Below are 144,179 nucleotides of genomic sequence, written 5' to 3' on the forward strand. Positions count from 1 at the left end.
AAAATAGAACTACCCTATGATCCAGCAATTCCACTCCTGGATATTTACCCAAAGAAAACAAAAACAGTAATTAGAAAGAATATATGCATCCCTATGTTCATTGCGACATTATTTTCAATAGTCAACATATGGAAGCAACCCAAGTGCCCATCAGTAGATGAATGAATAAAGAAGGTGTGGAATATGTATACAATGAAATATTACTCAGCCATAAAAAGAATGAAATCTGCCATTTGTCACAACATGGATGGACCTAGAGGGTATTATGCTAAGTGAAATTAGTCATACAGAGAAAGACAAATACTGTATAATTTCACTTATATATGGAATCTAAAACACAAAACAAACAAATGTAACAAAACAGAAACAGAGTTAAAGATACAGAGAATAAACAGATGATTGCCAGAGGGGAGGAAGGTGGTTAAAGGAAAGAAACAGGTACAAACTTCCAGTTGCAAAAGAAATTAATCACAGGTATGAAATATACAATGTGGGGAGTATAGTCAATAATTATGTATATCTTTGTATGGTGCTATATTGTAATTAAACTTATTGTGGTAATCATTTAAAAATGTATAGAAATACCAAATCACTATGTTGTGTAACAGGAACTAACATAGTGTTGTAGGTCAATTATACTTCAAAAACAAAAAAAGAAACAAACTCATAGAAAAAGAGATCAGATTTGTGGTTACCAGAGGTGGGAAATCGAGGGAGCAGAAATGTGTTGAAAGCTGTCAAATGGTACAAACTTCTAGTTGTAAGATAAATAAGTATCAGGGGTGTAATGTGCAACATGATAAATGTAATTAACACTGATGCATATTACATATAAAAGTAAGTTGTTAAGAGAGTAAATCCTAAGAGTTCTCATCACACACACACACACACACACACACACACAAATTTTCTCTATTACTTTAATTTTTTCTCCGTATGAGATGATGGATGTTCACTAAACTTACTGTGACAATCGCTTCATGATGTATGTAAGTCAAATCATTATGCTGTGCACCTTCAACTTATACAGTGTTGTATGTCAATTATATCTCAATAAAACTGAAAGGAAAAAAGGCATAGTGCCAATAGGCCAATTTATTTATCAAAAACCAATCAGGCACTCATGTTATGTTCTAGGGTGAATCAAACAGAGTCTCTGACCTCAAGGATCTTATATTTCACTGGGGGAAACATCATACAGATGTTTTACGTGTATATAATATGTAGCATGAAATGAAATAAAGCAAGTAGAAAGAGAGATTGATAGTTAATTTATTTATGTTTTTAATAAGATAATCATTGAAGGCACCTATGAAGAGGTGACATTTGACCAGATAACTGACAGAAGCAAGGGAAGGAGCAATTTGGATATCTGGGGAAAGAGAGAACAGTAAGCACAAAGGCCCTGCTAGAGAGCATGTTGAGTATATTGAAGGAATGAGAAAGAAGAGGCAGTGTAGATAGAGTCTCGTGACAGCTGGATTTGCTGTGTCTTTTGTTACAATGCCTGGGCTCTCATAAATTAGTAAATAGCAAAGGCAAATACAAGTACATTCTCTTACTCGTAGCATTAAACCATGTCCCAGTATGACATTGAAATGGCCTTATATTCAAATTTTGGATACTTTTTAATAACAATTACATACCACAAGGAACCACACTGTATAAAACATGGCATGTTTATTTTTTAATGCCATAAAATACTTAATGTCTCTACTTTTAACATTTATTTTGCAAAATTATTTGAACATCAAACTTTGTTTTTGCTACTGTCAATTCTGGTGGTATATAATAAAACTCTTTTGACTTTTTTTTTTTTTTTTTTTTTTTGCGGTATGTGGGCCTCTCACTGTTGTGGCCTCTCCCGTTGCGGAGCACAGGCTCCGGACGCACAGGCTCAGCGGCCATGGCTCCCTGGCCCAGCCGCTCCGCGGCTTGTGGGATCTTCCCGGACCGGGGCACGAACCCGTGTCCCCTGCATCGGCAGGCGGACTGTCAACCACTGCACCACCAGGGAAGCCCTCTTTTGATTTTTTAATTGAATTTTGAAAAGTTTGAAAATATGAACATCTACAGAAGGAACTGTTAAACATGATGATGAAAACTGAATAGACTTAGACTTCAGATAGATTTATGGACTTTGAGGACAGGTAACTTGCAGGTGTTTTAAGAAGATAGAAAAACTTTAATCTGAAATATTTAAACCTGAATTATGATAGGAGAGTTAGCTTAAGAGGAATCTAATACAGACTCAAGCCATGTATCAGTAGTCTACAGACAACAAAATGTAGAAATTTGGGCCAAGAAAAGACAAACCAAACAAGCATTAATGCTATGAAAAAACAAAAAGAGAAATATCTTGAACATAATGACAAAGAACAACACATCATGCAATTCATGTTAAATAATATTTGATAGAGGATATAAAAAAGCATTTTTCATTCCCTTGGAAAGAACCACCCCCTCACATACACACACAAACCTGCACACACACATGCATGCACAAATGAATAGCAGTAAACTTAAATCTATGGAAACATTTGCTTTGTTTGCCATTTTTTCTCCTCTAAAAAATGTCCACTTTTATTTCACCTAGTCACCTATATGAAAAACTCAGGAAAAACACCATAAAGAAATCAAATTTACTTCATTAAATCTATGGGAACAAATTTTAAAATTTATGATAGATTAACAATATAGGGAAAAAAACCCAACTAGGCAATATTCTTAAGAATCTTCATGTATTATATGTATGTCCCTCTGATTTTCAGTAGATAATATAAAATTTATCATTTGAATTGTAAATCTCATAAAAATCTTTAACTGGATAAAATATATACATATATATTTTTATTTAATAGTAAGACAAAAGCACCCCAAAGCATACAGTCTGGTAAACAGAAAGAAACCATGCTCTTATTGACTTGTGGAAAGTTCCTACACGTAAATTTCTATGTGTGAAGAGCTGAGAAACTAACACTTTGTTCTAAGAGAGAAGCTAGGAGAATTCTCTTGAAGGTGCATTTGAATATCATGAACATTTTTACTTAGATTAGTTGAATTGGCTTGAGAGTGGATGGATGATAGGGATGTGATCATCACTATCATATCCCTGCCACCCGCCAGAGCCACTCTTTGGCAGTGCCACTTTGCTAGACACACAAATCAAATGGCATTATGTGGCATGCATTTATAATAAGGAGATGAAAAAAATGGTTTCTATTTTCTAGAAGTTTAGTAACTGAGTGAAATAGAGAATTTAAAAATAATATGAAAATTTCTCAATTGTAAAAATGCAAAATGTACAATAGCTTCAAACCAAATGGTCCTGGAATATAAAGGAAGCCTTTATTTTTAATATTCCTCTTCGGCTTTTTGTCTGTTGCTCATTCTTCTATTTCGCTTCACTTAATTTCCTGCAGATATTTGAACATTTTTTAGGATTTCATCCTGATTTGTTTATAGTGTTTCCTAGTATCTCACTTTGTATAAATCTCTTAGTAGTTACTCTAGGTATTAAAAATCATATATGAAATTTATCACTATCTGCTGGTATTGAAGTTTTGGCAGTTCAAATGAAATGTAGAAACCTTACTTCTATTACGCCCCTTTACCCTTCCCCTTTTCAAATTTTAATTGTCTTAAATATTTGTCTATATTCATTGAGCACCACATCAGATGGTATTATAATTGTTGCTTCCACTTTCAAATGTGACTTTATAAAACTCATGAAAATTAGAATTGTCTATTATATGTACCTTTACTTTTACACATATTTTATTTTTCCTTTCTGAAATTTCAATCTTTCTTCTGTTATTATTTCCTTTCTTTTAAGAGAACTTCTCCTAGCCATTCTTTAGGTTAGTTTTGCTAAAATAAATTCTCTTAGTTTTACTTCATCTGACAATGGTTCTATTTTCCCTTCATTCCTGAAGAATATTTTCACCGGATATGGGATTTCTGGTTGACAATTCTTTTCTTTTACTTGAAAGCTATTGAGCAATTTCCTCCTGGACTTTATGGTTTCTGATGAGAAATCTGTTGTCATTTAAATTGGTGTTTCTCTGTAAGTAATGCATCGTTTCTCTCTGGATGCTTCCAGACTTTTCTTTCTCAGATTTCATAAGTTTAATTATGAGGTGTCTTGGTATGGATTTCTTTTGTAGGTTTATGGCTTTTTACCAATTTGGGAAGTTTTCAGCAATTCTTTCTTCGAATACTTTTTTGACCCTATTCTCTTTCTTTTCCTCCTGTAACTCCAGTGATATGAACGTAAGCTCTTTTGTTACTGTCACACAGGCCCCTGGAATGCTATTGTTTCCCAGTTCTGTAATTTCCACTTGGTTCTTCTTAAAAATTCTATTTCTTTACTGAGATTTTCCATTTTTTGGTTTTGTTTTAAAAGAATTCCCAATGGATTGTTAAAGCATTTTCATGATGACTGCTGAAAAATACTTGTCGGATTATTCCAACAGCTGATTTATCTCAGTGTTGGTGTCTGCTGATTGTCCTTTCCCATTCATGTTGGGATTTTCCTGGTTCTTTGTATGACAGATGATATACTGGACATTTTGGATTTTATATTATGAGTCTCTGGATCCTAACAGGTAGTCCCCCTGTTGAGGTGGACCTCTAGAGCCCGGTAGGTTGTATGTCCAGCCTGCCTTTATGCTCCACCAATGCTATCTTGGCAAAAATGGAGCACTTATGCACACCTCTTCATTTCAGATGGGTAGGATAGAAGTACAGCTCCCCCAGGCCTTGCTGACACTTCCTTGGTAAAAACAGATCATTGATGATCACTGCTTTATTGCCTCTGATTAGGGATATAAGCTCAGTTCCCTGCTATGCGCCTCTGACACCAGGAGAAGAAAGTAGAATGTCACCCACTTCACTTTCCACCACCTTGTCTACCTCCCTGACACCTGGTGGGAGTAGAGACTCTGCTCTTCATTGGGTCTTGCTGACTCCAAGCAACAGGGAGTATTGGAGTGTTGACTGGCTCTGATTTGCACTGTATCATTCATTCTTGTTGCTGTCAGATGGATATAGAGGCTCAGCTCCCCAATAGGCCTCGTTGATATCAAGAATTGTGGGGGGAAATAGAGAGCTAGCAAGCTCTAATTTAATTGTATTGCTCAATATTACTGAGATTGAGCTGAGTGGGATAGATGCTCAGTCTGCCACTGGATCCTTTGAAACTACCCTTGCTGAGGGTATCAGAGTACTTCCTGCTTCTGCCAGGTGGAGAAGAAGAGCAGCTCAATTCCTGGCCCACCATTACTATATTGGAAGGAATATTGTATCACTGTCACCTACTTCCAAAGGGCATGGGAAGGAAGGTTGCTCTTTGCTCAGCCGGGCTGACATTCCCAGATAGGGGAATCGGAGCACTATTGCCTACTTACATACGTCTTGAAAGGTAGGGTGGAAGATAACTCTCTTTTCTGACCCACAAAAACTGTGTAAGTGTGTGTAAAGGTGAGGAGTTTTTTTTCTGTTTTTGTTTGGCTGAATAATGGGTGGTGATATAGGCTGAATATTTGTGTTCCCCTCAAAGTTTGTAGAAACCCTAACCTGCAATGTGCTGTTATTTGGAGGTGGGGCATTTGGGACATAATTATTCATGAGGGTGGAGCTCTCATGATTGGATTAGTGCCCTTATAAGAAGAGACACCAGAGAGCTTCTTCTCTGTCTGCTCTCTGTCATGTGAGGACATAGCAAGAATATGGCCACCTGCAGACTCAGAAGTGGGTCCTCACCAGAACTGAAACATGCTGGCACTCTGATCTTGAATTTCACAACTTCCAGAACTGTCAAGAAATATATTTCTGTTGTTTAAGCTACCCAGCCTATGATAATTTGTTATAGTAGCCTGGAGTAAGACAGGTGAGTATTGACAAAAGGATTTATTTTCATTTGGTCAGATCATTCCCTATCATTTGGCTGAGGAAATAAACTCTACTTAAGCTTTTGTTTATCTCTGCCTGTTGGTGGTTTTGGATTAGATGTTTCTGCATCATCCTGTTCAGAAGATATGTGATAAAATAAGGAAATTCAGAGTCTCACCACTGTCTTGTTCCTCAGGTTCCATGGTCCATAGGCAATCTGAATTCTTCCCATCTTTGAAGTTTTTCTTTTCTGGTTTGTTGTGTTATATCCAGAGGGTGTTAGTTATGAGATGGAGGACCTGAGAGATACAAGAGCATTCTGTCTTGGCAGAGCTTCACTTTTCTAAAGCAACTATCTATTAAGCAGTGGGATCAAAGGCAGAGTAAGAGTTTTCAAAGTCAATATCATAGATGACATCCAAACAGGGACATAGAATCTTTAAAGACATCAAGAGAATAAATATTATTGTGTGCCAGGAGACCTTTTATAATCATGGCAGCTGGGCAGCACTGTTACCCAGGAGACCATGGCAGTAAGCAGGAGCCACATCAGTATGAGCCTTATATGCCCAGGTGAGGATTTTGAATTTCTTGCTTTGTGGACAGGAATCTCTGAAGTGAAGCTTTAGTTTTGTAGCTGCAATTAGGTTTACACTTTAGAACAATAGGTTTCATTGTGATGTGGACAATGCAGAATCAAAGAAGTCAAGAGGCAAAAATATCTGATGGTAAGGTATCAGGGGATGGTGGTAGGAACAGGTAAAACCTTTTGAGTTTAAGATATATTTGGGAAGAAAAATTTAAAAATTAAGTTGTGGAGGACTAGAAGAGTGGATTTGGGAAAATGAGGGAGGAGGAAGCATTAAGGATGCCTTCAGTGTTTCCGGCTTACTATGTTTGGCTGGATGAATTAACTGGCATCACAAATACAGAATAGATATCAAATGAAGGGGCTAGTAATGAAGAGATTAAGATGCAAATTACTCTTCAACTTCTATATGTTACCCATATATTGGCAAGTCATATCTTTCTCTCTGTGCTTCATCTCACCCACTCATGTTTAAATTCTGAAAAATGAAGTCCTAGCTTTATTCATCTTCCACACTTGTTACTTCTAGTTCTTCTACCTTAATATCAACCCTCATTACCTTTTCATGGTCTGTTATAATCACTTCTTATCTTCTCTCTCTATATAGGGTCCCATCATCATATTCTTGTCCTCAGAGCAAGCTTTCTAAAGAAGATATTAGACCACCTTCCTTTCCTACAAAATATTTTCTATAGATCCCCAATGTACACAGATTATACTGCACATTTCTCATTCTTTTTAATTTTTAGAAACATTTATTATTGGCAAAATATTGAAGTATGCACATCAAGCTGTTAACATAATTTTCTTCACATGGAATTAAATGAAAGAGGTGAAAGTAGGCCAAGATAATTACTGTTGTTTTGAATTGTTTCATTTGTTACAAAGGGAATGCATGACTTTGATAATGAAATTATAAAAGAATTAAAAGAAACTTTAGGGGCTTGTTTTCTATTCTATTAGTTATCTATTGTCACAATAATGCTGCAAACAATCACCAATCTTCAGTAAAATATACAGTAAGTCCCCTACATATGAACCTTCAAGTTGCAAACTGTCAAAGATGTGCACATGCATCTGGTTCCAGCAAGGAACCAGAACCGGTGCCATCAATGTCAGGCATGAGTAAAACTGCAGCTTGCCCTCCATCTCCTGTTGCTGAGATCCTTCAGCTCTACCATCTCCAACCTCCTCTCCCTCCTCAAGTCAGTAACCCTTCTTGCCTGTTCACTCGATGCCAGCCCCTGTATGCCAGCTGTTGTACCGTACTACTGTACTTTTTAAGGTACTGTACTGTAAGATTAAAAATGTTTTCTCTTTTTTTGTGTTTGTTGGGTTTTATGTATTATATTTGTATGGAAAGTACTATAAACCTATTACAGTACAGTACTATATAGCCGATTGTGTTAGTTGGGTAGCTAGGCTAACTTTGTTGGATTTATGAACAAATTGGACTTATAAACACACTCTCAGAATGGAACTCATTCATATGTAGGGGACTTACTGTAACAATAAATTTTTATTGAACTCATGAGTCTGCAGTCCAGCAAACAAGCTAGTGCAGCCAATTCTTGTCATGGCTGGGCTCATGCACACATTTGGCATTAGCCACAGATCTACTCATCTAGAGTGATTTCAGCTGAGATGACAGAGGGCTCATCTCTGCTCCACATCATACATCCCACAGGTTAGTCCAAATGAGTCTGTTCTCATAATAAAGTCTGAGGAATAAGACTGCAAGCAGAAATAGGCAAGTGCCTCCTCTTGCCTCTGCATTTGCTAACATCCTGCTGGTCACTAAAGTCACAAAGCTGAGCCCAGAGTCTAGGAATGCAGCAGAACATGCCAAACAGTGTTGCCAAGTTACATGGCAAAGGAAATGGATACATGGAGAGGAGACGAATTGAAGGCATGCAGGCAATCAACTTGGAAGAACCATGGAACTAAGTAACCATGCACTCCTCTATTTTATTTCTCCATCTGACAAGTATGCATTCATCCTTAGTTTTAGATGCTATGAGTTCAGCAATGGTTAAAATAAAATCCCAGGGACTTCCCTGGTGGCACAGTGGTTAATAATCTGCCTACCAATGCATGGGACATGGGTTCGGGCCCTGGTCCGGGAAGATCCCACATGCTGCAGAGCAACTAAGCCCGTGCACCACGACTACTGAGCCTGTGCTCTAGAGCCCATGAGCCACAACTACAGAAGCCTGCACACTTAGAGCCTGTGCTCTGCAATGAACAGAAGGCCCCACTCGCCACAACTAGAGAAAGCCTGCACATAGCAACAAAGACCCAATGCAGCCAAAAATACATAAATAAATTTATTTAAAATAATAATAATAAAATAAAATCTCGGTCCTTACTTCCTAGTGAAAGACAGAGACAGTAAATGAGTAAAATACATATAAATTCAAATTTTAAGGTGTGATATGGGTGATAAACCTGGGTAAGCAGACACATATGGGTGGATCAAGTAGGTGTTCAGGACAAGATTTCTGGGGGAGTGAAATGTAAAGAAAGACTGAAGTAAAGAATCAGAGTAAGGCAATGCAAAGCTTTGGGGAAAGTGTCTTCTAGACAGATGGAAGAACATGTGGGAGGCATCTGGGGCTAGAACAAGAATGGGAGTATTTTCCAACCTTAGCAAGTCAGTCTGCCTGTAGTGCAGCGAGTGGGGAAGGCAGTGGGAGGAGGGGAGACAAGAGGGCTAGTGAGGTCACATAACTGGGACTCTAGAGCCCTGGAGGAGTACAGATTTATTTAGAGTGTGCAAAGAAGTTGAAGGGGAACAAATATGTCACCTCAAATTATGCTACTATGGCATACTGAATTTTTTTTTTTTTTTTTTTTTTTTTTGCTGCCCTGCTCAGCTTCCAGGATCTTACTTCCCTGACCTGGGATTAAACCTGTGTCTCCTGCAGTGGAAGCGTGGAATCTTAACCTCTGGACTGCCAGGGAAGTCCCAGCATACTAATTATTTTGAATTAAAGTTACTTGAGAAACAGCCAGTACAAAGACCCTCTGTCTTTGTACTGTCTCCCTAAAAGCAGTAAATAAATCTCCCATGTGAAAGGTCCCTCCTTGTACCAGGAGGAAGAGATATCCTTATCACCAGAGATAGGGAATTTAGGGCCAAAAAGGCTATATAAACACACCTTCTTACTTCCACATTAATTTACTACCTCAAGCCCAAATTTCTTTGTCTTGTCAATTCTTCACAAATAATTGTTTCTTTGTCTAAAAGGTATAAAAGCTGCTTGCTTTGGTTACTTCTTTGAGTCTTATATTTTTAATGGGACTCTCATACATATGAAATGAAATTTGTTTTTCTCCCATTAAACTGTCTTATGTCAGTTTAATTATTAGACCATCCAAAAAACCTAGAATGAAAGAAGGGAAAAGTTTTCCTCCCCTACAAAGTCATTTGAACTTTGAAAGTAAGGCAAATTTAAATTTTTATGAGAACTCTAGGGATGCATATCCTTCTCCAGACATAAAAAGATATATGTTTATCTTCACTTTACATTTGAGTAAAATGAAGCTCAAATATGTTAACATAATTTTTTATTAGAGAGTTCTCACAGTCTGTTCTGAATTAATAGTCAGTGTGATGGTGTTGAAAATACCAAAGAATAAGTTTTAAAATAAATAATTAAAAATGTTTAATCATCTTTAAAGAATGCTATTACTAGAGCAGATGGAGGAGAGGTGAAATTTTTACAATAATATATAGGATGATGTATCTCAGAATAGAAATGCTGCAACTCGAGTTGAGCATTTGTTTAATCAAAATGCACTGAACATAAAAAGTTCACTGTGTACTACAATGCTGTTGACAAGATATAAAAGATTCTCTCATGATTTCTATAGGTGGACAGGTTTATTTGGCAGAAATATAAATGAGGTGTCCTCCAAAAATGGTGACAAAGATCAAGTCATTTGACAGTAGAGTAAAAGGAAACATAAATTCTTTTGAAAGACGTAACAAATCTAAGAATATTTTCAATAATCCAACTTCATGTGATAATAAAGAAGAGGTTGAGATATATGTAGCAAATAATAAATTAATTAGGAAGGGAAGGTGACCATGGAACATTCTACCTCTTATGAAAGATTTTGATATTTAGGGCTAGATTGAATTTTGATAAATAATACTATCACCTGTTCCTGCTTCGTGAGGGAATCTGAAACAATCCAGATTAATTAACATGATACAGTTCCTCTGTCAGCACTAGTGAATTCTGACTGTATGCCAATTTTTGCATTAGGAAAAAAGAATCACAGATGTTTTAGTAAATTTATAACTTAGCATAGACCTTGGACAGTAAATTCTTTTACTGGCATCCTAGATTATGATGCCTTAACTCTGACACTATAAAACTAAGGCCTTAATACCTTTATAGCTCCATTCCCACACTTTGAAAGGTATTGTATGTTTTAATTCTAAAAGGTCAATTTGGTAAGAACTCTTCACTCCTTATCACTGAAACCAAGTCTCCCTAAAACTGAGTTCTTCTGCTGAGTTTATGATTAACCTCTGTATCCAAAACTTTACTCCCTTTCTTTTCCTGAACATGTTCCCCTCAAGACTGAGGAGTATCAAAGAAATGGAGGGATTGAAACCACATACAAACTCCTGTGTCCTTGTCCTTTGAAGAAAAAGGCTCTTGTTTTAGTCTCCCAGTCCTCCCTTCAGTCTCAAAAGTTTGACTCAAGAGTTAATGATAAGGAAATGTGAAGATGTAGAAACAAAGAATAGCTGTTGGGCTGGGAAATTGGTAACAATTTAGGCTATAAATCTGCCACATAGCAGAATCACTGAACTCACAATTCCTTTAAAGATACAGATAAAGGCCTAACACACATTCCTAAGTTGTTTCTACAGGAAGCAGAATATCCCCAGATGAAAACTGCTGATCACAAGAACATAGACCCTAGACTGGTTGAAACCAGAAGGTTGATGATGCTTGAAACTTCACCTTGATACCAACCAGTCTGAGAACTGTGCATGAGCTGATCACACACTCTGCAATCCCCTCACACTGACTTTAAAACTCCTTCCCTGAAAGCCATTGGGGAGTTCAGGTCTTTTGAGCATAAGCTGCCATTCTCCTTGCTTGGCACCTTGTGATAAACACTGTCCTTTCCTTCATCACAACCCGGTGTCAGTAGATTGGCTTTACCATGCACAGGTGAGTAGACCCAAGTTTGGTTCAGTAAAATCATGTCCAATCTGCAGGCTTGCAACATGGTCTACACGGTACTGAGAATAAGGAACTATTGTCAAAAGTTTATTTTTTCCAAAGATCATCATATTTTTGGCTATACTTCCCTGATGTGTTAAACCTAGTGGTTTAAAAGAAAAAGCATCTTGTGTCTCAGAGTTCTGTGGGTTGACTGGATTCAGCTCTGCAACCCTTCTGCTGGTTTCACTTGGTGTCTCAGGCAATAGAAGTCAGCTGTGAAAATGAGGGTTAAAAAGTTAAGAATTTAATAACAGCAGCAGCAGGGCAGTTAACCAAGTGTAGCACCCATCTAAATGCAGGCCCTTCTGAGCACCAGGCCTGGTGGGACTGCACAGGTCAAATGCACATGTTACCAGCTCTGGATGGTGGCAAAGTCCTGAGCCATCTTTGGGCTTAAAGGTGATGGGATGCTAGGATAGTTGCACCTCATTCACTCCCTCCTCATGTAGTCTAGGACTTCTCTTCTCCACGTGGCCTATACACATTGTCTTTCCATGTGGTCTCTCCAGCAAGATCAAAGAACTTCTCACATGGCAGCTCAGCGCTTCCAGTGACAAACATTCAAAGGGAGAGGAAGAGAAAGCTACAAGGTTTCTGAAAAGCTAGTGCCAGGATTATCATTGTTACTGTGTTCAGTTGGTTAATGGAGTCATAGGCCAGCCTAGAGTCAATTCAAGGGCATGCACACTAGATGTTCATCTAGTTCATGGCCATATATAGGAGAATAGCTATCATACTCCTCACTTATTAAATCACAAGGATTATTCCATATATTCTTTCAGGTATATATGCAAATGTCACCTGTCCTGTGAGATAGTCTTTGGACATTGTAACTAAATTGGTCTCCCCTCCCCAGCATGTTATATCAATAATCAGGTAGATATTTGTCCCACTAAAATATTTTCTTCATGAAAGTAAGAACTTTATCTTATCTACAGCTGAACACCCAGTGCCTGGAAAAGTGCCTTACATAAAATAAGTAAATTAATTATTTGTTAAATGAATTAATCAGTAAATCTTACATAACACAAAATGCAAGTATATGTCTCTATCTAGCACCTATCTATCTTGAAAATATAGGTAAAATAATTTGGGTTTCATTATGGTAGTGATGATGGTCTGTAGGGTAGGAGTATATTCAAGAAAAATTTTCAGTTTTGATGGATAACTCTGATTTTGCCTATCTTATATGTCTGTGCAGTGGCTTACACTCTGGGTAGCTATATCAATCATGATCATTAAGATGGCTTTCTGATTTGGTTTATTATCATCCATATAAACAGGCTCTTCCTTGCTTTTACATAACAAATTCCTCCATTATATGCTGAAAGGGTCTGGTTTCTCTGTGTATTTCTTTTTTTTTTTTTTGCGGTATGTGGGCCTCTCACTGTTGTGGCCTCTCCCATTGTGGAGCACAGGCTCCGGATGTGCAGGGTCAGCAGCCATGGCTCACAGGCCCAGCCACTCCCCGGCATGTGGGATCTTCCCAGACCGGGGCACGAACCTGTGTCCCCTGCTTTGGCAGGCAGACTCTCAACCACTGCGCCACCAGGGAAGCCCTGTATTTCTTTATAGTGGTCACAATGTTGCCTCTGACTAAAGGAAAGACACCAGTATATAGAGTTAAAAGGAAGAAGTACCCTTGATGGCAACGTATATATACTTGTCATCTTCCTACTTTGCTGGCCAATGGTGTAAAGAGGCTATTAATAAACAAGTTTATTTATAAGGACATTAGAAAAATAGCATAGGGAAGAAGAGAGCCTTGCTTTCCCTATCTCCCAGGGAGAACAAATAAGTAGAAAAATTATAGCGAAAAAGCCAAGAACTCACATGAGCACGTTTATGCAGTTCACATGTGTGCATCTATCTTAAAGATATCTATAGACATGACTGTGTCCCTGGACTCAGCATTACTCACAGATATTAATTTCCTAAGAGTCAGAGCTTAATTGATATGCTAGATTTGGCTCTTTGCATTCATTTATTTGCTTAGCCTAATTCTTAGACTAATTATTTGACTAAACAAGCAAGCTGTTTTCAATCAGCTTGTACCAAGTATGTAATATTGTCTTTTAGTGAATGTTGTTTCGAATATCATGAGGCAGATTAGTATTAAAAAAAATAGGTTAGTATTAAAAATAAGTTAGTATTAAATAGGTTAGTATTAAAAAATAAGTATACGTATCTTTCTGAAGGAAAATGACAAAAAATAATATACTGTTCATTATATTATATGCAAATAAAGTGGATATCCAATCGTATACTGTCCACCTGCTGACAGTCTTCAATCCAAAGCAGAACCACTACTTTGAAACCTCCTCCAAATCACAAGCCCGAATATTTTAACAAGATTATACACACACCAGCACACACACCCACATATACGCACACACATATATACTATACCTATGTACACATTTGTATATATCAGGGCTAATCTATAGTAATCCATCATTTCACAATAAAAATGTTGTCCTTAATAATATTCCCTGATTTGAGATTAAGATTTCATTATAATATTAACATCCATTATATTTCTATGTAGATTTAAAACATATTTTAAATGTTTACATATATTATGTAATATCTAATTTTAATACTACTTTACACAAATATATATTCATTGTCTTTTCCATATTTTGAAAGCCACATGTTCTACAGTGAAAGACAATGAGAGAGGAAGAACAGGGATGAACCTTATTAGCCTTGTTGACCAAAGTTTAAGGAAGATGTGTTTCAACTTTATTTCAACATCTTTATAAACTATTAAATGCCAATAAATTTTTGAGATATGTAGAGTTATTTTTTAAGGCAAGAAAAAGAGAAGAAATAAAAGGAAAGTTTGATCCAATATATTCATACTTAAAATAACCAATAACACAATCACAAGTCTAACTTCTTGGGAAACCAGTCCAATACTCATATCATTTCCCCTTCCACCTCATTTTACAGCTTTGATCTTTCAGTTAATGTTTCTGTATCATTTACAGTCATTCTTTTTACATTTGAGTTTGATTTAGCTAACACATAAAAAATACACATATAAAGATTTATTCACTCAGGACACACTCTTCATTAACGAAGCCAATCAGCACTCATTTATTGAATACCTGCAATTGTCAGAAACTGAACTTGATCATTGCTTCTTAGTTCTCAGGAGCAATGCAATCTACACTGAGTGAAAAATAAAACCATGAGAAAAAAATACATATTCTATACAATAATATATATTGTATATATATGTATATAATAGCACACATGTGCTATATGATAATATACTACATAAAATACTGTTACTACACAACGCAAACTGATCATACTAAGTATGTTGAAATTCTTAAACAACTAGTCAAAAGCTATTATTATTTAGGAATTTATCAAAAAGTATCTAAACACAAAATCCTTCTTCAAAATAAGAGCTATTTAGTTAATCAAAGTTAGACTTTGAAAATATACAATGTGTTCGATAATTTCAACCTACAATAAGAGTGCAGGCATGAGTCAACTCATTGCAAATCCTGAGACTAAATGATTGAGGGGAGTGGAGCCTTTCCTTCCTGTTTTTTTCCACTATCCATTTAAGAAACTCCTGATCATGAGAAATCCTCGTGGAAATTCAGCTACCAATTCACAAGCTTCAATAAATGATCTTGTTTTTTCTGAAATGAAAATTTGTTCTCGTGGGATAAATGGGTTTGAGATATTGTTGCTTTTATGGAAATTGCAGACATTTTATCATGACACTTCAATGCAGCATTTCTTACCTATTCATATTTATCTTTGGTTCTAAAGATCTTTCCAAGTTTGTAAGTGACAGATAAGAATCGTTCCAAATTTAATCAGTGAAATTCTCAATACTATATTAGAATGTATCTTACTGCATAGATTTGATGTATTGCCTAAGAAAAGAAAAATATATACCCTGGTTTGGTTTAATATGCCTTTTCAGAAGAGCATTTGAATTAGCTAGAAACCATTTTGACATGTACTTCAAGACTATAAATGCTGCAAATGACAGCTTTTAATCAATGTGATAAATAGCAAAGGTCTGTAAATAATTTCTAAAAATGAAAACTAATTTTCCACTCCCACTGCTAGCAAATTTGTCAACTACAGTTTGGTAGAACCAAAACATCTGCTCTTTGAAGCTGTGTAAACTCTCACAGCAAAATGATGCATTATTTTGTTTTCAGACATACATTCATCTCATTGCTAATTTAGTATGTTTATGAAGTACTAAGTCCCTGATTGAAAATTTTGTGCAGTTACAGACAGAAGTTTTGTTGATTAAAGTTTGACAGACAGAAGTTTTGTTGATTAAAGTTTGAGCTTTAGTATTTCTCTCTCTCTCTTTTTTTTTTTTTGCGGTACGCGGGCCTCTCACTATTGTGGCCTCTCCCGTTGCGGAGCACAGGCTCCGGACGCGCAGGCTCAGCGGCCATGGCTCACGGACCCAGCCGCTCCGCAGCATGTGGGATCTTCCCGGACTGGGGCACGAACCCGTGTCCCCTGAATCGGCAGACGGACTCTCAACCACTGCGCCACCAGGGAAGCCCTCTTCTTTTCTTGTTTCTTTCTTACTGTGCCATAGAACAAGTGTCTTCTTTCTTTTCAATTTTTTCTTTTATTTTGAAATTTTTATTTTGAAAAAGCAAATGCATATAAAGAATATAAAACACTGAATTAGAATATAGCAAGCATTCAGTAGTTCTTAGATATTATTATTATAAAGAATTATATTGAACATTAATGTGTTTTAATTTTATAATTAAAAATATATAGTTTTTGATAGCATGATGTTAGGATACTGTTTTGGTCAGTGCTAAATTAAGCATCTACCTTGTGCCAGGTGCCTTGTATACCAAAGATACTGGAGTACACCATGGGTATACCATGGATGTAAACATAAATAAAACATAATTGTATCTTAAGGAATTTATTTAGTAAGGGAAATGTCTCGATGTATTTTGTATATCATTATCTTGATTGAATTCTAAGAAGGATTCCTGTAGTAAATAGTTTGGGGACTGGAGGAAGACTATTTCAGATAGGAAGAAGAACCTGAAAAAGGATACAAAGACAAGAACATGGACAAAAATATAAATCCAATATTTCTGGATATACACTGCACAGTGTGATATGATGGGACATTGATAAAAAATTATGTTGGGCCAGTCTACCAAGGCCATGCTTAGGGCCTTTGTATTATTTTTTTAACTGCAATGTTCTTCATCCATCTATCTTTCATCTTTCAGTTCCTGTATATCTCTGCACATTTATCACCATTTTAGAAAGGCTTTCCCCAGTCATCCTATGTGACATAGAAAGTCTACTCTCTTCCACCCCTACTCCTGCCTTTTATTCTCATCCTGCTGCATTACCGTAAATGTCCTTAAAACTATCAAGCACATTATGTACTTACACATTTATATGTTTTATTGTCTATGTTCCTCAGTTAATGATCATTCCATTAAGGGAGCAACTTTGGTTTATTCATTGCAGTATTCCCTACTAGTACCTAGAGCAGTGCCTGGCAAATAATAGGCACTCAATAAAAATTTTTCTTGAATTATTGGTTTAACTTCTTTACGCATTAATCAAAATTTAAGCATACATGCATGATTACCTACTTTAGTGGACACCTCTTCCCCTTTCCATTTCCCTGGAAAATTTGGATTCCCTTTTCTAGGTTATAGGTTCCTCTAGCACAATCTTTTCTTGTTCACTGCTAAATCCTGAGCATATAAATGGAACATAATATGCACTTAAAATATATACGATGAAAGGATGAATCTACAACCATCATTCCAACGTCTTTGTTGTAAATTCTTCATCTGAGTCTGTATTTTATATACTTATACATTCTACTCAGTCATTCGAGGTCTTCTTTAAAGACTATTCTTCTGAGAAGAGTACTTAATATGCAGAAAAAAAGTCAAATTCATAGAAGCAGTAGAATTGTGTTTGCCAGGAGCTGGGGGGTGAGAGAAATGGAGAGTGTCAGTCAAAGGGTATAAACTTCCAGTTTTAAGATAAGTTGTGGGGATCTAGTGCACAGCATGGCGACCATAGTTAACAATATTGTATTATATACTTGAAAGTTGCTATAGAGTAAATCTTAAGCGAAAAAGAAATAGTAATTATGTCAGGTAATGGATTTGTTAACTAACCCTACAGTGGTCATCATTTTGTGATAGATAAGTGTATCAAATAAATTATCATGTTGTATACTTTAAACTTATACAATGTCATATCAATTATATCTCAATAAAGCTGGAAAAAAGTTATAAATGTATATTAGTTGACATATCTTTGTTTTAAACTTAGTGAAATCTACACTTCAAAGAAATAGTGATTATATCATTGATTATAACATATATTTTTACTACAAATTAAATATAATCAATGATATATATCATATATCGTAATATATATGTATCATTTGATATTTTTATGCCAATTATACCTATTCAAAAATTTGTTGTAACTAGAGGGAGGGACAATTTTAATGAAAACATGAAGCACCTTCACATTCATATTAAAGCATGCTAGGTATTCTATGCTCTCTTTAAGGAAAGGAGTAAGAAACACTTTTTTCTCTCCTTGTTCCTGACCCTCTCCATCAACTTTGTTTCTCTCTTTCAAAGAAGGCTTCATATATTGAGAAATAATTTATTCAGTTATTATGTTAATTGCTTACTTCTTTTTCCTGCATACCAATTTTCCATATATCCAGTTTCAAAACAAAATTTTTTTGTTGTAATGATAGCAACTATTATATAAAGCTTACTATGCCTGTGTTCCAGATGCAGTTCTAAGGACCTTATAGATATTAACTGCTTTAGTTCTCATAACAATCTTATGAGGTTGTTAATAGAGAAACTGAGGCAAGAAAGATTATATAACTTTCTTAACTTCACATAAGCCATTAAGTAGAATCGGGTACAACACCAAGGCAACTGCTCTTGACCTCCACAGTAAACTGCCTTTCCACATGACATGTGCTATCCATATAATTTTGGCTTTTACTACAAAACCCCTCAGTGTTTTTTACTGCATAATTTACCTGATTCCTGAAATACAGACCAAAATTAACCTATCTGTGAGGTTGCAAACTGAACATAGAGAGAGACGTGTCTGCTCCCTAGTATAAATGAGAAATGCTATTCTCAGGAGGTTAATTATTGCAAATTAGGAGCTTTCAGTGGTCTGGAAGCATCAGGAAAAAATGGTAGATTAGTACTGATAAAGTCTTATGAGCTCTGAGGAGAAGCACTTTATACTGGCATTATTGAAAAACTCAGAAGCAACCATGCTTCAGCTGCTTAGAAATTTCAGGTTTCAACATATTAAGAATTCAGTCAAATAAGACTCAAAAGAGCTTTAGGATTACAATAATTGAGTGAAAGGATGACTTTTGAATAACGGCCCCAACTTTAGGAAAATCATTCTATTTTTTTAATGCATTTTTCTGAGTAGTGTATTTATACCTAATTAGAGCATAAATAATTTTACTGTTTTAATATTAAACTTTTTTTTTTTAAACAGGATTTTGAACTTTTTTTTTAGATGCTGGGGGTAGGAGTTTATTAATTAATTAATTTTTTTGCTTTGTTGTGTCTTCATTTCTGTGCGAGGGCTTTCTCTAGTTGTGGCAAGTGGGGACCACTCTTCATCACGGTGCACGGACCTCTCACAATCGCGGCCTCTCTTGTTGCGGAGCACAGGCTCCAAACGCGCAGGCTCAGTAGTTGTGGCTCACAGGCCTAGTAGCTCCGCGGCATGTGGGATCCTCCCAGACCAGGGCTCGAACCCGTGTCTCCTGCATTAGCAGGCAGATTCTCAACCACTGCAGCACCAGGGAAGCCCCTTAAAATTAAAGTTTGATTAGAAAAGAATAATGCTTCATTTATTTATTATTTATTTATTTTACATCTTTATTGGAGTACAATTGCTTTTATTGGAGTACAATGGTGTGTTAGTTTCTGCTTTATAACAAAGTGAATCAGTTATACATACACATATGTTCCCATATCTCTTCCCTCTTGCGTCTCCCTCCCTCCCACCCTCCCTATCCCACCCCTCCAGGCGGTCACAAAGGACCGAGCTGATCTCCCTGTGCTATGAGGCTGCTTCCCACTAGCTATCTACCTTACGTTTGGTAGTGTATATATGTCCATGCCTCTCTCTCGCTTTGTCACAGCTTACCCTTCCCCCTCCCCATATCCTCAAGTCCATTCTCTAGTAGGTCTGTGTCTTTATTCCTGTCTTACCCTTAGGTTCTTCATGACATTTTTTTTTCTTAAATTCCATATATATATGTTAGCATACAGTATTTGTCTTTCGCTTTCTGACTTACTTCACTGTATGACAGACTCTAGGATTATCCACCTCATTACAAATAGCTCAGTTTCGTTTCTTTTTATGGCTGAGTAATATTCTATTGTATAAACGTGCCACATCTTCTTTATCCATTCATCTGTTGTTGGACACTTAGGCTGTTTCCATCTCTGGGCTATTGTAAATAGAGCTGCAATGAATATTTTGGTACATGACTCTTTTTGAATTATGGTTTTCTCAGGGTATATGCCCAGTAGTGGGATTGCTGGGTCATATGGTAGCTCTATTTGTAGATTTTAAGGAACCTCCATACTGTTCTCCATAGTGGCTGTACCAATTCACATTCCCACCAGCAGTGCATACCCTTTTCTCCACACCCTCTCCAGCATTTATTGCTTCTAGATTTTTTGATGATGGCCATTCTGACTTGTGTGAGATGATATCTCATTGTAGTTTTGATTTGCATTTCTCTAATGATTAATGATGTTGAGCATTCTTTCATGTGTTTGTTGGCAGACTGTATATCTTCTTTGGAGAAATGTCTATTTAGGTCTTCTGCCCATTTTTGGATTCGGTTGTTTGTTTTTTTGTTATTGAGCTGCATGAGCTGCTTATAAATTTTGGAGATTAATCCTTTGTCAGTTGCTTCATTTGCAAATATTTTCTCCCATTCTGTGGGTTGTCTTTTGGTCTTGTTTATGGTTTATTTTGTTGTGCAAAAGCTTTGAAGTTTCATTAGGTCCCATTTGTTTATTTCTGTTTTTATTTCCATTTCTCTAGGAGATGGGTCAAAAAGGATCTTGCTGTGATTTATGTCCTAGAGTGTTCTGCCTATGTTTTCCTCTAAGAGTTTGATAGTTTCTGGCCTTACATTTAGGTCTTTAATCCATTTTGAGCTTATTTTTGTGTATGGTGTTAGGGAGTGATCTAATCTCTTACTTTTACATGTACCTGTCCAGTTTACACAGCACCACTTATTGAAGAGGCTGTCCTTTCTGCACTGTACATTCCTGCCTCCTTTATCAAACATAAGGTGACCATATGTGCATGGGTTTATCTCTGGGCTTTCTAACCTGTTCCATTGATCTATCTTTCTGTTTTTGTGCCACTACGATACTGTCTTGATTACTGTAGCTTTGTAGTATAGTCTGAAGTCAGAGAGCCTGATTCCTCCAGCTCCGTTTTTCGTTCTCAAGATTGCTTTGGCTATTCGGGGTCTTTTGTGTTTCTGTACAAATTGTGAAATTTTTTGTTCTAGTTCTGTGAAAAATGCCAGTGGTAGTTTGATAGGGATTGCATTGAATCTGTAGATTGCTTTGGGTAGTAGAGTCATTTTCACAATGTTGATTCTTCCAATCCAAGAACATGGTATATCTCTCCATCTATTTGTATCATCTTTAATTTCTTTCATCAGTTTCTTATAATTTTCTGCATACAGGTCTTTTGTCTCCCTAGGTAGGTTTATTCCTAGATATTTTATTCTTTTTGTTGCAGTGGTAAATGGGAGTGTTTTCTTGATTTCACTTTCAGATTTTTCATCATTAGTGTATAGGAATGCCAGAGATTTCTGTGCATTGATTTTGTATCCTGCTACTTTACCAAATTAATTGATTAGCTCTAGTAGTTTTCTGGTAGCATCTTTAGGATTCTCTATGTATAGTATCATGTCATCTGCAAACAGTGACAGCTTTACTTCTTCTTTTCTGATTTGGATTCCTTTTATTTCCTTTTCTTTTCTGATGGCTGTGGCTAAAACTTCCAAAACTATGTTGAATAAGAGTGGTGAGTGTGGGCAACCTTGTCTTGTTCCTGATCTTAGTGGAAATGTATTCAGTTTTTCAGCATTGAGGATGATGTTGGCTGTGGGTTTGTCATATATGGCCTTTATTATGTTGAGGAAAGTTCCCTCTATGCCTACTTTCTGCAGGGTTTTTATCATAAATGGGTGTTGAATTTTGTCGAAAGATTTCTCTGCATCTATTGAGATGATCATATGGTTTTTCTCCTTCAATTTGTTAATATGGTTTATCACATTGATTAATTTGCATATATTGAAGAATCCTTGCATTCCTGGGGTAAACCCCACTTGATCATGGTGTATGATCCTTTTAATGTGCTGTTAGATTCTGTTTGCTAGTATTTTGTTGAGGATTTTTGCATCTATGTTCATCAGTGATATTGGCCTGTAGTTTTCTTTCTTTGTGACATCATTGTCTGGTTTTGGTATCAAGGTGATGGTGGCCTTGTAGAATGAGTTTGGGAGTGTTCCTCCCTCTGCTATATTTTGGAAGAGCTTGAGAAGGATAGGTGTTAGCTCTTCTCTAAATGTTTGATAAAATTCGCCTGTGAAGCCATCTGGTCATGGGCTTCTGTTTGTTGGAAGATTTTTAATGACAGTTTCAATTTCAGTGCTTGTGATTGGTCTGTTTATATTTTCTATTTCTTCCTTGTTCAGTCTTGGATGGTTGTGCTTTTCTAAGAATTTGTCCATTGCTTCTAGGTTGTCCATTTTATTGGCATAGAGTTGCTGGTAGTAATCTCTCATGATATTTTGTATTTCTGCAGTGTCAGTTGTTACTTCTTTTTCATTTCTAATTCTATTGATGTGAGTCTTCTCCCTTTTTTTCTTGATGAGTCTGGCTAAGGGTTTATCAATTTTCTTTATCTTCTCAAAGAACCAGCTTTTATTTTTATTGATCTTTGCTATCATTTCCTTCATTTCTTTTTCATTTATTTCTGATCTTTATGATTTCCTTCCATCTGCTAACTTTGGGGTTTTTTTGTTCTTTTTTCTCTAATTGCTTTAGGTGCAAGGTTAGGTTGTTTATTCGAGATGTTTCCTGTTTCTTAAAGTAGGACTGTATTGCTATAAACTTCCCTCTTAGAACTGCTTTTGCTGCATCCCATAGGTTTTGGGTCATCATGTCTCTATTGTCATATTTTTCTAGGTATTTTTTGATTTCCTCTTTGATTTCTTCAGTGATCACTTCGCTATTAAGATGTGTATTGTTTAGCCTCCATGTGTTTGTATTTTTTACAGATCTTTTCCTGTAATTGATATCTAGTCTCATAGTGTTGTCGGAAAAGATACTTGCTAAGTTTCAATTTTCTTAAATTTACCAAGGCTTGATTTGTGACTCAAGACATGATCTATCCTGGAGAATGTTCCATGAGCACTTGAGAAAAATCTGTATTCTGTTGTTTTTGGATGGAATGTCCTATAAATATCAATTAAGTCCATCTTGTTTAATGTATCATTTAAAGCTTGTGTTTCCTTATTTATTTTCATTTTGGATGATCTATCCTTTAGTGAAAGTGGGGTGTTAAAGTCCCCTACTATGAATGTGTTACTGTCGATTTCCCCTTTTATGGCTGTTAGTATTTGCCTTATGTATTGGGGTGCTTGTATGTTGGGTGCATAAATATTTACAATTATTATATCTTCTTCTTGGATCGATCCCTTGATCATTATGTAGTGTCCTTCTTTGTCTCTTCTAATAGTCATTATTTTAAAGTTATTTTGTATGATATAAGAATTGCTACTCCAGCTTTCTTTTGTTTTCCATTTGCATGGAATATCTTTTTCCATCCCCTTACTTTCAGTCTGTATGTGTCTCTAGGTCTGAAGTGGGTCTCTTGTCGACAGCATATATATGGGTCCTGTTTTTGTATCCATTCAGCCTATCTGTGTCTTTTGGTGGGAGCATTTAGTCCATTTACATTTAAGGTAATTATCGATATGTATGTTCCTATTCCCATTTTCTTAATTGTTTTGGGTTTGTTATTGTAGGTCTTTTCCTTCTCTTGTGTTTCTTGTGTAGAAAAGTTCCTTTAGCATTTTTTGTAAAGTTGGTTTGGTGGTGCTGAACTCTCTCAGGTTTTGCTTGTCTGTAAATGTTTTAATTTCTCCATCAAATCTGAATGAGATCCTTGCTGGGTAGAGTAATCTTTGTTGCAGGTTTTTCTCCTTCATCACTTTAAATATGTCCTGCCAGTCCCTTCTGGCTTGCAGAGTTTCTGCTGAAAGATCAGCTGTTAACCTTATGGGGATTCCCTTGTGTGTTATTTGTTGTTTTTCCCTTGCTGCTTTTAATATGTTTTCTTTGTATTTAATTTTTGACAGTTTGATTAATATATGTCTTGGCATATTTCTCCTTGGATTTATCCTGTATGGGACTCTCTGTGCTTCTGGGACTTGATTAACTATTTCCTTTCCCATATTAGGGACGTTTTCAACGATAATCTCTTCAAATATTTTCTCAGTCCCTTTCTTTTTCTCTTCTTCTTCTGGAACCCCTATAATTCGAATGTTGGTGCATTAAAATTGCCCCAGAGGTCTCTGAGACTGTCCTCAGTTCTCTTCATTCTTTTTTCTTTATTCTGTTCTGCAGTAGTTATTACCACTATTTTATCTTCCAGGACACTTATCTGTTCTTCTGCCTCAGTTATTCTGCTATTGATCCCATCTAGAACATTTTTAATTTAATTTATTGTGTTGTTCATCATTGCTTGTTTCATCTTTAGTTCTTCTAGATCCTTGTTAAATGTTTCTTGCATTTTGTCTATTCTATTTCCAACATTTTGGATCATCTTTACTATCATTATTCTGAATACTTTTTCAGGTAGACTGCCTATTTCCTCTTAATTTGTTAGGTCTGGTGGGTTTTTATCTTGCTCCTTCATCTGTTGTGTGTTTTTCTGTCTTCTCATTTTCCTTATCTTACTGTGTTTGGGGTTTCCTTTTTGCAGCCTGCAGGTTCGTAGTTCCCATTGTTTTTGGTGTCTGTCCCCAGTGGCTAAGGTTGGTTCAGTGGGTTGTGTAGGCTTCCTGGTGGAGGGGACTAGTGCCAGTGCTCTGGTGGATGAGGCTGGATTCTGTCTTTCTGGTGGGCAGGTCCACGTCTGTGGACTTATTATGATTTTAGGCAGCCTCTCTGCTAATGGGTGGGGTTGTATTCCTGTTTTGCTAGTTGTTTAGCATAGGGTGTCCAGCACTGTAGCTTGCTGGTCGTTGAGTCAAGCTGGGTGCTGGTGTTGAGATGGAAATCTCTGGGAGATTTTTGCCATTTGATAATATGTGGAGCTGGGAGGTCTCTTGTGGATCAGTGTCCTGAAGTTGGCTCTCCCACCTCAGAGGCACAGCACTGACTCCTGGCTGCAGCACCAAGAGCCTTTCATTCACATGGCTCAGAATAAAGGGAGAAAAAGTAGAAAGAAAGCATTAGTAGAAGTAGAAAAAAGAAAGGAAGAAAGAAAGAAAGAAAGGAGGGAGGGAGTGAGGAAGGAAGGAAGGAGGGAGGGAAGGAAGGAAAAAAGAAAAAGAAAGAAATTAAAGTAAAATAAAATAAAGTTATTAAAATAAAAAATAATTATTAAGAAAAAAATTAAAAACAAACAAAAAAACACCGGACGGATAGAACCCTAGGAAAAATGGTAGAAGCAAAGCTATACAGACAAAATCTCACACAGAAGCATACACATACACACTCACAAAAAGAGGAAAAGGGGAAAAATCATAGATCTTGCTCCTAAAGTCCACTTCCTTAATTTGGGATGATTGGTTGTCTATTCAGGTATTCCACAGATGCAGGGTATATCAAGTTGATTGTGGAGCTTTAATCCGCTGCTTCTGAGGCTGCTGGGAGAGATTTCCCTTTCTCTTCTTTGTTCTCACAGCTCCTAGGGTCTCAGCTTTGGACTTGGCCCCGCCTCTGCATGTAGGTCGCCGGAGGGCGTCTGTTCTTCGCTCAGACAGGACAGGGTTAAAGGAGCCACTGATTCGGGGGCTCTGGCTCACTCAGGCCGTGGGGAGGGAGGGGCATGGAGTGTGGGCGGGCCTGCGGCAGAGCCCGGTGACGTTGCACCAGCCTGAGACGTGCCGTGAGTTCTTCCGGGTAAGTTGTCCCTGGATCCTGGGACCCTGGCAGTGGCGGGCTGCACAGGCTCCCGAGAAGAGGGGTGTGGATAGTGACCTGTGCTCACACACAGGGTTCTTGGTGGCGGCAGCAGCAGCCTTAGCATCTCATGCCTGTGTCTGGGGTCCGCGCTTTTAGCCGCGGCTCGCGCCCGTCTCTGGGGCTCCTTTAAGCAGCATTCTTAATCCCCTCTCCTCGCGCACCAGGAACAAAAAGGTAAGAAAAAGTCTCTTGCCTCTTCGGCAGGTCCACACTTTTCCCCGGACTCCCTCCCGGCCAGCCATGGTGCACTAACCCCCTGCAGGCTGTGTTCACGCCGCCAACCCCAGTCCTCTCCCTGCACTCCGACCGAAGCCCGAGTCTCAACTCCCAGCCCCACCCCGCCCGGCGGGTGAGCAGACAAGCCTCTCGGGCTGTTGAGTGCCGGTCGGCCCTGATCCTCTATGTGGGAATCTCTCCACTTTGCTCTCCGCACCCCTGTTGCTGTGCTCTCCTCCGCGGCTCCGAAGCTTTCCCCCTCTGCCTCCCACAGTCTCTGCCCATGAAGGGGCTTCCTATGGAAACCTTTCCTCCTTCACAGCTCCCTCCCACTGGTGCAGGTCCCTCCCTTTTGTCTCTGTTTATTCTTTTTTCTTTTGCCCTACCCAGGTACGTGGGGAGTTTCTTGCCTTTTGGGAGGTCTGAGGTCTTCTGCCGGTGTTCTGTAGGAGTTGTTCCACGTGTAGATGTATTTCTGGTGTATCTGTGGGGAGGAAGGTGATCTCCGCGTCTTACTCTTCCGCCATCTTCCCCTCGTCCAAGTGTATAACTTCTTAATGGTTCTTGGTTTATTGATTAATGCTTTAGAAAAATAGTGTCCATATAACACTCCAAGTAAAAACATGCAAGAGGGACCATATAGAGAGATACGCAGGCAGCTAATTGCCCTCCCAAAGTCCTCTATTGCTTTCTTCAATAGTAACTAAAGATTTAAGTGACACATGGCTGACTAACTAAACTGTTCATTCCCCAACCTCTCTTGAAATAAGTGTGGCCATATGACAAGGTTCTGGCCAATGGGTTATAAGCACAAATGATGTTTGAAACTTGGGGGCCCAGTTTTAAAAAGAAAGAAGCATACAATTCTTCTTTCCCCAATCTGCAGGTTGGAATGTTAAAGTAATGATGAGCCGTCTTTAATCACTGGACAAAGGCAGACCCTAGAGATGATAGAACAAACAGATGAAAAGTTCTTGAGTTCCTGAAAGCTTCAATTTGGCATACAACCCTAAACCAAACTGCTACCAGGTGTGTGTGTGTGCGTATCTTGTTGATCACTCTATTTTTCATTCTCTTGCTCTGGTGATCTAGTCTATATTGTTGCACACACACACTATATGTTTGTAGGTTTGTTTACAATTGTTTTTTCTAATCTGTCATTATGGCAACCTGGATTTTTATCTGATTACAAATGATTAAATGCTTTTCGTTACTTGATATTTTCACTTTTGAATTACTTGTTTTTGAATCTAGCTTGTTTAACATTTGTCTCTCAGATTTACAGCAAACAAATATTCTATGTTCTGTTTTTGCTGGTAATTGTTTTTTTATATTATAATACTACATAGAAACAAAACAAACATAAATTGAAAATGTACACTAATCCTACTGAATAATAACAAATGACTTAAGCTATTTCTCAATTTTAGCCATTCATATATATTTATATTGTGTGGGCGTTTCCAAAACTACATATATTTTTTCTGATGAGTAGCGATATAATGACGGGAGCAAGGACTTCTCATTTTCTTTTCTTTTTTTTTAGTGATCCTATTTGTTTGTTTGTTTGTTTTAATTTAAATATAGTTGATTTACAGTGTTGTGTTAGTTTCTGGTGTACAGTAAAGTGATTCAGTCATATATATACATTTTTTTCAGATTCTTTTAAATTATAGGTTATTATAAGATATTGAGTATAGTTCCCTGTGCTATACAGTAGGTCCCTGTTGTTTATCTATTTTATATATATTAGTGTGTATCTGTTAATCCCAAACTCCTAATTTATCCCTCCTCCTCTCTTACCCCTTTGGTAACTATAAGTTTGCTTTCTATGTCTGTGAGTCTGTTTCTATTTTGTAAATAAATTCACTTGTATCATTTTTTATATTCCAAATATAAGTGATATCATATGATATTTAATTATTCATTAATTCATTTAATATGATAATCTCTAGGTCCATCCATTGTTGCTGCAAATGGCAATATTTCATTATTTTTTTTTCAGGGGAAGAAATAGTAAGCCATATTTGAATTATTTAGAATTTATGTGTCAATTATATCAATGTGGACTTTTTAAAGACACAGTAATATAACTGGGAAAGGCAGTCTTGTGCATGCAGTCTATCTACCACAACTGGCTGCTCGAAAATGGGCCTTGGGCTTGGAACACTTACTTTACAAGAGATAAAGAGCCCACATGCCCTGAGCCAGGCTTATCACTTTGGATGGGGTTATCTTTCCTGTTTCAGGCTCAATTAATGCCGTTTGAAGCTAGAAGCTTGTATGTCATATGGCATCTGGTCAACCCCACTGTTATATCTGTCTTTTGCAGAGAGGAGACAGGGTCCTTTCTACTGAGGCACAAGAAGGGTGTGTGTAGGCAAATTGTCCTGCGTCAGCCACTGGGAGAGACTGGTTGTCCCTGGGGGACCAAAGCGCACTATTGGAGCTGACCCTGATCTGTCTCTTCTTTATGTAAGTAAAGCATTATTCCATCTATTGCTTGACTATGTTGTGTTTTTCTTGGTGACTGATACCACGATGCAGTGGGCAGAAGCGCTTGGACTTCGTTTCCTGGTGGCTGGTACTGTGATGATTTTGCTATTCTCCCATGTAATTCAAATCCTTACCTGGGATTGGTAACTGGCTGCATAGTGCCCTACTCCTTTGGAATTGATTTAACACGTGCAAGGAACTCTCTCTGCTCACAATTATTACCAAATTATCAGTACAAATCTGATAGAATGCAGGATGATTGCTAATATCAAATACAACATGTTGGTAGAAATCACAAAAAAATAGCAATAAATATGCTTCGAGTCTCATTGTTTGAAATGCTCAAGATGTTTTCTATGTCATGCTTGTGAATGATGCCTTTGTGTGTTGCTGTCTTTGATGTTTGGATCTATGTCCATATAGCTTCTTCACATCATGTTGTACCTCTCATGTAACAAATAGAATATGTAGTCTTATACAGACTAGCAGTTGACTACTTTTTCATTTGGGTAGTCTAATGAGCTACCTTTACTTCTGTAATAGCCACATTCCCACAGGCATATGTTTGAAATAAATATTCAGTCCAACTTTACTTTTTATGTGGAAGTTAATGAAGAAAAGGCAATTAAATATTGTGCAACTAAAAGAGTATGGCCTAGGATATCAATAGGAGGATCAATATTCTTACATATAGACAGAAAATGAAATATTCTGGGTCTTGGTACAGAAGATGAAAGGACCCCCAATTCTTTAACATAACCCAGAGTTGCATGAGTTAACATACACCTTAAGTAACAAACTTTACCTTATGCTATTTTAATCTTTCTTCAGATCCAGATCCCCAACTCTATGAAACCAGATTGATGTTCTGATGTATCCTAAAATATTTTATTGTAGTCTATTATGTGATTGACATGGTCCAAGCCCTCAGCAATTATGTAATCAAAAAAAATCCGACAAATAAAAAATAAATTTAATTTAATTTTTTAGACATGTGTTGCCAAATATTCTAAAGAGAATGCAGCAAAATTTAAAAATAAACTTTACTTTCTTTAAAATCTACTTTTGTCATATCTCACAGATGCTTCTGTATAATGCTCTTTCATAATCCATCAAAAGTTTACCCCATAGCACTGGCCTGAATGTTTTTCTCATCTTCTATTTTATTTCACCTCTCCATTTTTGTCTCCCTCTACCCATTCTCCCAAATATCCATCACAAAACACAAAGAACCTGTCTAACGTAGGAGAAAATAACAAAAAACCTATGCTGAAGAAAAGACAGAATGCTTTTTAATGGAAGGGAAAAAATTGTCTAGTACAACTCATATGTTAGTAACTTTCCTGACATAATGATTACATATATTAATAACTATGTGCAGTGGAGTTTTAATGTAAAGAGAGATCTTTATTCTTATTTTATCAATTCTATATGCAAAAAGTTTACAAATTTGAAAACTCTACTTTTGTCCCCTTTATTTCAACCTATAACTTCTGTATATCAATAATATATTTAAGTGATTTGCATATAAAATGAAATCACATTTTAAAATGTGTATTGACTAATATTCAATTAATTGATAAATTCCCTTAAATATTTGACCCCATTTACATACTAATTCCTTAAATTAGTTTAGCCTTTCAATCTATAATTGCAATTTAATATAGCTAACTTTTTTCAAACATCTTTTTTTTTAATTGGGGTATTTTTGCTTTACAATGTTGTATTAATTTGTGCTGTACACTAAAGTGAATCAGCTATATGTATACATAGATACCCTCCCTCTTAGACCTCCTTCCCGGCCCCCATTCCACCCATCTAGGTCACCACAGAGCACCAAGTTGAGTTCCCTGCTCTATACATCAGGTTCCCACTAGCTATCAGTTTTAAACATGTCAGTTCACATACATCAAGCTCAACCTCCCAATTCATCCCACTCCCCCGCCATGTCCACACATCCATTCTCTACATCTGCGTCTGTATTCCTGACCTGCAAATAGGTTCATCTGTACCATTTTTCTAGATTCCACATATATGCGTTAACATATGGTACTTGTTTTTCTCTTTCTGACTTACTTCATTCTGTATGACAGACTCTAGGTCCATCCACATCTCTGCAAAAGATCCAATTTCGTTCCTTTTTATGGCTGAGTAATATTCCATTGTATATATGTACCACATCTTCTTTATCCATTCATCTGTCGATGAACATTTAGGTTATTTCCATGTCCTGGGTATTGTAAATAGTGTGGCAATGAACATTGTGGTACGTGACTCTTTTTCAATTATGGTTTTCTCAGGGTATATGCCCAGTAGTGAGATTGCTGGGTCATATGGTAGTTTTGTTTTTAGGTTTTTAAGGAACCTCCATGCTGTTCTCCATGGTGTCTGTATCAATTTACATTCCCACCAAGAGTGCAAGAGGGTTCCCTTTTCTCCACACCCTCTCCAGCATTTATTGTTTGTAAGATTTTTTGATGATGGCCATTCTGACTGGTGTTAGCTGATACCTCATTGTAGTTTTGATCTGCATTTCTCTAAAAATTAGTGATGTTGAGCATCCTTTCATGTGCCTCTTTGCCATCTGTATGTCTTCTTTGGAGAAATGTCTATTTAGGTCTTCTGCCCATTTTTTGATTGGATTGTTTGTTTTTTGATATTGAGCTGCATGAGTTTGTATACTTTGTAGATTAATCCCTTGTCAGTTGTTTTGTTTACAAATATTTTCTCCCATTCTGAGGGTTGCCTTTTCATCTCATTTATGGTTTTATGATTTTCTTTGCTGTGCAAAAGCTTTTAAGTTTAATTAGGTCTCATTTGTTTATTTTTGTTTTTATTTTCATTACTTTAGGAGGTGGGTCAAAAAAGATCTTGCTGTGATTTAGGTCAAAAAGTGTTCTGCCTATGTTTTCCTCTAAGAGTTTTATAGTGTCCAGTCTTACATTTAGGTCTTTAATCCATTTTGAGTTTATTTTTGTGTATGGTGTTAGGGAGCATTTTAATTTCATTCTTTTACATGTAGCTGTCCAGTTTTCCCAGCACTGCTTATTGAAGAGACTATCTTGTCTCTGTTGTATATTTTTGCCTCCTTTGTCATAGATTAGGTGATCATAGGTGCATGGGTTTATCTCTGGACTTTCTATCCTGTTCCATCAATCTATATTTCTGTTTTTGTGCCATTACCATACTGTCTTGATTACTGTAGCATTACAGTAGAGTCTGAAGTCAGCTGATTCCTCCAGCTCCATTTTTCTTTCTCAAGATTGCTTTGGCTATTCAGGGTCTTTTGTGTTTCCATACAAATTGTAAAATTTTTTGTTCTAGTTCTGTGAAAAATGCCATTGGTAATTTGTTAGGGATTGCATTGAATCTGTAGATTGCTTTGGGTAGTATGGTCATTTTCACAATATTGATTCTTCTAATCCAAGAACATGGTATATCTCTCCATCTGTTTGTGTTATCTTTGATTTCTTTCATCAGTGTCTTATAGTTTTCTGAGTACAGGAGTTTCACCTCCTTAGGTAGCTTTATTCCTAGGTATTTTATTCTTTTTGTTGCAGTGGTAAATGGGAGTGTTTCATTAATTTCTCTTTCTGATCTTTTGTTTTTAGTGTGTAGCAATGCAAGAGATTTCTGTGCATTAATTTTGTATTCTGCCACTTTACCAAGTTCATCGACTAGCTCTAGTAGTTTTCTGGTCGCATCTTTAGGATGTTCTATGTATAGTACCATATCATCTGCCAACAGTGACAGTTTTACTTCTTTTCCAATTTGTATTCCTTTTATTTCTTTTTCTTTTCTGATTGCCATGGCTAGGACTTCCAAAACTATTTTGAATAATAGTGGTGAGAGTGGACACCCTTGTCTTGTTCCTGATCTTAGAGGAAATGCTTTCAGTTTTTCACCATTGAGAATGATGTTTGCTGTGGGTTTTTCATATATGGTCTTTACTTTGTTGAGGTAGGTTCCCTCTATGCCCACTTTCTGGAGCGTGTTTGGCATAAATCTTAAGCACCTAAGAAGCAAAGTTACTCATTTAAAAGCCAGAATCTTACTAAGCCTATAAGAACACATATGTTAACTCAGAGATGAATTTAGTAACTCAAATATTTAAACAACATAAAAAAATGCACATCAGATCACACAGTGATTAAATTTGTTTGTTAATTCTCCTGAATATCACAACTTAAAAGTGTTTTCTTTTTAACAATTCTGTAGTTATAAATCTATTCATACACTGAAGGCAGTAGTTCCCGAGCAGCCAAGATCAGATGATCATAACTCAAAAATAGAAAATGGGTGTGAATTAAAACAATTGGTAAAATAATTGCCACAGCACATAGGCTCTGGACAAAAGTGACTCAACAATAAAAGCAACATAGGACTTGAATGAGACCCAAGACTATACCAGCGAATGGTAATATGAGGAATTTTTACAGTTTTTTTCCTGCCGTGCAAATTAGGTTTTCCAATAACCATGCCCTTCAGCTGGGACTTAGTTAATCATGCTGTTTCCCGTTTCTCAAAACTTACCCTTCCATTGAAATAATCCAAAACTAATATAAAGAATACCAGCAGAGGCTTCCTTGGTTTTCAGATGTTAATCCCCTTTTGTATAAACACTGAGTAATTAGGAACAATGAACATAGCAAAGTTTCAGCTTCCATCTTTCTTAACCAATTTGTCAATTTAATGAATATGATATTCTGTGTCTTCTAACTAATAGGCCACAATTGCAATCACTAGTTCTGAGTTATGAATATAATATGAAAGATTATCTTTCTCACTTTAATTGCTTTTGCAATAATTCTTTAAATAATCTCTTTGAGAAAAATATGAAGTTGCAGGAATTTTCTGATGCCTTGAAGTTAGAGATTTGGTAAAGATAACTTTCTTAACTCATTTGTATGTCTTGAATTATTAATTACATCATGAAAATTTGTAATTTTCTGGTTATGTATTTTAAGGGTTATATTTGATACAATTCAACTCACTTTTATTGTTTCCAAATTTTAGAATGTAAATAGAACACTTAAATATGATACATGTAAATGTCATACTTCTCTCATACTTGGTCCCAACTATCCATAGAATTTAAAGGGGAACCTGGCAGACTTGTGCTAAATGAAGTGAGCTAGTCAGAGAAGGACAAATTCTGTGTGATTCCAATAATATGAGGTATCTAAAATAGTCAAACTGATAGAAACAGTAAGTAGAATTGTGATTGTCAGAGGCTGCAGGGTGAAAGAAATGGGGAAATGATGGTTGAAAAGGTACAAAATTTCAGTATGCTAGATGAAAAATTTCTAAAGGGCTGATGTACATAATGCTTATAGTTAATGTTAACCAAGAATTCCAAGAACAGAGACCTGGTTGAAATAAAAAGGCGTTTATTTGAGGTTTGTTAGGACTGCAGCTTACGAGACACAGATTCAAGAAGCTCTTGAATTGTGTTCCACTGGACTACGTAATAGGGGAAGCTTGTAAAGGCAAAAGAACACAAGGTTACATAAATTGTCAAGAATTACGATTGGAGCTGGCAAGAAGTAAGGGCACTTGTTAAGCAAGAATTGGTAGGGATTTGAAATGATTATGTAGTTGTGAAGAGGGGGAAAACTTTGAAACTACAAGGTTGCAGCTAGCATCTGCCAGCAGATATTGTTTTGAAACAGCTGGTGGTGTCCTTGAGTTTGATATAGTTAAGAGAAAATTCATGTTCTCAGCGTTGCAGGGATGTGTCTGAGACCAGAACCTCAATGGCTACCTGACTTCATTTCTGTATGCCTGAACTATGATTACTCCATTATAATTTCAATTTTTTCTTATTAGTAATACTATATTACACATTTCACAATTTGTTAAGAGGGTAGATTTCATACTAAGTGTTCTTCTCACTGAAATGCAATTGTATTCAAACAAACAAAATTTGAAAACATTTTCAACAATGTAAATTAAATTAATATGAAAATGAAAGTATTTTTATGTATAACTATTTTCCTCTAAAACACTAAGATTATCTAAGTTAAAACAAAATATACATTATAACAAATTATTAAAATTAAATATGATAATTGAGTTGAAAATTTAATTTAATTTTTTAAAACATAAATTATGTCATTACATATTATAAGAATAAAACCATTCACAATTCTAATGGTCAATGTGCCAAAGTTAAAAAAAAAAGTAATCATTTATGCACACAAGCCCTATAGATATATAAATATAGTGGTTATATAAATTATTTAATATTAAAAATATTTAATAGTGACCAGGTGCAACTAATCCAAAACCTACAGTACATCATGGGTATCTTTTTCTTTCTTTCTTCCTTTTTTGTCTATTTATCCTTTGGGATATTTTTCTCTTTTTTTTCCCCTTGGATATAATTGAAATGTAACATTGCATAAATTGAAAGTGTACAATGTGTTGATTTGGTAGAATATATATATTGCCACATGATTACCACTGCAGAATTAGCTGACTCCTCCATAAGATCATCACATAATTATCATTTCTCCCTTGTAAGAACATTTACGACCTAGTCACTTAGCAACTTTCAACTATATAATACAGTATGGTTAACTATAATTACAAAGCTGTAAATCAGATCTCAAATTTGTATTTTCCTTTTAAGTAGAACTCTTTGAAAAGCAGTGTCCTTTTCTGACACTGCTTAGACACACATTAGAAGGAGTGTAATCCACAACCTTCATAACCTTCAGATGCAATTGTCCCTGTTTTGGGAACATAGGGTGAAACTTGTGAGGAAGGGCTTCTCTGGAGCATAAAGTATTTTAGTCACTAGAGAGGTCCTTTTTCAGCACTGAGCACCAAATCCTGAAAGAAAAGGTACTGAGAAGATGTGGCACATATATACAATGGAATATTACTCAGCCATAAAAAGAAACGAAATTGAGTTATTTGTAGTGAGGTGGATGTACTTAGAGACTGTCATACAGAGTGAGGTAAGTCAGAACTGTCATACAGAATGAAGTAAGTCAGAAAGAGAAAAACGCATACCGTATGCTCACACATATATATGGAATTAAAAAAAATATTGTTCTGAAGAACGTAGGGGCAGCACAGGAAAAAAGACGCAGACGTAGAGAATGGACTTGAGGACACGGGGAGTGAGAAGGGTAAGCTGGGATGAAGTGAGAGAGTGGCATGGACATATATACACTACCAAATGTGAAATAGCTAGCTAGTGGGAAGGAGCACAGGGAGATCAGGTCGGTGCGTTGTGACCACCTGGAGGGGTGGGATAGGGAGGGTGGGAGGGAGACACAAGAGGGAGGAGATATGGGGATATATGTATATGTACAGCTGATTCACTTTGTTATACAGCAGAAACTAACACACCATTGTAAAACAATTATACTCCAATAAAGATGTTAAAAAAATAAAAAGATGCTGATGTACTCAAATAATTTGAGGGCTGTAACTTGTGGAAACTTCTAAAGAGCAAGCCCAGAGAGGGACTCATCTATCTCAGAATTTAGGGCAATAAGAAGGAAGAAGTTTCAATTATTGAAAAATATTTTCTAATTTGTGTGTTGTTTTTCCCTTCAAAATTTTTTTAGTAAGAGAAAATGTTCTATCAAATCCTTGAAGTTAAAGTAAGAAATGAGAGTTGCTCAAATAAAATACTTGGAAAAGTTAATTTTTTGGCATGAATGAGTTTTTATTTTTGATTTTTTAATTTAACTTTATTTACTTTTTTATAAGTAGGTTCTTATTAGGCATCAATTTTATGCACATCAGTGTATACATGTCAATCCCAATCACCCAATTCATCACACCACCATCTTCACCACCCCGTGTCGTTCTCCCCTTGGCGTCCATACGTTTGTTCTCTACATCGGTGTCTCAATTTCTGCCCTGAAAACCGGTTTATCTGTATAATTTTTCTGGGCTCCACATACATGCATTAATATATGATATTTGCTTTTCTCTTTCTGGCTTACTTCACTGTGTATAGCAGTCTCTAGATCCATCCACGTCTCAACAAATGACCCAATTTTGTTCCTTTTTATGTCTGAGTGATATTACATTGTATATATGTACCACATCTTCTTTATCCATTCAACTGTCGATGGGCATTTAGGTTGCTTCCATGACCTGGCTATTGTAAGTAGTACTGCAATGAACATTGGGGTGCATGTGTCTTTTTGAATTACGGTTTTCTCTGGGTATATGCCCAGTAGTGGATTGCTGACTCATATGGTAATTCTATTTATAGTTTTTTAAGGAACCTCCGTACTGTTCTCCATAGTGGCTGTATCAATTTACATTCCCACCAACAGTGCAAGAGGGTTCCCTTTTCTCCTCACCCTCTCCAGCATTTGTTGTTTGTAGATTTTCTGATGATGCTCTATCTAACTGGTGTGAGGTGATACCTCATTGTAGTTTGGATTTGCATTTCTCTAATAATTAGTGATGTCGAGCAGGTTTCATGTGTTTCTTGGCCATCTGTATGTCTTCTTTGGAGAAATGTCTATTTAGGTCTTCTGCCCATTTTTGGATTGGGTTGTTTGTTTCTTTATATTGAGCTACATGAGCTGTTTGCATATTTTGGAGATTAATCCTTTATCCAATGATGCTTTTGCAAATATTTTCTCCCATCCTGAGGGTTGTCTTTTCATCTTGTTTATGGTTTCCTTTGCTGTGCAAAAGCTTTGAAGTTTCATTAGGTCCCATTTGTTTATTTTTGTTTTTATTTCCATTACTGTAGGAGGTGGATCAAAAAAGATCTTGCTGTGATTTATGTCAAAGAGTATTCTTCCTATGTTTTGCTGTAAGAGTTTTATAGTATCCAGTCTTACATTTAGGTCTCTAATCCATTTTGAGATCATTTTTGTGTATGGTGTTAAGGAGTGTTCTAATTTCATTCTTTTACATGTAGCTGTCCAGTTTTCCCAGCACCACTTATTGAAGAGACTGTCTTTTCTCCATTGTATATCCTTGCCTCCTTTGTCATAGGTTAGTTGATGGTAGGTGCGTGGGTTTATCTGTGGGATTTCTATCTTGTTCATTGATCTATATTTCTGTTTTTATGTCAGAACCATATTGTCCTGATTACTGTAGCTTTGTAGTATAGTATGAAGTCAGGGAGTCTGATTCCTCGCACTCTGTTTTTTTCCCTCAAGACTGTTTGGGCTATTCGGGGTATTTTGTGTCTCCATACAAATTTTAAGATGTTTTGTTCTAGTTCTGTAAAAAATGCCATTGGTAATTTGATAGGGGTTGCATTGAATCTGTAGATTGCTTTGGGTAGTATAGTCATTTTCACAATATTGATTCTTCCAATCCAAGAACATGGTATATCTCTCCATCTGTTGGTATCATCTTTAATTTCTTTCATCAGTGTCTTATAGTTTTCTGCATACAGGTCTTTTGTCTCCCTAGGTAGGTTTATTCCTAGGTATTTTATTCTTTTTGTTGCAGTAATAAATGGGAGTGTTTCCTTAATTTCTCTTTCGGTTTTTTCAGCATTAGTGTGTAGGAATGCCAGAGATTTCTGTGCATTAATTTTGTATCCTGCCACTTTACCAATTTCATTGATTAGTTCTAGTAATTTTCTGGTGGCATTTTTAGGATTCTCTATGTATAATGTCATGTCATCTGCAAACAGTGACATTTTTACTTCTTCTTTTCCAGTTAGTATTCCTTTTATTTCTTTTCCTTCTCTGATTGTCGTGGTTAGGACTTCCAAAACTATGTTGAATAATAGTGGTGAGAGTGGACATTCTTGCCTTGTTCCTGATCTTAGAGGAAATGCTTTCAGTTTTTCACCATTGAGAACGATGTTTGCTGTGGTTTTGTCATATATGGCCTCTATTATTTTGAGGTAGGTTCCCTCTATGCCCACTTTCTGAAGAGTTTTATCATAAATGGGTGTTGAATTTTGTCAAAAGCTTTTTATTCATCTATTGAGATGATCATATGGTTTTTCTTCTTCAGTTTGTTAGTATGGTGTATCACATTGATTGATTTGTGTATATTGAAGAATCCTTGCATCCCTGGGATAAATCCCACTTGATCATGGTGTATGATCCTTTTAATGTGTTGTTGGATTCTGTTTGCTAGTATTTTGTTGAGGATTTTTGCATGTATATTCATCAGTGATATGGGTCTGTTATTTTCTTTTTTTGTGACATCTTTGTCTGGTTTTGGTATCAGGGTGATGGTGGCCTCATAGAATGAGTTTGGGCGTGTTCCTTCCTCTGCAATTTTTTTGGAAGAGTTTGAGAAGGATGGGTGTTAGCTCTTCTCTAAATGTTTGATAGAATTCATCCATGAAGCCATCTGGTCCTGGACTTTTGTTTGTTGGAAGATTTTAAATCACAGTTTCAATTTCATTACTTGTGATTGGTCTGTTCATATCTTCTACTGCTTCCTGGTTCAGTCTTGGAAGGTTATACCTTTCTAAGAATTTGTCCATTTCTTCCAGGTTGTCCATTTTATTGGCATAGAGTTGCTTGCAGTAGTCTCATAGGATACTCTGTATTTCTGTGGTATCTGTTGTAACTTCTCCTTTTTCATTTCTAATTTTATTGATTTGAGTCCTCTCCCTCTCTTTCTGGATGAGTCTGGCTAATGGTTTATCAATTTTTTTATCTTATCAAAGAACCAGCTTTTAGTTTTATTGATCTTTGCTCTTGTTTTCTTTGTTTCTGTTTCATTGATTTCTGATCTGATCTTTATGATTTCTTTCCTTCTGCTAACTTTGGGTTTTGTTTGTTCTTCTTTCTCTAGTTCCTTTAGGTGTAAGGTTAGATTGTTTATTTGAGATTTTTCTTGTTTCTTGAGGTAGGCTTGTATAGCTATAAACTTCCCTCTTAGAACTGCTTTTGCTGCATCTCATAGGTTTTGGATCATCGTGTTTTCATTGTCATTTGTCTCTAGGTATTTTTTGATTTCTTCTTTGATTTCTTCAGTGATATCTTGGTTATTTAGTAATGTATTGTTTAGCCTCCATATGTTTGTGTTTTTTACATTTTTTTCCCCAGTAATTCTTTCTAATCTCATAGGGTTGGGGTCAGAAAAGATGGTTTGATTTGATTTCAATTTTCTTAAATTTACTGAGGCTTGATTTGTGACCCAGTATGTGATCTATCCTGGAGAATGTTCCATGCGTACTTGAGAAGAAAGTGTAATCTGTTGTTTTTGGATGGAATGTCCTATAAATATCAATTAAATCTACCTGGTCTATTGTGTCGTGTAAACTTCTCTTTCCTTATTTATTTTTATTTTGGATGATCTGTCCATTGGTGTAAGTGAGGTGTTAAAGTCCCCACTATTATTGTGCTACTGTCGATTTCCTCTTTTATATCTGTTAGCAGTTGCCTTATATATTGAGGTGCTCCTATGTTGGGTGCATATATATTTATAATTGTTATATCTTCTTCTTGGAGTGATCCCTTGATCATTATGTAGTGTCCTTCCTTGTCTCTTGTAACATTCTTTATTTTAAAGTCTATTTTATCTGATATGAGTATTGCTACTCCAGTTTTCTTTTGATTTCCATTTGCATGGAATATCTTTTTCCATCCCCTCACTTTCAGTCTATATGTGTCCCTAGGTCTGAAGTTGGTCTCTTGTAGACAGCATATATATGGGTCTTGTTTTTGTATCCACTCAGCAAGCCTGTGTGTTTTGGTTGGAGTAGTTAATCCATTCACGTTTAAGATAATTATCACTATGTATGTTCCTATGACCATTTTCTTAATTGTTTTGGATTTGTTTTCGTAGGTTCTTTTCTTCTGTTGTGTTTCCCACTTAGAGATGGTCCTTTAGCATTCGTTGTAGAGCTGGTTTGGTGATGCTGAATTCTCTTAGCTTTTACTTGTCTGTAAAGCTTTTGATTTCTCCATCAAATCTGAATGAGATCCTTGCCAGGTAGAGTAGTCTTGGTTGTAGGTTCTTCCCTTTCATCACTTTAAGTATGTCAAGGCATGAGTGAGTTTTAATACCACATGAAAATCTATACACAGAAAAAATCTGTGAACAAAATATGTATATCCCAATGATGTCTGTGTCTTAGACCTAGAAAAATTATCAGCTCTACCCTATCAAGAACTGGTCTGTGATATTGGGTAAATAATTTAAAGAGTGTTCCTGTTTCTTCATCTTTATGAGAGTAATAGTGTATTTATTATCATTCCCATAGATGCAAAGCCACAAAAGATTCCAGGCATGAGGGAAAGCCACAAAATGTACCTTCTGCTCAGAAATTATAAGATGATGATGATGAAGATGATAATGATGAATCAGTGCCTACTATATTGTCTAGTAAAGTAGTAGTAAAGAACTATTCATTGTATAAGTAAATATTTACTAGTATTACTAGGTGCATATGATCTAAAACCCAGAAATATCTTTTTCAGAGACCCCAGAACCATCTCTCTGAAAGGTAGTCATAAGGAAGATAGCACCGCTATCCAAACTCCCTGTGGACAGCATAACCTGGGTGGTGTGCCTCACTCTAAGTTGTAAAACTACCTCTTGCCATAAGGACATGAGAATTTTATTTTTCCTTTGGATAAAGCCAGTTAACTAACACAGATTGTCACCCTAATTACGAAATGAATTTAGAATTAATTCTGTGATAAATAGTGCTGTCACGTCATCTTTTTGAGGACTAGTTATTGTTTATCTTGAGAAGATGTACGTGATGGGTTATACTGGTTGACTATATAAAAGGGTGAGGTATCTTTCCACTTGCAATCCTTATAGTAGATTGCCTGTGATAGCATCACATTCTGGGCTAATGCTTACCCAATCATACATTTTTAAAATTTTCTCTTTCACTTTGTGGAGAAATTTTCAGCCTTGGGGGGATATTTTGTTTTAAATTAATTTCTCCAACAATTCTGGCAATGGGGAAGTGATGTTGTTTAAGCCACACAGTCTGTGGTATTTCATTATGGCATCCCTAGAAAATTAATACAGCCCTCATCTCAAACAAATGAATTACTGGTATTTTAGAATATCATTCCAAGAAAATAAAAGTAAAAATAATTTGGATAGCTAGAAGAAAATATTGAGAGGAATGGAAGAGGAAATGCAAGAATTAAAGACACCTTCCTTTTCACAGAAGGCTTCTCCTCCTTTCTCTGCTCTATCAGCTCCCTCTTCTTTGTTTGTCTTTATCCCTCATGGCCTCAGAATGATTCTAGAGAAGGGGGAAGTGATGACCTTTTAGATAGATGGTTCCCTTCATTAAGGCATTTCCTAAAAAGAGTGATGAGGACACAACTTTGTTAGCTGATAATTTGTTCTGTTTGAGGACACAGATGTGATTACCCACTGGCTTAGCCCAGATTCCACCTCCTTATCATACCTACACCAGATAGCTAGGAGAGCAAATGTGATAAGGAGACCTGATCAGGAAGAAATTGTGAACTTGGATAAACAACTGTCCCCTATAAAGGCAACAGGATGAAGAATAGCAGCACTAGTCACTTGAAAAAAAGGCAAACAAACCAGATGTTAATCAGATGAATGTCAACACAGGAGTGAAAGCCAAAGTGCCATATAATTTACATTTTTCTTGTCTGAAAAAGCCCTTCCTATTTGGACCACCAACAAAGATGATGCTGTTGAAAAGCTACCCAAGGACTCCTGAGTCATTCCCATGCCTTCCTTATCAGCTGATGTTACTCACTTAAAGCCTTCTTTCCCTTGTGCCCCAGAAGTTTGAATTACTCCAAAGCCTTTTTTCAGTTTACTGCCCCACATGTGGAGATGTATACTGGCTACCTTATGGAAGTCTGCAATCAGCCAATTTTGCTCTTTTTATAGAGCAAGAACTTTGGGGTTCCAAAGATCACCACATCAAGGAGTTATTGTGACCAGGGGAAGACGATTATCTGTCACCCACACAAGTATGGAAGATCTGAAGGTGTTAGAGACCCAGTGAAAGGGGTGGCTAAAAGCAGTACTTGAAGTCTTATTGTTATGAACTGGAAGAAGTTGTAGCATTATACCCAGAAAAATGGGTCTATTCTCAGCTGATTTCCATTAGTAGTTTGTTGAGGCTTTCACAAAATTTATTGGCGTGGATCCAAGATCAGATCAAAATAGCCCACTAACCCTAGCCACCTTTATCTTGGCTTTCATGCAGACTCTCCAAAACCAAGTTAAGGAAAATGTGGTAGGATGGCAAAGGCACACTGGTACTCAGATTTTAGCAGCAACTACTCAGTTTTGCGATAATCTAGAGAAAGACAAGGAACACATCAAAGATTGCTGGGTTGGCTGCTCAGAACTCTTTCCTAAAGCAAATAGAATAATCCCTGCTCTGGCCAACCTACGAAGGGAATAAAGGAAGAATGGAGAATGAATGCCATTTTTACAAGAAACCAGAATATTGGAAGACGGATTGTAGAAAGAGACGCTGAAGGATGCAGGAGCAAGGGAATCAGGGAAGCCCAGAAGGCTAGGGAATAATTGGCAAACTACTAAAAGGAAACAGATTTAAGGTATCATAGGTGGGAACTGGTGATACTGGTTCTGCTTAATATGAAGTTTTCTCAGGAATTTCTCACTTTCCATTTGGTGAAGAAAGGACCAATGCAGCTGTCACGTTGTTAGTCATGTTCCTTTTCATTCTTGTTCCTTTTCCTCCTTGGTTCCCATACAGATTGGTACCCAGACTGAGGAACATGCATCATTACTTTCCTCTGATTCTCCTGTAAATCTACTGGGTCCTCCTTGGTTCCCATACAGATTGATACCCGGACTGAGGAACATGCATCTGATTCTCCTGTAAATCTACTGGGGAGAGACCTGCTGTTAGAAGGGCTACCATTTTCTGTATTTTGAAGGCCCAACAGTGGAGCATCTTAAGAAAAGGCATTTTACTTAGTTACCATATATGCCTGCTGAAAGAAAAAGGATCTGGAGAGAGTGGTAGTCATCCGTGCTGGAAGAGCACCCTGAGCTGAAACCAATTGATGTGTATCACTTGGGCCCTAAGGAATAATGATACTGATTTCATTTGAGATATAGAATCAGTAAAAACCATTTACCAAAGGATAAGTCATGGCCATATGTAAAACAATATCCTTTGTTAGGGGTTCAATTAAAAATAATAAAATCAGTAATAAAAAATTTAGAAGAACAAAGGATACTTTTTAAAAGGGCACTCATTCTGTAATACTCCCATACTTCCAATAAAGAAGAAAGAGAAATTTGATAAAGATGACCCTTATATAGATTTGTACAAGATTTTAGAGAAGTAAATAATTTGTAGTTCCATTAATTCATATAGTTTCTAATTCTGCAATTCTTTTCTTCTGACTTCAGTACTATTGTCTACAAAGTTTTTCTCTGTAATTGATCTATGTTCTGCATTTTTTTCTTCCTCCCTCCCTCCTTCCCTTCCTTCTTTCCTTCCTTCTTTTTTTCTCTTCCTCTAGGATATGAATCTTGTTTCCTTTTTCTTGTGAAGAGTCCAATATTTATGATACAGGATCTCTCAAAGATTTAGGGACTCTTATTTTCTCTAGTCGTTTACAAACAAACACACAAACAAAAACCTAGAGAGATGTTTTCCTCAGGGGAATCTATAATTATTCAAATTTAGAAACTTTTTGGTAGCCTCAGAAATTAGAGAAAAATGCAAAATTGACACTTTAGCTTTGTGACATTTCTTTGCTTCACAGTAGCAAAGAGGCCCATTAGGCAAATTGCAATATTGCTTAACTGAGGGCATCTGTTGTCAGCTACAGGCCACAGAATGTTACAATCTAGACGGTAACTCACTTTGCAGATATAATCGACTACTAACAGTGAAAAAATTTAGACAATTTGGGGACAAGTACAATATTATACAGTGGATTCTAGTTTTTGCGGAGTAGGAAAAACCGCTGATTTACATGATAATTCTCCAAATTTCTGCTTTGGCCCCTAGAATATGAAGAGGCTTTTGAAACCTGAAATTGGCTATCACCTTTCTCCCAGGTTTGGGGATTCCAAATTTGGGGAATTTTAACATTTGGATATTCCAAATTTTGACCTGATTTATCTGATGCTCTGACTCACTTTGCATATTTAACAATGCTTACTCAAGAGTCTTGTACTCAGGATAAAAGTGGCTCCCTTATAACTTCCTATGCTCTGGTAACTTACAAAATTCTGGAAGCTGAAGTGTTGTCTGGAATTAAATCTGCACAAGCAGACAAGTTAATAGCAGGTAGTAGAGCTATAATTCTTGGTTCTAGATTTAAAGTGAATATATTCATTTATATATTTATGTATATTCACTTTCCATGAATAGTTATGAATTTTCATGAATTTGTTATATATATAACTATATATATGCATATAACTAATAACTATATGTTTGGTATCTGTCATGCTATAAAGCAAATTTTTTAAAAAGATTTTTACTTCAATGGGAACTGAATAATCTCATAGAAATTTGTGGGGGGCTTTACAATTGCATGCTAAAATATCAATAATTCATTTTGCATAGAGAGCTGTGGAAGCTGTTATTAAAACATGACAGACTCCAAATTTAGAAGTTTTACTTTTAATACAATAAGAAAGATTTTTTCCATTTCCAAAAACATGCTTCATAGAAAAAATAGGCAAATGGATTATAAAAGGGGCTAGAAGAAATTTGACTGGATCATGGGAATTAACTAAAAAAACAATTCCTATATCACAGCTTGATTAGATGTTGTGTCATAAACAAAATCATCTGATTAAAAAAGGTTTATTGTAAGGAGAACGGGTGGCTTATGCTCAAAAGACTCGAACTCTCCAATGGGTTTCAGGGAAGAAGTTTTAATAGGCCAAATTTGGGGGCAGGGCTGCAGGGTGTGAAACCCTCATCTGATTGGTTGGTGGTGAGATAATAGTATGGTGTTCCTGGAATGTCAATCATCAACCTTCTTGTTCCAACCAGTCTGGAGTCAGGTGCTTGTGTTCAGCCTGAAGTTATCATCCTCCATCTGGGGTGGGGTTGGGGGGCTGCTTAGTTCCCATAGAAGAACCCAGAGATATGTATCAAATTGTTATGTACCTCCCCTGAGGATGAACCAGGACCAGGTTCCCCATCACTGCACTATTGTTTCTTTCTGCATTCCCTCACTCTCTTAATTAGTAGCTGTTTGAATCTGCCTTTTGGAAGGTCTAGGAGGCTGAAAGCCTTTTTCATACAAATAAGAAACAGGGGGAACAGGGGACACTGAAAGGCTTTTGTGCCCGGGAGGGCCCGACAGGGTTCTGCATAGTTTCAATACCAGAGCATTTGAATACAATAATGAAAGTTGTGTTATCTCTACTGTTGTCCAGGAATTATGCAAATGTTTGCAGATTCCTATACATTATCATACACCCTTCCTCAAATTTGGAATTTCAGAGGAGGGCTGAAGGGTATGTAACCCTCCTCTGATCAGTTGGTGTTGAGGTAACAGTATGGTCGTCTGTTAGACTACAATCAAGTAGAATGATTGAATCAAACTCTTAAAAAACTCATTGGCTAAGATTCATCTATCTAACTGGTTGAAATGGCCCAGAGTTTTACCGTTAGCCTTGCTAGAATGACCCCTGCACACAAACACAGAATCTCTCCCTTTGAATGTATGTTTGGCAGGCCTTGAATGTATGAATTAGAGTCTGAGATCATGCCCTCTATTGGACTTCAGTGAATCTTCTCATAATCACAATCATTTTCAATACTTAAAAGGCCTTCTTTCTTCCATAAAAACCCTGAGACTTAAAGCCATAAGGATCTGGAAGGACCTGTCCCTATGGACAGGGATATTTCATCTACACGTAGGTGTTCTGTAAGAAAGATAGACTGTTACCCTGCTGAGAAGAGCCTTTCAAGTGTTACTGATCATCCGTTCAGCTCTCAGAGTTAACAAAAACTCACAAGAATTCCTGCTTCCCCATGTAATGCCAGCACAACAGGACTGGACTGTGGTTCCCACAAAGGATTTGAAACTTAAGTTTTCAAGACTAACTGATACTAGTACTGAACTCAAATGAAAACAAGTGTTCTAGAAAACATATTACTTTTCTCATAGACTGTCTTGCTGTCATAATCACAGTGAGGTTATTTTGATTACTTTAAGAATCACAGTTTACTAGAAAACAGAAATTACTTGTTATTTTTTGTTTTCTTTCTGTCCTCCCAGTAATGGCTCCCACAGTCTCATTTCCCATCAGCTCTAAACTGTCCTGCCAGTATAAGCAGGGTCTGGACTTATAAGTCCAACAATCTGATTAATGACAGAGTAAAAGAGAGATCATCTTCATTAGTAATTTTTGATAATAACAAAGTAAAAGTGACTAACATGCCTCCAGCTACTCAATCCTGAAATGTGAAACACGAATATTTTAACTGGTTTGATTGGAAAGATGATGTAAAAATTCTAATTAATAGAAAAACAGAAATTTGGAATTGTAATATAGACATTGCAAAAGACAGGGCTAATGTTACTTGGTTAATTTCAGGGTGCAATTTCTCTCTAGTCCCAATATAGGTCGATAAATAAATATTAATGCCTGTTATTCAGGGAGATTTTGTTAACTGTTATAATAGTATAACTATTGATTTAGACCCAAAGTAAGCAAAACAAAACAAAAACACCCACAGGATGGGTTTGTCCTAAAGACTTAAAACAGTTAGAGCCATATACATTACACACTAGAATTTCAATCTGTACCTTTCAATGGGTGCCTCATAATAAGACTTTTATACTAGATGATGGCCATGGATATCATTGTGTTTCATATCTGGGGAAATTATTTGTAAAGATAGAACAATTAGTAAAGGACCTAGAATCATATAAATGTAATGGTACTTATGTAATTCTCTAAAACGCAGGAGAAATTTATTAGGCCTTGCAAGAAAAACTTAATTAAAAATTTAGACTATTAGGATACAGAGTTAAGCTACTCCTTATGCTAAGGTGGGGAAAGACTTCATAAGGATCCACCACACAATATTTAGATAGTTATTCATTGAAAGCCCAGGCAACAAAGATATCACAACAATTTGTAAAATTCATGTGTGACTAGGAAAAATTGTTATTCATTGCTAACTAAGAATTTCATTTAACCTTTTACCATTGATATGATATAGTCAAAGGTTATTTCCCAAAGGCAAATAATGTACTGAGTTTTTAAAGAATCAGTAATTCTGCTATTCCATCACAATTTTGATAATTGCTTTGCTTTATATTTCACTGTGTATTTACTGGATATTTAGATGGCTGCAGTTTTCCCAGAGAATGGTAGAAGTAGCAATGGACATAATTATAAAATTGTTACTATTTAATAGTAACACAGGCAGGAGTTGGAAAAGGCAAATAAATAAGAATTAAAAATAAGATACTTAATTCTTCATGTTGAACATAGCTAAGAGACTCCTCTGACCACGACTTCTCTCTTCTTAGAGCATTTGCTTGAGAAAACTTGTAATTATAAGCTTCTTGTTTGTCACTTTGAAATGTATGTAAGTTGTTTTAAAGCTAATTAAGCTTCTTGCCTGCTTTAAGACCCAGGAGTGTCTTTCTCAAGACCTGGGGAACATCTTTGACATGTAATCATCAAGGAAGACATCAGCTGTATCTCTGAGTTTTGTGGGAGGGTAGGAACCTAACATCAGTGGGTGCCTCACTCCAAGTTGGGAAGCTAGCTCTTGTCATAAGGATACAAGATGTTTATGTTTCCACTGGATAATGCCAGTTAGCTAACACACATGGTCACCCCATTGCCAAGTGAGTTTAGGATGAACTTGGTAGAACAGATGCTGTTGTCAAGTCTCTTACCTGAAGACTAGTTATTGTTTATCTTGAGAACATTTATGTAATGGGGAGTATCTGATTAGCTGTATAAAAAGATATTGTTTCTTTCTTTCTGCAGTCTCTTTGGTGGATTACCTGTGATATATATCACATTCTGGTTTATAGTTTTCTTTCTCTTCTATCTTTGTGGAGAGGCTTTTAAGGTTGGAAGATTCTGTTTTTAATTATATTTCCTCAACTCAACCTAAATATCAAAGGATATCAAAGTAACAATTCTGATGTTCACCCCATCACTGAAATTGGGGATTTAGATTTAATCATGATCTTCCACTCAAAAATAGTTACAAATCTAAAAATGTACCGCAGAATGACTACCTTACGATCTGTGAATATAAAAATCATTTTATTCATGAAAATAACTTTTCTCAAAGCTAAGATGTAATTTTTCCTCTATTAAAGAATTTTGAATCACTGAAATGTATTACCTGTATGCTCCTTATTTCCAGTAAATTAAGTTATGGAGGGAAATGGTTGATTGTAAACTTGGAAAAAAGATTTCATTTGAATTAAAAATATATATATATATATATATATATATATATATCCCTATATAATGTTGTTATACTTAAAATCTTATTACCAAACATAATCTCCTATAGCAAATTCAATAGTAAAAACTGAACAAAGGTAAGACACAACTATTAAGAAATAATATTGGATGATGGACAACATTGCTTACAAATGCAATTGAAATGTAAAAGAAACATTCTGTATATGATCTATTAAAATGTAATTTATGTATATAACAAGTAAGTTAGTCTTGTGATATGTTTTTAAATTAGATTTTCATTTCTTATTTATTTATCCAAAAAATTGCTAAGTCGCTCCTTATAAATCCCATTTATCTCATGTATTTTCATAGGATGTTCTGAAGAAATACTAAAATGAAAATATATGCCAGAAACTATTTGGTAGATTATGTATTTGACTTAGATATGTGTATGAATAATATTTTCAATGAATTTCAATGTATCATAAGTTCAGAGAAAAGTGTTTCAATTTAAAAAATAAATAGGTACTGGTCTCAGCATAATTTAATAAAAGCTTGTGCTTCTTTTCCATTTTATTTTAATTATTTCCTTTATGTTTCCAGATGACCTTTCGCAAGTAACTCAATTTTCCACTTTTTTATGATAAGTATTTATACTTTATAACAAACAAATATCATGCTGTTTTCTTCATTCATTCATTCACAAATTCATTTTTAAGCTACTACATACTAAATGCATATTAAATGCCACATGTTGTCCTGCATACTTTCTCACCTCTTTGGATATCTAATTGGCATTTCAAAATTTATACCAAAATTGATCCTTCTCTAACATTAATTTTTAAAGTGAAATGTTGTCCCCATTTTATAGAAAGATACTTCCAAACACCTAGTTTTTCAAACTATAAACCTGAAGTCCCAATTCCCCCACCTTTCTTTCATCACAGCCTACAAGTTATGAATTATCTAGTTCTGCCTATTTTAACCCTTAAATAATTCAAATCTCTTTGCTTTTCTGTATCTCCACCAATACCAGCCTAGACCTTTCTACCTAGTCTCTACCTAAGGAAATGTATTCTTTCTTAGTTGTTTCCCTGAGTGCATTCTTCCCTCCTTTAATTTGCTTTTCATACTGCAGCCAAAGCATGTACACAATGGAAATACTAACTCCCCCCACCAGGACCCTGTTTCAAAATTTTAACAGTTTCCATTGGTGTGGGATAAAAACTGCCATCTTAACATGAATTAGGAGAATATACATGATTTGACCCTTGCTCATTTTATTCTTTACAGAGTCTCCAACACAGCTCCTTTTCCACCCTATATTCTTCGTGACATATTTCATTGTTCCTCAAATGATTCATTCTCCCTTCTACCTAAAAACATTCTGCCATGACTTTTCCTCTTCCTGGAATGAATTTTTCTCTCTTTCTCACCTACCTTATTGCCACAGATCTTCAAAGTTCAATTCATTCATGATCTCATTGAGAAAACTTTATTCAAACCTCTAGACTTAAGTCCTTATATTATGACTGAAGTTCTTATGTTATTAAAATAAATATAATATTTATTGGCATTTTAATAAAATAATTGTGTAATTGGTTCTTCAATTTCTGTCTCTTATTCTAAACTTCAAGCTCAAAAAAGTGCTTTCTTGTCTTGTTATAACTGTAAATGCATCTATGCAAATGCAGCTATGTAAACAGTGGTAAGGTTAGCACCTTGCACATAGTAGGTGGTCAATAAATATATGAAAAATAAATAAATATATAGTATAATATTTAATTTATTCTCATTTCACATTTTCTGCCATAAACCTGTATAGTGTAATTTATTATTCCTCAAATAAATGCATTGAGGTATGTAGACAAGAGAAACAAACAAATAGAAGAGTAATGTTTTCTCACTTTTAGGTTTTTTGTTTCTTATAATTTTTAAATTTGCTAGCATCTCACTTTTTTTTTCCTTCCTCTCAATGCCTATATTTATGGTGCACAGCCTCAGGAATACAAAAAAGATGTGATCGCAAGAGTGAAAAGGAGAGTCTTTACTTCTGTTTGAGCAGTTAAGTGAATGGTCTAATGCCTTCTAATGATGTGGATGAAACTACGTACAGTAATTGGTTTATTTTATTTTCTGAAGTGAATATTTATTTTACTAAGTAAACCATTTGATAGTTTTAACAAATCAATGAAATCAAAATATTTAAGTGGTGTTTTAATGCAGGCAGAATCTAATACAAATAAAGGCTTTTACCTCACACCTGGGAAAAGTTGGGCCAAATATTGAAATAGGTTGTTCACTCAACACAGCCACTTCAAGATTTTTTAAAATCCAACTAATTATAAGCATGTGTCATGTGACCACCTGGTAATTTTAACATGCCAAAATTACTGTGTTGGGCAAAATGTTTCAGCCCAACTTCTGCCAAGGGAATTTTGTTTTTCTGTAAGAAAAGATGGCCTCTGTCCTGAACTAGACAGCACTTTAAAGATGTCCTGGAATTGATTGATGAAAGAGTGCCATTTCACTTCCCTGATCATCCTTGGTACATCAAGACATGGATTGAAAGAGTTGATAGTTAAGAGAGGGTTTGTAGTCAACTGGGATTTTGTGTCCACTGATATTTCTTCTTCCTTATATTCTGTAACCCCCTAATTTTCACATTTTGAAAGAACTTGGTTGCTTTTCCTTTGGTTCTATTGCTTTAAAGATTTTCCTAGGAATGAGAATGAACAGAGAGCTTAAAAATATTAGGAAGATAAATAACAAATGCATGTTTGGGATAAATGGAATTGCTACTCATCCTAATAGGAAGCAAGGGCATGTTGGGGATGGTGGCCAAGTTCACAAAGGTGGAGAGTGACTAAAGACCTGTGCTTTATTAAGAGCTCTTCTTCTCCTTCCACCTTCCTGATAGTTCTGTCTTGGTTTTGTGTTTATATGGTTTTTTATTGGCTGGCCTATCTTCATTCACATTTAAATATAAAAGTTTTTACTTCCTCCTTTCCTTTTAAAGATTTTCTCAAGAAGATTTAGCCTTCTCTGTATTTTGATCTATATCCTTTTTACTTCATTCATATCTAATTAGTATCTCCAGATATTATTTCTCTATTGACCCCAAAATTAGGTGTTTCAACTCATAAATCTAATAAATATATTTTCTTGAATAATACATAGACAACTCAAACTCAGTAAGTGGTATGACATGACTAGATGATTTCTTTGCACTCCTTGGGCAATCCTTGAAGCAGGGATAAGGTTAGGGAGATTTTCACATAATCTAGATTAGGGTTTCTCTACCTTGGCACTGCTGACGTTTTGGGTCAGATAATTCTTTGTTGTGGGATTGTAGGATATTTACTATTGTCCTTGGCCTCTATCCACCAGATCTCATTAGTACCCTGCTTCTAGTTGTATCACAAATATATCTAGACACTGCCAAATATCCCCTTGGGGGCAAAACCACCCTTAGTTGAGAACCACTGATCAAGATGATAAAGATCTATATTAGGACCACAGCAGTGAAAATGGAGAAGTAATAAAAGCATCTTGGAGGAAGATGCAATGAGATTAATGACTGAGTATATGAACTTAGGGAGAAGGAAGAATCTCAGGTTGTTTTCTAGTCTGGTTATTAAGGACTTCCTAAATTTCAGTCTCATACCTTTGTAATGCTTTTATCTTCTATGCCTTTATTTTCATACTATTCTCTTTACCCAGATTTCTCTTTGATCTCCTTATATATGCCTAACAAAATTCTATTAATCTTTGTGGCCTAACTCAAATATCACTCACCACCATTGTGACTACTTTTCCACCCTTACACTCTGAGAATATTTTCATTCTTCTTTGATTCATGAGTTATCAGTAATGACCATATTCCTCATGTCTTTACTGGTAGAAACTTGCATCATTTTTATATCCCTTCACAACTTACTATACTGCATGAAATATAATAAGTGCTTTAAAAATGTTGAATGGTTTACTTAGTGAATAAGATACAAAAAAGAAATTTTTTTTTCAAAGTGAACAATTTCTGTTGTTTAGATATTCAACATGCCTTAACATTATTATTTATTTTGAAATAATAGGATAACTCTGCAGTATCTGTATATTTATTTTCAAAAAATTGTTTGGATAGAGCAGGTAAAATATGAATATGAAGTATAATTTCAGGAACATAAAGTATGGAAATATAGAACAATTAAATTTATATCTGTAGAAACCAGAAGTTTATCAAGTAACCCAATAGCCATTTCATATTATAGCAAAATAGATGGTCAAAAAAATGAACAAAATGAAGTTAAGTGCTTCTCTAAGAAACAGAAATCTCACTTAACATTAGTTAATACCATTTCCTTAATATTTTCATAGGTTTGAACAGAGAATATAGGCCTGGACTAAAAAAAATGCAAAGAGGGGCTAGGGATAGAGTCTATTTTCCATAGCTTCAAAAAATGAGTCTAAAAATTTAATCTATAAGTATATTTCTACATTTTCTAGAGAATATGTGAAGGGTCGTACATACACTTAGAAAAATATTTATAAAATAAAATTGTAAAATATAATCAATTCATTATACACAGAATAAAGGATTAAAATAAACTTTAAGAGCCAGATATTTCAAAGTAACTTTTACAAAGCTCTGCATCCACGTGTTTGAACCAAGGGAACTGTCTTTCTTCACACACCCTCTTATTCAGCATCCCCACTGAGCTATTGTAAATTATTTCACTAATAAACTTCATCTTGAATTTCTTTAATCCTAAAAAATTATGCTCTTCTTGTTATGAGGAATATGATGGTATTTTGTAGTTATGTAATGTCAGAGAGTACAATTTTTGAGTTTAAAAATAGTCCTTCTATTTTTAAAATTTAAAATATAGAGAAAATGTTCTAGTTTTATTGTGTTGTCTAGCAGAATTCTGGATTATCTTATCAATATTTACTAATTAACTGTTATATAATAATATTTTACATTGTTTAAGTATCAAAATACAAAAATAATTACACAAACAGTGAAAATCTGAAGAATTAAATGTCTGTTTTGTCTATAAGACCTCAACAAATGAGCTCATTTGGGATGTTTTGCTGAATTTGGAAAAAACAAATATTACAATGATCTTTTATAGAAAAAAGCCCTCTGTTTACTACACAGGCATGTTATTTAAAATGATCAGAAGAGAGAAAATGAAACACTACATATTTGCATTAATGGTTAAAAAATAATTTCCTCTAGCCACTTAGGCAGAACCATATTCCCATTATGCTAATGTGGTTGTTGTTTTCCATACTCTATTTATCTGCCTCCATATAAAATTCATTAGATCCACTTCAATGTACAGATTTAAAAATCAGTCATATTGTTATTATCTCTACCATGACATATGTAAAACTCCAGCCTTCCTTTTACAAACCCTCTTCTACTTCTCACAATTCACTTTAACACATAACACACACACACACACACACACACACACACACACACATCTTGGCTCTGGAATACGGGGAGTCATAAGTTGGTAGTTTTTTTGTAATTAAGACCACAGGATTTATTGTTTGACTTAAGTTTGAATTCCTCCTTAAGCATTTGTTATTCATGTGGCCTTGGCAACTTGCATCACTTATTGAAGCATCAATTTTCTCCTTTTTGAAAATAAGACTTATAATTCAGTGCTGTGAGGATAAATGAAAGAGATACTACAGTTAAAGTGCTTAGCTTAATAGTTGGCTCATAGTAAGCCTTAAATAAATATTAGTAAAAATTATAATTAGATCACTGGTATAGTAAACTCTGGGGTTATAAAATCTTCCAGTGCCTGCAATTTGGAAATTCTAGTTAAATGTTGAAGTCCTACAACGTTAATGAAAAGATTTAGGCTCAAGAATCTGAAAATATGTTCATCAGATAAATATGTAAGGGACTAGGACCAGGAAAAGGAAATAGAAAACATCTTTTGAGAAGGGTCTAAAAACCAATTTTACTATATAGAGAAAAGAGTTCTTAACTCTTCAGAAGTAGAGGTTATTAGAACAATTTTCAAAGGTCCCAGGGTATAAAGGGCTGGTGAGAAGAAGAATTAACCCGTGCGAGGGAAAGCAAAGCAAAACAAACGAATCACCTCAACTGATCACCTTCCCAACTGCCATTTTTACAGTTTAGTGTGTTTCAGCTAGAAGAGACTAACGCTGCTATTTCCTGACTGCTCTCTTTTACATTTTTTCTCTTCTCCATTTCATTTTAGTCATTATTGCCTGACTGATCTTCCTAATCCATAATTCTGTTTTAAAAAAAAAAACACATCAGTTGTACTCCATCACTTACACAGACAATGAAAATTTTCTATCCCTGGTATGCCAGGACCTTTATTATGTGGCCTCAACTTGCCTCTGCAACATTTCTCAACTTTCTACCTTCTGTACACACTACATATTGCTTGCTTTCAGTAAGCTTTCTTTTCTATTGGATGATAAAAATCATATCATTTATAATTGCAATAGAGTGTATACTGTGTACCTATTAAACATGGGTTGTGTTAAAGTCAAAGAAGATTATAATGTAAATCAGATTGGGAGAATCAAGAATGGCTTCATAGGGCTAAAGCTGAGCTGAGGGCTCCTAAGGGACAGTTAGAATCTAGCTAAATTAAAAAAGGTAAGGTGGAATATGATTTCAGGTAAAGAGAATGCTTTGTATAATGGACAGCATGGCCATAGTAGGGGCTGAGGCTATATATGCACACACATAGGAGGCTTCATATATATTATATATATGACCAAGTTCTTAAAGAACATTTTGTGTTAATGTAGGAAGTTTGAGGAGTCTTTAGGATTTTCTATATATAAGATCATGTCATCTGCAAACAGAGGTAATTTTACTTCTTCCTTTCCAATTTGGATGCTTTTTATTTCTTTTTCTTACCAGGTTTCTCTGGCTAGGACTTCCAGTACTATGTTGAATAAAAGTGGTATGAGTGTGCATCTTTACCTTGTTCCCTATCTTAGAAGAAAACTTTCCAGTTTTTCACAATTTGAGTATGGTGTTAGCTGTGGGCTTGTCAATATATGATATTTAGTATGTTGAGGTAAATTCTATACCTAGTTTCTTGAGGGTTTTTAAAAGGAAAGTGTGTTGAATTTTGTCAAATGCTATTTTATTTCTGCCTCTGTTGAGATAATTATGTGATTTTTATCATTCATTCTGCTAATGTGGTATATCACATAGATGAAGAGTCATTCAAAACATGTAAAGTTTCAGTTATACAAGATTAATAAGTTCTAGAATCTATTGTACAGCATTGTGCCCTTAGTTAGCAATACTGTGTTGTGCATTTGTTAAGATGGAATCTCATGTTAAGTGTGTGTTTTCTTACCACAAAAGACACAAAAAATGAAAACAAACAAACAAAAGCACAAAAGGGAAAAAGGAAACCTTTGGAGGTGATGGATATGCTTATTACCTTTATTGTAGTGATGGTTTCATGGGTGTATGCATATGTCAAAACTCAACAAACTGTGTAGTTTAAATATGTGCAGTTTCTCATCAATTATACCTCAATAAAGCTGTCTACAGAAAAGTTTGAAATTTATTCTAAAGACAGTCTTTGAAGGACTTAAAGTGGGGAGTTTTGTGATAAGATTTCCATTTTTAAAAGTATCCTAGAGAAGAATGCAGAGAATAGTTTGGAAAGGGTACAGACTGATATAAGAAAGAGAAATAGAAATATTTAGTATTTTAGAAGGAAATATCTAGAAGCCCAAATTAAGGCAGCATGTTAGGAGTGGAGAAGCTGGTTCGAGTCAAAACAATCTAACAAAAAATGTTGAACAGATGCAACGAGATTTGGTGACTTCATAGATGTGACAGGGTGATGCATGCCGTTCAGAGGAAGAAGTCCAATATAATTCACAGGTAAAATTTGTTCAGGCCATGAGGTACTGACTCAAAGGATCTGGGACTCTTCTGGTATAATCTGTTTTTTTGTGTGCAAGTTTCAGGATATCCTTCTTTGTGGCGATAGCTATGTACTGGGTTGGCCAAAAAGTTTGTTCGTATTTTCCTGCAACATCTTATGGAAAAACCTGAACGAACTTTTTGGCCAACCCAATACTTGAAATAAGTGGATGATGTTAATTTCATTCCTAGAGAAAGTTCTCATGTTAAAGAAATGGCAAAAATTTATGGTATTTGGAATTTAACTTTTGTCAATTAAACTTAAATGGATGAGATTTGCAACATTTCTACAATATTGATTTTTTTTCAGTGATTCAAAATGTTCACTGAATGTTGATTTTACAGCATTCATAGCTAAAACTTTATTAAACCCTCTTGCGCTATTGTTGGGAATGTAAACTGATACAGCCACTATGGAGAGCAGTACGTATGTTCCTTAAAAAGCTAAAAGTAGAACTACCATATGATCCAGCAATCCCACTACTGGGCATATACCCTGAGAAAACCATAATTCAAAAAGAGTCATGCATATATACACTATCAAATATAAAATAGATAGCTACTGAGAAGCAGCCGCATAGCACAGAGAAATCAGCTCAGTGCTTTGTGTCTACCTAGAGGGGTGGGATAGGGAGGGTGGGAGGGAGACGCAAGAGGCAGGGGATATGGGGATATATGTATATGTATAGCTGATTCACTTTGTTATAAAGCAGAAACTAACACACCATTGTAAAGCAATTATACTCCAATAAAGATGTAAAAAAAAAAATCATATACCTCAGTAACAACTTATTTATTGATATTTGACTAACTACAATCATACTAAAACTAGAAGAATATTATTATTAATATTTATTATATAATAAATTCCATTTAAAATTACCTTTATTTGGCAGCACTCACCACTCAATGTTAATATTAAGGATGCTAGTAAATTCATCTAAAATTCTCAATATTGGGACATCATTCAATGTCCAAAATGCTGTATTAGGCACTTTAAGTAATATATTATGCATTTAATTCATTTGTGAGTTATTTTTAGTGAGTTTTTAAAAATCTCATTTGGTAAAACTGAGTGTACTGAGAGTATGAAATATCAAAAATACTTTCAGACAGAGTTAGCTTCAAGGAGGTACAATCTGTGAAGTTGCACAAAGCCTGGCACTCAGAAAGGCCACATGTCTGAACTTTAAAAGTCACCCCCACATTCACATTTTACAATTTAAGATTCTTTGTTTCTTTCTATGAGTTTGATTTTTAAGATGCATTTTGCTTTCTAGGTCTTGAAGTAGCATTAAGAATAAGGACAGAGTTTTGAAAAATTGTGGACAGTGCTTTCAGTGAACAGATTTTCCTTGGTATTTTAAAAATTTTACCCTAATAAGTTATAAAATAATTTCTTTCTGGGCTTCCCTGGTGGCACAGTGGTTGAGAGTCCGCCTGCCGATGCAGGGCACATGGGTTCATGCCCCAGTCCGGGAAGTTCCCACATGCCGCGGAGTGGCTAGGCCCATGAGCCATGGCCGCTGAGCCTGCGCGTCCAGAGCCTGTGCTCTGCAACGGGAGGGGCCACAACAGAGAGAGGCCCGCGTACCGCAAAATAAATAAATAAATAAATAAATAATTTCTTTCTGCTATAGCAGGGGTGGGCAAAACCATGGCCTACACCCATGTATTTACCTATTGTTTATGGCTGTTTTTTTTTATTTTGAAAGTAAAACCATTTAATTCATTAATGCCTGTAAAATTTCATAATATAACATGAAAATAATTCAGTGGTAATTAGACAATTAAATCCATGGCAGACAATTAAATCCATGGCAGACAATTAAATCCATGAGCTTCATGGTGACAGCTTCACCTGGGTAGAGTCATCTAGCCAATAGGTTGACGTTTTCCTCTCCCCAGTCACTCTTCTTCCCAGAAAGTGTTGCTATTGCCTCTTTTCTTACTTTCCTGACCTTTCTCTTCAGTGTTCCATGTTTGTGCTTTTGTGCTAACCTTTGGAATTATCGAACAACTTGCAACCAGAATCTGGGAAGTCATGGCTAATGTGTTTCTAGCTAATAAAGCAAAATCAAAGGAAAGCAATCCTCAGGTTATCATTTCAGCACCACATGGGCTTCCTCTGTATTCCACACGTTCAGTGTTGATGATGATTCTTTTTCTTTTTTTTCTTTTTGTTAGTGTTAGTGATTCTTTATTAGATACTGACCTCTTTTATTCAAGTAAGATGATTTATTTGATATTCTGGGGGGAAAAATTAAACCTCTTACATTTGGTTCATTTTTTTTTTTTTTTTACATCTTTATTGGAGTATAATTGCTTTACAATAGTGTGTTAGTTTCTGCTTTACAACAAAATGAATCAGTTATATATATATACATATGTTTCCATATCTCTTCCCTCTTGCGTCTCCCTCCCTCCCACCCTCCCTATCCCACCCCTCCAGGCGGTCACAAAGCACCGAGCTGATCTCCCTGTACTATGCGGCTGCTTCCCACTAGCTATCTACCTTAAGTTTGGTAGTGTATATATGTCCATGCCTCTCTCTCGCTTTGTCACAGCTTACTCTTCCCCCTCCCCATATCCTCAAGTCCATCCTCTAGTAGGTCTGTGTCTTTATTCCTGTTTTACCCCTAGGTTCTTCATGACATTTTTTTTTCTTAAATTCCATATATATGTGTTAGCATACAGTATTTGTCTCTCTCTTTTGAGCTACAACAGCAGATGTTAGTAGTTGTAACAGAGACAATCTGGCCTGCAAAACCTAAAATATTTGAAAAAGTTTGCCAGTCCCTGTACTGGAGAATGAGAAATATTATATATTTTATGTTGATGAATATTCCAGTGAGATTTTTGTTTACTGTAGGATGGGGGTCCGCAACCCCCAGTACCAGTCCCCAGCCTGTTAGGAACTCAGCCGCACAGCAGGAGGTGAGCAGCAGGGGAGCAAGTGAAGCTTCATCTGCCACTCTCCATTGCTCCCCATCACTCGCATTACTGCCTGAAACATTCCCCCCCAACCCCATTCATGGAAAAATTGTCTTCCACAAAACCAGTCCCTGGTGCCAAAAAGTTTGGGGACCACTGTTGTAGGACACACACACAGCTGGGGTAGTCAGTCTTAGTACTTACAAGAACACAGATATTTCATGTTTGTACTGGGTTGAATAGTGTCTCTAAAAAATCATGTCCATTTACAACCTGTGAATATGACTATTGCGAATGTTGTTGACCCCCACAAAACTGGTTTGTTGAGATCCTAACTCCCAATGTGATGTTATTAGGAGGTGTGGCCTCTGGGAGGAGATTATATTGTATGGGTGGAGCACTCATGATGGGATTATTGCCCTTAAAAAAAGACCCCAGAGAGCTCTTTCACCCCTTCTACCATGTGAGGACACAGTGAAAAGACAGCTGTCTATTAACCAGGAAGTGGACTCTCTCCAGACTCTGAGACAACTAGTGCCTTGATCTTTGACTTCCCAGCCTCCCAGGCCTGTGAGAAAAAAATGTCTGATGTTTAAACCAGCCAGTGTATTTTATTTTTATTATAGCAGCCCAAACCAACTAAGACAGTGACTTTATTTGTACATACGGTCTTTGCAGATGTAATAAGATTAAAATGGAGTCATACTGGATTAAGGTGGTCACAAAATCCAATATGATCAATTTCCTAAGAAGAGGGAATTTGGGGCACAGGCACATACACAGAAGAAAGATGATGTGAAGATATAGAAACACAGATACACAGGGAAGAAGGCTGTGTGACAAAGGAGTCAGAGATTGGAGCAATGAGTCCGCAAGCCAAGAAATACCAAGGATTGATGGCAAACACCAAAACCTGCAAGTGGTAAAGAAGGATTCCTCCCTAAAGCCCTTGATCTGGCAGAAACCTTGATTTCAGACTTCCAACCCCCCAGAACTGTGAGAGAATAAGTTTCTGTTGTTTAAGGTGACCCAGTTTGTGCTATTTTGTTACAACAGCACTAGGAAACTAATACAATATTTTAAACAATTTTGATAAAATACTCAAGTACACTTGAACTATTGAATATTTTTTCTAAAATTTTACTGGTTTAAAGTAGAAGACTAATGGTTATTAGTATTATAGCAGAAGAGTTACACTTTGAATAGGCTTGTGCCATATGGCAATTTTACAAAATACTTTATTCCTTTTTAATATAAAAATTGTATTGCATTTTAATTATCAACTATGACTTAGTGGGTCAACATAGTCCTCCAAAGATAAAATAGGATGTATAAATGTTTATCTTAATATTCATTTAGTAAAAGACCAATCATTTTTATGATTCTTAAGAGCACACAAATTAAAGTTATGATGGAAAGTGTAGCTTAATTTCTTCCTTTTATTACTTATCTCTGTTAATTTCATAACTATTAAATTCTTTAAAGCAATTATTGCCAATCACTGCAGCTCAAGAGCAATAGCTACTTTATTTGTTAATTAAATACTTATCTAAGGCACTTCATTTTGAGTGTTAACAAATATTTACTTATTTCTTACTAAGAATAAAAAATTTATTTGTAATTCAGGAGGACAGCCTGGATATCTAAGCTACTGGATATTAAAAAATAATTTTGGAAAAATTACATAATCAAAGAAGGAACATGAGAGCATGTGTAGTAACTATGAGTGTCTTAGCACCCAATATTATCAGTAACTTATCATCTCTATTTCTCCAAGAAATACCCTGCTACATTCCAGAACGTTCTACATATTTTTGTGTTTTAAGGTACAATTGAGTGTATGTTACTACATTTGTCACCATGTAATTTGTGGATCCAGGTATTATTTCAGAACCCCAAACAGCATTTATTAAATTTGCTAAGTAATTATATTTACTCCTGATAATTTCAATTCTACAGTGCAAATCAGCACAAGTGTGTCTAGCAAGTTATATTTCTTCATCTACAGAGCCCCTGCTGTACATAAAGCATCCACTAGTAACTTTCTTTAATTCTCTTAATTGCTTGGAGCAGCCTGAGCCACTCTTTTCACCTAATCTGATACTTTCTGTTGTGTTTCATAAGAAAACATAATAGTCTGGAGAGAGGCCACTTATAATTACAAGAATTGAAATACAAGCACACTCATGTCTAATATAGATTTGGAGTCAACTTTGCAGCATTTACACGTATATCTGTGTAATACAAACATTTCGAGAAACTCTAATGGCCCAGACTCAGAGAGAGGGAAACAATAAGAGGAAAGAACTGCAAAATAAAACAGATGACTAATGTTTTGAAAAGATTATTATGCATTCTTTTAATATTGTATAATGATACTAAAATTCATTTTATAACAAATCTTTTTTGTTTTATTAGGATTTTATAATTATATCCACTTGTATTGCATTTATTTTCCAAAGAATCAGTTATGAATGTACATTCCAATGTTGTTCAACTGGGTGTTCATTGAACATGTTGTTTTTTTTCTACTACTCTTAACTTTGACATTCTGTTTCATCTAAATAAAGTGCATGAGACCAGATTTACCTGATGCTCTTAGACATGCTCAGCCTTTGATGCCTATGTTTAAAATAAATGAATGATTGGATGGATGAATATTGCTCTTAAACCTTTAAAATGCTGAAAAGGTGACCAGTAATATTTCTTGCAGTGTAATATCTTAGCTTTATGCACCACAATTAAATAGGAATTATTTAGTGAGTTCAGCTTATTTTACCTGTACAGTATATAATAAAAAGATGTAAGCTAATGTTTTAAAGTGTTTAAAGAAACAGAACTCTTAATATATTCTGCAGAAATTTTACTCAAAGAAACCTAATAGAAGAAGCAGTTTCCTTCCGAAAAGCTCAATTACCATACAAAGTAAAATGCTGTTACTAAAGAAACAGGTTCCCCTAGAACAAAGCAAATGACTACATAATTTGAAATCTAGCTTGTACCTGCATGAGTGAGAGAGAACTTTTGATTCCATTAGTCTCTGTCACTCTCAGCAACATTGTGGGTATTGTGTAAAATTAAGTGAGGAAGGCAACATTGGCTGATGGAATGGCAAACACCTATTTAATAAAATCATTTTTCTTGTTTCCATTTACATTTTTAACTGATGATATTTAGACTGTGGGCCTGCATGTACCAGGAAGCTGTGCAAGCACAGAGGGCTAGCTAAAAATACTACCTATATCGTTATTGAAATAGCTGAAAAATCGCCTTGGTCCAATATAAGAGACATTCTTCTATTAATTCAAACGTGTTTGTTCTTAAGATTTTGGGGGTTGTCAAATCTTTTGAGAACCTGATTAAATCTAAACACTCTGACCAGAAAAGTACATACAGATACAAATAATTTCCATATTATTTTAGAGGGGCATGTAGTTCCTAAGCAAAGTGTTTATTACTGTACCTGTAGTTCACTGATATTTTATATCCGAGATTCACTCTTCTGGAGACTTCAAAGTCATTTTCTGCTTAGATAATTTCTTTCACATGGTTAGGATATGGCCATAATAAATCTCTTTTTACTCCCAATTGGCACTAAAAATACAAAAGGGTAATGAATGCATATTATTAAATATCATTTGCCAATGTTATTTTATATCTTTATAATAATTTTTCTTTTGGATATACCATAATTTACTTAACCATTATTCAGCATTTAGATATATTTTCATAAATAATTGTACAAATCTCTGTCTTTTCCCTTAGTGTAAATTCTTAGGACTTGGAATTACTTGGTTAAAAGTGTGAATGTGTTAAAATTATTGATGTATATTACTAAATGGGTCAACACAAAATAGAAACAATTTATACTTCCACCAGTGTTTGTTTTAAGATAAAGACTATTTCTATATATCCTCAGTAACTGGACAATATTCAGTTTTGCCGTTGAAAAAACAATAAGTAAAAAATAAAATTTACTGTTACTACCTTATAAAAGGCATTATCTGGGACACAGAATAATAAAACAGATAATAGATTTTATAACAATTACAAGGCAAATGAAAATCCAGTTTCATTTGACTACTTTTTCTGATGATCTTTGCCAAAACAAAAATTGTACCTGACAAATTTATATAGGCAAGACTTTACTCAAGGTTATAGGTGATAGAGACCATAACTCAGTTTGAGCTCAACTCCAATAAAACAAAAGGCAATGCGGGCTTCCCTGGTGGGGTGCAGTGGTTGAGAGTCTGCCTGCCGATGCAGGGGACACGGGTTTGTGCCCCGAACCCCGGTCCGGGAAGATCCCACATGCCACGGAGCGCCTAGGCCCATGAGCCATGGCCGCTGGGCCTGCGCGTCCAGAGCCTGTGCTCCGCAATGGGAGAGGCCACAACAGTGAGAGGCCCGCGTACAACAAAACAAACAAACAAACAAAAAACAAAAGGCAATGGTTTTTTTCCTGTTTTTTTTTTTAATTGAAGTATAGTTGATTTACAATGTTGTGTTAGTTTCAGGTATACAGCAAAGTGATTCAGAGAGAGATATATATATATATATATATATTCTTTTTTATATTCTTTTCCATGATAGGTTGTTACAAGATATTAAATATAATTCCCTATTCTAAAGCAGGACCTTGTTATCTATTTTATTTTTTAATTTAAAAAATTTTTATTTTATATTGAACAATAATTGATTTACAATGTTGTGTTAGTTTCAGATATATAGCAAAATGATTCAGTTATACATATACATATATGTATTCTTTTTCAAATTCTTTTCCCATTTAGATTATGACAGAATATTGAGCAGAGTTCCCTGTGCTATACAGTAGGTCCTTGTTGGCTATCTATTTTAAATATAGTAGTGTGTATATGTCAATCCCAAATCCCAATTCATCCCTCCCCCCCACCTTTCCCCTTTGGTAACCATAAGTTTATTTTCTATGCCTGTAAGTCTGTTTCTGTTTTGTAAATAAGTTCATTTGTATAATTTTTTTTACATTCCACATATAAGCAATATCATGTGATATTTGTCCTTCTCTGTCTGACTTACTTCATTTAGTATGATAATGCCATTTGAAGCAACATTGGATGGACCTGGAGATTATCATACTGAGTGAAAAGGCAATGGGTTTTTAAGCAGAGGTGAAAGTGTGAAAAAAATATGGGGAGATTTTAGGAGGGGTTGATTAATGGGAGGTGTGGAGCAGATTGAGTTATTCTTGAATATGCAAATATTTTTCTTGTTTGTTCCTATTTGCATGATCATTAGACTTTGGGACTCAGATGTCTGAACACAGTGGAACTGCAGAGAAGAAGTACAGAATCTTTCCTCAGTTGGATTCTTAAGTTCAGAGAACTTCTAAGTGACATCTGAGGCTTAGTTCAGAAAACATTCCCAGACACTTTATACTTGTGGGATCTGGATGTCCAGACAGACTCTAGCTAGATGATAAAATTTCTCTTGTCCAACATTTATGTTTCTGAGATCCTAACTCCACACTAAGCATTTGAACAGGAGATGTCAGTAATATTAAATGAACATATCACAGATTATTTTCTCATGTAGTATACAATCAGGCAGAGGTGATAAGATATGCATATAACCAGGTGCACTCAAGAAGCATATGATCTACAGATGCCACAGATAGTCATGTATTTGTTTATAATTTTAACATTTTAACTTGTGTTTCTTATTGCCATCTTGTCTTTGCCTTTTCTATTTAACTCATTAGCTTTCATTTTTTTCTGCATACATCACTACTTTTCATAGTAATTGCTTTTTTGTGAATCTTCTATTGCTTCTCTCCTCAAGGGAAAACATGCTGTTGTCTATTCATATATTTTTGTCCTTTCCTTCAGTTAATTTACTCAGTTCTAGCTGCTATTCATTCTCAAGGTGAACTTTCTGCATTCAGGATATCTACTCTTTATTATAAAGTGACATCACACAAATATTCAACTTTTCTGGGTTATAAAAGACACAGATATTGTGCTATTATGAGGCAAGTGCATTATGCCCCTCCGCAAAAGTGCATACTTTCTTCCTGTCCAAAGAAGGTTGCTACCAATTAAAGAAAAATGTCTTAAACATAGTAACTGCATTCAGTTGATATTGAAATACGCAAAGGGACAGAGTTTTGGCATCATGCTTTGTTTCCTATTTTTATTTCCCTTAATAACTTCTGATAACATTTTGAAGTAATTCTATTAATATACACTTAAGGAAAAATAATTGGCACCGTGGATATGCTTCAGTCTTTCTAGCATTTGAGTGAAATTCATTATAATGCATGTATAATGTAACTTTTTATTATTAATATAAAACCTACCTAAAATTATGTACAACTTGCAGCTTATGCATCATGTATTCTTCAAGCAAAGAGGAGACTTAAGCAGTGACCAGGCCTGATGAGGATAAAAGTAGATTTGGAGAGAGAGTGAAGCCAAGACAAGATGCAGGGGGCTCCTTTGCTGGGCAGGCAAAATTGGCTGTCACTTTGCTGAGCATAAGCCTGGCTAAAGTGGAACCATGGAAATATGCGATGGAGGGGACTTTTCTGTTTCCTGCCAAGTAAAAAAAAGTCTTACTATCTCCCTCCAAACATGAAGGGAAGAGTCAAATCAAAAAGGCACCAGATAAAATGTTGTTAATGTTTACAGGTCAAGAACTCCTTTGAAAAATTCTCCTAAATGTGGGGGGAATAAATAAAAGAACATGCACTGATAAGCACTGATAATTGTTCTATCATTTCTGTAGCTAAACAAGACACCCTCTCCCCAGCAGCAGGTCGTAGACTCTAAGTTAAAACTTTCCTCATATCAGAAAATTACATGTTAAAAATGAAAATCTTGTTATTTTTTCCCCAGACCTAGATCTTTAGTGAGAGCATAAGAAAAGACTGAAAGATTAAAAGGACTTTTTGAGAAGAGATTTTTCTCACTGAGTCACTCAATTGAGAATTTCGATGACAATATGAGCCCAGAAATTCTTTTTAAAGACTCCTTAAGTCCATTTGTTAACAAAATAATTCAGCAAAAGTACAATTTAAATCAGAATGTTATTTTCAGATACCTTAGTTGTAGAAGAATTTGTTTGCTAGAATTTAGGTATTCAGTGCGCAAACCCATTTCTACTCACTTCAGCTAGGATTTAGGCTGCTCTTTGCTTACCTAGCCAAACTGCCTTTCTGCTTGAGAGGAATTAGGTTACAAATCTCATCTGCTTGCCTTATGCATGCATTTGGCAGAGAAGTCACCTGCTTATTCCACAAAATGTACCCGGAGAAACAGTTTTTTTCTTTAAGCTTGTTTACAACCCATTATTTATGTGATAGTACCAGGGGAAGAATTTGTATAATTACTAGTTTCTTCTCTGCTTCTTTAGGCAGAATACCATAGGTGCTAAAAACTTATCCAAAATTTAACATGCAATTAAAAATATCCTCTCTATAAGATCTATAGTTAGGTCAAATGTGCATAAATTTAAAAAATTATATGCAACTCATTTGAGTGATCACGTTAAGGAAAAACGTGGTAAACTAAATGAAAGCATCCTAGGAGAAAGGAAGCTCTCAAAACTGGAGTGATTTTTGATGATCATGTCATTAATGATTTTCCAATAAGTAACACTAATTATTTTGGCACTAAGTTCCTGGTTTCCTCAAAATTAAAAGCTTATGTTCCCTCAGGGACATGAACTAAGCAGAGAGAAGTTCATCCTCACAACAGCTGAGTGGGCAAAATATGTCAAAATGTCAGACTGTGAAACTGGAGTAAAAATGTAAGAGAGGGAAATTGCCAGTCCTTGTGCTTTTGTGGCCATTAAATCACGTTTGGTATGAGAGTTGACATTCAAGAGTTCACAAATCACATAAACAGAAATATCTTTATAAAATAATAGAAGAATCCACCCAATACTAGACCAGTGTTTCTTAATTATTTTTGTTGTCCCTCTCCCAGGAGACTTCTTAAATAGTTTTTCCCCAAATCATTGCCCTTTTGAAATTTTGTACTACAGATATATGCCTATTTACTGTATGTACACTTCTGCTTTATACATAAAAAGATTGAGGATTTTTTTTTCCACACACCCTCCACATGGGCAATTTTTGGCCTCATGGGGACAATAAACCCCGGTACAAAAGCATTCATTGACATGAAAAAATTAATGTCTGGAGGAATAAATTTTTTTCTTCAGATTCTAGATAATTGCCCTCTCAATCAATTTATCTTAGCTAAGGATGACTTTCATTAAAAATCTATTTCTCGGGCTTCCCTGGTGGCGCAGTGGTTGAGAGTCCGCCTGCCGATTCAGAGTACACGGGTTCGTGCCCTGGTCCGGGAAGATCCCACATGCAGCGGAGAGGCTGGGCACGTGAGCCATGGCCGCTGAGCCTGCGCGTCCGGAGCCTGTGCTCCGCAACGGGAGAGGCCACAACAGTGAGAGGCCCACGTACCAAAAAAAAAAAAAAAAAATCTATTTCTCCAAAAATTCATTTCTGATTAAACACAAAATAGGTACTTCTGTGAATTATTGATTAGCTTGTTTCCTGCAGTGTCGTTAATCCTAATATTAGTATGCAATCTGTACCATGTACCCCCTCTACTAGTAGTAGTTCTACTACTACCTACACATTAACAATTGTTAATTTTATACTTGTAGCCCAGAATCTTTCTAGGGCTGTATATTTTACTGAATGCTATACATTTTCATCTGAAGAACCCACAGGTACCCAAGATAAAAATGTACACAGTACTTCTCCTTTTATAAAAAGTTTTTAATCAAAACTTTTTTCTTCCCTTATCTGCCACTTCTATTTGTTCACTAATATCTATTGAACTCTGGGATTATAATCCCTCACATTTATTATAATCTCTCACATTTATTATAATCTCTCATGTTTATTCTTTAGCCTAATCACACACTATTTCTGTATTAGATCAACTCTCATCCTCCCACATCTACACTATTCAATCACTCTAACATTGTCTCTCTGCCTCTAGTTTTGCCTACACCAACTCAGTCATTTTCACTGTTACTTGGATAGTTTCACTAAAACAGAAATCTAGCAATATAATTCATTTTCTTTAAAATGACTCCCCATTCCTCAAGAAATAATGTTAAATCTCTTTGTCTGAACATACAAACCTGACACTAGTCTAACATATCTAGCCTTATTTTTAGCCACTTCTGTCCAATGTTAAAGCCCTATTAAGTTCATTAATTATACCAATTTCTGCAATTACTCCATGTGGTTATGATTTTCTGAGACTTTGTACATGACTGCTAACCCCTGCTGGCCTCTTTAAGTCAGCCTCCTGAACCTTCAAAATCCACTTCATGTCTCTGCTTTTGTAAAGTCTTCCTCTACTCTCTAACTGGAGTTTATTAATCAAGCTCATTTTATGCTACTTTAATATTTAGTACTGACTTCCAGTATAATAGTAATCATATTTTTCAAATATTTTTATATGTCTGCCTCCTTGATTATGCTTAACAACAAGAATAATTTAATTCATTTTTGAATCTATGTCAACTGATTCAACTCAATATATACTTAGATATGAATGAATGGATAGAACATCAACAAATGAATGAAAGAAGTTGATGAGAGGCAATATGGCTGGAATAAATGAACTCATGAAAATAAACCAAATTTCACTTGTCAGTGAGAGCTTCCAATACAGTTATTCATATGCCAATAAAATTCATTTTGGGGAAATGGTATTATTTTCCATCAATAAATTAATATAGTTTCTGGATTTTTCAAAAGAAAAAAAAAAGCCAAAGTATACTAATCAGTGAGAAACTAATCATGTTTTCCTAATGAGGAACATAGTAACCTTGTAAATGTTTCAGTTCATAAGCCAGTGAGCCATTTCACAAATTTTAACAGTGTGTTTGCTGGTTTTCTGTATCCTTTTATCATATGCTTAACACACATGAAAACGAATTCCTTAAAAATGACATCCCTTAAAGATGTACTTGAAATATTCAAGTAAAATCAAAGTATTTTCTATTTTCTAGAGTTGATTTTAGCATCTCATGTCACCCCAGAGATAAATGAGCTAATTTTCTGTAAAATCTATTATTAATCCTACCAATTATCCATAAAACAGCAAAATATCTGATATCATGCATTATCCATTTAAATTAGGATAAGTATCTCAGTCAAATAAAAGGGCTTGCTTTTTTACTTGAAGTTTGTCACTGGAGTACTTGGACCTGATGATGTTTTTTTCTCTTAGCCAAAGTCTGTCTAAAACATCTTCTCCCTAAGCCTCATTTTGATAGTTATGAGATATTTTGATTCTTCTTTTGGAAGTAAAAAAGTATCTAATGCTTGTCAAATCTCTAAAACTGTAGTCTGGTATGAGTTTCAGAAAAGAGCAGAATCTCTAGGTGTACAGATGATTAATGAGAGAAGTCTGAGCACTGAAACACAGAGGGGAAAAAGGTTAACGGTGTGTATATGCTTAACTGGAATATTATGGAGAAACTGGAAAATGTCAAATATTGAACAGATATAGGATTAATTCAGGTTTCCTTGACAGTTATTTATATGGCATCTCTTAGGTAATAAAAACATAGATGGCATAAATTGAAAGTAAAGAGATAAAATATATAAATAAGATTGGTGATAAAGGGAAAAAGAGAAATTGTGTATTAGTAGAATACATCAAGTTTTCCTACCTAGAAAATGTAAGTGGCTTAATTATTATTTATAACACATAAACTTCCAACAGCTTTGAATTCAGAATAAGAAGAAATCTGAAGTAAAAAGCATTTGTGTGGATATAACTATCCAATCTATGTGGTCTAATTAGTTTAACTTCTTTTTATTCAATCTGAATGTCAGAATCTTTCACTCCACTAAATCTCTAGTTCACACATGTCACAAATCACTCTCCTTCCCTTTCCATTATGCCCAGAAAAACTCTGCTCTGAGAGTTTGAGTCATGAAGAGATAAAAAGTAAAGTGAAATGAACATTAGGTTTTGACCCAATTAGTGATTAATTATTTTGTTGATATTTAATATTGCAATGCTCAATTACTCCTCCCATTTTGTGCTTCTCCATTTTTGCAAGAATTTATGTTCTCTCAATTTTCAACTTATTTTTGTTGTTCTTGTCTTTCCTGTTCTGTTTTTAGAAGTGAATCATACAGCAGTGAACATAGCCAAATGTCAGGACAATTTAAAAGTAAACAAAAACAAAAAAACCTAACTGAGATGTATAAGCAATTGATTAAGATAAATGTAGATGTATTATAGATATGTATATATATATATATATACACACATATATATATATATACTCTGTCTTCCAATTATCTTTCTTTTATGACTATGTAAAACTTTCAAGCTACAGTTTATTTTTTAAATGTTGAATCAAATGTATTTCCTCTGCAACACCATGGCTTACTTTATCCACTTTCAGTATAAAACTAGTTTGACTTAATATACAGAAAGCTATGGTAGGAAGTATAGTAGAGCTGTATGTAGGAAGGGTTAACAAAAATGCCCACTGTTTGTAAGATTAAAAATGCATCCGAGGAAAAACAGGAAGATTGCAAGTAATTAGGCAGTCCAGGGTTGATTTCCTTCCTGTACCAAACAATCTACATGATTTCTAAAATCTCCACAGCAAATGTGAACAAAATTATGAGGCAGAGAAAAAGATAAGAAATAATTACACAAACACATCTGCTAGTGTATTGCAACACAAAGTACCTTAAAGAAATTCAAAGGAACTGAAACCAATATGCAATATTGTGACTAAAAGAAAATGGAAGATGACTGATAGAAGATAGTGGATTGCACATTAATAATTAAATACAGGCATTGCATATATACTTAACTCTTAAAAATTTTAAATATGACAAATTTATGTGAAAAATATGAAATAAAATGCATCATTACATTAACCAATGAGATTAAATTATATTGAGATTCATTTTCTCTATTGACAACCTAATTGGTTAAAATGCTTCCAGTTTGGTACTGAAATTCCTGAATCATATCTGGAGCTGTTATACAGTATCGGCTTTGAGGAAGGTAGGATGATCTTAAAAATAGAGAAACAATCTCACCCATTGGATTTTAAGTCAAGTATACAAACGTATGGTCAAAAAGTCATTTTAGGGAAAGTGAATTCCAGACCAAGAAAAATGAAACTATGTCATCAATCAGAAATGGTGGGTGGGGGAAGTGAATATTGGAAAATTGAGTCACTGACATAATTGTTGGACTTCTAGTGAAGAGGTCAATTATTAAATTTTCTTTAGTTTTGTAGATAACTTGACACTGACAAAATACTAAATTCATACAGCTAAACTTCCTTTGATTTTCTTAAAAACTACTTTATTGAGGTATGATTGACATGTAAAAAGCTGTACGTATTTAGTTTATAGAATCATATATAGACTCACCACCATTAAGGCCGTAAACATATCTATTACCTCGCAACATTTACTCCCATCACCTTTCTTATTATATTTTTTCTGTGGTAAGAGCACTTGACATTATATTTACCTCCTTAATAAATTTTAAACAATAAAATATTGTTAGCTATTGGCACTATTCTATATAGTTGGTCTCCAGAACCTACTTTATCTTGAAAAATGGAAACTTTGTACCTTTTGACCATCACTTCCCATTTCCCCATCCCTATAGCCTCTAGCAACCATGTTTCTATTCTCTGTATCTGAGTCTGACTAATTTAGATTCTACATACGGTGAGATCATATAATATTTGTACTTCTGTGTTTGGCTTATTTCACTTAGCATAATGTTCTCCAGGTCCATTCATGTTCTTGTAAATAACAGGCTTTCCTTCTTTTTTAAGGCTGAATAATATACTATTTTATGTATATATCACATTTTCTTTATTCATTCATCCATTGTTAAGCATTTAGCTTATTTCTATATCTTAGCTATTGTGAATAGTGCTTCAATGAATATCAGAGTACAGGTACCTCTTCTAGATATTTCCTTTGGGTAGATACCCAGAAGTGGGATCGCTGGATTACATGGTATTTCAACGTTTAAATTTTTTAAAGAAACTCCATGTTATTTTCCATAATGGCTATAATAAATTATATTCCCACAAACACTGTACTAGGGTTCACTTTTCTCCACAAGCTAGCCAACACTTGCTATCTTTTGTTTTTTAGACAATAGCTATCCTTACAGATGTGAGGTGATATTTTCTTGTAGTTTTGATTTGGATTTCCCTAATGGTTGCATCCCTGATGATTTGTATTTCCACGATGATGTTGAGCACCTTTTCATATACCGTTGGTTATTTGTGTGTCTTATTTAGATAAATGTCTTTTCAGGTATATGCCCATTTTAACATCAAGTTATTTGTTTTATGAGTTTTTTGTTTGTTTTTTGTTATTGAGTTATATCAGTTGCTTATATATTTTGAATATTAATCCTTTGTCAGATACGATTTACAAATATTTTCTCTCATTCTCTTGGTTGCCTTTTCATTTTGTTGATTTTTTTTTATTGGAGTAAAATTGCTTTACAATGTTGTGTTACTTTCTGCTGTACAATGAAGTGAATCAGCTACATGTATATATATGTCCCCTCCCTCTTGAACCTCCCTCCCCCTCTCTCCTCCCATCTAGGTAGGTCACCACAGAGCACCAAGCTGAGCTCCCTGTGCTCTATGGCAGGTTCCCACTAGCCATCTATTTTACACATGGTAGTGTATTTATGGCAAACCTAATCTCCCAGTTTGTCTCACCCTCCCCTTCCCCCCCGTGTTCACATGTCTGTTCTCTACGTCTGTGTCTCTATTCCTGTCCTACAAATAGGTTCATCTGTACCATTTTTCTAGATTCTACATATCTGCATTAATATACGATATTTGTTTTTCTCTTTCTGGCTTACTTCACTTTGTATGACAGAGTCTAGGTCCATCCACATCTTTACAAATGACCTAACTTCATTCCTTTTTATGGCCGAGTAATATTCCATTGTATATATGTACCACATCTTCTTTATCTATTCATCTATCATTGGGCATTTATGTTGTTTCCATGTCCTGGCTATGGTAAATAGTGCTGCAATGAATATTGTGGTACACATGTCCTTTTGAATTATGGTTTTCTCAGGGTATAGCCCAGTAGTGGGATTGCTGGGTCATATGGTAGTTCTATTTTTAGTTTTTGAAGGAACCTTGATACTGTTCTCCATAGTGGCTGTATCAAATTACATTCCCACCAACAGTGCAAGAGGGTTCCCTTTTCTCCACACCCTCTCCAGCATTTATTGTTTCTAGATTTTTTGATGATGGCCATTCTGACTGGTGTGAGCTGATACCTCACTGTAGCTTTGATTTACATTTCTCTAATAATTAGTGATGTTGAGCATCTTTTCATGTGCATCTTGACCACCTGTATGTCTTCTTTGGTGAAATGTCTATTTAAGTCTTCTGCCCATTTTTTAATTGGGTTTTTTGTTTTTTTGATATTGAGCTCCATGAACTGTTTGTATATTTTGGAGATTAATTCTTTGTCCATTGTTTCATTTGCAAATATTTTCTCCCATTCTGATGGTTGTCTTTTTGTCTTGTTTATAGTTTCCTTTTTTGTGCAAAAGCTTTTAAGTTTAATTAGGTCCCATTTGTTTATTTTTGTTTTTATTTTCATTACTCTAGGAGGTGGTTCAAAGAAGATCTTGCTGTGATTTATGTCCAAGAGAGTTCTTCCTATGTTTTCCTCTAAGAGTTTTAGAGTGTTTGGTCTTACATTTAGGTCTTTAATCTATTTTGAGTTTATTTTTGTGTATGGTATTAGGGAGTGTTCTAATTTCATTCTTTTACATGTAGGTGTCCAGTTTTCCCAGCACCATTTATTGAAGAGGCTGTCTTTTTTCCATTGTATGTTCTTGCCTCCTCTGTCATAAATTACGTGACCATATGTGCTTTGGTTTATCTCTGGGCTTTCTATCCTGTGTAATCTCATGTGTTTATTTTTGCTTTTGTTGCCTGTGCTGTTAGTGTCATATCTGAAAACATTGTCAAGGTCTGTGTTAAGGAGACGATGGATTCATTCTGAGTTGATTTTTGTGTATTGTGTAAGAAAAGAGTCCAATTTTATTCCTTGGTAAGTGGTGTTCAGTTTTCACAACACGATTTTTGTAAGAAACTACTTTTTCAATTTTGTATTCTTGGCACCCTGGTGAAGATTAATTAAACATATATGCATGATTTTATTTCTGAGCTCTTGGTTTTTTTCCATTGGTATATATGTTTGTTTGTATGTCAGTATCATGCTGTTGTAATTGCTACAGCTCTATAATGTAATCTGAGATCAGTGTGAGGGTTCCAGTTTTGTTCTTCTCTCTCAAATGGCTCTTTGGAGTCTTTTATGGCTCCATATGAATTTTAAGTTGTTTTTCCTATTTCTGTGAAAAATGCATTTAGAATTTTGATAGGGATTACATTGAATCTGTAGATCACTTTGATATATGGAAATTTTAATAATACCAATAATGAACACAGGATACATTTCCAATTATTTGTTTCCTCTTCAATTCCTTTCATCAGTGTTTAATACTTTTCAGTGTGCAGTTCTTTCACCTCCTTGGTTAAATTTATTTGCATTTCATTGTTTGTGATGTTATTGTGAATGAGATTCTTTTCTTAATTTCTTTTTTGGATAGCTTATTGTTTGTGTATACAAACACCATTGATTTTTGTTTATTGATTTTGTGTACTGCAACATTAGTGAATTCATTGATTAGGTCTACTAGTTTTGATGGAGACGTCAGCATTTTCTATATACAAAATCCTGTCATGTGCATAGACAGTTTTACTTATTCCTTTCAAGTTTGGATGCCTTTTATTTCTTTTTCTTGCCTGATTGTTCTGGTTAGCACTTCCAGTACTATGTTTAATAGAAATAATGAGGGTGTACATCCTTGTTTTGCTCTTGATCTCGGAGGAAAAGCTTTTATATTTCTGGATATCAGTTGTAATGTCTCGTCTTTCATTGATAATTCTATTTATTTGAGTCTTCTCTTTTTTTTTCTTAGTCTAGCTAAGGTTTGTCAATTTTATATACCTTTACGAAAATTAATGTTAGATTTGTTGGTCTTTTCTATTTTTTTTCTAGACTCAGTTTCTTTTATTTCTACTCTGATATTTGTTATTTCCTTTCTTTGCTAATTTTGGGCTTAGTTTGTTCTCCTTTTTCTAGTTCCTTGAAGTGTTACATTAGGTTGTTTGTTTGCAATCTTTCTTTTTACTTAAATTAGGCATTTATCTCTATAAATTCCCTTTTTAGAACTGTGTTTGCTTCATACCACAAGTCATGATATATTGTGTTTACATTTTCATTTTTCTCCAGGTATTTTTTGATTTTCCTTTTTGTTTCATCTTTTACCCATTGAGTGATCAGGAGCATGTTGTTTATATCCACATACTTGTGAATTTTCCCCTTGTCATTTATTTTGAGTCTCAAAGCAATGTGATCAGAGAGGATACTTCATATGATTTCCATCTTTTTAAATTTGTTAAGAGTTGTCTTGTGGCCCAGCATATGATCTATCCTGGAAAATGTTCTGTGTGCATTTGAAAAGAATGTGTATTATGGTGCTGTTGGACAAAATATTCTATGTGTGTCCCTTAGATCCCTTTGGTCATTAGTGTTGTTTAACTCTGCTATTTTCCTTATGGATTTTATATCTGGATAATCTGGATAGATGATTGCTGAATTGAGCCTTTTATCATCATAAAATGACCTTTTTGTCTCTTCTGACAGCTTTTGACTTACAGTTTATTTTGTTTGTTCTGAGTATAACCATTCATTCTCTTTTGGTTATCATTTGAATGAAATATTTTTCCTTTCTTTCACTTTCAGCCTATGCGTGTCCTTAAGGTTGAAGTGAGTCTCTTGTAGGAAGCATGTAGTTGAGTCTTGGTTTTTCTTTTTTAATCTATGCAGCCATTTTATATCTTTTGATAATAGAATTTAATCTATTAATACTTAATGTAATTATTAATAGGTAAGGACTTGCTATTGCCAGTTTGTTAGTTTTTTGTTTTAAAATTCTTTTGTACCTTTCTTCCTCTCTTGATGTATTTCTTTTGATTTGATGACTTTTTGTATTAGAATGACTTGATTCCTTTCTCTCTCTGTTTTGTGTCTACTACAGATTTTTACTTTGTGATTACCATGAGGCTTACATAAAACATCTTTGGGTTATAAAATCTACCTTAAGCCAGTAATAACTAACTTCTATCACATATAAATACTCTGCACTTTTATTCCCCCCTCCACATTTTATGTTATTGATGTCACAATTTACCCCTTGTTTACTGTGTATCCATTAACAAAATTTCTAGCTACAGTTTTTAATAATTTTGTGTTTAAATTTTTATACTAGAGTTGTAATAGTTAATTGTCAATTTTGTACTAGAGCTATAAAATCAGCAGTGATAGCAACTTAACTTTGGGATTTCCAATTTCTGATACTGAATGTGAAGAGCTTAGAACTTGCTACTTGAACCTAACAAGTAAAATTCTGAGAAGAATGAAAAGTAAACCACTCTTCTTGGATTCTCAAAAGCCAGGAGGACACTCCTGGCAAACTACTGTCCCCAAGATTGAAGAAATAGGTCAATACCAGGAGTTGAGCCTTACTGGAGCAGACTCTGGTGCAGAAACTGCCAGAGTAGCAAGTACTGGGGTAGGAAAACCTAATTATAATTGATGAATTGCTGGAAACTCAGTGTGGGCAAGTGAGAGAGTTAAAATCTCCAGGGGGACTTAGTCATCGGAGATGACTTTTTGTGTGATTTATAGTCATTGGAGGTGAGTTTTTGTGTGATTTACCTCCAGAGCTTGTTCAGTTTCTCACAGTAAATATCAGGGAAAAAATACTCATGTTTCTGGCAGGGGGAGGGGAAAATAAAACATTTTAAAATAAGTCAGAGCACTTGGTTCTTATTAACAAGGACTTCCCTTAGGAGAGACTAGTTAACAAGAGCCTAACCTGCTGGGGTATCATCAGAAACTAACTTGGGGAAAGGAAATACCCAACTCCAGGCAACTCTAGCCATCCTCTCCTACCAAAAGGGAAAAACAAAACCAAAAAAAACAACAGAGAAGCACTTGGTAAGTTCATAATCCAGAGGCATAGACTCAGTAAAAGACTGAGATGTCATTATAGGACCATCGAATGCTTTCCTTTCCACCACAACTCACCACCACTTTACAAAAGGCCTATTTGCAGCAGTTCCTTTTACCCAATATGTCATGTCTAGCTATCATGGAAAAATAACAAAGCATATCAAAAGGCAAAAAACATAATTTAAAGACAGTGCAAGCATAAGAACTAGACATGGCAGGAATATTGGAATTATCAGATGAAAAATTTGAAACAACTATGATTAATATGCTAAGAACTCTAATGGATAAAATATATAGCATAGAAGAATAGGTGAACAATGTAATCAGAGACAAAAATCTTAAGAGAGAACTTAAAAGAAATGCTAGAGATAAAAACCACTGTAAAGGTAATTAAAAATACATTTGATGCACCTATTAGTAGACTGAACAGGGTTTGAAAAGAATCTCTGAGCTAGAGAAGATATCAATAGAATCCTAAAAAAAAAAATACAAAAGCAAAGTGAATAAAGACTGAAAATAAGATAGAACAAATTATCCAAGGACTGTGTGGCAACTGCAAAAGGTGTAACATATACATAATGAAACACAAAAGGAGAAGAAATACGGAAAGGTACGGAAGAAATATTTAAAACAATAATGGCTGAGAATTTCCGAAATTAATGTCAGACACCAAATCACAGATCCAAGGAGCTCAGAGAACACTAAGCAGAATAAATGCCAGAAAACTATGGTGAGGTATATCATTTTCAAATTACAAAAGTCAAAGATAAAGAACAATTCCTGAAAGAAGTCAGAGGGAAAAAACAGCTTACCTATAGTGGGACAAAGACAAGAATTGCATGTAACTTCTCTTTAGAAACCATGTAAGCAAGAGGGTGGAGGAAAATATTTACAGTGTTGAGAGGAAAAACAAACAGAAAAACGCCAGCCTAGAATTCTGTTCTCTGTGAAATTATCCTTCAAACATGAAGGAGAAATAAAGACTTTCTCAGAAAAACAAAAATTGAGGGTATTTGTTGTCAGTAGATCTGCCTTACAAGAAATGTTCAAAGACATTATTCAGAGAGAAGGAATATAATCTAGATCAGAAACCAGAAACTCAGATATACATAAAGAAAGAAAGATCATGTGGCATGGACATATGTACACTACCAAATGTGAAATAGATAGCTAGTGGGAAGCAGCCGCATAGCACAGGGAGATCAACTTGGTGCTTTGTGACCACCTAGAGGGGTGGGAGAGAGACGGTGGGAGGGAGATGCAAGAGGGAGGAGATATGAGGATATATGTATATGTATAGCTGATTCACTTTGTTATAAAACAGAAACTAACACACCATTGTAAAGCAATTATACTCCAATAAAGATGTTAAAAAAAAAAAGAAAGAGCATTTAAGAGATTTGGTGTGATTATGATGTGTCAATGTAGTTTCATCCTCGGTAAAAATATATCATAGTGATGAGTGATGTTGATAATAGGGGAGGCTATGCATGTGTGGGGGCAGAAGTTATATGGGAAACTTCTGTATTTTGTTGTGAGCCTAAAATTGTTCTCAAAAATAGTCTAAATAATATCTTAACTTTGACAGTTCTTGATAAAAGCGCTATACTTTTACTTCTCTCCCAAATATCTTATGTTATTAATGTCACAATTTACATCATTTTATATTGCATATTTATTAACAAATGATTATAAATGTAGATATGTTTAATACTATTGTCTCATATTAGAGTTAAAAGTGATTTACACACCACCATTACAGTATTAGCGTATTCTGAATTTGACTATATACTTACCTTTAGCAATGAGTTTTATACTTTCACATTTTCATGTTTCTGACTAGCATCCTTTCATTTCGACTTGAAGATATCCCATTAGAATGTTATATAAGGCAGGTCTAGTGGTAAAAAACTCTCGGCTTTTTTGTTTGTTTGTTTGGTCTGGGTAAGTCTTTATCTCTCCTTCATTTCTAATGGATATCTTTGCCGATTTTATTATTCCTGGTTGGCTGTATTTTTTTTTCTTTCAGCAGTTTGAATGTATCTTTCTACTCTCTCCGTGCCTGCAAGGTATCTGCTGAAAAATCCACAGATAGCCTTATAGGGGTTCCCTTGTCTTTGAGCTTCTAAAATTCTTTATTGTTATTAATTTTGATAATTTGATTTTAATATGCCTTAGTGAAGACCTCTTTGTATTCAATCTATTTGGATTTCTTTGGACTTAATGGATCTAGATGTTCATTTCCCTCCCTAGATTTTGGAGTATTTCTTTCACTTTGTCTTTAAATAAGCTTTCTGCTCCCTTGTCTTTCTCTGCTCCTTCTGAGACTTCCATAATGTATATAATGACTTATTAAATGGTATCCCATAAGTACTGTAGGCTTTCTTTCCTTTCTTTTTTAATGTAGGCTTTTCATTGGTTTTCTTTTTTTTTCTTGACAGGATAATTTCAAATGATCTGTCTGAGTCTGCTGATTCTTCTGCTTGATCAAGACTGCTGTTGAAGTTCTCTATTAAATTTTTCAGTTCAATCTTTGTACTTTTCAGCTCTAGAATTTGATTGGTTCTTTTTCATGGTTTCTATCACTTTGTTAAATTTTTCATTTTTTTATGTATTGGTTTCCTGATTTCATTTAGTTTTCTGTGTTCTCTTGTAGCCCACTGACTTTGTTTAAGATGATTATTTAAAATTTTGTCAGGCAATTTGTACCTCCATTTTGAGGATCAGCTACTGGAGCTATAATTTTTTCTTTTGGTGGTATCATATTTCCTTGATTCTTAGTGTTGCTTGAAGCCTTGTTTTGCTGTCTTCACATTTGAAGAAGCAATCACATCCTCTGGTCTTTATTGACAGGCTTCAGAAGAAAAAGACTTTCACCATTCAGCCTGGCCAGAGATTCAGGGAGTATCTTAGACTTTTTCTATGGATGTGCCTGCTCCAGTCCTCTTGCTCCTTCTTGGGAGAGAAGGTTTAGCAGTGTGTCTGTTTTCAATCCTGCAAAGCTGAGCTGGTTGTTGAGAGACTCGTATTTATTTTCCCTATGGCAGTACTCAGAAGTGTCCAAGGTTCTGTGCTCCTCCCAATCCAACAGAATTGGGACTGATGCTGATATCCCTGTGCTTTCTGTGGGGGATCCCATGCACTGTCTGTGGAGGCTTGTGCCACCACCTGCAGGGGAGCACGGGGCACTGACTAAGAGGGGAAGTACAGAGTACTGGGGGTACACAACAGCTAGTTGAAGGGGTGTACAGATGAGGTAGCCTTTGGAGTTCATGGGATGCTGAGATCCATGCACCAGTTACTGTGAGCCTCTGTCCTTTTTCTTTGCTCCTAGCTGTCCCCAGACTATTCAGTCATGCCAATGCCCTCAGTATTCTAGATCGGGTGAGAAAGATTTGGCTCTCTTGATCAGAAACCCATTGGTCTGGGGAAGCTGCAGGTCACTTCACTCACCCTTTGTCCATGGGGGAAACTGTGAGCTGAGGGTCTCTTTTGGCACCAAACTGTGCCACCTGTTGAGAGGCATAATGTAGGTAAACTAAAACTGTTTTTCTTACCCTCTTCAATGTGTCTATTCTTGAATTTTTGGCTCTATTTGAGGTGCTGGAACCTCTCAACTGGACACCTAGACTTCTATAAAGATTGGTCGTTGCTAAAATTGTTGTTTTTGTCAGGATATAAGTGTTTGAACTTCATATAACACTATCTTGCTGACATCACTTCTCCTAAACTCTCTTTTATTAATTCAATATACATTAAATGATTTTCTGGTGGAAATCTGTGTCCTCATGTAGCTTTGTCTGTATAGAGAGAACACTTTTGTCAATTTCAAGTGACTATTTCAGTTCCTATGGCAATTATCTTTGTTTAACAGGTTTGAATATTAATCTCTCTGTTAGTTAGTGCTAGTTTGCCCCTAAGAAAACTAAATGATGCTTAGGTGTCTGTGCAGGAAATGCTGTCACTCAGGATCTACTAATAGTAAAATAACTAAGGAAATGACTTCTTGTGTTTCTTGACAGTCAGGACTTCACAGCTCCTGTTTTGCGAAGCATAATCTTAGCTTCCAAGATTTTGGAGCTATAGATCATCAGTAAAAGGCTATATTTATGTGCACAAACATTAAATATAAAATGTCAACATTTTAAGTCTTATTTTCTGTCATGATCACATTTCTAATTAAATGGTATTCTCAAATATTGGTATATACAGTAAAAGCAAATAATTTTTAAAAAACAACCTACATTTTCATTCATAGCTTGCCTTCTTTTCATCAAATTGGTCTCATATAATATAAATTTTTTTTTTAGGTATGCAGTGTTTCTTTGTTTTCATAACATCATCACTCAAGTTGCTAATTACCATGGTGGACATATATGTCAATAGAATGGCTTATAGTTTAACAGACTGTTATAAAATTGGATCTTGTTCTTAAGCTCCAATGTCTGTATGGCCCTGATAATTTAGAAAATGCAGTTACCATTGTACCTAACCTGAGGAAATGAATAAATGACTGTCTGCAGTCTTGGCTTTATTTGTGCTTTTATATTGCTGAAGGCATGGCTTTGGTATAGTTTGCAGAATATGTCAAAGACTAATTGTGAAATATTTGGCTGAAAGGTGATTTGGATGTCCCTACTTATACAACATTTGCATATGAGATGATCAACTATTTTCAATCATAATTTTGTATATAAGTCCTCATTATTTAGGATTGACTTTTGACTGGAACTATGCCTATGTGCTGACATAATATTTTGAACTCTTCTCTTACATTTATTCTGCATATGAGAAAAGGATATTAATTAATTGAAAGTTATTTTCTTGTCTTGCATGTTTTAGATTTTAAAGAGTAAACTCTAAAAGATTTTAAAGAGTAAACTCTAAAAGTTTACTTACAAATATGCTAGATAACCATTTCACAGTTTTTAAAGTGAGACATTATTTTGTTTTATTTATGTCCACAGAATCGTAAAGATCATTCTGGTATTGCTATTTTCTAAAAAGTAACATTCCTTAAATGAAATACTTTTGCTAAAATTTTAGTGAAAAGCCATACATATATTACTGTATGATTCTGTATGTGCATGATTTTTTTCTTTTCGAGTATAGAAGAGTAGAGATGTAGTTGACATAAAGGAATATCTCCCTAAGTCACAGAAGTAAGCCCATGAAAATAGAATGTCTTTGATATCCCCTCAATGAGGAGCTACTGCTTCCTCACTGCAACCTTGAGATTCTAATGTCAGAGAAGATTATAGTATTTGATTCTGTGTGCAGTGATTTTTGATCCAAGTAAAATATCCATGATATGAGGATAGTCAATCAAATTGCATCTCTTAAATTTTTCAAAAGTGCTGGAGGATGTTTTATTTCTGATGGTAAAGATGGGAAGAATGAGTTTATATCTGCACATGCCATGTGAAATAAACTAGAGTAAGAATAAAGCTGATGCTTAGAGAGGGAGAGATGAGAGTTATAGATACTGTAAGCTGCCTTAGAGTCCTCTTTAAAATCTTTCCTGAGGTCAAATCTACAAATGTCTTTTCTGCTATGTGATTTTCTATCCTGGTAAAATTTCTTCCTTTGTTGCTTAGTTCAAATTAGGCTTATAAACTCTCAACTTAAATAAAAGGTACAAAAGAAAAGTACTAGTTATCAATCAAATGGTATAATTAAATATAATTAAATAATCACCTTATCCATTTGAATGTATTGCTCTGAAGCTAGATTGATATTTGGAACACCAGAGGTCAACCTAAAATGGTATCATTTTACCCACAGCTCATTTTATGTTATATCTCTCTGGCTTTGACAAATGGTAAAAACATTCACACTGAAGATGTTACCTTTTCAAGATTGCCTTTAGTCTTGATAGATACCTGGGGTGGGGGATGAGAAGGGAGGACACATTGGGAAAACTAAATAATATGGCTCAGAAGAAGTACTTTAATATTTTGAAGCCCTAGCCTCAGTGTAACAACTGAATACTATAATAAAAAAATTAAATTGTATTATTTTAGATTATGACAATGACTTAAGAATCATTGTACTAATTACAAAGACTTAAAAAGTTGAAAGGATTTACAAGGCTCCATAGAGTTAACTCTTGTTCATGTTCGATAAAGGTTAAGTACATAGTGCAACAGGAAAACATACAGGAAATCATTGAGAATCCAGCTATTTCAGGCACAGTACTGTCTCCCACCCCGCTCCCCACCAGGATCCCTTCTCAGTCTCACAAAACTTCATAGGGTTTCATGAAATCCCAAGATTTGAGCCAGATATCATTGTGATTTCAGGGAAACCCAAGCAGATACTTATAGTAGGGTATTTCATACACAGTCATACACAGATGGTCACATAACTCAAGCCCAGTTGTGCAAGCTATCAAATTGAACATCCCCCAACAAGTAGAACAAGCTGTCACCAAGATTTATACAGCACATTATGATTCACAAGTCATTCTTAACTTGCTCAAGGGTCAGTCATCACTTCCACGCATCTTCAGAGATAAGCATCAGCTGTTCCAGTCTGGCTACCTGATAATCCCATCTTACACAAGCATCAATTATAATATATGACAATATAAGATGTGTGAAGGAGGAAATTTGAAAGGAATGGGAAAGCTACATTGATTTAAGAAAGAATGAAGAGAAAGCCAGGCTATACTTGATGCCATCAAAGATGATTCTCTTGGATTGTCATTATTTTCTCTTCACTTTACTTTCTGTTATTTTTTATTGCTTCTCCCCCATCCAATAATTTTTTTTTTTTTTTTGGTACACGGGCCTCCCACTGCTGTGGCCTCTCCCATTGCAGAGCACAGGCTCCGGACGCGCAGGCCCAGCGGCCATGGCTCATGGGCCCAGCCGCTCCGCGGCATGTGGGATCTTCCCGGACCGGGACACGAACCCGTGTCCCCTGCATCGGCAGGCGTACTCTCAACCACTGCGCCACCAGGGAAGCCCCCCCATCCAATAATTCTAATCAATTTTATTGAAGAATAATTTGCATATAACAAGTGCACACATTTCAAATTTCAAGTTTGATGGCATTTTTTCCTGATTTAAGTTTTTTTTAATATGTTGAAATATATTTGGCATGTAACATGGTGTAAATTTAAGGTGTACAACAAATTAATTTTATACATTTATGTATTGCAATATGATTGCTAAGTAGACTTAGCTAAAACCTCTATCGTGTTACATGATTATCATCTCTTTTTCTGTGGTTCTGATTTGCATTTCCATGATGATTAGTGATGTTGAGCATCTTTCCATGTTCCTGTTGGCCATTTGGATGTCTTCTTTGGAAATATGTCTATTTAGTTACTCTGCCCATTTTTAATTGGATTGTTTGGATTATTTTGTTGTTGTTATTGAGTTTTCCGAGTTCCTTATATATTTTAGCTTAGCCCCTTATCAGATATAAAGTATGCAAACATTTTTCTCTTATGCTGTAGGTTGCCTTTTCATTTTGTTGATTTCTTCTGCTGTAAAGAAATTTTTTTTGATGTAGTCCCACTTAATTGATTTTTGCTTTTGTTTCTTTGTGCTTTTTATGTCATTCAAAATCATTGCCAAGACCAATGTTGAGGAACTTCTTCCTTGTGTTCCTCTAGAAATTTTATGGTATCAGGTCTTATGTTTAAGTCTTTGATACATTTCAAGTTAATTTATATGAGTGATATAAGATATGAGTCCCATTTCATTTTTCTGCATGTGGTTATCCAGTTTTCCCAATAACATTTGTTAAAGAGATTATTCTTTTCCTACTGGGTGTCCTTGTCAAGTATTTGTTGACCTTATGTATGGGAGTTTCATTCTAGACTCTTTTTGCTTATTGGTCTATGGGTCTATTTTATGCCAGTATCATACTATATTAATAACTATAACTTTGTAATACAGTTTGTAATCAGAAAGTGTGATGCCTCTGACTTTTTTCTTCTTTCTTATCATTGCTTTGGCTATTTAGGTTCTCTTGTGGTTCTGTAAAAATTTTAGGATTGTTCTATTTCTGTGAAAAATGCCATAGTAATTTTGATAGAAATTGAGTTGAAATAGAGATGACTTTGAGTAGTATGGACATTTTAACAATATTAATTCTTCTTATCCATGAACACAAAATGTCTTTTCATTTGTTTGTGTCTTCAATTTTTTTCAACAAGTCTTATAGCTTTTGTTGTATAGATATTTCACTTTCTTAAATTTATCTCTAGGTGTTTTATTGTTTTTGATGCTATTGTGAATGTGATAGTTTTCTTTATTTTTTTTTCAGATGTTTCATTGTTAATGTTTAGAAATGCAACTGATTTCTGTATATTGTTTTTATATCCAGATTAGTTCCACCGGTTTTTTGGTTGAGTCTTTGGGATTTTCTATATATAAGATCATATCACCTGTGAATGACAATTTTAGTTCTTCCTTACCAATTTGGATGCCTTTTATTTCTTTGTCTTGCCTAATTGCTCTACCTAGGACTTCCAGTACTATATTGAATGGGAGTGGTGAGAGTGAGCATCCTTATCTTATTCCTGGTCTCAGAGGAAAAGCTTTCAATTTTTCACCATTAAGTATAATGTTTGCTGTGGGTTTGTCATATATGTCCTTTATTATGTTAAGGTATGTTATTTCTATACCCAATCTGTTGAGGGTGCTTATCATGAAAGGATGCTGTATTTTGTCAAATGCTTTTCCTGCATCTTTCTGATGGTCTTATAATTTCATCCTTTATTTTGTAATGTAGTATATCACATTTATTGATTTGCACATTGAACCATCCCTCCATCCCAGTGATAAATCCCACTTTGTCATAGTATATGATCCTTTTAATATGATCTTGAATTCAATATGTATTTTGTCAAAGATTTTCCATCAACGTTTGTATAGGATATCGGTCTGTAGTTTCTTTTCTTATAGAGTCTCTTTTTGGCTTTGGTATCAGGATATGCTGACCTCATATAATGAGTTTTGAGTTTGTGCTTTAATTTTTTGGAAAAATTTGAAAAGTATTGATGTTAATTCTTATTTAAATATTGGACAGAATTCACCACTGAAGACATCAGGTCCAGGGCTTTTCATTGTCAAAAGACTTTTGATTGCTGATTAAATCTCCTTACTTGTTACAGATTTATTCAGATTTTTATGTTTCTTCATAATTCAGTCCTAGCAGGTTTTGTTTTTAAGAATTTGTCTACTTCACCTAGGTTATTTTGTTTGTTGGTGTACAGTTTTTTCATAGTGCTCTCTTACTTTATTTCTGTGAAATCAGTAGTAATGTTGCCACTTTTATTTCTGATTTTAGTAATTTGAGCCTCCTCTCATTTTTCATAGTCCATCTAGCTTAAGATTTGTTAATGTTCTTGTTATTTTTGAAGATGCAATGTTTTTTTAAATTTATTCTATCTTTATTCTCTATTTTGTTTATTTCTGCTTTAATCTTTATTTTCTTTTATCTGCTAGATTTGGGTTTAATTTATTCTTCTTTTGTTAGCTCCTTAATTTGTAAAGTTAGGTTGTTGATTTGAGTTCTTTCTTATTTTTTAATGTAAGCATTTATAGCTATAATTACCCTCTTAGCACAGCACAAACACACACACACACACATACACACCAACACTAGTCATATTAATAACAAAGTTTAGTTTAGTAACAAAGATGATATTTTATGACAAAAATGTGTGATTATTTTTTATACAGTAATTTATGTCTCTCTTTGCATTATTTCAGGGTATTTTAAAACATATTTTTAAAAGTCTCCCCAATCTTCTTTTATATATGTATATGTAATTTTACATTTAAAGTTTTAAATCAATATGGGATTTATTTTGAGATACGGGATCCAATTTTATTTTGTTGAAGATAGATAGCCAATTCTATCTTCTTTGTTTATTTAATTATTGCATAACAAATAATTCCATAATCTAAGATGTTAAATAAAAGGTATTTTTAAAAAATATTTGAAAGAAAAAGGAAAGTGGGAATATTTTTTAAAAATATTTGAAAGAAAAAGAAAAGGAAAGTGGGAATTCACCAATACAAAATGTCTGAATCGCCTGTTGATATATTACAATATAAACTGGCAGGCAGCCATGACCTATAAGTTGACTTGGGGCAGTTGCAAAATATAAGATTAGAATAAGGAAGGTGTGTAACATTACTCAATTTTTCTTAAACAAGCAATAACAATTTCTAATTCTATTTCACATATGCATGCATTTTTTTATGATTATGAGTGTGATGAATGCCATTACATACAATGGAAGAATAGAATATATCTGGTATACTGGTTAAGATTGTTAAGATTGGTGAATGCATGAATAGAGAAGAAGAAAAGAATACAATGTATAATCTGACTTTACTGGAGTAAAGTTCTGTGTGTGTGTGTGTGTGTATATAATGAGATACATGAAATATAGTCATGGAAAAGTTACTGTTTATATCATAAAGTGGGGTTTTAGGTGACTTCTACTTTCATCAGTACATTTTTACATAATTTAAAAAACTCTCCAATAAATCTATTTACTTATGCAACTAAGAAACCACTCTCATTGGAGAAAAGGAAAGTAAATATATCACTTAGTTAACAGCTGTATATGTACATCTAAAACTGGTAGTCTATTGCAATAGACAATTCTAAAAAGAGACTTAAGTTTCTTATTATTTCTGTCTGCCTTTATGCACATCAATAATGACTACTTTACTGGTTTTAGACATCAAGAAATTAGAGCAAAGACTTTCTAATGCCTAATTGCTTTTAATTTTAAAACCAAAATTCAAGATGTAGTATTAACAAATATACAAACAAGTTTGAAGTTGTACCTCAATTACTAATGGGAAAATGATTGGTTAGAATGATTGAAAACAGCAACAAAAATCTGCTTAAATGTGGTCATATATTTTTCTATGCTGTCCCATGATCAATAGAATTTTTAAAAAAAGAAAGAAAGAGAGGCCTTGGGTACTGGATTATTAAATCAGTAGCTTAGCTGCATTTTCATAAATTGTCTCATGTGTTTTTATTGCTAGCAAACTAATGAAGCTGTGACAGATGTATTTCCTCAGAACCATCAAAAAGGCAGTATAGAGAGTAGGCACACGTATCACGAAATTTTCTGCATTAAATATATTTTTTTCTCATGACATGCTCAATTTGATATGGCACAGTGATTCAGAAATTAAGTTTCTGAATGGCTTTGTGTAATTTTTTCTTGCCCTTTTAGACCTTTAACAAACAAGGAAACAGCCTGTGAAAATGATTGATAGGACACTTTCAGGTACTCTATGGAACTTTTGGCATACACAGAGAGTGCAGCAAAAACTGATTATCAACAAATGTAATTGGAGATCCATGCCTTATTTGCACACACAATGAAAATTTACATTACTAGTGTCCCATGCAACTTGAAAAAAAATCAGTAACCAGAAATGTTAATATAGCCCACATTTAGGCTAAAATTTAAGTAGAGTGGCCTAGATGAACCAGTCAAGTGTAAAATAATATTTCAAATTTTGTAATTTTTTTCAGTAAATGAACTCTCAATGACACCTATATTAACAATAGCCTTTAATTTGTGAGTATCTCAATAAACATATCTCCTTAAACAAAATAAATCATTTTTATAAATTTATTTGTAAGCATCTATAAAAGTTGCTTTTATAGATGCTGAGAGTTCCCCCCCTGCTCTGATATAATTGCTTTTTATATTATACATGAATGTGCATACTAATATTATTTTTGAATGACATTTAACATGATTTATGCCAACATTTTAGGAAAGAGAAAATTACCTATCAAAAAATAATCACGATACAAATAAACTGTATTATTAATGATATATAATATATAATAAATTTATGGCTATTTTATTAAGTCAAGAATATAAACAATTATTAGCAGTTATTAAGCACATTTATGTATCAGCAATTGTAATTGATGACCTCAGCACTATTAGGAGGTAGGGCTATTCACTCTCCCAATTTGTAGGTGAAGAGATAGTTTATCCAAAGTCACACTGTTAAAATTCAAACCCCAGTTCAATATGACAAGAAAGTCTGTGCTTTTACCTCATGATGCACGAACTCTCAAAGCCACATCTTTTATAGCTTCCTTTTTTCATATGCAGTCTAATTAATATATCTCAGATGGAATCTAAATAGTGAAAAGTTTAATTACGTGTTTAAAGATTATTACTGGAAGAGGTATTTCTTCAGAAGCTTGACTTTCCATAAATGATTGCAAGTATAATTATGGACATTATTTAGTCCCTTTGAGTACAAGAGAACACTAGCTATGTGATCTTAGGCTTAATTTATCTTTATTATGTTAATCTTGCACATTAAAAGTTGTATTTATCTATGAATCTTAGTCATTGTATTGATAGGGAAATTCTGGAGAGAAGAAACAACATCTTATTAGTTTCTCTTTATTTCCCACTAAGGGTTAGCATAGTGTCTAGCAGTTAACATTCAATAAATGGTTGAATTGACTTGTTAAGTGGATGGACAAAGAGAAAGCAGAAGGCATAGGCTGTCTGAAATGCCCAGATATGTATTCCTTACCTCATCCTTCTTGAATATTAACCTTAAGAGATTCTTACTGCCAAAATAAACAAGTCAAATTGCTGTGTGATATAGCTCCCTGTGGAAGACTCACAATAATAATTAACACGTTGATTCTCTGAGAAGCCCTATCACAAACTTGGTCAAATCCAGTGTTTCCCACACCCATGTTAACTGCAGCACAAACTCCTCCTCTTTCATACTGTGGGAAATATGATAAGTACTATGCAAAATTTCAGTAAAAATCATTTCATATTCTAGTCATAGTGGTTTATCATCCTAACTTAACTAATATAAGTGAAAAATTATTAGCTGAGTGAATAGTAATTTGTCCTTCACACTTTATCTTGGACAGCAGTGTTATAATTTTGTTTTCACTCTGAATTATAGGATTAGATATTATTGGCTTAAGGTTTCCAAGAAGTGCCTTAGTCATATCATCAGTGATGGTCAAGAATTTCTCAGTATTAAATTGGAAAATACATTCATATATGTATATATCAATTAAATATTCTAAAGAAATCTAACAATAATCTTTGAAATTTAAGCCGGTTTATTTTCTGCCTTACTTTAGGTGTTCATTAGAATACCAGAAGTTGAAAAAATGTAAAAATCCCTGGTGTACCTTCATGTTTATTTGTGTTCTGTACAGACTTTTATTGTGGAATTAGCACATGCTGGAGTGTTTTTTGATGAACAATATTGATAGAGAGACCTTAGTTTCTAGTAAAGGGCTCTGCAGCCCTTGCAGAACCTTATTGAAGTGGCTTTCCTGATTAAGTTAATTTAGGGACAGAATTTTGATATTAGAATTTTGACAACACTGTGACTTGTCATTGTGGCTTTGTAAAAGGTACAGGTTTCTACCAGAGAATGTTTTCTTTTTATTTTTTAATTCACATATTTTCAGAATTATTCAAAACTTGTTAAAATGCCCTAAACATCTTTATTAGACAAAAATGTATAACAAGGAGCTATTGTACATTCATGTTTATCAAGAAAATTTGAAAGGAAGCAGCAGTGGTGACATTGTTTTCCTGTGGCACCATGTACAAGCTATACTACTACAAGGTAACTTTTTCATTTGCAAACTTTTCTCTATTTTCATAAACCTTTTAAAACCAGTCTGATATATAATGCCAATTGTAAAGAACACTTCTCTGATGTGGACTTAACATTCAAATCTTTAAAAAGTCATTGATAGGAAATGGGGTTGATAAAGCTGAACGAACAAGAAAAGGTTTTTATGGAATTGGTGACATACATTTCCTGATCTACTCATAAGTTCTCTTCCAATATTGTACATGGCCAAGGATGCCAGCTTATTCTGGTGGGTCTTAGCCTCTTCTGTTGCACTGGTCAGAGAGAAGCTATGTGGTTTTCACCAGCATAAAACCCACTGGTATAAAGGCTTCTCTTCTGGAGCTCACTGAAGATCACCTGACCTATCTGTTAAGGTTATGTTTCTGTAAACAATTAGCCATTTTCAGCTTTTAACTCCTCACTGGATCTAAATTCTGCTAAACAATTCCACTACACAAAAGTGCTAACTTAATATCATCCTCTGTCTTAAAGACATTCAAAGCAATACTTTGCTAACTTTATGATCTGTGTATAAATTTTTAAAATATCTTTTACCTTTATCTAAGTTATAGGCATAACCAACATATTTCACCTAAAAATTATACTGTGACATTATTTTTCTTCAGTGTACTTTAAGACATTGACAGATTTGATGAAAAAGTATTTATTGGGCACCTAATTTTACCCAGACTTGGATAAGCAGAGAAGCTTAGGTCATTGTGGTGAGGACAAAACAGGGAAACAAAATTTAAATTGAAAGCTGATATGCCATAATAAAAATGCATAAACGTATGGAGAACTGTTAAGTATACACTGGGAATGGGACAAAAAAGGGACTAGAGAGTTTTCAAAAAATGGCAATGCTTTGGCACTGTTTTGAAAGATAATTATTTTTTTCAGGTAGCAGGGTGGACCAGGTATTTCAGGTGGAGCCAATAGTTCAGGCTAGAAGAGACAAAAATAGTTATTAGCTAGATATTGTTACATCATAATGTGTCAAAGAAGCAGAGGAAGACTAAGATAGAAAAGCGAGCTGGGGCAAGAACATGGAGGACATGATGAGGTGTTTGAGGCATTCGCTTTGGGAAAACAAGAGTAGTTACAATGTTTTAATCAGTAGAAAGCAAGGGGAAATGTACATTTATATAGGCCATTCTAAGGGTCGTGAGAAAGTTACCCAGAATGAGTACAACTCACGAGACAGTATAACACATGGACAGCTGGTGCAAGATTTTGTTTTTATATATAGCAGGTTCTTATTAGTTATCTATTTTATACATATTAGTGTATACATGTCAATCCCAATCTCCCAATTCATCCCACCACCACCACCCCACCACCCCACTTTCCCCCTGTGGTGTCCATACATTTGTCCTCTACATCTGTGTCTCTGTTTCTGCCTTGCAAACAACTTCATCTGTACCATTTTTCTAGATCCCACATATATGTGATAATACACGATATTTGTTTTTCTCTTTGTGACTTACTTCACTCTGTATGACAGTATCTAGGTCCATCCACATCTCCACAAATGACCCAGTTTCATTTCTTTTTAAGGCTGAGTAATATTCCATTGTATATATTTACCACATCTTCTTTATCCATTCATCTGTCGAGGGGCATTTAGGTTGCTTCCATGACCTGGCTATTGTAACTAGTGCTGCAATGAACATTGGGGTGCATGAGTCTTTTTGAATTATAGTTTTCTCTGGGTATATGCCCAGTAGCAGTATTACTGGGTCATATGCTAATTCTATTTTTAGTTTTTTAAGGAACCTCCATACTGTTCTCCATAGTGGCTGTATCAATTTACATTCCCACCAACAGTGCAAGAGGGTTCCCATTTCTCCACACCCTCTCCAGCATTTGTTGTTTGTAGATTTTCTGATGATGCCCATCTTAACTGGTGTCAAGTGATAACTCACTGTAGTTTTGATTTGCATTTCTGTAATAACTAGTGATGTTGAGCAGCTTTTCATGTGCCTCTTGGCCATCTGTATATCTTCTTTGGAGAGGTGTCTAGTTAGGTCTTCTGCCCATTTTTTGATTGGGTTGTTTGTTTTTGTAATATTGAGCTGCATGAGCTGTTTATATATTTTGGAGATTAATCCTTTGTCCGCTGATTTGTTTGCAAATATTTTCTCCCATTCTGAGGGTTGTCTTTTCATCTTGTTTATAGTTTCCTTTGCTGTGCAAAAGCTTTTAAGTTTCATTAGGTTCCATTTGTTTATTTTATTTTCATTATTCTAGGAGATGGGTCAAAAAAGATCTTGCTGTGATTTATGTCCAAGAGTGTTCTTCCTATGTTTTCCTCTAAGAGTTTTATAGTGTCCAGTCTTACATTTAGGTCTTTAATCCATTTTGAGCTTATTTTTGTGTATGGTGTTAGGGAGTGTTCTAATTTCTTTCTTTTACACATAGCTGTCCAGTTTTCCCAGCACCACTCATTGAAGAGACTGTGTTTTCTCTGTTGTATATCCTTGCCTCCTTTGTCATAGATTAGGTGACCATAGGTGCGTGGGTTTATCTCTGGGCTTTCTATCCTGTTCCATTGATCTATATTTCTGTTTCTGTGCCAGTACCATATTGTCTTCATTGCTGTAGCTTTGTAGAATTGTCTGAAGTCGGGAGTCTGATTCCTCCAGCTCCATTTTTTTCCCTCAAGATTGTTTTGGCTATTCAGGGTGTTTTGTGTCTCCATACAAATTTTAAGATATTTTTTCTAGTTCTTCAAAAAATGCTATTGGTAATTTGATAAGGATTGCATTGAATCTGTAGATTGCTTTGGGTAGTATAGTCATTTTCACAGTATTGATTCTTCCAATCCAAGAACATGTTATATCTCTCCATCTGTTTGTGTCATCTTTGATTTCTTCATCAGTGTCTTATAGTTTTCTGAGTACAAGTCTTTTACCTCCTTAAGTATGTTTATTCCTAGGTATTTTATTCCTTTTGTTGCCATGGTGAATAGGATTATTTCCTTAATTTCTCTTCTGATCTTTCGTTGTTAGTGTATAGGAATGCAAGAGATTTCTGTGCATTAATTTTGTGTCCTGCAACTTTACCAAATTCATTGATTAGCTCTAGATTAATTTAGCATCTACTCCTTTGTCTCAGGAATTAACTTTGAAACTTCAGTTTTTTGTTTTGTTTTGTTTTGTTTTGAAAAAAAAAGCATGTTGTGTAACAGCAGAGCTATTCCAACAGGACATGAATGATAGCACTCATCCTACAGATTCTCAGTATGTGAGTATGCTGTGTAGATGATTTATGGTAAGAAATGTTCTTAATACTAGCTTCCATGTGTTGAGCACTAGCCGTGAGCTAGAACCCACTATAAATGCTTTTCTTGTGTTAACTAATTTATCCCTGAAAAAGTACAATGAAGTAGATACTATGATTATCTACATTTTACAGATGAGGAAACTGAGCCCTAGAGGGAGGGATTAAATAAGCTGTTCTGAATCACAAAATAGTAGGTAAATAAAATGTGGCAAATTTTAATAGGCTCTTAACCACTATACATACTACCCTACAAATGTTTTATTACATGAATAAATTTCATTATAATTATAGATATTGGCTCTTTTCAAATTATAGGAAATGGGATGTTCTTTTCTACCTTTTCAAAATCAACTTATTTACCTTTTACAGCTCAAATCAAGAGCCATCTCTTCTAGAAAGTTTCTTTGGCACTGTTCTCTAAAACTCACAGTTAATTTCTCCTTCAGCATTTGCAGATTGCAATGCATTTATTTTTAAAATTATATTTATTTATTTTATTGTGCATTGCAAAGATTTTGTTATTTATTAAATAGACATTTTTTAGTGCCTTTTGAATATGTGTTACTATGGTAGGTTCTAGCTTCTGTGGAAGAAATACAATTAGCACTAAATGGGAGGCTTATCCCTTTCTGTCACAGGAATGTAAGTGCCATATTTTATATTATATTCCTTTAAGTAAGAGAAATTTATGTGTGGTAATAAATGTGTAAATAATAAATTTTATTGAATACATAAATTCAATTCATTCCATTAGCCCAGTTACCCAGTGCGGGAGGATGACCTCAAGATTGGCCTTGGATTAACTCATAATAGGTGATGTTGCTTTGGTCTGTCAGACTTTTTTCATAGGAGAAAAGCACATCAAAGAATTGTAGCTACTTGGCTGTATCTACTTTCTTATAAAATATTGTTTTATTTCTTGATCCAATTCTTATTTTATCAGTTATGTCTTTATGCTTGTATGAATCTTTTCAGTTCCCTTTTCATATTATGGTGAATATTGAGGTACTATCTTGTATTGAAATCATGTTTAACAGAATATTTAAAGCAGGCTCAGACACATGTACTTGACCATCTATGACTAATGCATTATCATATTAACAGACCTATTTAAATTACTGAAATTTAATATAAAATTTTAGTAGGGTTTTTCTCCTCAAGAAAGCTCACAAATTAGAGAAAAACAAGTACACATAGAGTTTGTCCTTTGTCTACATCTGCATTGGGCATCTTACCTGGGTAAGTTTTCTGTGTAAAATTATCACATTAACTTTATTTATATACTTGACTTTTAAAGACTTACAGTTTGGAATAATAATCCCATGAGGAGATTCATTTATTTGACCTAAATATTTTCAGCAATAGATGAATCCATCTTCTGAGTGTGTATGAAGAGGTGAGGAGAAAGAAATAGGCTGTTTGAGGCTAGTGGGAAGTTTGTCACAGCTGCATTAGAGATTAGGCCTTGGAGTAAATAAAAGAAGAATAAAAATGCCAAACAATTTAAAAGGCCAGCTATTACAAATACCAAATATATGTATTCTATCTTCTGTGTACAACTTCATCACCTCTTTCTAGTTAAAGAAAACTAGTTGGTCATAAAAAAAAGACAACTCTATCTCTCTGCTTGATGTACTACAACATGGATAAAGTATGAATAGCAGCTGGGATTTTATGTTAAAATTGGTCTAAAGAAAATAGGGAGGAAATAAAGTTTGATGCATTAGGATAGAGGATAATAGCCAATGGTTTCATCACAAAGAACAAAGGGCATGATACAAGAACACTAAAGTGATGATGACTATTCATCAATTCATCATGAATTTTAAGCAACTGCCATATTATCAAGTACTCTATAAGTCTTGTGACATATAAAAAAAAATAAGACAAAGTCACAGCAATCAGTGCTGCAACTAGAAGAGAGGTAATACAAATGACTAAGATTCAGAGCTGAAAGAAATAAATTTTAATCTTCCATTAAATTTTTAAGTCACAGGATATGAGACTTAGATGAGTACTTACTTGTATATCTTTCAGAAGATCTTCCTTGAGTGTAATTCAATCATTCATCACACATTTTAAGCATCTGTAATACTATTGAAAAATCTGTGATGAGTTTTGTTGACATATAAAAGTTATCAAAGTTTGAAGGAAGTAGTGAATAATTCATACTGGAAGGGATGTAAAAAATTCAAGAAGTAGGGCATTTCAGCTCAGCCTTGAAAGATGAGTTATAATTAGAAAGAAAAGAAGGAAAAGGAAATTCCATGATAAGGGATCAATATGGACAAAAGCACAGGGGTTGTCTTGAAATTTCATGCCATGGTAAGTGGCATGAAATCAGAGGGCACATGGATGAAAGTATCTGTAGAAGATATTAAAAAGGAAGTCTGGACCCAAATCGTGAAGAGCTTTGTATGACATGGAAATAATTAACAACTTTATTCCATAGATAAAAGCCTAATAAGATTTTATTGAAATCAATGTGATATTTATTAAGTTGTCTCTGTGGACTGAGGCACAAATATAAGGGTAGATACTAATGCAAATAATAATGGCATCAGTAAACTGGTTGTGGTACTAAGGGATGCTGTCCTGAATTTCTGTAACTGTATGTCAGATCCTTCATAGATCTATACACAATCATATAGAATACTATGATTTACTGCAGTGGTAGGCAAACTTATATATGCAAGGGGTTAGATAGTGTATATTTTAGGCTTTGAGAGCCATAAATTCTGTGTTCTCACTAAACTGTCATTGTAATGCAAAAGCAGGCACTGTCAATATGTAAATGAATGCCTGTGGTTTGTGGCAATAAAATTGCATTTACAAAAACAGCCAGAAGGTCTTATTTGTCCTGTATTTGCTGATTCCTGATTTAGTCCAATGAGAAGATCCTCTGGAATCTTTCTTCACCCAGTATTATAAAAAAGCCAACATAGTATAGGGTCTATCTGTAGATTTCAGGAAATCTCTAAGGCCACCCTCACTTCTGAAACTATTACAAGATTAATGGTTTGCGAAACCACCCTTGTTTAATAATTCACTAGAGGGATGAACAGAACTCATTGAAAGCTGTTATACTCATAGTTATGTTTTTTTTATAGCAAAATGATACAGATTTACATCAACCCAGGGAATGTGTATGAGTGGCAAAGTCCAGGAAGAGTTCCCAGTGTGAAGCTTTCTGTTCTCTCCCAGTGAAACTATAAATAGCACTAACTCCTCCCATCCTAATGTGTGACAGTATTCACAGAGTATTGCCAGTGTTCTCAGGAAAGCTCACCTGAGTCTTGATGTCCTGTGTTTTTACTGGTGCTCAGTAATACAGTTATACCTTGCTTTATTGCAATTTGCAGATACTACTTTTATTACAAATTAAAGGTTTGTGGCAACCATGAGTTGAACATGTCTTTTTAAACAGCATTTGTTCTGTTCATGTGTCTATGTCACATTTTGGTAATTCTCACAATATTTCAAACCCCCCACCAGCAAAAAGATTACAACTCACTGAAGGCTCAGGTGATGGTTAGCATTTTTTAACAATAAAGTATTTTTTAATTAAGGCATGTACCTTGTTTTTTTAAGACATAATAATATTGCATGTACCTTGTTTTTTTAAGGCATGTACCTTGTTTTTTTAAGACATAATAATATTGCACACTTAATAGTGTGCAACATAGTGTAAACATAACTTTTATAGGCACTGGGAAACTAAAAAATTCATGTGACTCACTTTATTGCAATATTCACTTTATGGTGGTGGTCTGGAGCTGAACCCACTGTATCTCCAAGGTATGCCTGTGTAGACATGGTTGACTGCTCACATAGCTGACCTTAGTTTCCAGGTCTTCAAGAGATTGAGCTGATATTGTGGGGCCTAAAGGACCCCCATAAATCATATTACTAGCATAAGCTATCTGTCATGACCCAAGGCTCCCAAGTAAACAAAGATACTTCTTATCAGGCAAGATATTTCAAGAGTTTAAAGATCATCTTCCAGGAATTGTGGGCAAAGGACAGACCTCACCTTGGACAAGGTCAATTCTTTACGACATACTACCTTTTATTAGCTTTCTGTCATGACAAAATACCACAAACTGGGTGGCTTGGAACATACAGACATTTGTTTTCACACAGTTCTGAAGACCAGAAGTCTGAGATCAAGATGTTGGCAAGACCATGCTCCCTCTGAAGGCACTAGGAGAGAGTTGGTTCCTGCCTCTCTCCTAAATTCTGGTAGCCTCAGGCATTTTTGGTTTCTAAATGGCCATGTTCTCCCTGTCTCCTTACACCATTTTCCCTCTGTGAATGTCTCTGTGTTCAAATTTCCCCTTTTTATAAGGACACCAGACACATTGGATTAGGGCCCACCCTAATGACCTTATTTTAACTTGATACACTCTGTAAAGACCTTTTTCCAAATAAGGTCATATTCTGACGTACTGAGCTTTACGATTCCCGCAGATCTTTTTGACGGGACACAAGTCAACCCACAACAACCTCATTGATTTGTTGTGAGGATTACATAAATTAATATATGTTAAAAACAAAGCAGGATGCCTGGCAAATAGAAAACAGTTTGTAATTGAAATCTTACAATTAGAACAAACCCAAGAGTATTTGAGGCCTCATAAATGTTAGTTTGTCAGAGAACTGAGTGGAACACACACCAAGATAATAGTCTTTGATATGGATGTATATATCACTGAGTAGGTCATGGATTGATAGAGTAAATTATAATAAAATAAGTGCTTCAATCTTTGAGGGTAGTACAAGTGCCCTGGAAATCCATGGATAATAATAAGGATAAGGAGATTCTGTCAGATGGTATTGACTTAAAAAAAAGCCAGATTTTTTTTGTGACACATTTCTTCAGTTATACGAACATTTATCACATTTTATTGTAATACTATATTTGTTTGTTTACCCAGGATATGCCATGTCTTCATAAGCATCAGGAACCAGGTCTGTCTTGGCTATTAATTTATCCCCAGTTCATGGTAAGTCACACAATTTTGTTTTTTTGAATGATTGATTGAATAAATGATAATCATAGAGCCTTGGATATGACAGACAATAATCACTTTTCTTTTGTAAAGTAGGAGTTAAAAAGTATTAATTATTATAGGAAAAGGTGATTAGGTAAATTATATAAAAGTCAAAACATGCTTCGGCAAAAACATGGAGGTGGGTGTCTCCTTTGTAGAAAAAGTCATGGAAAACCATGAGACATAGAAAGAGAAATAATTTTGTCTGTCATCAAGTCAATTTTTTAAACATTTTATTGATGTTGAAATTTAGAAGAGAGGATGTAAGGAATTTGTTCATGTTTTTGCAACTAGTTGGAGGTACCATGATTCCCTGCTCGGTTTCAAATAAATACATTTTATAAATGGGAAAAATGCATGCAAACATAGTTTATTTTTGCTCTGTGGTATCCACCTCCTATTTAATTTTAACCATATGTTTTGTTTACATGGATTATAATCATCATTTTAATTGAATATCTTGGCATGAGATTTCCCTGTTGGCAATTACCATTCAGCCTATAACTTTAAGATTGTTAAAGCAAGTCAGTTAAAATTTATTGTGTCTTTTATTTGCAAACCACTATGCTAAGCTATTTGATGAGATAATCAGAGGGAAGAATAGCCAATCCTGTACTTTAAGAAATTTAAATACATTTATACATACGAAACATACCCAAAGTAGACAATTCATTCAGTGTTAATCTAGATAGAGTGCACAGAGAGCAACCATATACTTTTGAATATATTTCAATATCCCTGAAGGTCACATGATCCTAAACCTTATTCCTTGATCATAAATGATATAATGCAAACTGTCTAAACCTAGATTTGAGAGCCCACAAGTCCAGGTACCTCTCTCTCAAGTCCTCAATTACAGTGGTCCATTGAGTTTTTGAACAAGTAAACAATGGTTCCATAGACAATAAACTATATGCATATGGTAGAGTCAGATAAGGAAAATTTCAAGAAGAAAACAATATAAGGACTAGTTTTGCCGACTGTAACAAGGACTAGCTTTGCAGACTATAAAGGGAAACATAATTTTTGGTACAGTTAATTCATTGATTTTCAGCCTTATTTTCTCACCTAAAAGCTGAGGAGTCTGATTATGTGATGTCCCAAGCAAGAGTCTTCAAAGACAAACTGAGATGTATATACTCCTGTGAATATTTAAAATCTCTGTAGGAGATATACACACGTAAATAATCTTTAGGAAATTATTTTTCAGATATCCAGCTTCCTACTTCAAAAAACCTATGGTCTCCTGGCTCTGCTTTCCAATATTTCTTTTTGCCATGACCTGTCTGTTCTCACTCCACAAAATTAAGACAAATTTTCCATCTTGAATCACATTACAGAGCCATCCTAGCCATATCTTGCATCTGATTGAGGGTCTAGTAAGAGCAAAACAAGGCATATTGAGGGGGTCAGTGCCTTATTTCACCCCCAATATAAGCTCTTAGCAAATTTCCTGTTGAACCTATGTAGTATTCTATTATAGAAATTCAGAGGAAGTGAGATGAATCATGGAAGCATGCATTAACAGGCTTTTAAGAAATAAATCAAATCAGACATTTTTCTGACATAAAGTTTGCTTTGACTGATTGACTTTACAAATTAGCTTTTCTAATTAGATTACAGTGGTCGTTGTCTATAAAAAGAAAATTCACAGTTCTAAGATTTGATGAAAATATATTTGAAGCACATAAAAATGTACATTATGCTTTATGAAAAATCTACAGTTATGATAAAATATTTAGATTTCAATTCAAAATGTGCTATGGCTACATATTTTCCCAGGATTATTTTAAGGGGTGCAGAAGCAAAAAGGTTTGAAAACCGTCCAGTTTCTTCTAATATGAATGCAACTATTATTGTATCAGGCAGAGAGGGAGTGGGTAAGAACATACTAATATCTTTTATGTTAGAGAGAGGAAACAGAAATGTAGCAAACATTTTAACCTTAAGACTCTGCTTTACCTCTCTCTCAATGCATGTGATCCTTTTCAAGTGTAGGAACCACTGTGAATTATCCATTTCCTGGGTGTCTTTATGTTTTATATATTTATATTTTTCATCTACAAAACATTATAACTAGAATTTTCAGGTGAGCATCCCAGCAAGCACAGGCAGACAGTTGTAGTTCGGAAGGCAAGGCTAGGTCACTTATGATCTATAATCAAATATATCAAAAATAATAATCAGACAGAAACCTTCCTTTGGGGAGAGGGGAAATGTTTCAAAAAGTTTCTGTGAAACAAGACCACACTAATCCACCTATTAAGACCCAATCTAAAAGCATTCTCTTCTTTCTTTCTGAAATGTATTGATGTTCTTTCAGTGATGTAGACTTAGAGTAGCAGTGATTATATAAAATTTCTCTTTGAAAGATTTTGAACTATGCCACACAGGCTGTGTTAATAATGAAGCTGTAGCTACTGAGGTGAACTAATCTAACTTATACAAGAGCCTTAATGTAAACAGCCTACCAAGAGAGATACACAGACATGAAAATATTTGCAGGGGAATTTATTACATTCTCTATGGGAAAACAGATTAAAGTGGAGGAAAATGTACATAAGCCTTTCAACAGTGAAAAATATCAACTAAAAGACAAAGCTGTCAAAAACCATATTCCCAAGAAGCTGGAGGATGATTTCAGGTTCCCAGAGCTGCAAAGTGAATCAAATAAATTTCATTTTGTTATTTAGTTGCTGAGAATGAAGTCTTTCTAGAAGATCAGGAAATATTTCCTTCCCTATGTTTTATTTATTTGAGGCAGGTGTTGGGAAACAATGAAATTTGGAGCCTAGTTGAGGATAATAGATTTTATTAACAACAAATTTATTTGCATATACCAGCATAACAGACCCACAAGGGAAATTAGTGAACTAGAAAAGCTTGAACAAAAGAAGCGTGTGTATAGACCGCATGGTCTTGAGATGGTTCATTTCCAGGTATGATACTCAGATTTATCATTATTAACTTTCTTGCTAATATAATGATTCAATTTAATTCTGAATTTTCAAGTGAGATGGATAATTTAACTGAGCTGCTTATTGCTGTCACTACTCTGAAAGACAGCCTTCTGCTTGTGGTGATCAATTTGGCTACATATTCTTAAATTCACATTTTTGTGTAACATCTGATACTAAGACATGTCTGTACCAGTTTGATCATTCTGGGACAATAGACAATATTTCAATGCCTAAGTAAAACAGATTTAATTGCTAAACAAGATTTCAAGGAACTGAACTTCATTTTAATCAGAAACAAGCTGCAAGACAATTTTCAATTACAGCAAGCTTTTTATTTTTCTCCAGCTGTGTGTCCCTGCTGATTCCTGAAATTACATGTAAGTTGTCCCAGATTTTGAAGTAGTGTACCTACTGAGGTTTTTCTTTTGTCAGTTGATGAAGTATCTGTGATTAGAACCTAAATAAATTGGCATTTATAAGATGCATTACCCCACCCTGTATATTTCAGGACATGATAATTGAGCATGAAGAAGGTCTGTACTATCCCCTAGTGACAGGAGTGTTCCTAATTAGGCTGCTGGTGTTACAAGTACTCACCTCTTCCACAGGAACATCAAAAGATAATGTGGGAACTAAGCCCTTGAAAAAGTAATCTGTTGGGTATTAGACAATCAGGTCAATAATGCATTGTATTTTCAAAGTTCTACAAAGTTGCAGCTTTTAGAGAAGTTTGCTGTGTGAGACCCAGAGTTTATTAATTATTATCATCTTACTACAAAGCCTGACTGTAGGGGAAGTTGAAACAGATGTCCTTAATTTTGGAGGGTCAGAAGAAAATCTGGCTTTTAAGAGAAATCAAGGATAGCATCATTTAAAGACAGAGGAGAACAATGCTAATGGAACACAGAAAAGAAAAAAAATGTTTTATTTCAACTTGCAGGATTTATTTGTTTTCCTTACTAACCTAATTACCATTACTATTACTAATTACTATTTTTTCTGTTGCGTCTTCTTTGACCCTTTATTTATTCAATAGTCACTCACCAAATATGTCACTGACAGCTATGATATGAAAATTTTTACTGCTTTTGCTAAGTACTGATTCACACAAAGATATTTATAAAGACATAGGGGGATTGCAATAAAAGGTGAGATCAAGAATACCAGACAAGGCAAAAGGTAAGAAAGATTTCAAGTAGAAGAGAAAAATGATATCAGATCACTCCTAGTCAAATTTGTATAATTTTATGAACAGATGTAAGGGGGTAGCTTATCCTAGAAATGAGAGAATAATATAAAGGCACAAAAGAAAAAAGAAATCAGCAACTGGGTCTCAGGATTATAAGTAATAACTTTTGGATCCATTTTAGACTGGTAAAGATAGGTCAATGTAAAACTGTGAAAGACTATTCTCTTGGCAATGAAAGCAGTTGGAAAGCCTTAACGAGAGCACTGCATTAAAAAAAAAAAGCTTTGAGAAAATTAATGAGATGAAATATTTGAATATATTTACAAGATGGAGAAAGTGGGGGCAAGAAAATCGCTTGAGGGAATTTTGCTAAAATTAGAGATATTTAATGGCTGAGGTGGGCATAGACTCTAAGACTTACTCGCTGCTGGAGGTGTTGACTGTGAGACTTGAAGATAAGCTTTGAAAATTGGAAAATGTGTAAAAAAATAATGAACTGGAAGGATATGTTGATGGGTTGGGAAACAATGCGAGTTAAATGAAATTAAATTTTAAAATTGGCTTAAACTTAAAAATCCAAAAGTATTATTTTCTTTGTAATAAACTGCTTTGACTGAACATTGTGATTTGGGGCTTCAATAAAACGCATACAAACATTTATGTAACATATATGATCTTTCACAAGTTATAAATTTGGAGATGCAAAAAACAGTAACTATTTTTCCCATAACCTTTCTCTATCAAGTTTCTCTACCCATTAACACACCATCATCACTGACAACGACAATTTAAGAGATACCTATAAGAACATTGATAGAACGATTGTGTGAAGATTTACACCTTTTCTAAAGAAGATTTCATTACACTGAAGTCAGCTCAGCTAATTTTGCAGAAATGCTCATCATGTCTGTGAATTTTAATTTATGGCAAAATTTCTGATCTTCAAAGTGACCGCGATCCTCTTGCACAACTGCTGTGTTGTATAACTTTATTCTCATTTCCATGTAACTATGAATCCTATTCCTTTTTAATCGCTAACGTGTGACATATAGTTTCATATCTCACTATCTATTGAACGTCTATTTCTTAATAGCCATTTCTCATTTCATTTGATAATCTTATGGATTTAGACACACAACCATATCACATATATATGTGGGTATGTGTGCAGGTAAAATCCTAGTGGGATGACACAGGAAAGAGTGCCTAAAGAAAGGGAAGAAATCACTGACCACCTGCCACACAGTAGAATATTTCCATTTAGCAGAATACCTATTGATATATCTTTTTTCCTTGTAGCCCAGTTAGTTCCTCCTTGTCTCCCTAGATCTTTTCAAGTAATCTCAGTTATTGTGAATTAGTTCAGCTCAAAGGCAAATTTAAACTGAATGTAAAACCTAAAATTTATTATAAATAATTATTTTAACTTATAATTAATAATACTTTAATTTAAAACATAATATAAACTGATTTGTAAAATAGTGCTCATGGATATTTTATTTTAAAAACATTGCCCTTTGACATTACATGACTCTTATTTCTTTATTCTGTGCTAAACCACTAAATATTTAATACATATTTAGATATTCATGTTCCCCCTGTTTAAAAAAAAAATTCAACTGAGTAAATTTGAAGATCGTATTGACTTTATTCAACAATCCATGAATCAGGCAGCATCGCATCTAGTAAGAGAAAGGCCCTGGAAGGAACTATACAAAATGGAAGGTTTTTATAGAAAAGGGGCTGGACAAGGAGGTTACTAGCGAAAGAAAAGGGAAGATTGTTGAACCAATGTCACCTTCCCTTAGGGGAAAGGACAGGGGGTCTTATCATGCAGATCACCTCACCATGGCTGACTGGGAAATTCCAGAGTGATTTATTTAAAATTTCACTCCTGAGAGAGGCAGAAACTGCAATTAGGTTATGTACTAAGTCTTGGTGATATTTCCACATGTTATACAGTAGGACCTTGTTCTTTATCCATCCTACATAAAATAGTATGCATCTGCTAATCCCAATCTCCCAGTCCTTCCCTCCCCCACCCCCTTCCCCTTGGCAACCACAGATATGTCCTAGATATCTGTGAGTCTGTATCTGTTTCATAGGTATGTTCATTTGTGTCGTATTTTAGATTCCACATATAAGTGATATCATATGGTATCTGTCTTCCTCTTTCTAACTTCACTTAGTGTAATAATTTCTAGGTCCACCCATGTTGCTGCAAATGGCATTATTTCATTTCTTTTTTTTTAACGGCTGAGTAATATTCCATTGTATATATGTACCACATCTTCTTTATCCATTCATCTGTTGATGGACATTTAGGTTGTTTCCATGTCTTGGCTATTGTGAATAGTGCTGCTATGAACATAGGGGTGCATGTATCTTTTTGAATTATAATTTTGTCTGGATATATGCCAAGGAGTGGGATTGCTATGTCATATGGCAACTCTATTTTAAGATTTTTGAGGAACCTCTATACTGTTTTCCATAGAGGCTTCACCAATTTACATTCCCACCAACAGTGTAGGAGGGTTCCGTTTTCTCCACACCCTTTCCAGCATTTATTGTTTGTAGACTTCTTAATGATGACCATTCTGACCAGTGTGAATCTTGTAGTTTTGAATAGATCTACTTCTTACCTATCATTTTGCCTCTCATTAAATTCCTTCTGTGCCAAGACATAAAGAACCTGAGCTTCATTAAGTCCTGAGATGAGTTGTGTGATTTCAGTTGGAAGATTGTGTATTTGAGCCCCATCTGAGGTGTGGTATCAGAACCACTGCCTCAAGATTCATAGTACCTAACAGGAGCATCTTATTGTTCAAGGCTAGAACAGAGCCCTGTGACCAGGCTAGTCAAGGAGAGGAAATAATGATCATTTTCCATTTGAACTATTTAGTCTAGGAAGAATACTAAATCTGAAAAATGATGCCTAGTTGTTTACAGGAATGTTAGATAATGGGACACTGATGAGTGCAAAGAAGATGAGTATAATTAAGAAAAAAGAAAATGAATGTTACTTCAGCTAACTGGAACACTGATTATTAAAAGGGTGTGAAAAGACTTCTGGTTTCAGCCCCACCATGTGAAGAGTTTAGTGGTCATTTCTTCCATCTTTACAACAAATAAAAGATGAACAAACTCAGAATCAATGACTTTTTTAACCCACAGGGCAAGATGCCACCTCAAAATCTGGAAAGATGAGTGAATTCAGACAGTCACAAATGAGATCTGCTTACCAGGAAAAGCTACTATAGCCATAAACTGGTAGGAACAAATAAATGGTAATCTTAATGAATTGCTAGAGGCTAAGTGTGGATTAATATGAGAGTGAGAAACTTCTGGGGATCAGGTCTTACAGAGCCTCACATACTTTTGTGGGTTTTAAGATCAGAAATCCCACCTATTTCTCACAGTGAAGAGCCTAGAAAGATCAACTCTTGGTTCTCACAGTGGGAGAGGAAGAGTGAAATTGTGAAATGAATTCATGAGCATTCTCTATAACAAAGTCCTGCTCTCCTGAAAAACAGTTTACTAGAGATTACCCCACCTGCGGGAAGGGTATTTTTCATACTCCAGCCCCACCCAGACCCAGACTCACTTTCTCACTTAAAGAGGTGAGGGGGAGAATGGAAGCTAAGAAACAGTTGTGAAGTTCACATCTCGGGGACCCAGGCCCGTTATGATACTGATATTCATCATAACATTAGAGAAGTTTTCTATTTCCTCACACCTTACCACTAAACTAAGAGGGCTCTGCTATAATACCAGTGAATTACAACAGAAATAGCTGCAAGATACAACATCTCTCAGAAGAGTAGTAAGTAGGGAAGCACAAAGTCAGCACAAACAAGGACACTAGAGGAAATTGAAACCTCCGTCACTTACAGCTATATCAACCATTAAGCACACTGGAACTCCCATTCATATTAATATGCAACCACACACTAACTACCTATTTACCTCCTGAGATATTGCAATTTGTAATAAGAAATATATATATATTTGGTCTTTGCCCCCATTTCTGGCACAGAGCTCTGAAACTCTTGGACTTTCCAAAGTAATAAGAGCAGTGGAAGCACCTCTGTTTTATAATATTTGGTCTTTTGTCATCCTTTCCTGAAATAGATCCAGAGGCATAAAGATGAAATGGGTGTCATAACAAGCTGCTTTCAACCACACCTGAGTTTATGTTAATGGGATAACTTTTGGAAAGCCCTGAAAGATGGGGACTGGTTGCCAGGGGAACCAATCCATATTAGAGTGTTGGAACTTTCAGTCTCACTGCTTGACCTCAGGGAAGGGGAAGGAGCAGGAGGTTGAATCAATCACCAATGACCAGTAAATTAACCAGTCATGCCTATGCAGTGAAGCCTCCATAAAATCCCAAAAGGACCAGTTTCAGAGAGATTCCAGGTTGGTGAACACACGGAGATGAAGAGAGTATGGCTGCATGGAAAGCGCATGAAAGCTGTTTGATCCTTCCCCTACAACATGCCCTATGTAGCTCTTCATCTGACTGCTATTTTGTAGCCTCTAATAGAGATTCATAATACCCTAGTAGTCTAGTAAGTAAATTGTTTTCCTGAGTTCTGTGAGCCACTGTAGAAATTTAATCAAACCCAAGAGAGGCCCATGGGAACCTCCAGTCTATCAGAAGCACAGGTAACAACCTGCATTTGTGATTGGTGTCTACAGTGTGGGGTGGGGATGGGGGATGTCAATGAGAAAAATCAGTAGTCAATCTAAGAAAGAAATGGGAAATTGTATGCGAGCCAACGTGCGGATTATAACCTGGAGACAGTGTTTCAGAAAGCTCTAAGGACTGTTCTGCTCATTAGAGGTCAAAGCAGTTATATAAGCTTTTGAGACAAAGGGTTATGCATCAAATGACGTATTGTTGATAGTTTACACAATCCAGATCTAAACATACAAAGTAAGTAGTGGGTCATGGGTCATCCTGGCCCCTTACAAGATTAAGAAGGAATGTTATCTCCTAAGGAGGTCTAATTAAGGCAGATGCACAGTACACTCTAAAGGGAAGGGAGTAGGCCAAAATGGGCAAAGAAAAATTTTGTGTTTAAATTTTGCCATAAAATATAAATTTTATTTCATCAGGGGCAATCTTGTAAGCCTGAGTCCTTAACCTCCAGGTAGACAGTGTCAGAATTGAGTTAAATTGTATGACATCGATCTGGTGTCACAGATTAGCTTAATGTGTGAAAAACTTACACATCTGGTGTCAGAAGTGAAGCAGTTGTTGTAGAGTAGTATTGACAGTGAAGGAGACACATAAGAGTATGTTTTTTTCTTTATACCTCCATTACTATAATCCAATACATCATGACTGGTTTTCAACAAAAAATTACAAGTAATGCTAAACAAGGAAAAATCACAGTCTGAAGAAGCAAAGTAAGCATCAGATTTGGACTCACATATGTTAGATTTTGGAATTACCAGACAGAGATTTTAAAATAACTATGATCAATGTTAAGGGCTATAATGGAAAAAGTAGACAACATATAAGAACAGAGTAATAATGTAAGCAAAGAGATGATTCTAAGTAAAAAATTCAAAAAGAAATGCTAGAAATAAAACATACCTTAACAGAAGTGAAGAATGCCTTTGATGTGCATATTAGTAGACTGGACATAACCAAGGAAAGAATCAATGACCGAAAACTGGTCAGTAGAAACTCCCCAAACTGAAATGCAAAGAGAGAAAAATGAAAATTAACAACAACAAAAACAGCATCCAAGAACTATTGAAAGATTTCAAAAGGTGTAACAAACATTTAAGTGTTGCCAGCTCTCTTTTCAACACTGAATTCCTTATTGCTTTAGTGAACAGAATATCCTCTGGGTCCTCCCATTAAAAAGAATTGGCAGATGAGTTTTATTAGTATACTTATTCTAATAATCCCACTTTTCTGAACCTTATCATCCTTTTTTCTACCATCGGCCATGCATTTGTGGCTTATCAATTTCACCATGGAATATTGCTTCTCCAAGATTCCCAAAGTCATCTTAGCAGCATGTTAGCACATTTCCCAGAATTCTCATCAGGGTGTTAAATCCTGCGTTCTGAGAAAGTGCTGCCATATCAAAGAATTTACCCAATTTTAAATTACTTCCCAGCATCCTCAGGAGTCAGTGTCACATGTGGTTTCATAGCTCTAGCCAGAACATTTTGGATAACTCCTGCAGCTTCTTCATCACAGAGTCTCTTCTTTATTCAGACTGAGCACTTGCTTATCCACATTCTGTTGTGTTTTGATCTCAGTTATTCCTCTGGTAGTCAGGAGGGCAGGTGGGAATGGGGTAAGGCATGTTTTATTTTAAAATAGGGACTCTGTATTGTCTTTAAATAAGGGGGAACTAACATGGAAGAGTTGGCCACTTTGGTAAATCCAAAGTATTCCTGGGAATCTAAGGATTCATGATTTTTTAGGACATCATTCCTCATGCTCCTAATCCAACTCATACAGTTCTCATTTTCTCTATAAAACACCTAATCTTGGCATAAAAGATTTACTGGATTTGAGGATTTAAACTTTGACACTCTGCTACCCTCTTAACGAAATCCTGGGACTGCTTCTTATTTCCTTCTGTCTTCTTGTTAAAGGAGATGATTATCTCTTAATAAGCTATCATTTAGTTAGTCCCTCTAGTTTTCATATTTTTCCATAAACTGGTGATTATTTACCTTCAGGCTTTTACTGTCTTTAAAGAATCTGTTGACCTCAGCCATATTTTTACATGGTCCTTATAATCACTAATTCTCTTGTACCTCACAATGTTCTGAGATACTACACCTGACAATTCATATACTTACACTGACATCTCAGCCAAGTTCATCACCAGTCACAACTTTAACATTTGTACCATGACAATACACCTGGAGCGATCTATATTTCACTTACCAACAATGACAGGGTCCCCTTGCCAGCCTGCTACAAAATCCTACTTTATAATTTGCTTTCTCAAGCCAGTCGAGACACCAACTTAGTTTGAGTTTTACAGGAAACAGACTTTTAAATGGAGATTTGCATGCAATAAGTTTATCTGGAGTTACCGTTGGGAACAGCATCTCTAAGAGTGAAGGAAACAGATATTGCTAGGATAAGCTGAACTGTGATGCATCTGCAACAGAGGTTTTAGCCAATCCTACAGGTAGCTGTGGAGCAGGGATGGCCTTTCAGAATTACATGCTAATATAGACAAGAAGCCAGGTCTTATGACGCACCCTGCTGACCAGTTATTGTATGAGGAAGTATTCATAATATTAACGGCCAAAGACACAACAGTCAAATTTATTCTCCATTATTAACAGTCTCCATTTTTCTTAAGTTTAGAAAAATAAAAGAAAATCAAGTCCCGACTTGTAGTGTTTGCAGACTTCTGTGGTGTGTATGTGTATATATATATATATATATATATATATATACACACACACACATATATGTATATATATATAGGAATATATATATATATAGGAATATATATACATATACATATATACATATATATATATATATATATATATATATATATATATGTTCCTACCATGGCTGATTTTAAACTTTGGTGTAATGGGGCCTACCACAGAGTTGGGAAGAGATGTATAGTAACATGTACTTACAGAAACGCAAGATATATAAAGACAACAGCACAAATAAGAGGAAAATGAAATGTAGTAAAATAGTTGGGACATGATGACTTTTAAGAATTTAAAACACTTTAAGAATATAATTTAACTGTAACTACATAATTTAACTTTTAAACATAACTGTCAGGCTTCCCTGGTGGCACAGTGGTTGAGAGTCTGCCTGCCGATGCAGGGGACACGGGTTCGTGCCCCGGTCCGGGAGGATCCCACATGCCGCGGAGCGGCTGGGCCCGTGAGCCATGGCTGCTGGGCCTGCGCGTCCGGAGCCTGTGCTCCACAACGGGAGAGGCCACAACAGTGAGAGGCCCGCATACCGCAAAAAACAAAACAAAACAAAACAAAACACATAACTGTCAAAAGCTAGATCACAAATTTTCTGAATATTTACAAATTGTCCCTTACAAGCTACCACAAGCTGGCTTGAACAAACTACTACCTCCCACCATTAGGCTCAATGAATATATGACCCATATTAAACTTAAATGTAACATATTAATTAGCATTTTTCTCAGTTGGCCGCTTGTTTTGGAAAACTAACACGCTATAAAGCCATGCTAAATGCACCTTTTGCATTTCTCTATGTAACTGAGTTCCTAAGGTTTTCCTCTAGAACAGAGACACCTGGAAGGGAGTCTGGTATGAACACTAAAACTTTTGTCCAAAAGTTGCATGTTTTATTGCCTTTTCTTCCTATTTCAAGGGGACATTCAGTATTATTCTAACTTTTTAGCTTTATACTCCTTCCATTTATGTCTTAGCAGTAGAGGAGAACACTTGCAGCCTGTGGGTCAGAGAAAAAGGCAGCCAGAGATGAGGCCTGAGAACTGGGGGTGAACAACAGGTGTTAGTCCTCTTGTCTGACATTATAAGAGTTCACGTTAATTAAGCAGCTATCAAGAATTACACAAAACATGTTACATGCATTATCACAATAAATGTTATTATTACCCACATTTATTTATGAGGGAATAGAGGCACCAAAATATTAAGCAAATTGTCCAAAGACACACAGTTCTTATTGAGCAGTGGAACCAAGATTAAGCCCAAGTTTTATAAGTTCAGAAGCTTACCAATTTCATGGGTTAACTACTTTAATTAAACACACCATTTGTGTAGGTCTTAATCATGAAAATAAATGTATTTTAAAAAATTCATGTGGCATGATTAACAACAGCATCGAGTTCAGTGTTATGCTTTAAGTAGAAGCCATTATTAGTGTAATATAGCTGCCTTAATGTATGGTTTATAAAAATAATAGCAAATACAGTGATCATTTGTGCTTCTAAGTATTTACAAATAAGGCAAACAGAATAGGTAACATTTCTACATCTGCTATCATGGAAACTAAAGAGAAAACACCAAAGTCAGGACTAGTAAGCTATTTACTAACCAATGTCTGGGACATTTTAAACAGGTAGCTTAAATAAATCCTAGTTGATTCAGTAGTAGACAATGTTTTTGAAAAGTTAGATCAATATCATTGTTGATTTGCTCAATTGTGTAAATTGTAGTGATTAGTCTTATTTAAAAAAAATGTATTGGGGCAGGTAGAACAGAGGGGCATACAGCTTATAAAGGTGAATAATACAGACAACATTCTCTAATAAGGAAATGTTAAGAATTCCTTATTAGAATTGTTAAGAATTGTTAAGAATTTATTTTTCCCTTGATAGTGTATTTGTGGAAATATTTTCAGATACTCATAGAAATGTAAACTTTAATTTAAAAAGAAATATACTATCCTTCTGCACATAAAGCATCACACGTTTCACCATAGTGACTAATCAATGTGGTGATGACTTTTGAAACACGTTAGTAAATAAATTAAATTAATTTACACACCCTCAGGAAAAAAAATTACCTCAGATTCAAATTTCTAAGAACTCTGTTGAAGATAATTAGATATAGGTGAGTATAGAATATTAATTAGCACATAAAAATTTTTTAAAGAGAACACTGATATTTTATCCTTTGTTATAATCATCTATTTATCCATCAAATACATAGTGCTATCAATTTATCAAATGCAAATACACATCATCAATTGTCATTACCTCAAATACATAAATAAATGTTCATATAATATATACTTTTTTATATATGTTCATGTACCTGTTCACATATCCATTTTAGAATTATTCATAATTTTCTTATTAAAAGTAGATTTTGTGTGAGTACTGTAAGTACTCTGAGTTCTCATCCCACCCATAGCTCCCTTTTGTGTCAAGTGCCCAGATATAGTTCCATGTATGTAGGTTGCCATGCCTTGGGTCTGATGACCAGAAGGATTTCCTCAGACCTGATTGCGCTATAGATTGACGACTGACCAAAAGTTACATTGAATATAAGGGAGGCCAGTGGCTTTATGAGGAACGCTGATTTAGACACTCTGTTAACCTACCCAATCAAATCTCTTTTTGGGACTTGGTTAACATGAGATAGACAAGGGATTTTTTTTTTTTTTTTTTTTTTTTTTTTTTTTTTTTTTTTGCGGTACACGGGCCTCTCACTGTTGTGGCCTCTCCCGCTGCGGAGCACAGGCTCTGGACGCGCAGGCTCAGCGGCTATGGCTCACGGGCCCAGCCGCTCCGCGGCATGTGGGATATTCCTGGACCGGGGCACGAACCCGTGTCCCCTGCATCGGCAGGCGGACTCTCAACCACTGCGCCACCAGGGAAGCCCGATAAGGGATTTTTGTAGGCAGTTGAGTGGAGCAAAATCCAAGTGATACATAGTGAAAGTATTCAGAATAATCCATTTCACAATAAAAACCAAGAATAAAGAGAAGTGTAAGGGTAAAGGTAAAATAGAAAAAAGAAAGTAGAAATATGAGAAACAGATGCAGTGGACACCACAGCAACCAATTTGCATGACTTGAGTCATGAATTATTTTGGTGATGTTAGACCTGATATGCTATCATACATGATATTTCACTTGACCTTGGTGCTTTCATTTTATTTGTTAAAGCATTTTACTTCTCTTATGCACAGTTGTACAGTAAAATGCCCACACCAGTAGAGATAAGCTAAACATATTACTGTTGCTTCTTACCTGAGTCAAGCTAGTACAATGCGAATGTACATACATAAAAATGTTTGTATATATGTATACAAAAATTTACTAAGCAATTTACATCTTTTTTCTCCTTTCATCTTAAAATGATTATATGTTCCTTGTTCTTTCTGTTTTTGGAAAGAACTTCAAAGGCTCTTTTGAGAAGTTACAGAGAACCCAATTTTTAAAATGTTCACAAAGGAAGTGGCAGGCAGTTATAAGTTTCTCATCACCAGATAGTTATATTCGCAGAAAAAAAATGTAGAAATTTACATCCATACTATGTACTGATAATAGAATTTCTTTCTACCATTCTAAGGCACTTCAGCTATCTTTGAAGCATAGGGAAAAAGTGTGATTTCTAGAAATAAAAGGAGTAAAAGTTGCTTGTATCTCTATTGGATTCATTAAAAATTACCACACAATTAGTATAATTTAGTAAACTGTGTCTTTATGGAATACAGACTGATTCAAATATTTTTGTGCAAAATGTTCTTTGCAGTAATGAACGTATTCAACCAAATTTGTGTGGGTAAGCTTTTCTAAATTTCAAAAATTCTAATTTTATGATTATATTACAAAGCAGCACTCTGTTGATGTTTTTGTATTTATCTATCATCTTACATCAATTGGTTTTCCAGAAGGATTTTCTAAAGCCAGGAAAAATGGTAGTCAAATCAATGTGAACATATTAACAAAACTTCAAATGCATTCTACATGCTCTATTAACCATTATTCAATTATTTTACTCATTTGAAAATACATTTTACTCATCATTTTGTCTCAGATAAAATTTCTTCTTTCAAACAGTGTTATACTGTTCCTTATAATTGCCCCTGGGGATTATAATCAAAGGGAGATATGAGAAATGCAACATGCTTTGGAACCATCCACGCATTCAGTGTTCAGTCTACTGAATAAGGAACACTGAACAGATATGCAATTAAACACAATAACAGCTGTGCTCATGAAATAGGAAGAAGATTAAAAAGTAATCCTGGATACTCATTTAATTTTTTTAGATCAAATATGAATGTAATTAGAATACTGTGATGTAACAATTTTAAATATAACTTGAAATTTGACACCAGTCTAACCCCTTGAAGATAAATTTATAGAAATCAAAGACAACCTTGAATATTTGAGGATTTGTTCTACATAGCTTTGAATATCTATTCAGTCATTCATTTCTTTTTCATTTGCTCAATATTTTAATACTTACCTAATCCATTACTGGAAAACATTATACTAACTTTTGGGGTGAAAAAAAACAAGAGAGGAATAGACATGCCCTATGAAATCAGGTAAATCCAATAGAGCCAAAAATGCTATAAAGAAAGGCTACAAAAATGGATGACTTTCAATATTTGTTTTGTTAATGTTTTATAGTTTGGTACTTAATTAATTCAATTATTGTATGTTTATGTTGTATCTCTAGATTTAATATCTTGTGACATGTTACATTTGGGGTGCCAGATGAAAATGTATATTTGAGTATTAGCAATAATCATTTTGGATAGAAAGAGTACTTCTTGCCAGCCCTATATGAGTAAGTAATTTAATTTCTCTGACCCTTACTTTTCTCTTCTGTAAAAAATAAAAGAGCAACAAATAAGGTTTTTTTAAACTTAATTTTATTTATTTTTTTATACAGCAGGTTCTTATCAGTTATCTATTTTATACATATGAGTGTATATATGTCAATCACAATCTCCAAATTCATCCCGCCACCACCACCACCCCACCCTGCTTTCCCCCCTTGGTGTCCATAAGTTTGTTCTCTATATCTGTGTCTCTGTTACTGCCTTGCAAACCACTTCATCTGTACCATTTTTCTAGAGTCCACATATATGCATTAATATACGATATTTGTTTTTCACTTTCTGACTTACTTCATTCTGTATGACAGTCTCTAGGTCCATCCACGTCTCTACAAATGACCGAATTTCATTCCTTTTTATGGCTGAGTAATATTTGACCTGGCTATTGTAAATAGTGCTGCAATGAATATTGGGGTGCATGTGTCTTTTTCAATTATGTTTTTTTCTGGGTATATGCCCAGTAGTAGGATTGCTGAGTCATATGGTAATTCTATTTTTAGTTTTTTAAGGAACCGCCTCATTGTTCTCCACAGTGGCTGTATCACTTTACATTCCCACCAACAGTGCAGGAAGGTTCCCATTTCTCTACACCCTCTCCAGCGTTTGATGTTTGTAGATATTCTGAAGATGCCCATTCTAACCAGTTTGAGGTGATAAGTCACTGTAGTTTTGATTTGCATTTCTGTAATAACTAGTGATGTTGAGCAGCTTTTCATGTGCCTCTTGGCCATCTGTATGTCTTCTTTACAGAGATGTCAAGTTAGGTCTTCTGCCCATTGTTTGATTGGGTTGTCTGTTTTTGTAATATTGAGCTGCGTGAGCTGTTTATATATTTTGGAGATTAATCCTTTGTCCGCTGATTTGTGTGCAAATATTTTCTCCCATTCTGACGGTTCTCTTTTCATCTTGTTTATAGTTTCCTTTGCTGTGCAAAAGCGTTTAAGTTTCATTAGGTCCCATTTGTTGTGTTTTTTTTTTTTTTTAATTTTATTTTCATTACTCTAGGAGGTGGGTCAAAAAAGATCTTGCTGTGATTTATGTCCAAGAGTGTTCTTCCTATGTTTTCCTCTAAGAATTTTGTAGTGTCCAGTCTTACATTTAGGTCTTTAATCCATTTTGATTTTATTTTTGTGTATGGTGTTAAGGACTGTTCTAATTTCATTCTTTTACATGTAGCTGTCCAGTTTTCCCAGCACCACTTATTGAAGAGGCTGTCTTTTCTCCGTTGTATATCCTTGCCTCTTTTGTCATAGATTAGTTGACCATAGGTGCGTGGGTTGCTCTCTGGACTTTCTATCCTGTTCCATTGATCTATATGTCTGTTTTTGTGCCTATACCATATTGTCTTGATTACTGTAGCTTTGTTGTATAGTCTGAAGTCAGGGAGTCTGATTCCTCCAGCTCCATTTTTTTCCCTCATGATTACTTTGGCTATCCAGGGTCTTTTGTGTTTCCATACAAATTTTAAGATCTTTTGTTTTAGTTCTGCAAAAAATGCTATTGGTAATTTGATAGGGATTGCATTGAATCTGTAGATTGCTTTGGGTAGTATAGTCATTTTCACAATATTGATTCTTCGAATCCAAGAACATGGTATATCTCTCCATCTGTTTGTGTTATCTTTGATTTCTTTCATCAGTGTCTTATAGTTTTCTGAGTACAGGTCTTTTACCTCCTTAAGTAGGTTTATACCTAGGTATTCTTTTTGTTGCAGTGGTGAATGGGATTGTTTCCTTAATTTCTCTTCCTGATCTTTCGTTGTTTGTTTATAGGAAGACAAGAGATTTCTGTGAATTAATTTTTTATTCTGCAACTGTACCAAATTCATTGATTAGCTCTAGTAATTATCTGGTGGCAACTTTAGGATTCTATATATATAGTATCATGTCATCTGAAAACAGTGACAGTTTTACTTCTTCTTTTCCAATTTGTATTCCCTTTATTTCTTTTCCTTTTTGATTGCCCTGGATAGAAATTCTAAAACTATGTTGAATAATAGTTGTGGGACTGGACATCATTGTCTTTTTCCTGATCACAGAGGACATGCTTTCAGTTTTTCACCATTGAGAGTGCTGTTTGCTGTAGGTTTTTCATGGCCTATATTATGTTGAGGTATGTTCCCTCTATGCCCACTTTGTGGAAATTTTTTTTTTTTTTTTTGCGGTACGCGGGCCTCTCACTGTTGTGGCCTCTCCCGTTGTGGAGCACAGGCTCCGCACGTGCAGGCTCAGTGGCCGTGGCTCACAGGCCCAGCCACTCCACAGCATGTGGGATATTCCTGGACCAGGGCATGAACCCGTGTCCCCTGCATCGGCAGGCGGACTCTCAACCACTGCGCCATCAGGGAAGCCCGATCAAATGGATTTTATTCTTCAATTTGTTAATATGGTGTGTTACACTGATTGATATGCATATATTGAAGAATCCTTGCATCCCTGGGTTAAATGCCACCTCATCATGGTGTATGATCCTTTTAATGTGTTGTTGGATTCTGTTTGCCAGTATTTTGTTGAGGATTTTTGCATCTATATACATCAGTGATATTGGTCTGTAATTTTCTTTTTTTGTAGTATCTCTGTCTGGTTTTGGTATCAGGGTGATGGTGGCCTTGCAATGAGTTTGGGAGTGTTCCTTCCTCTGCAATTTTTTGGAAGAGTTTGAGAAGGATGGGTGTTAGGTCTTCTCTAAATGTTTGATAGAATTCACCCGTGAAGCCATCTGGTCCTCGACTTTTGCTTGTTTGAAGATTTTTAATCACAGTTTCAATTTCATTACTTGTGATTGGTCTGTTCATATTTTCTATTTCTTCCTGGTTCAGTCTTGGAAGGTTATACCTTTCTAAGAATTTGTCCATTTCTTCCAGGTTGTCCATTTTATTCTCATAGAATTTCTTGTAGTAGTCGCTTATGATGCTTTGTATTTCTGTGGTGTCTGCTGTAACTTCTCCTTTTTCATTTCTAATTTTATTAGTTTGAGTCCTTTCCCGTATTTTCTTGATGAGTCTGGCTAAAGGTTTATCAATTTTGTTTATCTTTCAAAGAACCATATTTTAGTTTTATTGATCTTTGCTATTGTTTCCTTTATTTCTTTTTCATTTATTTTTGTTCTGACCTTTATGATTTCCTTCCTTCTGCTAATTTTGGGGGTTTTGTTCTTCTATCTCTAATTGCTTTAGGTGTAAGTTTAGTTTGTTTATTTGAGATATTGTTTCTTGAGGTAGGATTGTATTGCTGTAAACTTCCCTCTTAGAACTGTTTTTGCTGCATCCCATAGGTTTTTGATCGTCGTGTTTTCATTGTCATTTGTCTCTAGGTATTTTTTGACTTCCTCTTTGATTTCTTCAGTGATATCTTGGTTATTTAGTAATATATTGTTTAGCCTCCATCTATCTGTGTTTTTTACATTTATTTCTCTGTAATTTATTTCTAATCTCATAGCGTTGTGGTCAGAAAAGATGCTTTATATGATTTCAGTTTTCTTACATTTCCCAAGGCTTGATGTGTGACCCAAGATGTGATCTATTCTGAAGAATGTTCCATGTGCACTTTAGAAGAATGTGTAATCTGCTGTTTCAGCTGGAATACCCTATAAATATCAATGAAATCTATCTGGTCTATTATGTCATTTAAAGCTTGTGTTTCCTTATTAATTTTCTGCCTGTATAACATGCCCATTGGTGTAAGTGAGGTGTTAAAATCCCCCTCTATTATTATTATTATTATTATTTTGTGGTATGCAAGCCTCTCACTGCTGTGGCCTCTTCCATTGCGGAGCACACGCTCCGGACATGCAGGCTCAGTGGCCATGGCTCACGGGCCCAGCCTCTCCATGGCATGTAGGATCCTCCTGGACAGGGGCACAAACCTGTGTCCCCTGCATTGGCAGGCGGACTCTCAACCACTGCACCACCAGGGAAGACCCCCCTCTATTATTGTGTTACTGTCGATTTCCTCTTTTATACCTGTTAGCATTTGCCTTATGTATTAAGTTGCTCCTATATTGGGTGCATATATATTTATAATTGTTATATCTTCTTCTTGGATTGATCAGCTGCTCATTATGTAGTGTCCTTCCTTGTTTCTTGTAACATTCTTTATTTTAAAATCTATTTTGTCTGATATGAGTATTGCTACTCCAGCTTTCTTTTGATTTCCATTTGCATGGAATATCTTTTTCCATCCCCTCATTTTCAGTCTGTATGTGTCCCTAGGTCTGAAGTGATTCTCTTGTAGACAGCATGTATATCGGTCTTCTTTTTGTATCCATTCAGCGAGTTTGTGTCTTTTGGTTGGAACATTTAATCCATTCACATTTAAGGTAATTATCAATATGTTTCTATTACCATTTTCTTAATTGTTTTGGGTTTGTTTTTGTCCTTTTCTTCTTTTGCATTTCTCACTTAGAGAAGTTCCTTTAGTACTTGTTGTAGACCTGGTGTGGTGGTGCCAAATTCTCTTAGCTTTTGCTTGTCTGTAAAGCTTTTGACTTCTCCATCAAATCTGAATGAGATCCTTGCCAGGTAGAGTCATCTTGGTTGTAGGTTCTTTCTTTCATCACTTTAAATATGTCATGCCAGTCCCTTCTGGCTTGTAGAGTTTCTTCTGAGAAATCAGCTGTTAACCTTTTGGGAGTTCCCTTGTATGTTATTTGTCATTTTCCCTTGTTTTAATAACTTTTCTTTGGCTTTAATTTAGTCATTTTGATTACTATGTGTCTTGGCATGTTTCTCCTTGGTTTTATCCTGTCTGGGACGCTCTGTGCTTCCTGGACTTGTGTGGCTATTTCTTTTCCCATGTTTAGGAAGTTTTCAACTATAATCTCTTCAAATATTTTCTTGGGTCCTTTCTCTCTCTCTCTTCTCCTTCTGGGACCCCTATAATGTGAATGTTGGTGCATTTAATGTTGTCCCAGAGGTCTCTTAGGGTGTCTTAATTTCTTTTCATTCTTTTCTCTTTATTCTGTTCTGCAGCAGTGAATTCCACCATTCTGTCTTCCAGGTTACTTATCCATTCTTCTGCCTCAGTTATTCTGCTATTGATTAATTCTAGTGTATTTTTCATTTCAGTTATTATATTGTTTATCTCTGTTTGTTTGTTCTTTAATTCTTCTATGTCTTTGTTAAACATTTCTTGCGTCTTCTCGATCTTTGCTTCCATTCTTTTTCCAAGGTCCTGGATCATCTTCACTCTCATTATTCTGAGTTCTTTTTCTGGAAGGTTGCCTATATCCACTTCATTTAATTGTTTTTCTGGGGTTTTATCTTATTACTTCATCTTATACATAGCCCTCTGCCTTTTCATTTTGTCTATCTTTCTGTGAATGTGGTTTCTGTTCCACAGGCTGCAAGATTCAGCATATAGTTTTAAATAATATTGCCACTCTCTTTTGAATAAAAGATGCAGCAACTTTACAATTTCTTGTTCCAGAGATTATAGTAAAAGTAAAAGCTTCAGAAATAAATATCCTTAAAATCACCATGAATGATTTGATGTGCAATTTCTGGAATGCTTTCAACAATGGAAGAAGACGGATGTGTTTTGAATGATTTTACAGTTTTATATGGATTGGAGGTAGGGGAGGATAAAGAAATCAAAGGGAATTAGTCAGCTTTGTTAAGAGGGGTTCGTATGAAGGAGAAAAGTTGATTAAAGTGAATCTGAAGTTTGGAAGATGAATGTAGTTTGATTCTACAAAACAATTGAAGAACTTTAGAAGAAACCTTATGAACTATAAGAATAATAATGAAGTCAGTGGCAGGGAGCAAGAGATGATTATGGTTTAATTAATAAAACAAATTTGAATACATATTTTCATTCAAATTCAATAAATTTAAAAATATATATAGGTAATATTTTCTCATCTAAGATTATTCTTAAGTAAAAAGCATGAAAACAGGAATAAAAAACAGCTGTAACCCCATCCTGAAATATAACCACCATTAACGTTTTGTTGCTTGCTCCTCCATATGTATTTCTATTCAGTAGAAAAACATGAGCCCTTTTGTTTCTTATGTTTTATTAAAAAATGGTATGAATCTTTAGCTACAATTTGAACACAAATTGTTTCACTTATTTTTCACCAATCACTTTTTTTATAAGGGGATTAATTTTGCTGTAACCATCTCATAAAATACTTATTGAAAGGCAGCATTCTGCCCATGTGTGTATACAGTAATGGAAGTTCTGATATCAATTCTTACATTAAAAAAGAAAAAAAACTTTTCAATATATTCTTGAAATATTAACTCAGTGTGTTAGAAATCTGAGTTGCTTTAGTTAGCTTGCATTACAAACTGACCTAAACTAATTTGTTTTTTAGATCTATGAGAAATTTTGAGTAACCATTGGTAGCTTCCAATTGCTAGAGATAAGTTGGAGCTGAACATTTTCTCTCCAAGAAACTTACTCCCACAAGGGATGTTACAATAAAAATCAGCCTCAGTTCAAATTCTGTCACATTTTTTAACAAGCGTATGTGCACATGTGAATATGTACACACACACATACAATCTCTTCTGCAAACCTGGTGAAGTTTCTATTCTATGCCTTTTAGGCAATTCAGTAAGTTCCTTGTATGGAAAGACTTTAGGATTTAGTTATCTCTGGAGAAGGATCAGATGACAAAATCTTCTGTTATTTGAACAAAAGAGGGGCGAGATTGTAAACCTAGGACTCCATTCTGAATGGCACTGCCATATTCACTAGATTCTTTCACTCTTCTTATCAAAATGGAAGTTCTTACAAGTATTTCTTCATTAACTGAATATTTTTACTACAGCTTATTTTACCAGTGAAAATCACTTCTAATAATCACTGTGCTAATTTACAAGTTCTTTAATGTTGAGTGGATATAAAGATAGATCTAGTGGTTATTTCTGGAGTAGAGCTTTGTAATTATATTTTAAAATGCTAAATCAGACCAATGAGGAGATGATTTACAACTATATCATCTATCATTATTTATATATCTATCTACCCTTTATATTGAAATATTTTAAATTAAATTATAGATAATATGATAAGAACTGCTTGTTTATTTCTGTTCCCTTAGGCTAAATTTGACCTTCACTCAAAAGTCATTGTTGTCACACACAAATAAAGGGATATTGTTCTTATAATTTCCCAAGAATCTGCTGTTAATTTGTATTAGGGGAAATTCTACTCTATAAGATTTTCTTTTTTCTTTTTATAAATTTATTTATTTATTTTTGGCTGCATTGGGTCTTCATTGCTGTATGCAGGCTTTCTCTAGTTGTGGCGAGTGGGGACTACTCTTCATTGCAGTGCACAGACTTCTCATTGCGGTGGCTTCTCTTGTCACGGAGCACAGGCTCTAGGTGCATGGGCTTCAGTAGTTGTGGCTCACAGGCTAAGAGTGCAGTAGTTGTGGTGCACAGGCTTAGTTGCTCTGTGGTACGTGAGATCTTCCGAGACCAGGACTCAAACCCATGTCTCCTGCATTGGCTGGTGGATTCTTAACCACTGTGCCACGAAGGAAGTCCCATATAGGATTTTTGTAAAGAGTTAGCACCTTATATCCACTCTGTGCTGAACGTTGTACAGCTTACCAAGATTCTTATTCAGAAGAACTCTTCTCCAGAGTAGTGCGTTCAGTGGATAACCCTCAGCTGTTAGCCATTTCGAGAGTTGAATCAATGAAGACAAGCACCTTAGCCAATGCTGCACTGCCTTCCTGTGGTGGCCATAAGTAATATACATCTAAAATAAAGGTCTGGCCTTCTTGTCCCTACTCAGGACAACTCTTGAGTCACTCTAGCTTCACTGCTTTTCTAGGGGTTGGCTGAGGCTGTCATTGGGCCTACATTGCTGTTCAGTTTCTCCATCTGGGCAAATCCTGCCTCCTTCTCCCTTGCATGGGTATTGATCCCATGGATGATCCATACTTCATCTTTTCAGATAACCCAACAGATGATCTACTTCTTTGCCATCATGACCTTTCCATAAGGACAATGCATTTCAACTCATGGAGTTAAAACATTGTTACATAACATAGGATAGTAGTGTCTGCTTTTCCTGTAGTGTTCCATGTCCTTCTCCTGAGATCAACACAAGCTTTTTGAAAACTGTGATGAAATTCTTTTTTACATCCCTTGATGGCTTAATATAAGTTTCATTATTGGTTATAACCAGTCATGCATTTTTAAATTTAATGTTAATAGTAGTAATATATATTTATTTATTATTATTTCTATTTTGGAAAAGGTGTAGAGAGGTTAAAAAATTTCTTGCAGGTCATCTAGTTAGTAAATATCTGGGCTGGAATAAACATTATGATATATTACAGAATCAAGATGGAACTGGAGTACAGGTAGAACTTTATTTAAAACTAGAAATATACATTTAAATTCTCAAATATTTGTCAAATGAAACATTAAAACATCAGGTATGTGTCTATCATTCTCTTTTCTGTGTATCATTCTTAACAGAATTAAGGAACTTGATATTTTAAATAAACAAACAGAAAAGTGTTTTTAGCTGAGGATACAGCTTTGTGTTATTTAGTTAGACACAGAAGTTGCAGTAAAACTATTTTGTCCAGTATTTTTGTCCTCACAGCAAAACTATTCTGCTAGATTTTATGTCCTTCTGAGAGAGATTGTTGGTATATTTAATCTACTGAACAGAGCAATGTATTTTTATAGTGGACTACTAATATTAATAGTAAATCAGAAACACGAGATGTACCTGGAAAGAACGAGTAAATCAGAATATGCCCAAGCAGAAAAGAACATAGAAGAAGAACTTGAAAGCTCATCTGGGTCCAGTCCAAGAGAACAGCACTGATCTGAGAGAAACTCAAGGAGAAGGACCAAAATGAGCAACCTGCTAGAGCAACCACCCACGTTCCTTTAGGACGCAGTGTTTTGCTTTTATTTCTCCAGTTTTAGAAAATTAAGGTGTAAAGTATTTTTGAGAAACTTTGAAATCAAACGGCTTAATTTAAATCATGGTAGAATTCAGCACAAAATACTCTAGAATATAAAACACACACACATTTAGGCTTGAAAGCTTTGAAGTTTTGAGTTCTCAGAATAAATTATAAAACCAAAGGGAGACATTTTAAATTGTGTAGAGTATATTTTAATGATTAAGAAATAATAAAATCAGTTCAATCCACATATTTGTGTGCATATGCACACACACATATTCATGCCACACAACCACATACACAATATGTACATGTTGTACACACACACACACACACACACACACACACACACACACACACATATATATGTTCAAGATACTAGGGATTTTCAAAGGCCATCAATTTTTTCCACACGGTTTTGGAGTCAATTGATATATACAAAAGCATGAAAGAGGAGATCAGATTATCAGCTTTATTAGTGATAAATGTTAGATTAAAATACATGGCTCAGATGCACACTAAATGGACTTTATAACCCATTCATAAGTGTGGGACAGCAGACCTGAGTGCTTATTTTATACAGGTCAACTTTCTTAAAGAAAACAATAAAGGATTGATCTGAACATGCCCACACTTTTCATCCAGTGAAATTAATCAGGTAGCTCACATCTCCTCTAGGAAAAGAATAGAATAAAAGTTGACTAAAGGCCAACAGTTAGATTCCAAATAAGTTTCTTTACATGGAACATGAGGAGTCAAGTATAATTGGTTGTGTCTGTGTATATGCACATACTTTTACAGACATAAAACTGCTCCCAATGTTTTCAATGTTCTCCTTTTTGTTTCAGAATTCTTATTAATATGGTTAAGTATAGCCTAATTCAGAGAGCTTTGTAAAAAATACATGCTTATATTTGTTATTACTTTATGAACCATCTTGCTGTCCCTTTTCAGTGTTAATTATGTGAAATCACAGTATTGTAAAAGGATATTACAAACCATTTATCTCACCTGTAAGCAGATTAAACATTAAATGAATGTCAGTAGGCCATGTGATGGCCTTTGTTCATGACTGCAATTTTTAGTGTTGAGTGGCATATATGTTGCCTCACTTTTAAAAAGCAAAATGATTTTTGAACAAAAGAAACTCAAAAGATAAAACCTGGGGCTTCCCTGGTGGCGCAGTGGTTGAGAGTCCACCTGCCGATGCAGGGGACACACGGGTTCGTGCCCTGGTCCGGGAAGATCCCACATGCCGCGGAGCGGCTGGACCCATGAGCCATGGCCACTGAGTCTGCGCGTCCGAAGCATGTGCTCCGCAACGGGAGAGACCAAAACAGTGAGAGGCCCAAGTACTGCAAAAAAAAAAAAAAAAGGTAAAACCTGATTAATGCACATACAGGGTTTCAGAAAACTGTGACTATTTTAACATCAATAAATTTATTTATTCCTCAACAATTGTTGATTCTCTACTATATTCCAGATACTTTAGCAATCACTAAGAATACAAGAGTAAAGGATATAATGAGATATGTTACATAAATACAAGATTGTGATATAATCTGGTGAATTCTGAAAGGAATTCTTATTTTTTCATATGTTATAAAAGGACTCTACTTCATTCCTATAAAGGAATGCAATCTACTTCATTCTAAGTAAGGGGAGTTCTGAAATGAATATAACGATACTCTTTCCACCCCCTCACTCTTCCACATAATTAAGAGCAACATGAATATGAATGGCCTGAATCTAAGATGTTTACTGAGACATGTGTTTATCTGGAGACAAGGTCACCAACTTGTAAGCCCATGGGTTTTATTACATTAACTCTTCTGCCAGAAACTGGATGCTAATTAAGTATTCAACACACCAAGGAGCTGGATAGTAACTAATTGGAATGAATCTACTGTGCAGATCAAACTCAACCTACTTATTGTATACATTTAGGCATGGAATAAGAGGCTTCAAAATGTGTGGTCTTTGACGTGTTTTATTAAGAATCACGGTAGGTCAGGGGTTATTAAAACTCGGCTGTGCAATAATAAAGCCAATAGTTTGAGTCTTATTAGGGTTCTTTTTTTTCCCCTCTTTATATTTTATTCGTTAGAAGGGAGCATGATTCACAAGGAAAAAAATTATAACTATGTGTGGTGATGGATGTTAACTAGAATTATTATGGTGATTATCTTGCAATATATACAATATTGAATCATTATGTTGTACACTGGTAACTAATATAATGTTATTAGCCAATTACCTCAGAAAAGAAACAAAAGAAGAGAGGATGAGTAATTTATAACACAAATTACAACATACTAGGGGACAAACATGAGAGGTTGAAAGTAAAATTGAATGCGTGTGTCTATTATTTTAAGCAAGGTTTCTTTGTAATCTTAGCTTTGAGAACCAGATGTACCTGGAAATGGTTACAGAACTTGAGTGGCAGCTGAAGTATTTTTAAAAATTTTTATTTTATATTGGAGTATAGTTGATTAACAATGTTGTGTTAGTTTCAGGTGTACAGCAAGGTTCAGTTATACATATATATGTATCTATTCTTTTTCAAATTATTTTCCCATTTAGGTATTACAGAGTATTGAACAGAGTTCCTTGTGCTATACAGTAGGTCCTTGTTTGTTATCTATTTTAAATATAGCAGTGTGTACATGTCAATCCCAAACTCCCAATCCATTCCTCCCCTCTACCCTTCCCCTCAGTAACCATAAATTCATTCTCTAAGTCTGTGAGTTTGTTTCTGTTTTGTAAATAAGTTCATATAAGTGACATTATATAATATTTGTCTTTCTCTGTCTGACTTACTTCACTTAGTATGATAACGTCTAGGTCCATCCATGTTGCTGTAAATGGCAATATTTAATTCTTTTTTACGGATGAGTAATATTCCATTGCATATATATCACATCTTCTTTATCCATTCATCTGTTGATGGACACTTAGGTTGCTTCCATGTCCTGGCTATTGTAAATAGTGCTGCTGTGAACATTGGGGTTCCTGTATCTTTTCCAATTAGAGTTTTCATCTTTTCTGGATATATGCCCAGTAGTGGGATTGCTGGGTTGTATGGTAGTTCTATTTTCAGTTTTTTAAGGAACCTCCATACTGTTCTCCATAGTGGCTGTAATCAATTTACATTGCTACCAACAGTGCAGGAGGGTTCCCTTTTCTCCACACCCTCTCCAGAATTTATTGTTTGTAGATTTTTTGATGCTGGCTGTTCTGACTGGTATGAGGTGATACCTCATTGTAGTTTTGATTTGCATTTCTCTAATAATTAGTTATGTTGAGCATCTTTTCATGTGCCCCTTGGCCATCTGTATGTCTTCTTTGGAGAACCGTCTATTTAGATCTTCTGCCCATTTTTGGATTGGGTTGTTTGTTTTTTTGATATTGAGCCACATGTGCTGTTTGTAAATTTTGGAGACTAATCCCTTGTCGGTTGCATGTTTTGCAAATATTTTCTCCCATTCTGTGTGTTGTCTTTTTGTTTTGTTTATGGTTTCCTTTACTGTGCAAAAGCTTTTGAGTTTAATTAGGTCCCATTTGCTTATTTTTGTTTTTATTTCCTTTACTCTAGGAGACATATTGAAAAAGATATTGCTGTGATTTATGTCAAAGAGTGTTCTGCCTATGTTTTCCTCTAAGAGTTTTATAGTATCTCACTTAATTATAATAGCTTGTTTACTCTTTACAACACCTTAATAAGGATAATAATATTGATAGAAGCATTTTGATGGATATTTCAAATGTCCTAAGACTATTCTAAGTGATACACATAAACTATAGCATTTAGTTCCTGGGAGAACTCTGTTAAGCAAATACTATTATTATCTCCATTTAACAGATGGGGTACTGAAGCATAGAATACTAAGTAAATTGCCAAAGATTATGCAGTTTTTATTTCTAAGATGTTGTGATGCCAAAATCTCTACTTTAGAATATAATTCTTTATCAGCTCTCATGAAGAGAGCACTGTAGTACAATAGATAAACTTAGCTTTAGAAATGGCAGTGAGAAATCCAGAGAAATATCAGAGAATGGAGGAAGGCAGCAAGCTACTTTGAGAACTTGAAGGCCAAACTAGTCTTATGTGAAAAGAAAGAGAAATGGAACAAGAACAATATATCTGGAACTAACGGCTTTGAAATGTGGAGTATAAAAGAGGAAGATATTTTATTCATGACAAAATCAGTGGGGATTACTAGGGCTCAGAGAGCTCTAACAAAGGGAAAAAAGTAGATCTCAGAGAGTAAACAAAAACGTTTCCCTAGTGGAAACCCTTTCCAAAAAGTTTACTGAGAGACTGTTTCTTAAAGTTAAGGTAGGAAGTCAATAACAGAGCAAGAGACTATCTAGTTACATGACTGGGATAGTTACATTTAGTATTTATACCAGCTCTGAATAGGTCTGTGGAGAGAAGACTGGGAATTCCAGTTAGAATATCTCAGACAGCAATCAATGAATATAAAACTTGTTGGAGACTCATATTTAAAAAGCATAATGTGATCTAGGAAACTATATAACAAATGAGTGAAAATTTGGACTGATGGGGGTGTTCCCTATGTAGGAATATCCTACAAAGGCAGATTATAACAATAGGATTTGTTTGAATAATAGACATTTTGTGCTGGCTTTGATGTCACATTTTATATTATGAAATAATTAATTAGGCTATTTTTGATGCAGTATGCTGACGAACTTGTGTTTTCTTTTTTTCTCTTAAAACACTAAGAAATTCAAAGTATCTTCATCTTCAGAGGTTTGAATAATGAACAAATACACAGACCAAAAAAGGTCCAAGGAAGAAGAGAGGGCAATATTCAAAGAGGAAGAGTAGATCAAATGACTCTGATAAAAGAATATAGACAATAGAGAACCAAAAACTATCAGATAAACTGTTTTAATTAGGGCAGGTACCTTAAGGTTCGCCAGAGAAACAGAATCAGTAGGAGATATGTACATTTATCATGACAGTTTGGTTCATGCATTTATAGAGAATGAGAGGTCCCACAATCTGCCATTTGCTGGAGACCTAGGAAAGCCAGTGGTATTGTTCAGTCTGAGTCTAAAGGCCTGAGAATCAAGAGAGCAGATGGTTTAAATCCCAGTCTCAGGGCTGGAGAAAATGATATAGCTCCACTTAAGTAAGCAGGTAGGAAGCAAAAAGGGATGAATTCTTCCTTCCTCTACTTTTTGTCCTATTTAGGCCTTGAAAGGATTGGAATGTGCCCACCTACACTGGGTAGGACAATCTATTTTACCGAGTCATTAATTCAAATGCTAATCTCGTCCAGAAACAACCTCACTACCACATCCAGAAATAATGTTTAGTCCACACACACTGTGGCCAGTCAGGTTGACACATAAAATTAGCCATCACAGCAAGTGTTAGTCAGTTGGTGCCAAAGTAATGCCATACATATGTAATGTTCTAATGTACAAAGATTCAAAATCTCAGTAGCTTACAACATAATCATCCATTCTTATGCTCACAGGTCTGCAGGTGGACTGTGGTTCAATTGACTAAGGGTTGGTTTGACTGGATGACTCTGCCTTAGGTTGTGGATCAATTGTCTCACACTAGGCTGCAATTAGTTTCATTCTAGGCTCTAGATTGAAGGGAATGCAGCTACCATGAGCATAATCTTCTCACAGCACAAAACCAGATTGCAAATTTATTTAAGATTCTAATTTGAAAAATGTGTTACCATTGCAGTAGTCAAAGCAAGTCAAATATCCAAGCCCAATATCAATGGACAAGGATATACACACTACTCTCAGTGGGAGATGGAGGTGAATGAATATTTACTAATACTCCAGACTATTACAGGACAATACTGGGTTAAACAGTCATTAAATTTCAAGAGCTCTAAGACCATGATTTTTTTAAGATCTTATAGATGTTCTTGATTAGAGGAGCTCCTCTCTCAGAAGACAGAGTCATTGGAGCTAGTATGAGTCACACTAATTTGGAAAATAGAGTTGCAAATGGAAGAAATACAAGGCCCACTGATATATCAACAAATTAGTGTACGCAAGACTAGTAAGACTTGGGCTTCTTGATTCTAGTAAATCCCAGAGCCATGAATAGAAACCTGTATTTGGAGGGTACAATAGTCTGGTTCTGTGGGTTTTAAATTTTGCACAAGTGCTTCAGTTAGCCTAATGGAGTATACCTTACAGAGAATGAGAATGGTGGTTGAATGAGAGAGTGAGACATACAGGGAATAAGTGAGGATATCCCATTAACAGAAGATAGTTCAAATTAGAATTGAGGGTGGGTAAAGATAATATTGACTGGACTTCTGGGAACTTATGCAAATTAATAGTTTTTGGTGATCTGAGGAAATTCAATATAAATATATATTTACTTAATAGGCATTTATTTATAGATTTGCCTGCATTAAGAAACTTTCATTCATTAAATACACATATGAAGAGTGGAAAGAGAATTCAAAAGGAAGAAAATGGTATTTGTAACATATGTTACCCCCCCCCTACAAAAAGAAAGAACTAATTCTGAATATATAGGAACACCTGCCTTTTGGGGGAACAAGCTAGACAACTAAAGAGAAAGATAAATTACTTAACAGGTAACCCATGCATACACATGCACGTGAACACACACACTCAAAAGCACACACATTTAAGAAAATTAATAACATATGAAAAAATATTCAATTCATTAATAATCAGCAAAATGCAAAAACAAAATTGAAATAAAATAGCATTTTACACTGATCGGATTGAGAAAAATGTAAAAGTCTGACAGTGCCCAGTGCTGGCAAAGATGATAATTAATAGGAATTTCCTTACATTATTGTGGAAACTTTTGCAGCCATTTTGGAAGATTGTGTGGCATTGTCTAGAATATTTGAAGATGAACATATCATATGACCCAGAAATTCTACTTCTAGGTATTTGCCATAGACTTGCACTGTCCAGTACAGTAGCGAGTAGCTACATGTGGTGGTTTAAATTCAAATTTAAATAAAACCAAGCTAAAAAAATTTGATTCCTCAGTTACACTAACCACATTTCAAATGTTATTTTGCCAGGTATGACTAGTAGCTACCACTTTGGACTGCAGAGATAAGAACATTTCCATTATATGAACCCCAAGAGACATTTACAAAAATAACCTTTGCAGTTCTTTGTGATAGCCATAAACTGGAAGTAACTCAAAGTTCCAACAATTTTAAAATGGATAAAATGGTTGTAGTATATTCATACAATACTATACTACAAAGAAAATGAAAGAATTAGAGCTACACCCAACATATTAGATAAATATTAAATGAATATATTTGGTATGATTCCATTTATGTAAAAGTCAATCCAAAACAAACAAACCAAAAAACAAATTTGTGTTATATTGATTGAGGTGGCATACATAGAAAATCATAAAGAAAAGTCAAAGAACTGACACACCTAGATACGTACACACACACACACACACACACACACACACATTACATACACAGGGAAGTGGGGAAGAGAATGAATAAATGAGTGAGTGATTATGAGAAGGACCAATGTTATCCTAAATTTTCCAGGTTCAGACAACCGTAGGGAATAAGAAAGGAAGGAGAAATGAGAATCTTTCATCAGATATATTATATTTAAGGAAAGATTAGGATATCCAAGTAAAAACATCCATTAGGAAGTTGTACATTTAAGGCTGAAATCACTGAAATTAGTTTGGGCTGAAACAATAGGTTTAAGAATCAACCATATGAGGATAATAGTCGAAGCTAGAGATTAGGTGAAAGCCTTAGGAAGTTGGCTACAGGGAGAACAAAACATACAAGCAAAGAAAAAGCAAAGGAAAGAAGGAAAGACAAATCCTCTCTAATGGACTTGTGGCAGCCTGCCCAAAAAAATTAACCCAGCATGGATACAGTGCACCAGCCATAGCTTTCCTATGTTGCAATGAAATAAATTAATCTGAATCTCCCCTGATTCTGAAAAGAAATCCTGGCATTAATTCTCTGCATGTTCGGCTCTTACCTATTTTAGAGATGAGAAATAACTGCTAATCTTTCAAATGTCAGCTGAAACGTCAGTTATCTAGGTAAGCTTCTGTTGTCCACTGCCCCCTGGCCTAAGTCAGGCACATTGATAAACTCTTTCATTCTCTACTTTCTCTTTGTAGCAATGATTACAGATTGGAATTATAAATCTACAGTATGCATATGGCTGCTTTATTATAATTACCTCCTCCATTAAATTCTACAAAAGCAAGAAATGTTTTAACTCACCATTCTGTCTCTAGTTCCTATACAGAAGGTATACAAAACGTGTATTTGTTGAGTACAGATTGAATAAATGAATGGATGAATTAGAACATTTTTATTTGCACTGGTGGTATATGTCTCTGAATGATTCTCACATCGTGTGTTGACTATTTCACAAAAATGTGTAACAGGGATGGAATGAAGTAGATCCTTTCTTTATTTCTGAGTTCCTTCTAGACTTTTTCCATAATCATATACATATATACATAAAAATCTTCCATCTATAAGACACCACACAGAGACATTGATGCACAAATGTCAAAAAGAAGGAAACTAAGTCTAGGTAAAAGTCTAAACTATCAATAAATTGAGGCCAGCAGCAATTATCTCCTCTTTCTTTGCCCATATCTCTACATTTCAAGAGTGAAATACTCAGTCTCCAGTTTTCTTGAATTCTATTCCACCCATTATATTTTCATAAAATATTTGATGGTGCCTTCAAGTGAATTTATTTCAAAGTGCTATCAGTCCTAATGGCATTTTATCTTACGACTTTAATCGTGGAATAGAGGGTATTGAAATAATCAAGCATTTATGGTAACTGGACTTTGAATTCACATGAAGGATTCTTTCTCTAGGAAGAGGAAAAGTAGTTGAGGTACATTGAATTCATTCATTCTTTTATTAAAATGGATTCTGAAAAGAAAGGACATTGGTCTTAGAATTTTGGAAATGTTCTTCATTTTGTCTTCCTTTTGTATTTTCAGGGAAACTGTTGTTAATTGGTGTGTTAAGCACTAATCATTAAAGATTTGCACAATTAAATGTGAAGATTAGGCAGTTACCAATTCCCAGATTTAGATATTAATCCAGGATGTACAGAAATTGAAATAGCATATACATGTTTTCAACTCTCCCAGATGTTCTGAGAAATCTTTGGAAATTTAGGGATTACCACCAGCATATTGATTTGGTGGAACTCATTTGGCTCGATAGGTCAGAGTAAATATGTTTATTCAGTATTATTTGACACAGAGAAATATAGAAAAATTCATATAATCTTACACTGCATGTCTTTTAAGGCACTTTGAATTCAATTTTTCTCACATCAGATAACTTTGAGTAGTTACCAAGTTGATTGAAAGACATTTAAACTTTTGGAAAAGTATGAATAATATTAAGGCTGGATGGGCAGACTTTTTTGCTGGGATATTCTGGGTTTCTACAAATTCTAGTAAACCTGGAACTTTCAGATAAAGTTGATTAATGAAAGAGCCAATTAGGTTACGTAAAAAAATTTAAGGCAGAATAATCAGCTGTTGTATTTCTCTGTTTTGAAGTTAGAGAGAAATATCTGGATATTTTCTTAGATGTTGGCGAAGACAATGAAGCTAAATAACATGTAATATGACCCCCTTGAGAGGAAATCATATAAAATTGTGGGCAAGAGCTTGGGCATTTTACTTCTAGGAATCCTGTTTTAAACTACTGGATCAAGTTTTAGGTCCTTTTAATACTTAAATCTCTCATTGATTGGTTACCAGTAGCAACAGGAAATTGTAAGAGAACCAGAGACATGTTTCCTTACCAAGTATTTAGACCCTTTCTTAATCACAGTTAAGTCCGCCTGATCTAATGTGTTTTGCCAGCACCAGAAGCGAATGCAATAATACAGGGTTCCCTAGTAATCCTGCCATTTGATAATTGTTCACTTGTTTTACCTGTATATTTACTTCTAACTTTTCATCTATTTCTGAAAATAATTTGAGACAACATAAACTTGGAGGAAAAAAGTCTGAGGAAAAGAACAGGAAACAGGTAAAAGGTTTACTCTGAGTTTCCTGGTATACAAGTTAAGAAAGTCTATCAGCTACGCATATGAGATCATTATACTCCAAAAATAGTAAGGAAAAAGTCTCAAGTAAATCTTTACATGCAAAACATGTTATTATCAGTTTTCAATAATGCTGTTATGTAAGATACAATTTTTAAATGATCTCAATATGTGAAATTCAATGAAACTTATTTTACAATTTATCATAGAGTTCTCTACACATATTTGCAATGTCTTTTTATTGTAAGTTAATTAGGGGGAAAGTAAATACGCATTCCTTCTTTTTTACTTCTATCTTCATACCACAAAGTATGTTTGGGTATATTAGGTGTGTACCTAGAACCTAAAATTAGCGTTGAAGGAGATGATAAAAGTTTGGAAGTGTTCATTTCCTCATTATACCAGATGTTAAAATTTCTACGTAGTACTTGGGTCACTTTTTTGTGAATACGTTAAGATATTGTCTATGAAGGAAATCTTTGTGTTTACTGGGAGACGCTTATTACCAGAAAGTAAAACCTAGTTGCAATAATAGTAAGTTTAAGAAATTTTTTTAGTTATAGAAGGTAATGAAGAAGAGAGGTTAATTTGGAATTATTAACAGCAAGCCCTAGCTGTTTAAAAGTTCAAGCAACTTTTTTAAGGGCTGTAACTTATCTGAAGCACATCAATTTACTTTCCTTAGCTATTTCTAGTATAATTGTTAGTATTATAGGTTTATTAGTTAATGTAACTTCAGTTAAATCCCAACGTATCAAAATTGGATAAAACATCTTAATTTTTCATGTAAGAAGTAAATCAAAGGTTACAGAATGGCCATTAAAATTATTTAAAAAAAATAGACCAGTCAAAGGCTACCAGATTTACCATATATTAAAATATAATATAAAGTAACTGCCAATAAAACTATGCAGTACTGTTATAGAATTGACAGATATACTAATGCAATAAAATAGAAATCTCCCAAATATATACCCACATATACATGGATGACAAAGTTGATTATTTTAATTCAGTGGAATATGTAGTTTCATTTAAAAAAATATGCTGGCACAAGTGATTATGAATCTTGAAAAAAACAAAGTTGGATCTATTCTTTACACTGTACATTAAAACTAAATTCTTGATAAATTAATGGATTAAATCACATTAACACCAACCATTAACAATTAGCAGTCTTAGAATAAAATTTAGAATATTATATGTATATGCAAAGGTTTAGGAAGAAATTGTTAACAAGAGAGGGAACTCAGAAAATTAAAGTGTGTTTGTATCTATCTATTATATATATTTATAGATATATATAGAGATCTTTATAAATAAAGTTTACAAATAGAATTAGTTTTAAAATGTTTTTCCTAAATTTAATTCATGAAACTGTCAAAGTCATATCTTAACATGCCAACATTTCACACAGTTTCCACAGAAAAAGATAAATATATTAAGTTGTTATTTCCAGTATTAACCAATTTTTTTTTTACTTCAGCCATGAAGAATTTAAAAGAAATCCAAGCCAAGTAGGATTATATTTAGTTTAGTTATATGTAAAACTATTTTAAATAGTTCATGGAAATTAATTTATCTATACTAGCCCTGCCTCCCAAAATGTTAGAGTACTATTTTTAAGATTAAAAGGGTCAATGATATTTCTTGTTCAAAAAGCAGTGTCTGTCTCCTTATGTTATTTTAAGTCTACCAACTTTAGCCACATATTTTCCAAAAGTAAATGCAAGGTCTGACATAGTACTTTTCAAGCTGAGTCATAAACACTTAACTTTCTATGGTGGAAGTTCAGGATAGTTACAGGCATTTTTATATGTAGTTCAAACATTTCCACTGAAACAAATTCTAGCACTTAGTATAAGGGAGATGGAAGTGCATTCACTGTAATATTGGGAAGGAAGTATGCATTAACACTGATGAATAATTCGTTCAGTTAATAACAATACTTTTAAAATGTAATTTTGGAGAAATCAAAATACATTTAGTTTTTTGAGTACAAATTCAGCATGCATAAATATTGCATATTTGAAAAGTCATGTAATACTTTGTTCAGAAAATTATAGGTCTTTTCTATTATTGTAATCATGATAGTATTTAAACTAAGGATTATTGTCTGGCATAATACTATCATTCTTAGAAATACTCAGACAGAGATTGATCAGCTTATATTGATGTAATACCTTCTGGAGAAAAGGATGCAAAGGCAAATAGGAAGAAAAAGATATTTTTCTAATTATTTAGCTGAATGTAGCTGTAGGCTAAACAACTGATGTATTCTATTGGAATGGCTAAAAAACCCCCACACAAAAAACACAACAAATTCAGACATAAAGAGGCTGAGAATGACTTTCATTCACCCTGTCTTCATTTACTCTTTATGTCAAATACCCTTTGCTAGAAGCACATTTGGGATAGTCTTGGTAAGGTGTCTGACAGAATTCTGATGTAGGTGATTTTATTCCTGGGGCACACCCATCTTCCATTGTATTACTCTATTTTACCCACAGGCATTATGACAGAAAGTAGGGATGAAAACTGTGTCACACTTACATGGAGATTTATCAAAACTCCTCATTTCTCCATCTTCTCATTGCCAAATCCAGAAGTAAAAGCACACCGTATGACATTAACTATTGGAAAGCTTAACAAGCAGCATCACATTCTTAATGTATAAAAAGAGGGATGGCCGTTTATGCCATTTCAGAGTATATATTCTTTACACCCCAGAGGTATTGAACTACATATACAAGAATCTATAACATACTGCAGACAGTGTCTTTTTTCAGAGCTCAGAGAAATAACAAAGATCTCTTTTGTCCCTACATTTCCACTTGCAAAATAATAGGTAAGGAAAGCTTTTGTTATTTTGTTATAATCTATGACTCCAATATAGCTGGGATTGCATTTACCATTTTTTGTTCTCCTTACTTTTGTACAAAGGCCAATAGTTAGCAGATTTTATTTGAGCTGTAGGGCCTTAGTAATAAACGTCTTTGGATTCCCCTTTTGACATTTATGACATGCCAAGTCAAACCACAGTTTTATTAAAGGCTTCATGTTCACTGCTTTTATTTTATTCATTTGCTTCATTTTTATAATTTCAAAAGGCACCTATTCAGTAGAATGTCTTGATCCATATCTAAACTGTTAAGTTTCATTTTTAAACTTTTGACTTCATGTGTTTTTATGATCTAAGCTCAGGTGACAAATCACAGAAAGGTGTGCCACCCCGACTCGGATTTTCAGTTTTATGTAATTTTGATGAACTAGAATTACTTTCTGTTTTTCTGAAAATACCGAGCCCTTCAGCCTCCCAGGGATTTTGCCAAGGAACAACAGTCACTCTGCAGTTTTCTGCTCTTGCAACCAATGGAGAATGCCTCTGACAAAACAGGAATATGCTATTATTGTTTTCACTTCTGACTAAGTTCCTGTAAATCAAGTCTCTCTCTCTCTCTATCGATCTATTTCTATCTCTATTTCTCTTTCAGTCCATGAATTATAGTTCCACATCTGGAGTTGCATGTTAGAGATTTATAACTGGATGCCATACAAACCTGACACAATTTTCTCCAAAATAGTCTAAATTGAAACTCATTTTAAAACATTCCTAAATCTACTCCTAATCCTGTGTCTTTCTTTTTCTGTTGAGAGAAACAATCCCTATGGATCAAAATCTCAGTTCTAACCCAGACTTTTTCCTTTACAGAGACTATTAAAATCACCTCTGATCTTATCTTTACTATCCTCACATTCCCTTCTTTTCATAACATGAGTTTTATACAGCTAAACCCTGCTACTTGTAATATAGGTATGCAGATATAGACACAAATTGTGAATTTTTACTAAGACACCAAGTTTGAATACAAATTTTGTCATGTATTACCGTTGCAATAAGTAACTTTACTTTGAATCTATGTAGAAAACTTTTCACATTCTTTTGTTTATTCACGTAAGAAGTATTTATTTAATAGACTACTACTAAACCCATGGTCTATTCTGGGACATCCAGTGAAAGCAAATAGGCAGGATTATTGCCTTCATAGCTCTTGCAGATAATGGGTAGAGAGAGATTAAATAATCAGACAAAATATGTAATTTCAAAAGAATAATAAGTGCTATAAAGTTGTAGCATAGGATGTAACAAATACATATGACATTTAGATTAGTCCTCACTGTGGAAGAGATAGTTAAATTAAGACCTGTGTGATTAGATGGCAGTAGTTAACTGGACAAAACAGCAGATAAAAAAGGCCTCAAGGCAAGAAAATTCTTGGCACATCTGATGACTGACATGTACTGTGCCTGGGACGAAGCAAACGCAAGTAGCCCCTCCATAGTGTGGAGTTTTGTTCTTTTTTTTTCCTTGGAGTTTTGAACTTTTCTGTGATGAGTACAAATATTCTTGAATGACCTCTTTCTAGAAAGAAATTTAGTCTACCACAATAAAAAAAAAACTTACTTAAAAATTAATCTAATTAATTAATCTGAAATTAATATTACTCTAAAATATGCAGGTAACTATGTTTTTTTTCTAATGAAGACATTAAAATTTTAAAGTGAAACTCAAAATTAATACTTCATAAGAGTCAAATAAAGCATACTGCTGCTTATATGTAGGTTTCAAGGACTCGGCATACTGTATAAACAAACACTATAGATATAGATTTCACTATATTTAAAATTCAGTACTTAATAAGGCCCTTAACCATACAATGTCTTTTACACTGCAAACTATGTAAAGGAACATTAAACTGCATAAATGAGCTTAATGTATCTATGCTGTAGAACAAAACGGAGTAAACTTAAAACATATATTATACTCTTGACAGTAAGAGTAAGACACTGTACCAAGCTGGGCCGAGAGAAAATGAGAACACATAGGGAACACCCAACAGTTATTTCAAGCAAAAAGTAGATACGTTATCACATATTCCCTTTCTATACATTACTTAGTATTTATGACTCATGAAATCTTTAAAGAATGTGTTGTGATATGTAAACTTTAAGTAGTGAAGTCATGGACTTTAAAGAGTGTTTTTTACATTCAGTACAACTTATTTTAGAACAAACAGATTATGTCAGATTTCTAAATCATATTAAATAATACAATGTAAATTTACAAAGTTCTCACTAAAGTCTGACACTGATTCAGACATTCTTTTAGTAACTAAACATATATTAAATTAGCATAGTGTGCAGCACCTGAAGACGTTTTACGAAAATAACTTTGAAAAAGATACTTAAGAGAACTGTGATTTCAAAATAACTGGTTTTATGTGTTTATCTTTGTAAAACAACTGATGGTTCAGTGATAAATATCTCAGGTTATTTGAACTTGTTTTGTCAAAATAGCTAGTGTAAGTGATCCACTAAATACAATTATTGAAGAAAAATTCAATACATCACACACTACACTGGTAAGCACTGTATTTATCAATGGAATCATGAAGATTAATTATTATAATTGATAGTTTTGGAAACCAAATTGTTCAAGTGGGTCATCAGGGTCTCTGCATTGTAAAAATCAAGTTGAGATAAATGAAATTCCTACTCTTTCCCTCTGTGTTCCACATTTTTCTAAAAATGATTCTTGTAGTAATGACTCTCAAACTTCTGTAAATTTGAGACAATGATACATATTAATTATTCCTTTTGACATCACTAATTCTTTTGAATCTTGGAATCATTTACATGTATTTTCTAAAAATTTGTAAACTACTTTTATAACTAAAATATAATTTCATCCATAATTTCATACTTTTAAATTAATCTTTCTTATCAAATTTTTCAGATGTCTATCTTTACTTATTAATATCCTTAATTCCTTAAATATTTTATTGCACTTTACAAACACTATATGTATACTATACGTACAAAAATAATTAGGTAACTTCAACTACCAAAATTTTATTTCCAAACACTAAGCTTTCAGTATAATTTAGGAGCATGTGCGTTCCCATTAATTGTCAGAAACAATTGAATACAAAGAGCAGCAAAGACATATAGAATAAATTCCAGATATAAGTGTGTGTATGTATAGTCTTTGCATGTTTTTTCTAGAAGACAAATATATTTAATTACTTAAATGCAATTAGTTTGTAATTTTTAAAATGCAATCATTAAAAACTCTGTTTATCTGAATTTATAAGCTCAATTTTAAAAGTAAGCTTGAAGGCTTCCCTGGTGGCGCAGTGGTTGAGAGTCCGCCTGCCGATGCAGGGGACACGGGTTCGTGCCCCGGTCCGGGAGGATCCCACATGCCGCGGAGCGGCTGGGCCCGTGAGCCATGGCCGCTGGGCCTGCATGTCCGGAGCCTGTATAAAAAAAAAAAAAAAAAAAAAAAGTAAGCTTGAAAGATACTGTCCTTTAGTAATATCTTTAGTTTTATTTATCAAAGACTGGATTTCTTTTGTTCCTTTTATTTTTACTTTTTTAATTTTTTTTAACCGTCTTATTACAGATCTTCAGAAGCATTTTGCATTTTTTTAATTTTAATTTTGGCTGCACCACGCACCGTGGCTTGTGGGGATCTCAGTTCTCCAACCAGGAATTGAACCCGGGCCTCTGCAGTGAAAGTACCGAATCCTAAGAACTAGACCAGGGAACTCCCCCTTTCTTCTTTTTATCTTTTCTTTTCTTTTAAGGAGAAAGTGAGGAGGAAGCTATGCCTTTTTCTCTTTGCTCATGCAATTACCCAGGAGAATACAATGCCCACAGATCTGTAGAATACTGAACCATCGGTATTTTTGTCTTTTATGCAGAATCAATTACATAAGCTAGTCTAACATAAGCTCCCGCGGAATTAGCCAGGTTCTTCAAAAATCGCATAACTCACTATAGCGTAGTGGATTAAGTTTGAAGCTGCTCTGGTCTTCATCCTGGATTTGTCATTCTTGCTCTGTGTATAATCCAGGTCAGATCACAACATACACTTGCTTGAACATTCACAGCTATAGAAAGAAACTGCTCTTATGGATGCCTTATACACTATGAGCATTTTGAGATGATGGTGAAGTCAGCCCATCATCTTTGCAACATAATATTTAACATTCAAGTAATACTTCTGGTAGAAATTTATATAAACTGTCTCTAGCGTAAAATTAAATAAACTCAAGTAATACAGAGAAGCTTGCTTACTAAATATCATGACTTTAAAAAGTGACTTTCCTTTGAAAGATAATAACCATATTAAAAAGATTAATAGGCTTTTAGGTATTATTTTGATATTTAGATGAAAAAAATATTGATTGTAATTTTTGTCCAGTATTAGGTTAATGATTTAAATATGGAAAACCATATTTTCCTGTTATTCTTAAAGAGAAAAAGACAAGTTAGAAGCACTTACATATTTTTCCCATGATCTAATAGGTGGCAAATTATAAAAGGAAGAATTGAAATCCAACACTTTCTGAATCAAGAGCCTATGATGTGTGTGCTTCCCAAATAGATTACTAGTTTGGGTTGATTTAAGTTGAACATATTTTTTCTTCTTTCCCATTTAACTATGCTACTAATTCTTATACTATTCTTTAATATATAGCATAAATCTTCTAGGGTCTAACTAACACATAATTTAGTAATTATATGTATTTTTCACATTTCACTAATGTCTTCATTTTTACCTCCATGAATATGCATTTAAATACCACAGCTAAAATTTTCAGAATTTCGTCTCTTCTAATATAGTGTGCCTATTGATTCTTATTCTCACCACAGGGCCTGCAGGTTGACAAAACTGTCTTTTAATATCAAATTGAAATTATTATCAGACTTGTTAACACATTAACATCTCTTAACTCTTAAATCTTAAACAATGATGTTAGATCAGATATTAGATCAGATAATAATAGAAAGATGAGATATATGTGTAGTGGTCAATAGCTCCTGTTATGGATATGTTAATACTACATCAGAAGTTAAAACCTACTTAAGTAGAGTTAGACAACTGGCTACAAAGTCTCTCCAAAGTGCCAGTTCCATACTGGGTTTCAGACTTCTTTCCTGAATTCCTAAGGGAATGAGATCTATTTTTACTATTAAAGTATCAGTTGTTGCCCCTCAAAAAAAAAAAAAAAAAGGAAAAGAAAAAAAACACAAGATCATAGTTAAGAAAGATTAATTATTACTCTCCCCTCTATTCCTGTTTTATGTGTTCTCACTATTCCCATTGACTGCAGAATAAGATCTCGCCTCCTCATTTATTATTTGGTCTCCATCTTCCTTTACATCTTATGTTTGCCAGCTTCTGCCTTATATTATAATCTAATAAGCCTAAACTACATATATTTTCCTAAGGAGTCCATGATGTTTCCTGTTTGCTGTTCCATTTGGCTCTCACTGGGGGATTATACTGGGTTTATTCACCAGTAAAGTGGGAATCTTGGCAGCCATGTTAGAATCCTGCCTACCTCACTTCTCTTAAAGCTTTACCATTAGTATAGAATGTAAAGGAGATGAAACAAAGTATTTTTCAAGAAATTTTGTTACTTCTAAAATTATTTATTTAATTGAATTATAATTAACATACAATATGATATTTGTTTCAGGTGTCCAACATAGTGATTTGATATTTTTATATATTACAAAATAATCACCACAATAAATCTTGTTACCATACAGAGC

The 144,179-nt window shown here is 34.8% G+C and overlaps 1 long non-coding RNA gene across 1 annotated transcript; it reads left to right on the top strand.

Annotated features, from left to right (window-relative positions):
- The first annotated feature begins 25,979 nt into the window (after nt 1-25,979).
- LOC307185367 lies at nt 25,980-100,874 on the top strand. Its single transcript, XR_013828025.1, has 4 exons — nt 25,980-26,207; nt 27,136-27,278; nt 28,582-28,724; nt 99,981-100,874. It is a non-coding gene; the product is annotated as an uncharacterized lncRNA (long non-coding RNA).
- Nucleotides 100,875-144,179: the final 43,305 nt, after the last annotated feature.

The sequence above is a fragment of the Stenella coeruleoalba genome (assembly GCF_951394435.1).
Source record: "Stenella coeruleoalba genome assembly, chromosome: 4".
NCBI lineage: Eukaryota > Metazoa > Chordata > Mammalia > Artiodactyla > Delphinidae > Stenella > Stenella coeruleoalba.